We start from the raw sequence: 144,179 nt of genomic DNA on the forward strand, positions 1-144,179 counted from the left end.
CATATCAGCCTGCATGTAAAAGAATCCTTGAAAGTTGGATTTCAGTGAAGAGTTAGTGGAGATCATGCTGTCTGGGTAAAATTCTCATACTAAGTGTTACACATGTTTCCATAGAAATAAAAATAACTGTTCTTTGATTCAAAAGTATTGTGATAAACCCAATTGTCCTTACTGCTGGATTTTGTTATACAAGGTAGAAATTGTACTTTTTAAATATAGATCTAGTACAGGCACTGAGATCATGCAGCACTGCAATCATGAGGGTGTTGACATAGTTTTTATTATTCAGCAGTATTGGAGGTTAATGTGATCATTTAGAAACTACTCAATCATTATATTACAGTTAGGTGTGATTTAATCTTGTATGACGTGAATGGTGCCCTTTAAACATATTTTTTTTTTATAAAAAGCACCCTTTTTTTTATTGAATCAATCTCAAACAAGCTGACTTTTACTGTTATACATTCTATAGAGTCAGTGATAATCATAATGTAAACATCAAATCTTCTCAATGAATTTATTTCCTGTCAGTGTCACAAAGGTAAATGATACAAATTTCCATTTTACTTGGCTAAATTTGTCTTTAATCATTTGAACATTTCCTTTACATTATTTTCCATCAAATACAAGGACACACCGATTTCAATGGCCGAATAATGTTTTCTTCTGTTTAAAAGGTAGCGTGTGGTTTGGCATTCTGTATGAAATGTTTATTGAAATGTCAAGCAATCTATCTTGATAATACATTCTACAATATGTATGTCAGTGTATTTAGTCGGATATAAACATCACAGGTCCGTCATTCATAAGTGTTGATAGTTCTGGAAGATCACATAGTAGTACAGTACAGAGTTTATCTTAAAGGTTAGGCACAGCAGTTTATGAAATTAGGTAAGTAGTTTATTGGTTTGACTTCTAGAAGACATATTAATGTATTCTTCCATTGATGAGTAGTTTTTATGCTTTTCTTACTGACAAAGAGAACATTCAAAAGTTAAAATCTAGCTAGATTACTGTAGTTCCAACTGATACAAATACTTAGTTGTAAGCTAACTCGATCAGGAAGGTTTATATAGATCAGAAAAATGAAGTAAGATCTGAGGATGTGTGTGTGTTGGACAGCAGGGGGTGTTATAGCTTAAAATACTGTATAAAAGTATAGATAATGACATCATTGTCTTGTTAAGCCACTTTGCAGTCAGTCGAGTCAGACATTTGCATGCAATCAAATTATTTAAAATAAAAATATGCCATATGGTAATGCCAAAATGACATAAACTTTAAACCCCATATCTCTCCTCCTCCCCCTCCCCCATATCCCCCACCCCCCACCCCCCACCACCACCACCACTTGACCCTAGAGATTTATGGCCTTTTAAATAGTGAACAGTTCTATTGATAATAGTATTAACTGTTGTAGGATATTTGATGAATTGATTATTGGCTTACAAGGAAAAGTACTAACAGTTGATTCAGATTTCGGTGAAATTTTGTGACATTATTCACACAGTGAATTTAGTTAGATATTGTATTGGCGTAATCAAATAGGACCATTACTGTAAACATAAAATGATGGGTCGAGTGGTTAGTTATCAGCTTGTAATTAATTTAATTTGTCAATGGTTTAGAATTTGTGGGGGCGTTCTGTTAATAGTGTGCAACAAATCTTTTCTTTTTTGTTTTTTCGTTTTCATAAGTTGCATTTTTATGAAATAATATTTTTTATTTTTCTTTAATTTATATTCTGAAACATGTTTACAATAATAATACATTGTTCATGATGAAAAAACAAATGAAAAGTAAGGAATTTTTATTCAACTGATATAACTTGCCTCGAGTAACCTTGAAGTTAAACATGAACTTGAAACAGTACTGTCAAGGTGAGAACAAAGCTACATAGTGAACTTAAGTATGACTTAATTCCTAATACCCCTACTAATGATCATGTATACATAATATACTATACTCATCGTTTATTTTTTACTGTGGAATGTTTTGTCATTTGGCACATGTGGTACTTTACAAGATACTTATTGTCTTGTGTTTGTCTAAATCTTTTCAAGAGATAATATTTGGTTGGCGATACTTATTGTATAACCAGGAGAATAATGTTATTACCTATAATAGTATAGTATGTAGGTATGTCCACAATAATAAACATAATTTTCTACTTAAATGCCTAGATGTCATTACTAACATTTTGAGACTCTTATTGTTTTGAACATATTTTCTTAGAAATAATTTTAATCATTCTTTAAAATCAAATTTTTAATTCACATTTGCACAATTTTGGGAGTAAGCATCTTCTTACTAGATTTGTTAAATTTATATAATTCGCTGAAATTCAGCCAATTAAAAATGATGCCGTTATTCAGTGGAAGTCACAGCAAATGCTAATCTAAATTGTCTAAATTGGAACACTTTTTTAGGGATATTGTATGATTTTAGTACAGTATTTCTCAGAAATGAAAAATATGTCGTTCGAGAACATTCCAAAAGTGCTCTGGAAGAACTTTCCAAAGAACAATTGTTGTACTAAATTTGGTCAAAATATGGTTCAGATCTATTAACAACAGCTGTTAGTATATATATATATATAATATGTGGGTTTTTTTCTCTGTTTTATTTAGGTTTTTTTTTCACCTTTTCTCTCCGTCTGTGTAATGTGGGAACATTCCCATTAAGCACTTGATTGATTCAATCATGTAGGTTATATTAAAAGAAACAAATAAACAAAATTAATTTGTCTGTGAAATGTGCATTATCTTGTCTATAACATGCCTTGATTGAACTTTAAATCTCAGTCACTCCATCATTTACAGGTCTGGTTTTCCTTTATATCAAAGTAAATATTATCAGTTAATTAGACAGTTTTATAACTAGAAGCTAGTCAATTTATGGGCACATTAATGCATTTGGTTATCAGGTTTCACCTATTGATATTTCTATCCAATACAGTCTCTTTGAGGATTTTTTTATATTTTTTTTTTTAAAAGCTTCTGATTTTAGGGTTGTTTTTTTTTTTACAATGATCAACAAAATACTTAATGCATAATAATAAGAAATTACAAACAATCAACATTTGGCAGTTGGAATTAAGTGTTTTTTTTAGCTTGTTTTCTGTCCAACTCTTGCAAAATGTGGGTGTATCTTGCATGGCAACTGCTTGTTAGAGAAGTTCGAAGAAGTGAAATGGAAAGAATAAAAAAATTATTAGACATATATTATGCAAGAGCTAAATCTGACAGAACTAGGCAGTATTAATCCACATATTGAAACAGAATTTGAAGTCGATCAGCAAAAAATAACGGGGAGACCTTGATACGGAGAAAACGACTCCAGAAACCAAGATTCCTCGATCCACCGGCAACACAAAGAAAAAAGTATGTTCGGAGATTACCAATAAACTTAATTGTGACAGATTCTGTGTTCAAAACTCGAATATAAATGGGTTCAAAGTTACCTTGATTCCACCTCCTAGAATCACAACAAGTTGTAACTAAAATATTGACGTTAAAGAGGATTTTAATGCGTGTTCTTGATACACTTTTCCCACTAAATAAACAAATAATAGAAACGCTCACACTAGTCGAAAATACATCGCGACACAGGCCCACCATAGATTGAATTGGCCCCAATGTCTAGGGTTTTGTCCATGGAAGGTCCCATCACTGACATTAGCAGATGGAGTCCTTAGTCCGACCATGCTCACATCGCTTTTTTGCTCAACTCAGACTTTTTGCCCCATGGTTAATCCCGCACTGCGATTGCTGTCGCACTCATTTCTAGCATCAATAACAATAAGAGTAAAACATAGGTTTTTACATCGTGGATGTGGGGGGCTAGCACCATACAGGGTCCAACTGCCACTTGCGTTCTTTTTCGTCTCCAGTCTTCTCGATAACAGTTCATTTGTCACCAGAGTAAATTGATCATGACCATAATCGGCCATCAATTATCAGAACTTGATGAAATTTGTTGCAAATCACAAGTATGTTCTAGACATAGGTAAACTTGTATTTGTTTTGATTGTCTAAATTGTGGTACAGGGTACAATTTTCTACCCTTTTTTTTCTAAAATGTAGCTTTTTTTTAAGTAAGGAAAACGATCATTAGCCTTCTGGCACATTGGGGTTAAGGTCAGTGCTTGTCATTATTGAATTCGTTTCAAATCTAAACTAGCCTTGAGGATGGATGAATAAATAACGAACCAATTTGGATTTGAACTGAAATGACCTTTAGTATAGCTTAGTTTGTGCTAGAAAATAATGAACAGATAATTTGTGATGGTGATAATTTATAGGATGTTAACTATCATGTTATTGGGGAATTATTTGACCCACAAATAGACACTTTGGTCTAGACCAATTTTCTTTTGATTTACCTATTGCCATCTATGACTTAAGCCAAAATGGATTTGAATGAACCAAGACCATTCTTGTTAGAAGTTCAGAATTCATTTGATTAAGATGTATTTGATCAAAAATTTGTCCTTGTTAGCTAGTAATAGACAAACCACAAATTATCAAACATTTTTTGATATGTCAAATCTTTGAATGACAGTCTAACTCAATATTTTCCCTAATTCTCGAAATTAGAAACATGAATTGATATTCTAGACCAGAGGCTCAGTGTGGGTGGTTTTGGGGAGGGTTGGGGCACAAAACCAGACCCAACTTTTCTATGGTAAAATTTGGAGTAGAATACAATGTCGAGTAGAATACAATGTTTGGGCGTTTTCGAGATGTTCAGGGTTAAAGGTCAAATGATGTCGTTTACACTGAAAGTGAATACACAGCCATTCTTGTATCATGAAAACATGCTGAAAATGATCGAAAGTAATCGCTCTTTAAACGAAAGCATCGCTATCGGTGTAATATACGTCCACATTCCTGCTTTTATTCAGATGTTACTTTTTAAAATAAAGAAGGCTAGGCATTGGGCTTGTTTTGCCAAATTTACAGACTAAATTCAACAAAACGTGGGTGTGACACCGTCCCTGGTGGTCGGGACATGCACCAAAATAAATAGTTGTCTGTAGACAAAATTTGGAAAAATTGGGCGTGGCTCTGCCCCTGGGGGTTGGACATGACCAATATAAATAGGTACAACCCTATGATGAATCATACTGAATTGGATCCCAATATGTTAATAATTGCAACCTGTAGATTATTTACAGACAAAATATTAAACAAAAAGTGGGAGTTGGGACATGCACCAAAATCAATAGTTGCCATCATCAAAATGCACTGTTGTTTGATCTAGGGGACGTATACCTTTTATAGATCATATGTTCTAATTTAAATTTTACTTGTTTCAGGAATTTAAGAACTGAGAGGGGTTTCTAAAACTAGTTGGTGAATTGTTTTGAAAATAAAGTTTTTAAATACCACAACACCATTCTTATTCTTGCTCATTAAGGTAAGTCTCTGTCCAATTATTTGAGTTAAAATACCAAATCAGCTACTTGAAATCAGAAACTGGATACGAAAAAGGGGTTCATGTCAGCCTTAGCTTTAGGGGCGATTTGGCAGACAAATCTGCAAATGTCTTTTGACATATCCCTCTCATTTCTCTAAATATCATAATTATCAAGGCCTATGTAAATTAATTCAATGTTCTCAAACCGTTATCCATTAGATCAACATGTAAGAAGTGCTCCTTGCGTCACTGGAGTTGGCAGTCCGTTATTTGGGGTAACCAGTAAGATTTGGTGTCTTAACTTCTAAAACTATCATACAAGAAAGGTGTGTAATGTATTCACTTTGTCTGTCTGTCCGTCCGTCCGTCCATTAACAATTGGCTGGTGAATGTGATGAAGGCTACAGTTATTAACACATTCTTTTCAAATTTGATGTGTAGCGTTAGGATGACTGTATTGATTTTCAGAATTCTGCGAACTTCTATTCCACCTATGCCACCTTTTCCAAAACCATTGTGAACTTGATAGAGGCTACAGTTTCAAAGATATATAGAGAATCTCCTACGAGTAGGAGATTTTATTTATCACCCAATCCCTTCTTACATGCACAAATAGATAAATATAATTCTTTGCTGTAGATTTCACTTTTACTGAACATTACGGCGTAGTGATACATCATTTTTTGACAGCAATTAATTCAACCATTGCAAAGTCCTTTATATTGACCCAGTCTTTCCATCAAGGTCAATTGAATAACAATAGTTCATTTTTAATGAACTAATATGAACTACTGTTCTTTGAAAATAAAAAAAAGTAGTTCCTTTTCAACTGACCAATCAAATTCATGTAAAGCAAATTTCGAGTGCCTTGATATTTATCACAGTGTTTATGTTCATGAGATTATGAAGCCTATAATTCATTTTGATGTTAGTGCCCTTGATCTCTTTAAAGATCTTGTGGACCCTCTAGTGACTAAAACTAAAGTTATTTTCCTATTGATCTGAACAGAAACAAAATGTTTATGAGAGAAAGCAAGTCAATTTTCAACAATTTCCAATAACTTGAACAGCAAAATTCATCGCCTGATTAATTAAAGATGCATTATATAAGATTTTGAGAAGAGCTGACAGTTCTCATGATACAGTAATAGTTAAAATAGATAATGGGAAGGGAGTATGTTGAAAATTTCAGTCAAATTACTTCATTCAGGGTGAGATTATAGCTAGGGCTAGCAATGGATATTGATTTCAAGTATTTATAATCCCTGACCATCCACCGATCAATAATTGATAATGTGGTCGAATTATCTTGAGGCTACATATAATTTGTTTTGAAAACATTTATTTTTTGTATACTGGTATGAATAACGAATTATGCTGTAATATATGTATACATGTAGAATTTATTTCATTGATTTGACAATAAAATAATAGCATTCCATACCATAATTTTGACTCTTGGTCACTATGAGATCTATATAATTTCAATATTCCACAATATGTTACATCATGAGGAACTATTTGCTCTCATCATAAGTGTCCGACACTTCTTAGCGCTAGCTCTTTTACTCTGTGGTGCTGGCTTCTCGTCTGAAAAACAACGTGTGTTGAAGAAATTTTCTGTTTAATTATATTTACCGATCTAGCCCAAGGATGATCATTTATGGATTGTACGATTATCGATATTTTAAATCTGTATCGATTATCGATCTTTAAAAAGCTTTACCAACGATTATCGGCAATATTGATATTTTCTGCCAGCCCTATAGTTATTGCTGTTTGAAGAACAGTGTTGTCTCAATTGTGATTATTACCGTTGTTACGATAAAAAACAAAGTCTCGATTATCCAATTTTTATACGCTCACATTTGCATGTGGACGTATATTGTTGTTGCCCTGTCCCCAATCCGTCCGTTTGTCTGTCCATCCACAATTTGTTTGTGGACACTCTACAGGTCAAAATTTTTATTCGATTTTGACGAAACTTAAAATATACTCGGTAGGTCTATCTTTCAAAGATCTTGGTTCCTTTTTTCCTTTCGATATTTGCATGTATAGGACCATAACTTCATGGATTATGACCCCTGATTGTATGGAAAATCACGTTATTAGCATATGGACACTCTAGAGGTCACAATTTTCATCTGATTTTGATGAAACTTGAAATGCATGTTTATAACCCAACGATCTTGGTTCCGGTCGATATTCACGCATATCGGACTGTAACTTCCTGAATTATGACCCCTGATTGTACGAAAAATCGCGTTTTTAGCTTTTTGTCCCTCTAGAGGTCACAATTATTATCCGATTTAAAAAAACTTAAAAAAAACTTTTAAATATATCACCGTTACACCATAATGAAAATCGGATCAAAACTGCCAGACAAAATGGCCACACCTTGTACGCAAATAGTGTAAACATATGGTGTATCAAGATTGTGTACCCTCTAGAGGTCACAATTTTTATCCAATTTTAATAAAACTTTAAATTAATGTTTATATCACAAAGATTGTGGTACCTTTCGATAATCGCGCATATCCAAACTTAATTTCCTGGATTATGGCCCCGGGTTGTTTGAAAAATTGCATTTTTAGCTTGTGGACCTGCAAGAAGTCACAATTTGTATTCAATCTTAAAAAACATTTAAATATATCACCGTTACACTTCAATGAAGGTTGAGTTCGAATTTCGAAAAATCTGAACGAAACTGCAGGACAAAATGGCTGCTCCTTGTACATAAATAGTGTAAAACTATGTACAGTGCACTCTGTCACATCCGACCTCTGATCACTCCGGAACTCTGTTACATCCGACACCATTTTCATGTCCCGATTTATTTCCTTATTACTTCAGCCAAAAAATCTCTGGGTAATTCGACCTCTGTACGTTCCGGATTACGACATCAATCAGCCGTCCCATCATACGATTTCCATTGAATCAACACCGCATAATCCGGCCTTCGATCGGTGGGTGTGAAGCAAACACTTACCGATCAATTATCTGTGAGATTAAAACTGGATGGGTGTACGGTACATGTGAAGCCACAAAAGATTAACAAGCAATCACCAATCAATTATCTGTGAGATTAAAACTCGCTACTGTGGGTCTTCGTTGATTACTTTGAGAATTTTAATCTCTTATACGACAGTTGTGACAAATATCCACGAATTTCCCCCCGAAATTCACAGTTGGAAAAATTTGGTGCGCATGCTGATTGAACCTGAATAACCTATAAGTTTGGTCACCCTACGGATCTCTTCGAACCGTGTGACGACGACCTGGGATGCTCGAGTCACAGTCCGGAACGTCCCGAATTGACAGAACTGCAATCGAGTGACGCAGAATTCAGTCCTGTCACAGTTCTGTCAGTCCCGATGACGGAGGTAGTGTGAGTAAAATTGTGACGTAATTAAACACAACGAACATGTTTCGGCTGCATAGTTGGATGAGATATTTATACATCCAGTCGACACATGTGTTGTAGCCCGAAGTACCCATTTTCACTCGATTGTCACTATTTTTGGGATTGAGAGAATTCAATTCCGGAACGTTTAATCGAGTACGCCCATTATCAATGAACACGTGATAGCAAAGACAAGATTGCGATCAACTGAAGACAGCGAAGAAGATAAATTAACGACTGACTTGACCTATTCAAAATGCCTACGCATGTTTAATGAAATAAAAATTAATGTAATAAAATTTTGAATGTACAGAAAGGTTTAACATTTTTAAAGGGAATAACATTCTGGTGATTCGAAGTTGTATGTTCAAAAAAACTACATTATAATAATACTTCCGGTTTTCGAAGTTACAATATTTCCGGTTTTGCGAAAACAAGGGATTCCGACACTTTGCAGAATCCAACATATTGTAATGATCCCGTACGATGTGGGATGTGACAGAGTGCACTGTAATACCAAGGTCACAATTTTTATCGATTTTGATGAAACTTGAAATGTATGTTTATAATCCAAAAACCGTGGTTCATTTTGATATTTGCGCATATCGGACTGTAAGTTCTTGGATTATGGCCCCTGATTGTACGAAAAATCACGTTTTTAGCTTGTTGACCCTCTCGAAGTCACAACTTTTATCCAATTTTAAAAAGCGATTAAATTTATCACTCTTTCACCCTAATGACGGTTGAGTTCCAATTTCATGAAAATTGGACCAAAACTGCCTGTCAAAATTGTGGACCCTAAAGAAGTCACAATTGATGGCCAATTTTGATGAAACTTAAAATATAAGTTTATGTCCCAAAGATCTTGGTTCCTTTCTCTATTTGCGCATATCAGACCGTAACTTCCTGGATTACAGCCACTGATTGTACAAAAAAAGATGCTTTTTAGTTTGTGGATACTCTAGAGGTCACAATTTTTATACGCCCACATTGAAATGTGGTCGTATATTGTCGTCGCCCCCGTCTGTCCGTTAGTCTGTCCGGCGTCCACAATTGCTTGTTGACGCTCTAGAGGCCAAAGTTAATATCTGATTGACTTTAAATTTATACACAGTGTTTAAGGTCTTGAGACGAAGAAGCCTATTGATTTTCAGCGATTTCCGATAATTATTGCCAGAGTTATGGCCCTTGATCACTTTGAAAAATCTTGTGGGCGCTCTAGAGGCTAAAGTTAATATCCGGTTGACTTTAAATTTATACACAGTGTTTAAGGTCATGAGACGAAGAATCCTATTGATTTTCAATGATTTCCGATAATTACTGCCAGAGTTATGGCCCTTGATCACTTCAAAAAATCTTTTGGACGCTCTAAAGGCCAAATATCCGATTGACTTTAAATTTATACACAGTGTTTAAGGTCATAGACAAAGAATCCTATTGATTTTCAATGATTTCCGATAATTACTGCCAAAGTTATGGCCCTTGATCACTTTGTGACGCTCTAAAGGCTAAAGTTATCATCCGATTGACTTCAGATTGATACACAGAGTTTAAGATCTTGAGACGAACAAGTATATTGATTTTCAATGGATTTCTATGTCTTGAACAGCTAAGTTTTGTATACAAGACATTAGCATAGGGCAGAACTTTATACAAACAAACAAATTCTAATGGTTTTCTGATAATTACTTCATGAGTTGTTGCTCTTAATCAGATTTTAGTGTATTATAAATGTTTCATTACCGAAAAAAGTAAAAATATGCAACAACTCTTGTTGACTGCCCGGACGATTTAGCTGTTGTGGGCGTATGTTTCGTTGCCTGGCAACCTATCTTTTATCTGATTTTAAAAAAACTTTTAAATATAGAAGTATTCCGCTATAATGAAGGGGAAAATCGGAACAAACTGCCCGACAAAATGGCCACTCTTTGTACGCAAAGTGTGTAAAAGTATGTAATGCGAAGGTTGTGGACCCTCTAGAGATCACAATTTTTATCCGATTTTGATGAAACTTGAAATATATCTTTATATCCCAAAGATCTCAGTCCCTGTTGATGTTTGCGCATTTTAGACCATGACTTTCTGGATTATGATCCCTGGGCCCTGATTATACAAAAAATGACTTTTGTTTTTAGCTTGTTCTCTATACATCTCTTGCAAAATGTGAGCGCATCTTGCCTGGCAACCGCTTGTTGATTATATTATTAACTGGCAATTCGTTGAAAATCAAAACCATCCGATAGTCTAGAGAGTTGATTATGGACTTGGCATGTGAATAAATGTCTAATTAATTATTTATGTAACATTGAGGCCAAACAAAAGTTCTGCATTAGGCAGATTTAGCTCTTGCATAATGCATCCTTAATGGTAGGCCATCATGTTTTGTATAATAAATATAAGCACCAGGAGAGTTATGCCCATGTATAAGTCTTGTTAGAACTTAATATTAAATTATATCTATAGGCTGCAATTATTAATCAATCTTTCTTAAATTTATATTGATTTGTCTATCATATAGCCGGGCAACCTACATTTATAAAAGCTAAGCACTTTTGATTAATTTGATTTTTGGAGTGTAAAATTGAAAACAGATTGACATTTAACGCTAAGTAAGTTAATTTGTTTTGAGTAGGATGACAGTAAATCCTTATAATCATGATGGTATTACTACCCACATGCTATTTTAAAAGAAATTCTCTCTGCAGAGATTATGATTTAGTATCTTAAGATTAATACCTCACTGCAAAAAAATAATCTTCTTAGTTCATTTTCTTGAGCATCACAGCATAGATATTCACGTATTCCTGTGTGGGCATTTTCAAGACAGTTCATTTGATTTTCAGATAGAGTATGAAACTCCCAAGTGATTGGATGTTGTGTATTTCACAACTTGAATGTCTCTGATAATGATTAACACTCTATTCATATATATAATTTGTCAGGTTTGATTTAAAATTTGTAAGGAATTCAAGGATTTGTAAGATTTAAAAAAACATGATTTATGGTTCACACAAATAAATTGACATCGTATATTGCAACATGTAAGGTGGGTTATCTTAGAGAAGTAAAACACATTCATGATTGAGCATAGGTGTAAATTTAACATACATTTATGGTAACTGGGATTCACAAATTCTTTTTTGTTTATCCTTCATAGCTATAGAGTGTAAAAGAAATTGTCTATATACAGTATAGACTCATTATGTTGTTCCTCCCCACGGAAATCTTTAGTAAAAGACGAAAGATTTAAGGTAGAAAATAAGGAGAAACCGGACTAACTAAGAAGACTACCGATAATAAAGAAAGCTTTGTCTGCTCACGTTAATGGCTAAATCAGCCATTTTTGATTCATAATTATTGCATGTTCTACAGTGCAAGGCAGCATTTTTTGTTTTCCGTTCAATTTCATGTTGGTCTGGTTTGTTTAAATGAACACTCACAACCAGTTGTTGTAAAATGAGAACTGGGTGTCTGCTTCTGCATGATGATGTAATGAGTCTGATTGACATGATATTGATTATTGCTTTAATCAATAGACAGTAACATGTTCTGTTCTGTTTCACTCTTCTTGTTGGCTAGGAGATGTAGAGCTACTTTATCAATAAACATACACCAATCATAAACTAACCTACACCCACTTCTATACTATTTAATAAACTTTACTTTATTGTGAATCTTAAATTAAAGGAGCTGTCAGAGATTTCACTTTTTGGACCAGGAAATGGATCACAAGTTTATATAACTCATCTTCTTGTTGTTGTCCCCCACCTTTCGAAGAAAGCAGGGGACAATTAAAATGGGTCCGTCAGTCTGTCTGCATGTCACACTTTTTCGGACATCATAACTCTAATTGAGCTAGAATGTTCAAACTTGGTGTAGGTGTTTATTAGGTGAATGCTTTGACAGAGTTCGATCATGTGTATTTTCCACTAAGGCTTAGCAGAGATAAGTAATTTGATTGGTTGTGACTTTGGAACACAAAATGACTTTGGTTCTAATTGGGTGGGAGAGATGAAACTCAGAGTATAGATTAATTACATCAATACCATGACTAAGTTCGATGATGGGAATTTTCTGCTTAGGCTAAGTAGTGATAAGCAATTTGATTGGTCAAGATTTTGGGACATAACAGCTCTGCTTTTAATTGAGGTAGAATGTTTAAACTTGATGTAGATGTTCATTAGGTGAATGTCATAATAATAATAATAATAAAAACTTTATTTAATGAGGCAACGTATTTAGTTTGCAAAAAAAACTGAATGTCATAATAATAATAATAATAAAAACTTTATTTAATGAGGCAACGTATTTAGTTTGCAAAAAAACTAATTTTCCATAGGTCCCTCCTAAGCTAGAAAGACAGATATACATGTAATATCAGGATAAATTTAAAATCATTAGAAATGCAATAGCATTTTAAAGTGGGAAGTTTGATAAGTCACTCCCAAACTCCCAAACTACAAAACATATAAGTAGAATATAGGAAGAACACTATAATTACACACAAAATAAAATAGAATGCAGTTGCAAGTTAAAAATAATAAGTAGGCCCTATGTCATCAGTTGAATATTATGGTTCCTTCAGTGTGCAAAATAAATGAGTTTTCAGTTAATTGAGTTTGATGATTAACATTTCCCACTAAAGCTAAGCAATTTCATTGGTCGATGCTTTGGGACAAAATATATTGATTCTAACTAATGGAGAGTGATGAAACTTAGTGTATAGTTTCACTACCATGTACTTCGAAACCTTGACTGAGTTTGATTGTGAACATTTTATGCTTAAAGCCCGTTCAGACGCTTAAGTTGAACTGGTTTAAAAACCCTGGGGATAGTTAAACCAGTTTAACTTAAGCGTCTGAACGCAAATGTGGGGCAAATAAACCAGTTTAAAAAACCCTGCTCGCGACCTGTCTTCGAGAAGGCTTTTTATTTTAAACTGGTTCATCTTAGCCGTCTGAACGGGTTGGCTTAAAAACCCCAGCTCCAGCTTGCTTCGAGCATGCGCAGTACGCAGTTAGTTACATTCCTGTGAAAATATTGTAATTAGTGGCTAAGGCTCTACCAATTTAAGTACAATCGACATGAAACTTGGTATGTTGTTCCTTGTACAATTGCGCATAGATTGACAGACTCTGATTTTTGATATGATGTCACAATTTCAAGATGTCAGCTCCTGATCCATAGTATCTATGTTTTCAATTTGTCTTCCCTTAGTGTACTATGTATACTTAGTATGTGATTCAAAGTCCGTAATGTGAAGATGATAGCTTGTCAGATTGCCGCAAACTTCAAAGGTCCAAACAATATGCTGTTTCAATGTTTAAACATGAATATTACGACTTTGACATTTTTAACTGTTTTAGTCAGACACGACAGTTTGGAGTGAGAAAAATGGTTGGCAGCTGTATACATGTGTAAGCTGGCCGTTAAAACTTTAATACTTTTAGCTGACGACAGTTGTAGAGGTCCAGGATAAAAGTTTCTATAGAATTAGCCAGTTTTATTCACAGTTGAAGAAGACTTCTTTAATATCAAGATGTGAATCATGAAGTTAAGAAGAGCTATTCTTGTCATATAAAGCAGAATATTACCCTGCAGTAAATAGCTTGCATGTGCGATAGATCATGTGCTAGTATTTGTACATTGTGTATCAGTGGCTAATATTGATGACGTAAAAGATTTTTTTTAGCCTACTGACGTAAGAATGTATATTTGTTGAAGAGTATAAAAGATACCCAATGTAAACTTTATTAACATAAGCTTTTAACAACTCATGATCTATGAATAATCTACTTTATATTCTATAATTTGATACAAATGTTTCTACTTTGAAATATTGAAAGTGCCGGATAGGTTGGTCGGTACTTACTTAATACTGTTTTTTAATTCCAAATTGGCATGAATTATACTTGAATTTTTTTTAACCCACATTTAATGTGTATGTATATTGTTTTCAATCCAGTCCGACTGTCCACAATTGCTTGTGAATGTATATGTAAGACTTTACATCCATGAAATCTTGGTCAAGTTCGAAATTGAAGGAGATTAGTCTATCGCATAGATATCACCCACCATGCTAAGCATGAAATGTGACATTTGACTTCATATCCACCACGTATCGGGTAAGTTCGAATTTGAACGAGAGTTGTGGCCTGGCCCTTGATAGATTTTGAATGCATACTGTCATGTTTTCATGGAACTTGATATCGTCATCTGTGAGATCACAGATGAGTTTGAATTGGAAACTGTTTCGTGTATAGGCTAATTTTGATGATAAATAACACAAAAGTTTTTTTTAGTTTGAAACAAAACAGTATACGTATTGGCATTTAAAGTGTGTAAGTTGTCTGGTATGAATAATGATGGTTAATAAAGAAAAAAACCAAGTCTATATACCTATTATATGTCAATCATTCGAAATACATTATTTAATATTTACAATGAGATGAAGAGCTATTTTCAGTCCATTGTACCTGGACCAATGCCAGCCATTTGATGAAAATGGTACATTAGTTCATCAGTGTAGCCGCAGATTCTAAAAGGTTGGATAAGTACTTTGGACAAAAATATTCTTTGTAACACATTGCAAGTGTTCTTGTTCATTGCAAGTGATCACATTTAGTGTAAGGATAAACGGATAAACATTTTGTTGTGCTAGATACATTGTATGTACGAAGCAGATTCACTTTTTTGACTTCAATTATTATACTCAATCCAAATTTAGTGTACTATAAAATGGTGGTGCATCTTTGTATAACTGCATTTTTCTCTCCAACTACTGACCAATTTAATTGATTTAAATTTCATTAGGATTTCAGTGAAAGAGGATCCCATAATGGCATGCCCAACAGACAGGTGTTCAAATAATAGTTCAGACTGGTACCTGGATACTATTACTAAGTTTTAATATTATTGCAATAGTTTTGATGCCTAGTATTTCAAAAGATCTGATAGCCAAGTCTAGCACAGACAGACATTTTAAATGTTATTGTCTATTATTGTGAATAAAGATTGTGGTATGGTGTTTCCAGACACAACAAATTAGTATCAGTACCTAGTATTAGTATTGTAGTATAAATCCACTATGAATGAGCTTGACCTCACATGACTTAAGAGTATGTGAACTCATGCATAAGATAGACCATCTGTCCCTAGCTGTTTCTTTCTCTATTCATTCTGAACACTAACAGTTGCTCTTTAAACATAGGTGAGTGTGTTAAGAGAAGGAATTCATTGTGTACATTGTGCACATACATGTATAAATGAATGAATGAATGAAAGTGCAGTAATATGTTCAACTACATTGGATTTTAGTTTTCAATAAGTGCAATAAACAGCGGTGTTGAATTATTGAAGTGAGTTTTGACGTCAATTAAGTACAACTGATACAAGTGTTATGTATTGCTTTTCAGATTGTATAAACCAAAAGGTATTTAAAAAGATCTTTTTATGATGCTCTTTGATACATGTATTTATTTATTTATTTGATCATCAAAAATATCTAATTATGAAAGAAAATTGCATAAAGAGAATATTTAAAGTAATTAAATGCTGTATCTGTGATATGATGTAATCTATGATGAACGATGTAATCTATGATGAACTTATCTCTAGTGATTCTTACCACCTGCTAGTTGTATGTAGTTGTTTAATGTAAACATTACAACCCGTCTAACATTTCAATCATCAATTACAAACAATGGTTTGCATTCATGATTACATATGGTTGATTAAAGCCACAGCACACCAACTAACAAAACATTTTGTAACATTTCAGGTTTGATATGCCTTGACTATTCTTGTGATTTACGGTTCCTCTCAATATCTTTTACTCAACTAATTTCTTTACTATATTTTGAATATTATTATTGTTACTTATGGCACATTGAATTGAGTAGGGTTTCAAGTCTCGCCAACACAATACTTTGATTTCTATGCTAATCTGTGCTAAGTGACGGGGAGAATTATTCCAGGAAAACGGTCGTTCTGCCTACATTTCCTTGAATTACAAATACTTAAGGAATTTTTTATATTTGTTCACTGGACCACTGGTTTACGTCCCATCCAAAAGACATGAGAAACTTTCCCAGTCATTCTCGAATGTGCCAGCTCTGACAAATGGCTCCAATCTTCATTTCGAAAAAGTAGACCTTTTACCATTGTTGATCGAAATAACTCATCAGATCAACCAATTTAACAATTTATTTTGATCTAAATCATAGTAGGTTAGATACTCCTTGCCATTGGGCATATTTTGCTTTGTCATTTAGAAAGAATTGTATGCACATAACCGGGTATATATATATATATGTATTCAGTGAATAGATCATCATGGATCATGTGTCACTGCTCTATTCTAAACATGTGATATGATCGTTTAATAATCTATCTATATATTAATTTTAGGTTAAAATAAATGAAATGATTAAACTAATCCATTATTAGTGTCCTTTTTAACATTGCTCATCAGTCACTAATCACTGTACAGGCTTACATCTTATTGATTTTCCTCTATCAAAATTGTTCACTTTATTACGCTTTTGAAAATTAGCCCTAAGCAGAGATGTGTTTCTTTATGTACTAAATAGGCCATAGAGCCTAATTCACCATACTTTCCACAGGTTTTGCATTCAGCAATGTAAAGGTTTCTGACGTCATTACTTTAGTTTATCTTTGAAATTTATTTTTTGCGATATTGGTACATCTGTCTGATACAGAGCCCTAAGATTATTTCCTTGATTATTGATACAAGTGATATTTATCTTTTAAAAGAACCAGTTGACTATTTTATATACATTAAGATAGAACAGTCTCTGTTTAGATTTAAAAACATAATTTAGGCAATATAATGTAACAACACAAAATAGTTAATAAATCATACCTTACAAAGAACTACATACATATTTAAAACCATTATTTTGTCTACTTCTTCAATGAGACTTATTAGAAATTATATGAAACATACTTCTTCAATGAGACCTATTAGAAATTATATTATGAAACATACATTTGAATTAATTGTATTGTATGAATAATCTGGGGATAGCTATTGAAGCAGTTATTATACATCCCAGACTAACCTTTTCAAAATATAGAACTTAATCACCAGCTTAAAAATAACCCTGTTTATAAAAAAAAAAACCTGAAGTAATATTATATTTTAATATTAACTTTTACCAGTTGTTTCTGGTAATGTTGGAAAGTGTAAGTAAAACATTTTTTTTAGAAAGTATTTGATCATATACCTATTTTATATGCATGTGTACATAGTAAAGAAAATATGATCAGTGCAATTTAGCTCTTAGGGATAATATTTACTGTATGAACAGATAAGCCTTGCAGGGGAATATAAAACAATGTTCTATAAAAATACTAATTCAATACATAGAGGCCGTACACAGATAAAATATGTAACAAATATGAAGTCTTAATTTCCCTTGTTATACAGAACACTTCCTTAATATCTACATTCAATGACTAGTACTTTCTTGTTATTTCATTCATTTGTTAAATCTAATCTATTAATGTACAGTGAATTTTACACAAAAGAAAGCAGTCTTCTAAATATGTTGATACATGTTAAAACAAGCTTTTTGTTTATTACTGTAATTGTTGATAAGCATTTTAAATTTTCAAGCAAAATTTTATGTGACAGTTCCTCGATAATTTAAAGGTCAAAATATTTAATAAGTTGTAAATATCACACCATAAATACTTAAATTAAATTTTATGAGTGATTGCAAGGTATCATTTCACAATTGATATAGGAAGTTTTAATATTATGCAAATGCAGGCCTGAGGGTTTTGACAGCCTGGGATAACTCTGACAACACTTGGATTTTAATATTGGGAATGATTTCAGACACTACAGTAAAAAAACTTCAAATAGATTTTAAAATATGTATTTGGGAAATCATCAAAACTTATGTAATGTGGACTTCATTAACTAAGTCGAAGATAATAATTTCCATATGGGTATTTATATGTAATTCTAAGTTTATTATGTACAAACATAATATCTGATACTATTATTATATCCAAGAAATCACTTTGCCTGCTTTAACATTGATATGTAACCAAATCAATTATCTACCGAGAAACAGCTCTCATTAAAGGGATTAAGGTATCATGTTCACATTGAGTGGCTACCATCCTACTCTTTAAACAAAGTACCGATAACCTGGCTCAAGTATTGGTGTTCACATACAAAGTATATTGGTATCTGAAGTTAACTTTGATTCTAATCCCAATGGGAGATAATTGTCTGTAAAGAGATAGTCAAATTAAACACATATTATTAAATATTTAAATATTAATTGAACACAATTAATCTACAATACATATTAGTCATCCAATTATCATTATTTATATATATACTGTATTGGAAGTTGTAAGATAGCCAAAATTTGCTAAAAAAGGATAAGCTTGATATGGTCCCTTCTCTTTATCATTTATGAGGTAGGATTTTGATACGTAAATAGCTCAAACAGGATATCCTATACAATTATTTTTTTAGGGTATTCAATCTTCAAAATTACAATTGTGAATTTTCCAGCTAAGATATCAGGTTAGAATTTCATTTCTCATTGTATTAAAGACAGGATATCATTGAAATTCATATTGGCTTTATTTAAATCTATGTCATGTTTTAGAGGATTTATCAGAAAGGAGGATATAATTAAAAGCTAATAGATTTGAATGTCCAGCATTTTGTGGATATAGTAATATACAAAATACATGTAATTGTTGTAGTACTTACTGCTGTATGTATTCAAATAATTGTAAGTACAATTACAGTTTTCAATATATTTAAATCCTTTGATACCTTGAATTCTTTTTATCCATTGTCTGACGTAAATTATAGTGAAAGAATTTCAATCCAAATATATATGGTGGATTGAAAGAAATTACATGTGCTTTGTGAAATTTCATCATCATGGTTATACTACTAGTTACATTGTGGATGACAATATTTATAAACACGCTTATTAATGGAAATAAAAAATCAATTAACAACCGTAAAAAGTTAATTAGTTTTGGTAAATTTCATATTTATTTTATGTGGCCTTTGTTAGTGAAGGGTGTAACATTTATGTTGTACTTATTTTCTATGTTTGAGGATGGGGATGTTGGCATCTTGAAGAGGTTGTTTTGTCATCTAATATTCTACATTGGAAGTATAAATCCAGCTGAAATTTTAATATTTTAAATTTGACATTGGTGATTCACATCTGCTCTCATGTTGACTTTCACGTTATGATAAACTGCCATGGGCATGTTACTATCATAATTATGTACTATATATATTGTTTAAAAAAGTCTACTGTCTTTCTTTGAACCTGATAACTGACAATATTCTATATCAATAAATATATCTATCGATTCAATAAGATTCTCTGACCTGGAACATGACTCGTATTATTTCTTAACTCGGGATCAGTCTTATTAACAAAACATGATTAAACAGGACCTCCTTACAAATACTTCATACATTTTCTTAACTGTTGTTTTTTCCACGGCTTTCTGGAGTACCCATAATAAGATAAAAGATTAATGTGTTGGTTTGTCTTGACTATTAATGTCTGCTGTTACTCTCTGACTAGAACTAAAGTAGAACAGCTGATTGCCCTAGCAGACGGCATTTTACTGAAGGTTATATGAAGGTGATTCGCACTGTCTGTGAGGAAGCAGTTTGATTGGACGATAGTAGATATAATTTCTTGAAAGGCTTCCCACATGGTGTAAAATGTAGGATCATAACAGAAGAACACTGATGTTGTGTGGATTTCTATTAATCGGTGTTCATGTTCTATAACTGTGAATTTAATTGGATATGATCAACACATAATAGCAGATAGAAGGTTAATTTTTCATACTCTATGTTTTCTGAACTGTGTATAAATTATTGATCAATCTTTGTTATTACATGCATACATACATAGATGTACATACTGTATATATACATGTACTAGGGATTCTACATGAAATGATCATTAAATTTGTACTTGGTAACTTTTAAACAATCAATGTAGGCCTACTCATATTATGAACAATTGGAAATACTATCCATAATCATATTGTTAAAAACATATTGAACACAGTCCTACGACAAAATATAAATCTCCCAAAACAAGAAATGATCAGAGAGGCTTATCGTGTTATATTAGAATCCCTGTTTCCTGTTGGTGGGTAATTAGGTCATATATTGATACTGTCATTAATATTCAGGATTCGGGTAATGGACTAGCTGACAATTCTAATCTTATTTAGTATTCCTGATTTCTGATAAACAGTCAATAACTCTGCTGGGAATTATTAAGTATCTATGAGTTAAGATTTCTCTAGGTTTTATTACTGTTGTGTCTTATGGTCTTATTGTTTAAAACATTAAGAGAACAACTGTTGTTAAATTTTAATTAGACATTTTATTTATCCAAAAGATATAAAAATTTAAAAATCATTTGAGTCTTGAATATTTTTTTTTTTACACATATCTTAATTGTTGTTAGTCAATAAGAATGTTAATTGGATTTATGTAGGTTTTGCTTTTCTAAATAATAATTGAAGAACAGAAAAACATATGAGATTGAAGTTAAAAAAGAGTTTAATATATACCTAAAAAATCCATTAGTATCTGAGTTTGATTGAGTGTTAGAGAAAATGTGTTAAATGTGTGACATCATGGCATCCTACTTACACCCACTTGATTTGAAACATCACATTTTGTTTTTCTCCATGATTGCGAAATGGGACACACAACCACAAAAAAAAATAGAGCACTTGGACTTTCTCAGATTGTTTCTTCCTAATTGATGTCTGCCGTGTGGCGAAATAAAGGAAAGCAAACCCGACACCAAGTAATTTAAAGCAACTTAGGGATATCTAATCATGTGTAATGACTAAACAAATCTGTGAAAAACAGACAGCATCGTTGAGAAATCTTTTTATAGAACACACATTCTACAATCATTAAAGTATCATCATTTTCCTTATCAAATTTTTACTGGAAGGCAAATATTGCTGTCTCCCAATTCATTAAAGTATAGGATACACTTAAGCAAATGAGGGAAATAGACTTTTGATTTGAAATGGTTTGGCATGTCCAATTAATCACCTATTCTGAATTGATTTATTTAGACGGAAACTATTTCAAAGATCTTCCAGACAGTTCTCAAAATAGTTCTGTGAAATAGTTGCTACATGTATTCTCTGAAGAAATAGATCCAAATGATAATACATAATATTTTGTCAGCCCAATATCAGATGTTTTGATTTACTCATGATTGATTGAAATATAAAACATATTTAAGCATATATTTTTAAAATATAAATTTATTTACTTTCTTTATTAAAGATACATTATGTAAGATTTAGATAAAGAACTTGCTGTTCTTGCTATAATAGTTCAAAAATAGATAATACAAAATGAATATATTGAAAATTTCATTCAAATTACTTTATTCTGAGTGAAGTAGTCATTGTTTGTCGTCTTGACAAGATGTGTGCATTGATTGTCTGTTAAGGTAACCACTGTGCTGGGTATTCGAGTCTTAGCCTTGCTTCTCCATTTTTAAATTAAATCATTAAATGGACCAACCGCTCTAATCTACTTAAAATCGGAGCCATACGATGGCATCAGGAGTTGATTATGGTCTTGTCATGGTAATAAATGTCTAATTAATAATTTATATAACATTTAAGGCCCAAAGAAAGCCCTGCAATAGGCAGATTTAGTTCTTGCATAATGCTTCTTTGAACACTGCAGGCATAAGCACAACTTACAAGTGGGAAAACCCTGAATTGTGGATGTTGTTTTCCTTAAATGACTACTAGGTCTTGCCCTTTATAGAAAAGAACAGCACTTTAGTCAAAGGGTTAATATTGTTACTGAGGTTGTGTTGTCAAATGATTTGATGTCTTACTATATAACTTATTTTAAATGATTTAATGTAGTTTTATGAAAGTCGAAGGCCATTTGATAATATCTAATGATTTCCTGGTTGGTAGAAGTGTTAACAAGTCATGGCCCATATCAAATTCCTGTGTAAAATGTATGGCATAATGTTGATAACTCAGCATTTGTAGAGTTCTGTTGTGTTAGAAAAAAAGACAAATGTTCATTGACATGTATTTAGGTGAAGAACCAAAATGTGTGCGTCAGACCCTTAAAAAAGAAAGGTTTTCCCTTTTATTGAAGGCCATTGTCCATAGTTATTCTCTGTCCACTATAACGTCCTACTGTTCTGCTCAGAACTGGGCTAATGAAGACGGGCATACGCCATACAGTGTGCTATGATAGGATGAGGGAAATTTTGCCCGGACAGCGACACTACGGCCTACTTTTATATAGAATTCCAATTGTCAAGGGATCTTTTACGTGCATGCCAATGTGTACATGGTACCTTGGTTTTTCGTCCCATCCAAACGACTAGACAGCTGTCCTTGTCAGGCCTCTCCGTCCTGCATCACTGACAAGGGGGAACCACGCCTGAAAATTTGGATGAACTTTCTCGGCCAATGAAGGGATTGAACACCTGACCTCCAGGTTAGCGAGCCAGTGTCTTACCCACTTAGCCACCGTGACACCCCCCCCCCCCCCCCCCCCCCCCCGCACTATAAAAGAGGAGGGATGAGGAGATGTAGCTCAATAGACCCTGATTCCAGCTCTCGACGATCCTGGGTATATTAAATGGTACCTAAGGTTAAAAACAGCTTTACTATTTGAAAACTTAGTTTATTAATTTAAAAACAGAAATATTTCAGAGCCAAAGAATAAATCAAATTTAGGTAAATTGGGGACATTTGTTTCTTCTTAAATGGCATGATAGACTTGGTCAGTTATTTTTGTTTCTTCCATTTTGTCATATCTTTTTGTTCTTAAGTGTAACCTTGTACACCTAGCCTATATTGTAGAGATACATGTAGGTTATCAAGATTTTGTCACTAGTTGATACTCACACTGATAAATCGTACAGATATAGTGTTAAAATTTGTTATGAATTTATTCAACACATATCTGCAATTCTAATATCAGAGGTATTTGATAAACTAATGGAGAATGTTCTACAAAATAAAGTAAAGGGTAATATATTTTTTAATGTAGAAGTACTTAATTACATCAATTTTAGAATGTATCCTTAGTACAAATATTAGGACAGCTATAATATTTGTTGCTCAAAAAAAAAAAAGAAATACTAAGACGAAATGAAAACACAGCACTTTCATAAAGTTTTGGTAAATTTCCAGCCCACAAGCATGCCAAAGCCAAATTTAACATATAACTCTGTGATGCGCTAAATATCAATAATGTTCGTCCTCTCATGACACCAATGCTTCACATCAAATTTCACACAAAAGTCGTGGTAACAATGTTTTTTTGGGGGCAACTACTGTCTGAAAGGTTGTGAAACACTGAATATCGATAGGCTTTCACACAAATTTGAAACAAATCTTTAACCTTTATTGAAATATTTCGTCCTCTAATGACCACACAATTTGAAAAAAAATTGTTAAAAAATGAAATTGTTAAACACTGTAGCCTGTATTGCATTCACAAGCCAAATGTTGACGGACGGACATGGTAATGCCCACATTTAAGACTTCCCGATCCAGCAGTCATGAAGATGGAAAAAATGAATACGATCTGTGTTTTTAATCAGATTGTTACTGATTTATATTGACATCCCAGTAATATTCCCTACATTAACATGAATTGAAATTTAAAAATCACAAGTACCTTGTTCGCTCACCGTCTGTTTTGTGTAATCTCTTTTATCTCTCCTTATACCGTAATTACTTGTCTAAAAGACCGGGTTATTAATTTCTTAGATTGAGGAAATTTACTACATATGTCAGGAGATAAGATATTGAATTAAGGTGCTAATGAACATGGGTTGTGTAGGCACTAAAGGATTTGTGTTTATAAAACTTTGTATTAAACTGCCCACAATATTCAAAAGCATAGTACTGTCCAAAAGTTATTCAAATTAATAAGTCTTAATGTAATTTCTTGCCATCTGAAGGGTACATTCTGTCTGTTGATTTTGTGTTGCCATCTTTAAATTTACACCTTTATAATTAGCAATAATTAGCAGAAACATCTTCTATTTATCTTTTTTGAGCCATGTTTGTTTAATTCAAATAAATAAGGATCCTTTATTGTTTGTTTTTTTTTTGTCAGACTTGACTCTTTAAATTATGGTTACCAGTAATATTGAACATAGAAACATGTGGAATATTTTAAAGACATCAATGAGGTCTGACTATATCATGTGTTAGTGGTGACTAATACTTTACTTTCAATACAATATATTTACAGGTACAGTGTACATGTACATGAAAATTCTATTTGAGAACCCAGCTCTTTAATAAACTAGGTTATTGAACCAACAGTTAAATGTGTTTTCTCAAATGAATTATAGGCTTTTATTTAGAACACATTTACCAGTTGATACCTATTGTCTAACACTAACAGAGAAATCTATGTTCAACCAAATTATTTTTACTTACATTAAATTAATTAAAGGAGCTAAACCTCTTTGATTTCGGTGAAGATAGGGTTTGGGTTGAGTGATCTAATATGTGTACTTTAAAATCTTTGTCAGTGAGTCAAGTGATGTGGTTTTGAACCCAAGCTTTGTCAGTGAGTCAAGTGATGTGGTTTTGAACCCAAGCTTGTGTGCGACAATGGGACAATGGGACTGACAAGGAATAGGATCGCTGGCTTAGCTTCTTGTTTGAGTTTTTTCCCACTGCTAAGGAACTATATGCACAAGCAAATTATTGATATAAAAATGTATGTTAGTTCCAAAATGACGTTTTTATTTTCGACCAAGATCAAAGCTGAACTCTCATTTTAACAGCAGTAATTTTCTGTTGAAATAAATAATATTTTAACTAAAAGAATGTCTTAGCAAGAGCACTGGTCCAACATGTATTTGATAATTTCAAGATGTCCTTACAGATTTACTTATTGGGTTTCCAGTAATCATGCATCAAATTTCCATAAATCTGTGTGTGTAAGCTCTAGTGCTGTTTATTGTGACCCAAATTCATCAATTGTAGATGTATCACAATATATTGCGAAATCCATTCTCGGGAGAAAAAACGTATTATTAATGGATTAGCCCACCAGTAAAAACAATTTTGCATATAATTCTGGACGCCAAAAAGAAATATTGAAATTTCATGTAGAATGCTTGATTATTGTCATATATAAAATTAAACTCCGATTTTATATGAAAGGGACACATTTTTGGAGAATAGATAATAGTTGACAGTGTTCTCTATAATAGTTAAATAATAGATAACGTAAATAGAATATGCTGAAAATTGCTCCACTCTGAACCAAGATATTAGCTTTTGATTTTAGGCTAGCCGCGATCATCATTACTAAAGTTGGTGCGATAAAAAACAAAGTCTTGACTATCCATTTTTATGCCCACATTTTCATGTGGACGTAAATTGTCGTCTCCCCTGTCTATCCGGACGTCCGTCAGTCCATCCACAATTTGTTTGTGGACACTCTACATGTCTAAATTTTTATCCAATTTTGAAGAAACTTGAAATATAGGTCTATCTCCTAAAGATCTTGGTTCCTATCGATATTGGCATGTATCAGACCATAATTTCATTGATTATGGCCCTTGATTGTACGAAAAATCACGTTTTTAGCTTGTGGACACTCTAGAGGTCACAATTTTGATCTGATTTTGATGAAACTTGAAATGCATGTTTATAACCCAAAGATCTTGATTCCTTTAGATACTCGCGCATACCGAATTGTAATGTCCTGAATTATGGCCCTTGATTGTACGAAAAATCATTTTTGAGCTTGTCCCTATACAGGTCACAATTTTTATCTGATTTAAAAAAAAAATGTGTGGATATATCACAGTTATACACTAATGATGGTTGAGTTCAAATTTCGTGAAAATCAGACTAAAACTGACAGACATAATGGCCGCCCGTTGTATGCAAATAGTGTAAAAATATGGTATATCAAGGTTGTGGATCCTCTAGAGGCCACAGTTTTTATCACAATTTATTTTCCGATTTTAAAAATCGTTTAGATATATCACCATTCCACCATAATGAAGGATGATTTCGAATTTCGGGAAAATCGAAATGAAACTGACGGATAAAATGGCTGTTCTTTGTATGCAAATTGTGTATAAGTATGTAATACAAAGGTTATGGAGGTCATAATTTTTATCTGATTTTGATGAAACTTAAAACATATCTTTAAATTCCAAAAATCTGAGTCCTGGATTATGGCCCTGATTGTACAAAAAATCGTTTTTGTTTTTAGCTTGTTCTCTATCCATCTCTTGCAAAATGTGGGTGAATCCTGCCTGGCAGCCGCTGGTTACGTTTAATCATCCTTCACAAAATGTATTCAAATCTGCTAAATATTGCAGACTATGGATGGCATTGAGAATTGATTATTATTATTATTATTATTATTGTTCGATTTATATAGCGATTCATTACACATGAGTGTTTCTAAGCGCATTCACAACAAAACAGTTCAAAAACATTTTTGAAATAAGTATGTTTTTAAGTTAGTCTTAAAGCTCTGGATGGAAGAGGACTCTCTAAGAGTTATGGTCTGGATAAGTTAATTAAACAAATGTCTAATTAATACTTTAGATAACATTTCATGCCTAAAGAAAAACCTGCAACAGGCAAACTTAGCTCTTGCATAATGTAGGTTTAAAAATATACGTCTAAAATCATCAATATTGATCTGCTAATGTTTATATGGATTTTAATGAATTAAATGAAAAAGATACGTTTTAATACAGTTAAACATGCATTATGCAAGAGCAAAATCTGCTTATTACAAGTCTTTCTTTAGGCCTGAAATGTTATCTAAATTATCAATTAGACATTAATTAACTTATCCAGACCATAATAAACTCTCGATGTCAAGGCTAGCCTTCGATGTTGGTTGGATTAGATTCCTATATGCCGCTAACGGCCGTTGATAATTAAATCAGAAAAAGTGGATAATCGAGACTATGCTGTTTATATTAATGATTTTAGTAATGATGACCGAGACTATGCAAAAATTTCACCCGCTTCTTTCTCGGCTCATAGTTGATCAATTTGACTGAAATTTTCAGCAAATTACCTTTACACTATCTAGTTTTTAACTATTATAGCGAGAACTGCCATCTCTTTATCTTATCTCCCATAATGTATCTTTAAATAAAAGAAAATAGGTTTTTTTTTGAAAATAGAGAAGTAATATTGACAGACCAAATTTATGGAAGACTTGTATTGCAAAATATTGATTTCTTTTTGACAGTCCAAGTAAACTTATACCGAATTGATTAGTAGAACCATACAGAGTCTATATCCTCTCTCTTCAACACTGTCTTTTATTTGCAAGATATGAGTAAAGATAGGGTCAGTAGCTCGGTAATCTGAACCATCCTTGGTCAAATCTGATAAGTTTTATCACTTAAAGTGATAAGTGGACACATCCCTTTCTTACAGCTTGTAAGCTCATACAGTGTACATTGTAAGACCATGAGACCTTTAAGAAGGCAATCATATAGTAATTTCAAAGCTGTTTGAGAATCAAGTAACTAGTGTTTTGATGGAAATAGTTGGTTTTCTTCACAGTTAGATTTTTAGTTCAAAGTAAAATTTTTAAAATATACTTTGTACCCATTAACCATGCCTTAATTACAACGCATTGCATGTATGGTAGATGTGAATGACATTACCTACTTACACCTACATGTTCAAACTTACATGTATATCAAATCATTCCATGTACATACAAGTGGACTACTGTGTACATTTGTGTGGGAGAAAATTTAAAACTTGTCTGCTATATTAAGAGAACTTCCTGAAATTAGTGTGGTGTTAAAAAAAGGTGATGAGAGTCTTAAATGTAGAAGTTATCTCTATTTACCAGACTTTCAACTCCGGCATCAGTGTGTAAATTATTAATAAATATTAAAAAAATATTCTATTCACAGGATACTGGCATAGATGCTGATAATCTTCATACATAATGCTAGAATAACTAAGTAGTGGTAAAATAGCAACATGAGTCGGATGCAAGATGGGAACATGGACGGCTCCTTGCCGATCCGTGATATGGGATCCTTTGTCAGAGCGGCAGCTCCAAGTGATGCCGACATTCAAGGTAAGATTTTTAAGACAATTGTTGTAGACAAATGTTAGAATGTGTAAAGCTATTTCCTACAGATTTTACTGGTCGTGTGTCCACAGGATTACTGGTAGTATGATGCTGATGGCCTGAAAGTTATTTAAGAATTCTTTGATGGTTTACAATGTCCTTTTGTTTGTCTTACTGGTTTTGTATGCCCACATTAAAATGTCATATTCTGATATTGGCCATGTAGTAAGAAGAAAATCAATGATTGACTTTGCTGCTGTTGGCATATGATTTGTTGCCTGTCAAGTAGCAACATATCTTCTAATTTTGTGACCTCAAGCACTGAATATTAAAGTTCGTTGGCTGAATAAAGTGCGACCCCATGAAACCACATGGATCAATGTGGGTATGGCAAGCCATCAATGGTCAGGTTTTGTTGTAAAGGTTAATCAAAATTTATTTAATTATTGTAATAATTTTCATTACAGAGCATCGAAATCAAGACAAAGTTTATATTGGCTTACACTTACCTCGAACACGACCTCAGAGACATCGTAGACGACATCGACATCATCGCAGTAGCGATCGAGATAAACTTGCCAAAGAAGAATTTCAATCTGGTAATTGTCTTAAATCACTAATAACATTATACAGTTATAGAGATTTAATTTGTATTAGTACTATGATTATAGTAAATTTCTAATGCTTACAAAATAGCTGTACATATTAGATCTTTCTTAGCCAACTTGAATTTGAAATTTAGAGGAATATCAATGTCTTGTTAGTTTTAAGATTGATTATATAGTGGTCAGTCTTCATATATCAGGAATAGTTTCTGTTTTTAATTAATATGATTTCTGCTGCTGGCAGGTAAGGAATCTTCTGATGGCATTCAACATCTAACCAGTAATGAATCAACCTCAAGAATAGGTACTTTTTCACCAATATCGAACATGAATGGCTGTTTGATGTTGTGGCAATTGATTCTAGGCCTTTATTCTTGAAAGGTGACTGAACTATTAACGTTTTTTAGACCTGATGTAAAGATCTTTTATAATTAGATAGGAATCATATAGACAATCAATGACTTGCGGTTACAATCATTTCTTGTTTTATTTATGTGTAAGCATTCGGCCCTTGATTATATTTTTTCTTATTATTAGTAATTACAGTTTTATCACATATAGACAACTATCCACCATTGAACCCAGTAGATTCAATTAAACATGTACATGCAACCATCATTTAATAACCAAAGCAAATACAATCCTTGCTTGTAAACTTTTAAGATACAATCATTACTAATTTATTAACATTTTAGTTTTCAAGGTTAACTTGTTTCCCTGATTATAACCACATTTTACGTAGCGTGTTAATTTGTTATGGATAATTAAGCCCTATTCTTGGTCCTTGATGAAATAATGTCATAAATCAAGATATTTTAACCTTTTAGCTATCCTTACGGATTAAGATACAGTCTTATCGCTAAGCCTTATGGTTTTAAATCTTCAATTCCTACCACGTTATTATACTTTCAACTGACTAATTAGTGTTATTTGACCATTTTATAGAAATCTGTTTTTCAATTATAACTTTAAAAATAGATTAAACTGCAGCAAACATCACCTTTCTAGAATAATAGTCAATCATTGTATTGCCAATTTCATAGCTCAAGTATAATTTTAGCTTTAGAATTTGTGAATAATTTTCAGACATGATTGAAAAACATATCATCATGCATCTTTTTAGTTTTTGATGCACCGATTTTTTTTAGTTTGCTAATTAGAATTAGAAGTTTTTCATTTTTGCCATGAAGCTTTTTCATTTTTGTTTTACAATAGTGAAAATTAGTGCTCCTACGGTTAGGACTTTTTGTTATTCGAATAGCTGTAGCTATTAACCGGTTAGTAACCGTTAACCATATGGTGTCAACTTTAAACATAATACAGAGCTTGTCAGGAGGTGCGAGTCATTACTCATGCGCACGCTATACTCGCCTAAAAGGCATTACACGCGCAAAAATTTCAGGAGTTTTTTTTAGACATGTACAATTCTTTAATGAAAATTTAAACTATCTAAGGCCGTAGTTATTTATTTAATTGGTTAACTTGGTTCATTTGAAACATTTTTTAATTCAATATATATCTACTATAATATACAAGACAATACTCTGTTTCCCTTCGTACGTGACAGATGGCGATAATATTACGATTACACATTGTTACTATGGATAGAATAAAGTAAATTGGAAGGCGTCTATTGATTGGACAATAAAGTAATAATTTCTCACTTGCAAGTAGAATTTTTATGATTGGTTAATTTAACTAAAAACCAAAGTAGAATTCTTGCGAGAAATTACGAGATATGAAACGTGTTGAATGTCGTAACGAATCTATATAATGTCATTTTCTAGCCTTTATGGTTATATTTTGGATGGTGGTTACGTTTTTAAGTAAATAATAAACAAGGTATTGGATTGGATTAACAATAGCTAAAGTCAGAACCAGGTCCGTTGACTTTGCCGTATGACTACGACGAGTGCAAATAGTATTATTTTTTAGCAGTCGACATCGTATTTTAAGATTTTCAAACATCAAATACAAAATGAAAACGGGCAAGTTTTGTTATAAAGAGGAATATAATCAGACACAACTCTATGTAATGGGGGACATCTCCGCCTAACCGTACTGTTGAATTCGAACTGTTTAACCGTCCAGTTCTAACCGTTTACGGCTATCCGACTAGTCGTAGGTGCACTAGTGAAAATATCCACTACAAGTTGGCATTTGATTATTTAGAGTGTGTGTGTAAAGAAGTGCAGAAATGTTAACTTGTAATCTAAGAAGATAGGTAAATCTCCCATTGGAAAGTTGTTTATATTTGATTTAGTTTGAATGTTCCAGTTGTTTGAGGTTAAAAAGCAGCGTAGAGGGGAAATTGCGATAAGAGAACAAAGACCTCACAAGTACTCTAATCTACTGTCAAATTAATGTGTAGTTAATATTTATAATAATCTTGCCATATTCATATTGACGTCACCGGCATTGATGTGACAATAACAGATTGTGGTTTGTAGCTTTTCATATAGAAACAATAACATCTGTTGCGAGGTCGTGTTCCCTGACAAGAAACGTCAATGTATAGGATGACGTCTGTTGACAAAGTAGTGAATATACTGGTAGTTAAGTCAGAGAAGAAAGTAAGAACATAGTAACAGATACATCTTGAATTTTATTCTGTAACAAATTCCAGTGTCACTTGAGGTTGATATGAACTCATGAACTTAGACAAGATGATTGAATAAAATCACATACTGCTCATTAAAAAAACAAGACGTTTTATTTTGTTATTTAGTTCAAGGCTTGGAGCTGATAGCAATAACCTATGCCAAAATAGCCTATTTTCTTTTTCTGAAAGCTTTAACTCCAAATATTGAACCATTTGGAAATGATCTTCAATACAGTTTCTATAGGGCATATGTAACTTTTTAGAGCACTTGGCCCCAAATATTTTTTGAATGACCTGATAAACGTAACAATTTGCTGTTTATAAGTTTGCTTTGGCTTGCATGAAAAAAAAAGTTTGAACATTGGTTTGGTTATCAAAATAGCTGTTTTAATTGAGGAAAAATAAAAGTTTTAAGAAATGCTTTTCAGATTTATCTTTGTAATATTAATTGGTGATAAGTTTACTTTGCTTTGACTTCTTTACTGTATAAAATAAATGTTTTTATTTAAAGGTTTATTGGCTTTAAAGGTTGATGCATGAATTCAAGGTGCTTTCTTATCAACTGAATATGTATAGATTTGATTCAAAGATATTAAATATTTTTGCCTTTCTAAATTTCTGTCAGTTTAATCTTTGCTGTTAAAATATCCTAGGTTTCATTGATATTATACATTGCTTTTCTTTATTCTAATTTGAAAGAGAAAATAATATTCTTGGAGTCATTTGCTATTTTCATCACAATAGGTTTTAATTGGATGAATTTGGAATGGAATGAGCTTTAACCACTTTAAAATATCATGGATGGGAAGAAAGACAATTCTTGAGAAATTTGCTTTCAGCCCACTCTTTGTATATTATTTTCTAATACCAATTGCCGAAGAAGAGTTTTTTGTGTACACTAACATTGTGTAAACTGTGTTTCAGAAACAGATCCCTGCTGACTTTGCCTCTGACATAATGTGAATGTTGTTCTTAGCTTGTGTCGGGGTTCAAGTCTGTGTCATTGATTTCCAAAATCTGAAAGCCCCAAACAAAACTAGTGTGGATCCAAACTGTAGTTAATTAATATAACAATACTTTTGCTTGGATTCTTAGAATTAACATAGCCTTATCTATTTTTTAAAATTTATTGTAATTTATTATATATCGGTACTAGTTATATGTTTATCTCATGTAGAAATGATTTGTTTCATATGTTTTCTTTATTAGCTCATCATATGCACCATGATTTGGAAACAATTCCAGAAAGTATATTTTAGTTCCAATTATCAGTTTGAATCATATACATCCTTTAGTATATATTGTTATAGGTCTCAACATTACAACTTTCTTCTTTTGCTGACTTTACCTTTTAGATTAATTTACCATTTAGATTATGTATCAGATATATAGGTAAATTTATATTATGTTTGATAAATTTATTCTTAGAAGACAAAATTATTAACATTCTGGGATGAAAAGTTTTAAAGTCAACAAATTAGGGAGCAGGGTTTTACATAGGCTGTACCTGTTCCCCCACTGTTCCCAAATCCCCTTCAGATATGCTGAATGAAATATTGTTTATAAAGTCAGTGAATTCTAGAGGGTATTTGTAATGAGACTCCTGCCAGATTTCATGTGTATCATCTTTAGTTTTCAATATGCTTCCCACTGAATATTATCCTTAAACATTTGGCATTTCTGAAAATACATTTCTGACTGCAGCAGATTTCCAATAATTAATATCTATGGAAATGACTTTTATACGCCAGGGAATTTATGTAGTGCATGTTGTTAGATGATCAATCTGCTTAAAGTAAAATGTATTTTCAGGAAAATTATGCTACATGTGTTGAGCAGTTGCGTTCTTAAATATTAGAAACGTTTTTGGCAGTAACCAATTCATATAACTAATTGACTTTCATAAGGATTGACAATTTGTCATATTAATAAACAGAACTGTATATAATGAAATAGGGCATATATTTAAATGAATCAATCAGAAAAAGGAATTGTTTTAATAACATGTCTAGATTAAAGATGACAGTAATATAAATGATAAGGAATAAATGATGTAATAAAATAAAGTGAATGGTGCTGTTAAAGATACTTTCCCACAAAAGTATTTATCGGGTGGTTAAACATGTTGATAAACTTGATTGAGAGCTTAAGTGTCAGCCAAGTCACATGACACAAACATGACTTCTTTTTATACGCCCACATTGAAATGTCGTCGTACATTGTTGTCGGTCCGTCCATCCAGAGTCCACATTTGCTTGTGGACTTTCAAGAGACTGAATTTATACATAGTGTTTAAGCTCATGAGACAAAGAAACCTATTGATTTTCAGTGATTTCCAATAATTACTGCCCGAATTATGGCCCTTGATAACTTTGACTTTAAATTTATACATAGTGTTTAAGGTCATGAGACTAAAAAGTCTATTGATTTTCAACGATTTTCGATAATTACTGCCAGAGTTATGGCCTTCGATCACTTTGAAAAATCTTGTGGACGGTCTGGAGTCTAAAGTTAATATCAGATTGACTTTAAATTTATACTCAGTATTTAAAGTAATGAGACGAAGACGCCTGTTGATTTTCAACGATTTTTGATAATTGCTGCCAGAGTTATGGCCTTTGATTTGTGGACGCTCTGGAGGGCATAGTTAATATCCGATTGATTTTAAATTGATACACAGTGTTTAAGGTCATGAGTCGAAGAATCCTATTTATTTCCAACTATTTCGATAATTACTGCCAGAGTTAAAACTCTTGACCTCTAAAAAATCTTGTAGCAGCTCTAGAGGCTAAAGTTGATATGATTAACTTTAAATTTAAACACACCGATTAAGGTCATGAGACGAAGAAGCCTGTTGATTTTCGTTTATTTCCGTTTATTACTGCTAAAATTATGGCCCTTAGCTGGGGTATTACCTGGCGAACACAATGTTTTGAGAAGGATTTGAAGCGAAATTTTGATAGATTAATTTGTTTGAATATGTTTTTAGTCCAAATATATCATCAAAACACCCAGTTTTTATGTGGGAAGGTATCTTTAATTATCATTCATCTAGATTTTAAAAAGTCTTAAAAGATGTCTTTTGATTTCCTATTTGAGGTCTACATTAAAAATCAGTAATTATATAATTGACAAGAATTGAAATTGTTAAACAAGATAAAATGTATACCAAATTATGAAACATAAAAAAAATGACTAAAACTGCAGAACATGGTTAATGGAATTAACAACATGATAAATAAAATGATGAGAAACCACATTGAAATGACTTACCTGAACAAGAGAATTAAAATCAGTTACCATTACCATTTAAAAATATTTTGCAAAACTGCTACATTTAATTGAATTGCTACACCTTTAGATATTTAAGAATGTTCAATTGTAATGCATGTAAATGTATTTCATATAGAAATAATCAATAATTCTTGTATTTTGTGTTGTCTGTTTAATTCTCCTGTTTAAAACTATTTAGTATCATGTAAAGGGTGTTTTATAATAATTTTCTTTTTCCTATTGGTAATTAAAACATGGTGTTACTATAATGATAACTATTTTTAATTCTTTTAATAGAAGTGTTTTAGCTAATTTATTTTTTTTATAATATTTTTGAGGAAGGATTTTTTATTTGGATTAATCATTTCAATTAACATGAGACAGAATAATTGATATGGAAAATCTTATTTCATATATTTAGATAAAATGTATGTTAATCTGATTGGTATATAATAATACATTATAAGATTTGATCATTATTCTATCTCAAATTTCTATGTGACTTCTCAAGAAAGCTTTGAAATTTTAATAAAGTTAAACCAATGAATGTAAATAAACTTTTATGTCTTAAAGTTTGTTGAATTAAGTGTACGATGTACTTCCATAAATCTATGTCAAATTTACTAAAACTAAAATAATTTCTGCTCACTCCATTGTGTGTACATCCTAAAACTGAAGAGTGCAGTTTTGACTGAATTTATTAGCAGATGAGACTTCAAGAAGCATTTGTCTAATGATGTGCACTATGATTGTTTAAGTCCTACTCAGTTTAATTGACTGCCCTTTTTTCATAATCTTGTGGTTAGAAGGTTAGAACACTAAGTGTAATAGTAAAACTTGCCCAGCAGATATTAAGGAAGTAAAATTGTTGAAAATAAATCTCCTGGACAAGATAATGAGTATATTGTGTTTGTGACCAATACCCATTAATTTAGGAATAATCCATAACATTAAAGTTTTTCTTTATTTAAATTGTAGGCCAGCCAAGCAGTAAGCAATTATTATTTGTTAACTGTGTTCAAATTCTATATTCTACTTTACATTTTTAGATGTCTTTTAATCTTTTTAGTTGCTTGTATAAAGTGTTGATCACTTGAAAAATACTTGTAGCTAGTTCACTAATTTTTCTATTTCTGTTATTTGTTATGAACTTTATAAAATGTGTTTTTCTTGGTTGTAGTTGCTTTTTGACAAATTAATATGACATAATTTTTTAAAGGGGGTCAATGGGGTTATTAAAAAGCAATAAAATAGAAGCAGTGATATCCAACCATTGTAGACGACAAGTTGTTAAATTTATTATTAGATAATGTGAAAATTCTGACAATATTCACTGTAGCTGGCATTGTTGATGCCTTATTTTCTAAAAGAGATCTGCTTTTGTACAGATTGTGAAAGATGTGAAATCTACAGCTATGAAAAGGAATCTGAAGAAATACTAAGGACAATTAGAAAAAAATTTTACAAACTGTTTTGTTATTACGATCAAATTATTCTGTAGATAAATTGTCGGGTGAAATTGTTTGTAGGATTGATTAGGTGTTGCTGTCTGATTGTTATTCATAGAATCTAATAATAAGTACCAAAACCAATTTATTTAGATAAGAGAATTAATCTACAAATCGCACCATTCTTCGATTTGAGCTTTTACTAAGTACAATATTCTACCCCCAATCCTATTTATGTATATAGTTATTTATTTTTATCAACAAAATAATGCTTTATTATGGTATCCACTTTTCTATCCAAATAGGAAAGTTTTTCTAATTTTGTTTCTTTTGTTTCAAAATTCTTCAAAATAAACATGCTCAGATTAGAAATTAATGTACTGGTAAATTTGAAATTTGGATGGTTTCTGATATAAATTTTAAAATATATATTTACTGTCTATGAAGGGTGGACCTCGACTTGCTAACTTACTTGCAAAACAACATTCTATTTCCTGAAAAATCTGTTAATTGATTGCTTTCTAACATTTATTTTTATATGCCCACATGGAAATGTGGTAGTATATTGCCGTCGCCCCCCCCATCCGTAATAGGTACATACATACGTCAATTTCATCTAGAGTTATGACCCTTGTTTTACTTTGTTAAACTTGTGAACATTCGAATGACAAAACTTATCACCTGATCTGTATGAAATTAATATGCATTATTTGAATTAGTAAACCGAAAAAGCCTGTCTAATTTCAACAATTTCTGTAAATTACTTCCAGAGTTTAGGCCTCTGTTTCAGTTTGTAGAACCTTGTGGACCCTCAAATGAAAAAAATTATAATCTGATCTGTATGAAATTGTCTTGTAAATGCCCCCAATTATCCACAAAAGAATAAATATGTGACAACCCTTGTTGTCCACTTGGACGATTTAGCTGCTGTGGGCGTACGTTTCATTGCCTGGCAACCTATCGTTACATTTTATTGTATATTATTTATATAGTAAATATAGATTTTTAATTAAAGGGACATGTACTCTTACTATTAAATGGATTGATTGCTTTCCTTAGGCCCTTGTTCTTGAAATAATAATACCCAAGAATACAAGTCCCTGTTCAAGTATCATCTATATCAGGGTGTTGTCATCATATTTTTGTCATTTGATTGGTTTTTCAGTTATTTTGTTCCACTCAGATTAGTCTAGAATTTTTCTTTAAAAAATACAATTTTAGTATTATTTTAATTTATAAATCAATTTCTTGCGTGTCAATAAATATAACTGTATTTAATGTTGTTTACGGTAAAGTAGGTTACATTAAATAGTCAATCAATCAAAATGAGAAAATATGACTGAAAAAGGGCCCTGATATATATATTTGAAATGTAATTGAATAAAACATGAGGATATTGGTGGCATAAAATTTATGCTTCAAGTTCATGGTTTATTAAGAATTAATTTGTTTAGATATGTAGTTCACTGTGTAGATATGATATAGTCATGTATCAATATTGTAATGTTAAATTTCACTGGTGTTTGAAATTTTTGTTTTACTACCCCAGTGATCTATATATAAATGTCAGTGATTGACATTTGGGATGAGTTACAGACTGAAAATAATATAGGCCACTGTTTTAAAAACAGCTGTCTATATATTATTATAATGGTTGCTTTTTATAAGCCCATATGGAAATGTGGTCGTATATTGTCGTCCGCCCGCAATGTCTTGTGAACCCTCTACATTTATCATCCGTTTGTTTTCAAATTTATGTGTTGTTTTCATTCGTCAGATGAAGAAGTCTGAAATTTTTATATGCATTATCTAAATTATTAAAACAGAGAAGCCTATCGAATTTCAACAATTCCTTTTAATAACGTCTTGGGTTTCCATTAATGAGTTATGGCCCTTATTTTACTTTGTGATGAAATTTATATGCGTTATTTAAATTATCGAATTTCAATCTTTTCCATTATTTAGTTGCTTTATTTAAACAATATTTTTATTCAGGCTATCTAAATGGGAATGTGGAACAGGCTTAACCTATATAAAACCCCTCTCCCTGAATAATGTTTATACACATAGTATTAATCCATTATTTACTTGTAAAAGTTGTGACCCCTGTTTCGCTTTTTAGAATGTTCAAACAACAAAAGTTATCTTGCAATTTATATTAAATTGATATCAGTGCAGGCCTGTGTCAGTGTCTTACTAACAGCTTGCATTACCCACAAGAGAATATATATGGGACAACCCTTGTCGACTGCTCAAACGATTTAGCTGAGCACTGTAGGCGTATGATTCATTGACTGGCAACCTAACTATTGCCATGATAAGATGATGGAATTTCAAAAACCATAAATATTTGAGAGATGAGATGGTTTCTTAACATCACAATTTTATTTTTTAAAAATATAACAATAAAATATACCACCAGTGATTTTGTACCTACATGTATTTAAATGCATTCTTGGCAAAAACAACAAAATACCGTGAAACTTGTCTAAACCAACCAACAAGGCTGAAAACACAATGTACAAATTGACATATTAAATCTTTAAAAGTCTACTGTGTTACTTACAGTTTTACTATAATAAGAAATTTTTTGACTGTAGCTTTTGATTCAAGAGTATTTAATAACTGTATGATATATATTTCATCATTGCATGTTAACTTGTTTATTGTTGTGAATGTGATATAATATGCACACTGATTAGAGTAGGTAGTAACATATATTTACACAGCTGTATTTTAACTGAACATTTCTACATGAATTTATTATTAAATTTTAACTGAACATTTCTACATGAATTTATTATTAAATTTTAACTGAACATTTCTACATGAATTTATTATTAAATTCAGAAAACTTCCCTGCGACAGAATTTAAGGTAATATTGACTGGTCTAAATAAATCAAAACAAAAAATCCATGGAAATGTCAAGAATGTCAGTATTGATAGTATTTTAGAAATTAAAGAAACGTCTTCAATATCAGTACATAATTTGTCAGCGGAGACAAACGATTTGGTAATGAAGTCAATTAATCTATGAAAATCAGTTTTCAGATTTGTACAAAGTTTAAATACAGCTGTTTCTGTTGAACAATATTTATTAGCTATATATGGGTATACTTGTTTTCTTTTCTTTCTTTTTTTTTTTGATTCAAATTCAAATGGAAAGTTCTTAAAAAATTAATTACAATTTTTAACTGAACTTATAAAAGGATAAAACATTGGTGAAACTAAAAGAATTTTTTTAAAAAAAAGCAACAAAAAAAGAGACTTAATTTCTAAAAAAAAAAATCAGTTTTTTGTTATTTTGTGTATTATTTCAAATAATTCAAATGGTAAACTTTTAATGAACAATTACCATTAATATATTGTACTAATTGATCTTTTTGTTGTTATTTTTTTTAGCCACCCCACCGTCACAGAGAGTACAGTTTATATTGGGAGAAGAGGAAGATGATGATCACCGAGCCCATGATCTCTTCTGTGAAATGACAGAACTTTTTACTGATGGGGAGAAAATGGAATGGAAGGAAACTGCTAGGTGAAAATGACAGATTAGATTAATATTGGATCATACATAATATTTTAGTTCATCTAATAATATCCATTTTTCCTAGTCTAGATTAAATCCTCTGGTCCTAAATGACATGGGGGAGTTGGATGGCTGAAAGTTAAGCGTGCACATTGTATCATAAATTCTGTCATTGATTCAACTGGTGTGGTTTCGATTCCAAAGTTGTACGTGACAAGGAGTAAGGTCACCTGTCCAACCTTGTGGGTTTTCTCTGGGTCGTCCAGTTTCCGCCCACTGCTAAAGACACCTACACTCAATCAAATTATTGAAATAAAATTGAACCATATGTTAGTCCCAAAATGACCTAATTGTATCGAGTGGACGTTAAACCCCATTTCATTTGTTTTGGATGTTGATTTGTTTTATTGAGGTGACAGTTGGTTATTGTTGAAAATTTGACATCTATAGATAAATGCATTGTTTCAATGAGCGTGCTGTGGACCAGGAACAGAGAATTAATTGTGACGTCTGTCAATTGATTCCATGGAACTAGCATGGCATGCCAAGTTTCACGTCGATCATACTTGAATGTCACCCCCAGGAAGATGAAAAACAACAAGAAGATGGGTAAAGCTTTGGACCCAGCTGCAGGTCCAAAAATGAAATGAAAATTAGTAAACAAAGATACATCAACTTCATTTAAAGATGAACATACATATTTTTACAATTCCTCATGTTAATAATAATTTTATATATGGATATTATAGATGGATTAAGTTTGAAGAAGATGTAGAAGAAGGAGGAGAGAGATGGTCTAAACCTCATGTAGCGACATTATCTCTACATTCACTGTTCGAATTAAGATGTAGTTTATTATCTGGTACAGTTATGTTAGATATGGATGCATATAGTCTTGATCAAGTCATTAGTAAGTAATGAAGAATTGCCATTGTTTTGTCATATAGTCTTAGTCATTCCAGTCAATGTTATCAAGACTTAAGGGCGTTGCCATGTCAAAGATTTGCACCAACTTTCCAACCTATTTCTCGGTGATATATCAGTACCTTTCTCATTTACCTCTAAAAACATAAATAGTCAACAGAAAGAAACATTCACTTCGCCAGATAGGTCAGGATGATTGGTCAAAGAAAGGGTATTTCAGACCTTGGTTGATCTAAAAGTAGTAACCAAAGTTGTTTTGAATGTCACAATGAATATAGTACCTTGATTTTTTACCTTCTGTTTCGGTAGCCTCGTTTTGGTCATTTCCATTATCCAGCTTTTTGACAGATTATTTTTCACAAAATGCACAAAATGAAGTGGCAAAGTCTACTCATTGATATTGTATCCAAATAGTGTTATATGTTACACGAATAAGTTATGATTCACGATTACCTTTTTTGTAAACCAAGGAAAACGATGAAAAAAATCCGAGCTCTACTCCAAACATTTCTAAGGGACAATTTGTGATTATATGAAATAGATTTTATTTCAGGCCAGTTTATATAACGAGCTGTGAAATTTTTTGAGTTTCAGGAATTTTGGTATATTATTGTCACAATGAAAAAAAAATCTCGTCATTTTATAGAGGACTAGCTTAGCTATTTGCAGGCCAAAAATCATTTAATTCTTCATATCAGACAAGACTGAGAATTTTGTGGATTTATGACAAAAATTTACTAGTTTTAAGCTGATTTCAAAATTTAATATGTACCCAAATTAATTGTGAAGTTACCAAAGATCAGACATGGCAACTCCCTTAACTACAAAGAGATAATTAATAGAACTGCGAGGTCATGTCAACAATCAAGATACACCATGAAATATCGAGTTTAGTCACGTCAAATACCTATTAAGGAAAAAAAACCCTGGCCATTTTGAACTCTGAATAAAACCAGAAGTTATACTTTAAGATCAAGGATTTTGTAATTACTTGTTAGTAGAGTTTGGAGTCATTGCAAAGATCAAAGGTCATTGAAAGAATATGGTCAGGTGATAACATGTTATTAAGTGCTTCAAAATTCGAAAAACTTCAAAGTGGAACCAGAAGTAAACAAAATCGAAATTCCCCTATTTCCTTCAAGAGAAGTCATCGAGATATGATCAATCTAAGATCATTTTTTGACCTATCCGTAAACACTTCCAGTTTGTCAAAATTGACCCAATTTATATTTAATAAATATGATGGAAGAATGTTTGTGCAATTCTGACTGAAATGCACAAAAAAAAACCTATTTAGTGCACAGGTGCTTGTAACATAGAAAATCCTTTTCAGAATTAACACTGAACTGAGGCTAAGTATATTCTGCCTAAATTCAGAGGCGAATGACTGATCTGAAACAGCTATCAGTAGAAGAATACAACAAGTGGAGAAACACAGATTTTATACTTACCTTGTCTATTTCTCTTTAATTTTCTCGAAAATAGCTGCTGTGTAGGCATGATGCTTTGTTGCCCTGCAACCTATCTTCATGTCGCATATAGTGTAATTATAATATTTTTGGGGGGTAAATTACTTATTGAAAAGAACTTCAAACAATTTTAGATATGGTCTTAGACAACATGGTAGCCTCTAAACAACTGGAAGATAATCTACGAGATCAGTTGCATGAAGTTATCACATTACGTCATCGACATCAAAATGAAAAGAAATATCGAGACAGAGACAAGATGCATTTACCAATAATTCGCTCTCTGGCAGATATCGGTAAAAAATATTCTGAACCTAAAGGACTGGGCGGTCAAGGAGGTTAGTTGACTATTTTTTGATTTAACTAAAATATACATGAAGTATTGGATCACAAAATCAGTATAGTAGACATTGAAACCCAGCATATTATATATTTCCTATATTTACAATATCTATCTAGAGATTATATAAGCTTGTTATTGTTGGATGATAGAGATTATATATCTAATGTTAATTAGTCATACATGTTCGCTTGATGATATTATATAACAATGTTTGAAATGAGAAATAGATAGTTAATGGATTTTATACAGGAGAACATGTAGTGGTCAATGTGTCAATCATTATAATGATTGAAAGTTTAAACTATATTAAAGTTTGGGTTTTAAAATATGCTAAAGAAACACCCAAACATGAACCACTTTCAAATTTACCATCAAATTTACCAGTGGTATTTAATTAAGAAATGGTAATAAAGGAAGATTATGCCATTAAGAATAATTTTAAATATCCTTCCTTCTATATGAATATAAGAAGCTTTGTGTTTAGATTTATTGTTATTTAGAAGCACAAATTATAGTGTTTTAGTAAAATATACGTTCAGTTTTGTACTGTTTTTTCGATTTAATTTTTGTTCTTTCAGATTTCGTTATGTGTGATAGGGCAATTTATAGATCTAGCAACATACTCATTCCGTTTCTTAGTTAAGTAAAACTCCGAAAACAAATTCTGCAAGAAAACACAATATACCATACATGGAAGGTCTTCAAATTGATTTTTTATTTGAATCTGAACAGAATGTTGACAAAATTAAAAGGGAATGACATTTTCCTGACTTAAAAAAAAACAATTGTGCCATTATATTACTTTTATTCCAGCAGATGAACATTCTTTGACCTTGGCAGGTACAGATTCACAGTTATCTCCCTTTGTTTAACTTCATTCTGTATTTTATGCATATATTGGCTTTTTTATCGACTTGCCAAAACGATTTGAATTTAGTGGAAATCTCATGTGACAGTATAGTCGATTTCAAAATACTTCGGTAAGTTCGTTAAATACCACGATTTTTGTGGCTGGACATAGTTGGAAAAAAACCAACATGTGATCGATCACCTGATCAAAATGTCAAATCACACTGGGTGGTGATTTGGCAATTTGTTGTAATCGCTTAGGAAATCGATGAAAAATTCGTTGATCAGGGTAATTGATTTGAAATTTTGAATTAGATGGACATAGAAGATGAAAATTTGATTGAATGCAAATCACTTTGGCTTATCAGTGGTCGATAATAAGCCTTATTTATCAACATTTAGTTTTTATCTGAAAGAATTCTGAAATCTATTGCAGTTCTTCTTAGATTTGATCACAAACTTTTGCTTTGTTTTTATTATTTTTAGTATAGAAGTTATATAAAGCAGAATATTTATAGATTAGGCCTTTCAGTAGATATAAGTTACTACCATCTTCACATTTGCTAAGTATAGAAAGTGCTATGACATATACCTACCACTTGACAGCTATATGCAGCCTGGTTATCTGTATTTAAATATTGACAACAATCGATTGGAATAAAAGTAAACCCAAGCATACACTTTGGTGGTTGCATCCGATCGAAGCCTTGGTTTACAGTTAAACTGTCTTTGTACTGTTTATGCTTGAAATTGTAAAAACATGATGTGTTTCTAGTGTACATTATAGAGAATAGAGTATTAGACACGAAATGCTTTTAAGCTGTCTTTAGAATGATGTTGCCGAGTTCATTACCATTATTGGACAACAGTTAATTTTAATTTGGAATCTTTCTCTGCTTTTTTAGTCTATCTAATAAATTCATTTGCTTTTTACTGGTAGATTTCAGGTTTCAGTTCTTCAGATAAAACATTGTAGCTTTGAACTGTTTTTTTATTTGAAGTTTTTGTTTGAAACAGCAGTATTATCTTAATCATGAATGATAGCAGCCATATTTAGCATTAGATGTGTGCTTCCTCTATATAGACTGTTGTTTTAACCATAATTATATATGATTCATGACTCGTTATCACCACGTTTAAAAGGCATGAATTCTGAATATCATTTTTGGTATATCCCTGGGCCAAATCATATCCATTTCCTAATTGTGGAAGATTTGACAAGATACCTACTGTGTTGAAACATGCATGTGAACATCACTAACAAGCATCTAGCCAATCAAAATGACCATTTTTATTTGATCTGCGTGATGGAAATCTTGGAAAAGCTACCACAGGAATGAATGTATATGACTTGTCCAGAGATATTCGATGTTAGCATTTGTAAGCGTATAATATTAATGTTAAACACTAACACCAAGTTCATTAAAAAGCACAAGTCCGTCTCCATCAAGCTGTGCCATATTACCAAACTCTATCAATATGTTTAGAGATGATTTGAGAGAATCAGTGTTGTTAAGCACTAGTGAGCTAGATTCATCAAAGTTGTGTATTGGTAGGCTGTAGATGTCATTACATCATTCATCATGTATTTTCTAATCATGACACTACACTAGACTGCTGAATCCTCAATCTGTGATGTTATCAGAAGATGTTTGTACAGTAAGAATGAACTTGTGTGAATGTGTTCCATTAATTACAGAGATGCCAACTATTCCAATATTGGCAAAATCATTTTGATATTACTTCCAAACTATTCCAAACTGCTAATTGATGTAAACGAAATTGTCTTGATATTACGATGACCCTGAGTGCATACATAAGAAACAGATAATCATAAACACATTTTATTACCACTTTCTGGGTACATAAAGCATTTTTAATAAAGTTATGTGCTATTTGAACTCTACTTTTTTCCGATATTATTACGTACATGGCATTTTAATGCACTCCACTTTTTTTCGGGGAAATGGGATCGGACGGCTTCATTACTATATATTCAATGTTAGCATCTCTGTATATATTACTGGTATTTGTTGTCTCCTAGCTTTTGGAGAAACTGAGGACTATTAGAATGGGTTTGTTTGTCTGTTACACAGTAACTATGCTTCTAATGCAGATAGAATGTTCAAGCAAAGATGAGCAATTTGAGTTCCCATTTCTTTGGGAAACATGGATAGCTTTGATACTAATTGAGAGTGATGAAACTTAGTACATAGTTACATTACATTGATACCTTGACTAAATATTTTCTGCTCAGGTTTTTGGTTGATAATTTTGAACACTATAAATATGGAAATGATTTTATGGGTTTTCATCAATTTATTTTTGGATTGAGATGGGGGACATCATCCTCATTGTCGGATGTCGGCTTCTTTAAATAAATATGATGCAAAAGATTGTAGTCTATTTACAATGGGTATATATAGTAATGTCTTTTAAAATGCGAACACAGAACCATGCAATGCTGTGACCTCAAATAAACCATCTTCCCAAAGTACGATTTGTAATATCAACAAAAAGATACTCAATCAGCTGGTACACACGAATATGTGTTTGCTTGAATCTGAATTCCTGTTAGGAAATTCAACGGAAACATATTGATATACAGGCTATAATCATATTAATTATGAATGATTTCTCTCATTCTCGTTTCTATCGTTAAAAGAATGGATTTATTTGAGCTGTAATTATCTTAATGATATGTTTCAGATGACACTTGTCATTCCAATAATAGACATATTGCTACACTACAAGATGCAATATACCAGTTACAAAGCAATGTTTATTAGATATGACAGGCTTCTTATCTGATATTTCTGCTTATACTTATTTCAAAATGAAAGCATGCATGGTTTTGGTTCAATTGTAGAAGCATTGAGTTAAGATGTAGAGTGGAAAGCTGTTGATTTTGTAGCATGGGATGAACTGTGAACAGTCTTATAGATTTACCGAAATTTATACACCTTAATTATAATTAGCATATTTTTTAAATCCCCATTTTCTAAAATGAATATGATCGACCTACAGCAGACTGTACAAATTAGTACACAGGTAGAAAAGACATGATTAGTGTTAGAGAATACCGGTAATATAGTCAAGGGACGATTATACCACTATTGTGTGTTTAGTTGACAATTAATGATAAATTTATGATTGTAGAACAGTGTTAGAATCTTATCAGTGACGAGTATATGTCCACTGTTTTCCTCTATTTGGGCACCCTTGTATTGTCCATGTGTCATAAGAATTTTCTAGAACAAAGCCGCTCCCGCTGTATTATAGTCATACACATTGATCATAAACACAATTGGCCAAAATACAATTTGGTCAACCCAGCAGCAAATATTGGTTTAGCTGAAATTTACCATTGATAATTTACCATTGATAATTTACTTTTGTTTTATTGATTATATAATAAATTTCAATTTGAGTACATTTAAGTATCGGTTAAACCGTAAAAATTAGATAATGTTTGAAAAATGCAAATGACAATTAACGGGTATCAAATTTTAATTACGTATGTATCCAGTTACAAATATAGCTGAAATATCAAAAGTTCATGAATGGAATTTTAAGCGATCTTTGACAATGCATTTAGAGATATCTAGGAGATAAGTACACATAAGTACATGAAAGAAGAATCACAATGCTGTCAGAATGTAATATTTTGAGTTGAATAGACAAGAACTTAGTGTATTGGACATGTAATGCAATTCAGTACAATCTTCTCATATTATTATTAGTCATGATGATGTTTCTCAGTCTATAATGATCCTTTATTTAGTTTTGCTTATTACTTTTTTAAATATATAGCCTTAGTTATTAAGAAATTCATGTAGACAGTAGAACTAAAATTTGTAGGGTGTAAGTAAGCTGTGAACTTTTAATGAAATAAATTCATTTTTTATGCAACATGTGCCTCACCACAATAATACAGTTTCTTAAAGAATTTTTTGGTGGATATTAGCATACCGGTACCATATTAAGGGCATTGAGCAGTCTAAGATACACATTAACTTTTCAACACTAATCTTATTAAGACTTTGCATACTTGTTTCATGTGTAAAATGACCCAGATGACCGTTAAAATTTTTTTTTTTTTGGTCCATAAGTAAGTACATGTATAATAGATAGACTGAATGTTTTTCCAGATTTAATAGTACAATAGTCGTTTTAAAGCAAAGCATTATTTTTATCATGTTTGTAGTTTTTGTCTGTCTTCGAAAGCACAATTCTCTTTCAATATAGCAGTATTCGAGTAACTGAGGTAAGATAACAAACAGGCTTTAAGATTTTTATTTTATTTTATTTATTTTAGTTGAAGATCGTCTTGGAGCCAAGAGTTCCCCAAATTTCCAAAGTATTGCTCGAAACAACAGTGGTATACACGTGCCAGAAAATGGTGGATTAAACACGAGTGCGTCATTTACTGGAGGAAGTGTCCTCGGAGATATTCCAGAAAATGCATCCCATAAAGTGAGTCATGATCCCTTAATGAAGGTATGTTTTGTTTTTTAAGGGTGTTATGCACACATACATATCTATCTATAAAGGCTTTAATCCAGCTTGTTTAATCCAAGGTAACTACTCTCTTTATTAGACTTTATTAGAGTTTAGATCTGAATATATTCATACATAAAGATAACAACTTCATTTAAAGATTAAAAACTTCTTGTTTAACCAAACTTCTATGAATTAACTTTTATTTTTTAAAACAATAAAGAAACATGTTAGGTTTACTTGAGGTTCTAAGGATGTAAATAAAAATTTGATGTTATAATAATGTGCACACAGCATTAATTTTGATAAGAAAAAAAGGATGTTTAGGCCCATTATAGTTATCATTCAATAACTTTGTAAAGTATTTGAACTCTATATTGTGTTGCATAAGATCTTGTCTAATGTTCTCGAAACACCACATGATGCATAGCACTAATTTAATTTGACATAAGGGTATATTTTCTTTGTTTTATATGGCTATTTCTATAACAATATATTATTAGGGTTAAATTGTCTTGACTTATTTAAAGATACTGTGTTATGAACAGATTCCATCTTCTATTTTCAAAAATGATGAGACTACTCTTGTTTTCAATAATTTAGCTTTTGCTGGCTGTTAATGTTGTATTTGATTACTCTTTTTTTATTCAAACATCTTTTAAATGGTTTATATTTTGATCTTTTATCTGTTTTTTTCTTTCTTTTGGTAAAATTACCAGCAGTCACACTCATGTGATCATTAGGGGACTAGGAATGCATGTTAATAATTTTAGTCTATAATAAGACCTTCATTGTTCCATGTAACAAAAGGCATGGTATGATCTTGATTATATTTAATTAAAGTGATACAAACAAAAGACTCAATATACCTTTAATTTATGAATTAGATTACCTAAGTGTAGTGAATTTACAAATGTAGCCTACATGTCATATCTTATATTTTCTGAAATACTCAACATATTCTGTTTAATACATCTATGGTGTATGGAATCATATATGGTGGACTCTGTCAATTCCGACATTGCACGGTATCGATACAATATGCCGATTTACACAGCATGTCGGAATACTCATTTGCCTCAATACCAGAAGTAATATTGGGCCTTTACTAAGGATTTGTTTAGTTTTGCAAGCGATATATAGTTATCTTCGTCGTTAGAAGATACACCAACCGGAATAAATAGCACTTGTCGTCCAAGCCGTACGTGCCCTTAAACCACTCGTGCGTCAGTCTGTTGATGTCTTCAAGCTTAACATTCGAGTACAATCGTTTCTTACTGCTGTTCAAGTTATCGGCAAACTTCTGTTTAAATTCATCTTTTCGCTTTAAAATGTTGGATACTGTAGTACGGCCAATTGAATACTTAACGACTAATTCCTTCTGTGTAGGTCGCGGAACTTTCTCAAGATCTGCTATAATTTGCTGCTTGACATCCAATGTCAAATCCGTACGGGCACACTTTGCACGACGATCACACATTATGAACGCAAAATTTTAAAGAAAGATAGTGATTCTTCATCTCTCAAATTCATATATAACGTCACTGTCTTTGACATGTGGAACTCAAATACCAAGTGCTCTTACAAGAGATTATAAAATTATCAAGGTAATCAACAGAGACCTACACATGGTTTATGCTCACATATAATTAATTGGTGATTGCATATCGGTTAATACCCACTGATTGAAGACCAGATAATCCAATGTTAATTGAACGCAAATCGTGTGACGGGACCGCTGATTGATGTTGTAATTTGGAATATTCAGAATCCGGACTACTAAAAACTTGCTTGGTTGAAGTAATAAGGAAATAAATCGGGACATGAAAATGATGACAGATTTCACAGAGTGCCGTAGTATTCAGATGTCGGAAGTGACAGAGTTCACTGTAGGTTACTACTAATAACATTACTAAAATAGGCATTTAAAGAAATATGACCCTATATTCTGCACACTATGGATTACAAATTACCATTTTGCTTGTACTCTAAAACTCCATTTATTTATCCAAAATTATATCTCACTTCCCATTTCTATAAACTTGTGCACCAACAAAAAAAGATAATGTATCTTTTATGTGCTCTGACATATTTAATATTTAAGAATTTTAAAGAGAAAATTGCTTTTGAATCAAAGATTCATATTGACATTTTACGCGTATGTAGACAAACCAGCAAACTTTAATTTTGCTTGTGGGTCTGTTCATTTTGCATTATATGTAGCATGTACGAATACTGATATCAGTCGTTTGTATAGTTGAACTGCTGGCTATAGTATTAGAGTTACCTCCTTCTTGACTAGACATTTGTTATGTTGATCGTCTTCACATTACACACTGTGTGCACTATAATTTAATTCTGTTTTGATGGAAGAAGATATATTTGATAATACTCTTGTCAACATACTTAAATATTTTTCAAGCACACTTAGGCCCCTGTACGGGGTTTCGATATATTTTTCACATTAATTTTATGTCGGGTTTAATGTTTACTCTTTCCAATTGACAACCCTTGTTGACACCTCCCCAGTTCACAAATGTTAGTTTTAGAGTACAAGCAAAATTGTGATTAAAGACTTTTATTATTTATTACTTAAATGTCACGTGTGATGTGTCTTCTCAGTAGAATTGTCTCCTGGGTTCTGTTAGTGTATGTGTGATACAGTTCTACACATACTAATATAAGATACCACTATTAGTATGACTAATGATATTACCATCCACGGTGGGCAGGCACTCCTTTTTTCCGGGGGTTAAAATACAAACAATATCCATAAAACCACAAGCCTTCCTGCAAAGCACACATCTATCCAAAATGTATCATTTCCAATAAGTAATTCTTGTTACTGGTCTCCTTTTAAAACCAATAATTAAACTAATGGCACATATAAAGCTAGTATCTGGGTTTATAATCTTACAAATAAAGATAAAATTCAGAAACAGTGATTATGTGATGTTAATCACTGCAAATGTATGTCTTTGTGGCCCGATTTTTAAAAAATTATAGATTGTTTTTATTTACTTAATAAATTTTCTCTGTAAATGTAATATGAATTAATTAATTGGATACAAGTTCATTAAATTTAGACCCAATGCACTACCTCTGTTTAAAGCAGAGAATGAAGTAATGAAAACAAATAAGTCTTTTAAATTATTTACTTTCAGAATCTTCATTTTATGAAGAAAATTCCTCCAGGTGCTGAAGCATCTAACATAATGGTTGGAGAGATGGATTGTTTAAATCATCAAATTGTAGCATTTGTCCGTCTGTCAAGAGCTGTATTATTGGGGGATTTGACCGAAGTTCCAGTTCCTTCCAGGTTTCTCTTTTTACTCCTGGGTCCCACAGGAAATCAAAATCGATTCCATGAAATTGGACGATCTATTGCCACTCTTATGTCTGATGAGGTAAGTATCTACTATTGCTGAATATTGCACTTTAAATTCATTATTCTGCTTGTTGTATAGCAATATATACCAATATTAAAACTGTAATTTTTTATTGTTTTATCAATGTAATGTGAATTGTTTCATTCTAAAGAATGTTCAGAAATGAACAAACTTGATTTGATGTAACAACTAGGTCTTACATACCCTGCATCAATCTGAACGACAGACTCACCCTACCTGCAGAGAAGTGACTCTGACACAGTGAATAGCCATGATATCCATATGACGTTATCTAAACGTCACAGGTCATGAGGTCACATCAACAAACAAATGTAAACACCATCATTATGATCATTATCAACATTACAAGACACAATGTTACCTTGTAAACGATAGCCTTCTTGCAGCCTTTATGACTGTATAATCCGTACAGAACGTATTATCGCTTCTTACAATGATTTTTCACAAAAATAACACCATCTACAACTCTAGATTTGACGTCGGCATATTGGCACTATTTTGTGCTTCGGTCGTGTCTATTTCAGATATACACAATCAATTCTGTTAATGTTTTTGGCGTGGGGATTGACTAAAAGTTAATTTGTTTCAGTTCTAAACAAAAATTTAAAACTTTAACGCAATTTTAAAAAAATAGCCAAATTATGGCTGGGATTACTGAGCAAAATGGCCATTCACTGTATACGTGCGAAAAAAAAGCCAGCTTCCATTTAATTTTCGTACGTTAGTTACGTACGACCCTGCATCAGTGTATGTATGAACAGGAATCAAATAAACTGTATTTTACTTTAAAAGCACAAAAGAAACCTGAAGACACATTTACTAAAATGTTGCAACTTTTTAAAATTCCTCTTTTCAGACAAAAATATTTTAAATGTCCCCAATTTTAAACCTTTTAATGGTATGGTTTTTAGACGGCATTTATCTTGTTAATAAAGTTAATCTAAATTGTATAGTCTTGTTTTTTAGACCCAAATGTTGTCTTCTTTTTATCAATGTCTGGAGATTTTGTTCTTATCTTGATTAGAAAATAGATGATACTACGTTCTTATAAAGCATGCTATTAAACTTAATTAAAGCAATATTTTTTTGTCTTTTAGTGGCATCTTTCACTATGTTATTTTTCTTGAGAATATCTTTCTTTTTTTAACAGATATTCCACGATGTGGCATACCATGCAAGAAATCGAGAAGATTTATTGGCTGGTATTGATGAATTTTTAGATCAGGTTACAGTATTGCCCCCTGGTGAGTGGGATCCAAGCATAAGAATAGAACCACCAAAAAGTGTTCCTTCTCAGGTAAATGAATATATTTATTGAAATATATTTACTAGATTAGGAATAAAATTAAACAATATGGTTTAGAATGTTTTAGGAAGTCCAGATTTGGTTTATCTTTTTGGAGAATCATAAATTTTAACAGTAGCAGCTTTTCAACAAATACTTATATTATTTCTTCTAATTTATGAATGTATGTTATAGGAAGGAAGAAAGCAAGCAAATGCAACCCGTCCTCTACCAAATGGTAAAGCTGTTGTTGAAGATGAAGGAGAAGAAGAAAGGGATTTAACTCTTACCAGAACTGGCAGGTAATGAAAATGATGATAAATTTTGAAATCGGTGGAATTACTAGCTATGAAATTGAAATATCTTACTAAATTACACCTCAATTTTTATCCTAGTAGTCTTTTTCTGTTAAAAACAAGTTTTGTTTCCTAAAACTGTCAAATTTCTAGGACAGATTATCAAGTCTTACTCTCGTAGCTGTATAACAATGCTTGGAAAATTTGTTTAGTGAGATAATTTGTAGTTTATACATCACCTGAATATGTCTATACGCCCACATTTTTTATGTTGATGTATTATGCCATCATCCCTGTCTGTCCGTCCAGACATCCGTCCACAATTTGTTACCGATTTTGACGAAACTTGAAATATAGGTCTATCTCCCAAAGATCTTGGTTCCTTTCGATATTGGCATGTATCGGCCCATAACTTCATGGATTACGGCCCCTGCACCCACATTGAAATGTGGTTGTATATTGTCGTCGCCTCGTCCTTCCGTCTGTCGGTCCAGCGTCCACCTCGAGAGGCTACAGTTAATATCCGATTAACTTTAAATTTACACACAGTGTTAAAGGTCATGAAACGAAGAATCCTATTGATTTTCAGCGATTTCTGATAATTACTGCCAGAGTTATGGCCCTTGATCACTTCAAAAAGTCTTGTGGACGCTCTAGAGGCTAAAGTTATCGTCTGTTTGACTTCAGATCGAGGCACAGAGTTTAAGGTCTTGAGACGAACAAGTATATTGATTTTCAATGAATTTTGATAACTTGAACAGCTAAATCCATGATATTAAATGTTTCGTATATTAAATTTTAGCATGGGGCAGAACTTTATAAAAACCAAACAAATTATAATGGTTTTCTGATAATTACTTAATGAGTGGTTACTCTTAATCAGATTTTAATGTATTATATAAGTGTTTCATGACTGACAAAAGATAAAATGTGTTGACAGCCTGGACGACTTAGCTGCTGTGGGCGTATGTTTCGTTGTCTGGCAACATATCTTTACCTTTGAAATGCATGTTTATAACCCAAAGATCTTGGTTCCTTTGGATATTCACGTATATTGGATTGTAACTTCCTGAATTATGGCCCCTGATTGTACGAAAAATTGCGTTTTTAGCTTGTCCCTTTAGAGGTCACAATTATTATCCAATTTAAAAAAATGTTCGAATATATCACTGTTGCACCGTAATGTCAGTTGAATTCGAATTTCGTGAAAATCAGACCAAAACTGATGGACAAAATGGCCGGCCCTCGTATGCAAATGGTGTAAAAATATGGTATATCAAGGTTGTGGACCATTTAGAGGTCACAGTTTTGATCTGATTTAGATTAAACTTGAAATGAAAGTTTATAACCCAAAGATCTTGGTTCCTTTCGATATCCGTACATACGCATATCGGATCGTAACTTTCTGAATTAGGACCCTTGGTTGTATTCGAAAAATAAAGTTTTTAGCTTGTGGTCCCTCTAGAGGTCACAATTTCTGTCCAATTTGAAAAACATTCAAATATATCACTGTTACACCCTAATGTCGGTTGAGTTTGAATTTCGTGAAAATTGGACCAAAACTGCCTTGTATGCAAAAATATGTGGTATATCAAGGTTGTGGACCCTCTAGAGGTCCCAATTTTGATTCAATTTTGATGAAACTTTAAATTTATGTTTACATCACAAGGATCTTGGTTTATTTCGATAATCGCGCATATCCGAACCTGACTTCCTAGATTATGGCCCCTGATTGTTCCAAAAATCGCATTTTTAGCTTGTAGACCTGCTAGAAGTCAGGATTTTTATTCAATTTTAAAAAACGTTTAAATATATCACCGTTACACATCATTGAAGGTTGAGTTTGAATTTCGTAAAAATCTTACCCAAACTGCCTTACAAAATGGCCGCTCCTTGTACGCAAATAGTGTAAAAGTATGTAATACCAAGGTTGTGGACACTCTAGAAGTGACAATTTTTGTCTGATTTTGATGAAACTTAAAATATATCTTTATATTCAGTCCCTTTAGATATTCGCATATTTCAGACCATAACTTCCTGGATTACGGCTCCTGATTGTACAAAAAATTACTTTTTTTTTTATTTAGCTTGTTCTCTATCCATCGCTTGGAAAATGTGGGTGTATCTTGCCTGCCAACCGCTGGTTTTCTTTTGTAGATTTTTTGGTGGCTTAATAGATGATGTAAAAAGGAAAGTAAAATGGTGGCCCAGTGATTTCAAAGATGCCATTCACGTCCAATGTTTGGCTTCGTTTATTTTTTTGTATTTTGCCTGCTTGACGCCAATTATTACCTTTGGTGGTTTGTTAGGAGACGCAACTGGTAACAATATGGTTAGTATTTTCATTACATCACTGCACAATAATCAACCTATTGTGAGTCCTTAGATTTAGAAAAACATCCTATACCATTTGTGAGAGGATTGAGATATTTTTTCATCCTGAACATTTTTGTACCTAATACTGTTTTATAATTTATATTTTATAATTTGAATGGTGGTTATTTTTTACAGGCAGCTCTAGAGAGTATATTAGCTGGAGCTATTTGTGGTATTACATACTCGTTATGTGCTGGACAACCATTAACTATATTAGGTTCTACAGGACCTGTTCTAGTTTTTGAAACCATCCTTAATCATTTCTGTAGGTAAGTACTTCACCCTTACAAATATTTATGTAAAATAACATGCTAACATGACACATTTATTTAGCATAGAGTAGTAATGATGTAAGTCAACATCCTTAATCAAGAACATAAGCATTAATTTGATATTACAAATGTTTGATGGACATTCACAACAAAAACACAATTTCATAACACATACAGGTCACCTTTTCAAGGTAAATATAGCTAGGTGTGATTTAAGAAATTGTTTGATGGATGTCATTTACTTTTTAATTTTAGTGATAATGGTATAGATTATTTGCAGTTCCGTCTGTGGATAGGAATATGGACAGGGTTAATTCTTATCTTTATGGTGGCATTTGATCTTAGTGCTCTTGTTCGATTTATAACCAGATTTACAGAGGAAAGTTTTGCTGCTTTGATTTCTCTTATTTTCATCTACGAGGCTCTTGCTAAGTTGATTAAAATTAAAGATACAGATCCATATAACCCTCATCCAGGACAGAACCTTACATATGACTGTTGGTGTGGTCCATCAAACTCTACAAATGAGACAGTGTCAGTGAATTGGACGGATGTGAATAAAGAAGACTGTGAAAAGGATTATAATGGCACATTATCTGGACCAGGATGCAATACACCAGTCTACGTAGGAGATGTGTTTTTCTTCTCCATCATACTGTTTTTCGGAACCTTCGTTGTCTCTTTTGCTCTAAAGATGATGAAAGATAAGCCAGTTTTTCCTACAGTTGTAAGTTTATTCTTTATATTAAAATTGTGAACATCTTTTGTTATCATCAACTAAATCCTAGCATGGTCCAAGAAGAATGCCTGCGGAGCTGCCAAAAAATACCTCGATCTTCTCAGGTTTTAGATGTGCCCAGAGCACAAATTCTGAATATTTAAGTGTATATTAGTGTTCCTATATTTATACATATATTTCAGGTAAGAAGTGTTCTCAGTGATTTCTCTGTTCTCATCGCTATTATTCTGATGGTGGGACTTGATATTTTGGTTGGTTTGCACACTCCTAAACTTGAAGTACCCTCCACATTTTCTGTGAGTAATAATTAAATATAATCTGAAATTTTTGATCAAAACCAATTCAAGGAAATGCTTTTTATTAAAATTTTATGATGACAAGCAGTATCGGTTTTCATGAAATTTCATGACATACATGATCCATGAGAAATTATGCAACTCTTTGATAGAAAAAGTGTAAAACTGCTTGATTAATGAGAATTTTCAAATAGTTCTTCATGACTAAATTCACCCAACTAGAATCTAACCAGTTGGGTTATAAAATAGTTTTAAGCTTTGATAAATTACATCTGTATTTTTTTTATTAAAATTTTATGATGACAAGCAGTATCGGTTTTCATGAAATTTCATGACATACATGATCCATGAGAAATTATGCAACTCTTTGATCGAAAAAGTGTAAAACTGCTTGATTAATGAGAATTTTCAAATAGTTCTTCATGACTAAATTCACCCAACTAGAATCTAACCAGTTGGGTTATAAAATAGTTTTAAGCTTTGATAAATTACATCTGTATTTTTTTTAACGATTTATTTAGCCAACCAATCCTGATAGAGAATGGTTTATTATGCCATTTGGTAAAAATCCCTGGTGGTTTTCTATAGCTGCTCTTATACCAGCATTATTGTGCACCATTCTGATTTTTATGGATCAACAGATTACGGCTGTAATTGTCAACAGGAAAGAAAACAAATTGAAGGTTAGAAAATAAGCATTTGTTACTTGTTATTGGCATTCAAATTGGACTTGTACATTTGGATTACTTATCTGTTTTCTGTTAATCAAGTTGTGAAACTACGGTCAATTAGGAACTAACTTTGACTTCCAAGTTGTGTATAAAACTTCAAGGCTCGATTGAATCTGGAACACTTTGTTTGCTTAACTAGGTTTTTATATCTTTATAACATCCATAATACAACTGTTATATACAGGAAACTACACACACAGCTATGACATTAAATATAAGCTAAATATAAGTTCCCAATCCACTAGTGTGTGTTTTGCGGCGGGTACATGATGATCTCCCTCGGTCCCTAAGCCGAGGCGACTAAAGGTATGTCCCTCTAGGAACACTGCATGTTGTCTTTATTTCTTCTAAGGACCCCGCATGATGTAGGTATCCTGAACTCTAAGCCAACGCGGCTAAACGTCCCTCTAGGACCGCTCTATGCTGTTGTCCCTAGGAACACTGCATGATGTTACTGGTGGTCTGGCTTTTATGGAACTTTACAAACTACAATTGCTCTTAGGTTTAGTTCATCTTTTAAATAGTATGCGAGAATATCGAATAATATTTCTTGCTTGTTTGCATTTGGTGTTACTAATAACAGTGAGATACAAATTTACTGAAGTCTTTGTATCTCCAATTAAAGTGTCCTGCTGTTCTTTGATTACGATATTTAATGGAAATATATATGTTGTTTGTTTTCCAGAAAGGTCATGGTTATCATCTGGATTTATTTATAGTAGCTTTCTTGATTATTGTGAATTCTTTTCTGGGATTACCTTGGTTTGTGGCAGCTACTGTTCTCTCTATTAATCATGTTAACAGCTTAAAGAAGGAATCACAGTGTGCAGCACCTGGTGAAAAACCCAAGTTCCTGGGAATCAGGTATTGAATGTTTTTGAATTTAGCATATGATTTACTGTATCACAAGAAATTAATGTGTCAAGATTTATGAGAACTGTGATAGCCTAAATACAAAAGTTAAGAGATTAAGCTTAAAAATCACATCTCACTGAATTTGTATGGAATTATCAGTGTGAAAAATGGAAATTTGAAAAACTTGAAATCAATTTTAGATGTAATATTGTATTCTTAGTGTTCTTGAATTTTTCAAAACAAAATTTGGTTCACAGATTGATTTGACTGCATATCGATGGGCATTTGACCTAAAAACAAATTTTCAGTCTTGTTTTATGGTTCTCTTCAAAACTGCTGATCATCATTTGTATGTTTCAGACAATATTGACTTTTTTTACGGCTTACTCAATGACAAACTGTTCACAAATGTATTATTTGATTATGAAAACAAATCCAAAATATCATGGCTTAGATTCAAACTTATTAAATTTTACCCAACATATATAGGTGGTGCTGGCTTGTTTATAGTATTATAGGCTATCGTCTGCAGGGAATGTTTCAAAATTTTGAATTTAGCAGTCTTTGTTACTGCTGAACCATACTTTCACCACCATTATGGTAGTTTGCAAGGGATTCAAAATCCCTAAATTGATGATCAGTGGCTCTGATTTTCTCCATGGAAAAGTGTGATAATGATTTTCTCCATTGAAAAAGCTATTCATGAACCTACTGAAGATTATTAGCAATAATATTAATGTCAAATTTTCTGATGATTTCAGAGAGAATCGGTTAACAGGTGTAATGATCTTCCTTATGATTGGTCTTTCTGTTTTGCTCACTTCTGTTCTAATGGTAAGTAATTATTAATTGGAGACTTTCAGAAATTCTAAAAAACGAACATCTTCACCATTTCAAATAGATCATAAATTTGATCTTTTCATTGTTCATGAAATGTGACTAAGTTGGGGTAACTCTCATGATGTATTTCTGAAGTTCTGAAGAAATTATCTTAAAAACATCCAAATTTGAATTTGTTGACAAGCTTTACAACAACTCAAACAACTAAAGAAGCTGCTGGTGAGCATATACATGTATTTTGTTGCCAAACAACCTATCTTAAAATAATATCAGTGACCACTTTTGACTAATGAGTAATAATACAACTGCTATCAAACTAGAAATTCACTCAATTTTTTTAAAAAATATTTAATTTATATTATAAATTTTCAAAATTTTGATTGCTTGTATTGTAAGAATGCTAGATTAATTCTCCTCTCCTTTAGGGTCATCATATGTGAGATTATTGAGGGTAGGTGTGAGATGGTTTTAAATTTTATAATTTCAGTTTATTCCTATGCCAGTTTTATTTGGTGTGTTTCTGTATATGGGTGTGTCATCTTTAAAAGGAATGGAATTGGTCGATCGAGTGGCCATTTTGTTTATGCCAACCAAATATCAACCTGATCTGATGTATTTACGTCATGTGCGAACAAAAAGAGTTCATATATTTACTGCAATTCAGTTATTCTGTTTAATAGTGTTGTGGGTGATTAAGACTATTAAAGTCATCTCTATAGCATTCCCAATTATGGTAAGTGTTCAAATCAATAATTTTTGTATAAAAACTATGTTTTGTTTAATTTCTTGAATAAGTTCACATTAACTTTCCTGATTTATTATACATGTGGACGTATATTGCCGTCGCGCCTGTGTGTATGTGTGTGTCTGTTTGTCACCTACAGGCCGTAATTCTTAAGTGATCGTCTTGAAACTTTACATACTTATTCCTTATACCCTAACGATGACCCCTATTGTTTTTGGTGCATGCCTGACCTATTTGGTTGTCGTCTACAGGCCGCATTTCTTAACGTATCATCTTGAAACTTTGCATAGTTATTCCTTTTACCCTAAGGAACATCCCTATTGTTTGTGGTGCAGGCCCAACTCCCAGGGGCAGAACCACGCTCATTTTCTTTTTGTGTTTCGATCCTTGCATTGTCCGAGAAAGTTCATCCAGATTTTCCGGCGTGGTTTCCCCTTGTCAGTGATGCAGGACGGAGGGCCTGACAAGGACAGCTGTCTAGTCGTTCGGATGGGACGGAAAACCGAGGTCCCGTATACACATTGGCGTGCACGTAAAAGATCCCTTGGCAGTTGGAATTCGATATAAGAATAGGCCATAGCGCCGCTGCCCGGGCAAAATTTCCCTCATAGCACACTGTATGGCGTATGCCCATCTTCATTAGCCCAGTTTAGGAGCAGAATAGTAGGACGTTAAACCCCATTTTATTTCATTTCATTTCATTTTTTTTTGTTTTTTGTGTCTTTGTGTCGCTTACAGGCCGCAATTCTTAATCAGTCATCTTGAAAACTTTTCATACTTATTCCTTATACCCTAAGAATGGCTGCTATTATTTTTGGTGCATGCCTGACCCCCTGGGACAGAGCCGCGCCCTATTTTTTTGGTGTTTGTCTTGTGTTTCACCAACAGGCCGCAATTCTGAACAGATCATTTTGAAATTTGCATATATATTCCTTTTACCCTGAGGATGACCCCTATTGTTTTTTTGTGATTGCCTGACCCCCAGTGTCTCTGTGTGTTGCCTACAGGCTACTATTCTTAATGGATCGTCTTGGAACATCGGATATGTATTCCTTATAGCCTAAGGATGACAGCTGCATGTCCCGACCCCCAGGGGCAGAGCCACGCCCAGTTTTTGTGTTTATCCATTCTGAATAGATCAGCTTCGTACTTAGCATATTTATTCCTTATAGCCTTAGCAGAGCCACTTAAGTTGGTAAGACGCTGGCTCGCTAGCCTGTAGGTCGGGCGTTCGATCCCTGCATTGGCCGAGAAAGTTCATCCAGATTTTCCGGCGTGTTTCCTCCTGACAAGGACAGCCATCTAGTCGTTTGGATGGGGCGAAAAACCAAAGTCCCGTGCAATTCTGAATGGATCATCTTGGAATTTTGCATATTTATTCCTTATACCGTAAAGACAGCAACTATTTATTTTGGTGCATGCCCCGACCCCCTGGGACGGTGTCACACCCACTTTTTTGTTAATATTTTGTCTATAAATCTGGCAAAACAAACCCAAGAACCTCGCCTTCTTTGCCTCTTGTCATATTATAGCCATTTCTTATTTCATTCTCTTCATTTTAAAAATTACCATATCAATCAAAGCAAGAAATAATGTGGATGTATATTGCAGTTCATTTGTTAAATGGAGGGTATGATCAACTAGAAATCTACTTTTGATTTAAATGATATTTATGTTGATAAATATTTTATTTATTTATGAAGCATGGATTTATTACATGATTTCAGGTGCTAGCTATGTGTTTTGTAAGGAAGGGAATGGACTTTTATTTCTCTCAGAATGAGTTAAAATGGTTAGATGATATAATGCCTGAAGCTCATAAGAGAGAAAAGGAAGACAAAAAGAAGGATGAGGTATAGACTGTTCATTTTTGTTTTGTCAATTTTAGAATACATTTAGCCATAATCATTAGGAGCTTTATATTTTATAATATTAAAATTTAAAAATATGTGCATTGCAGACTATCCTATTAGTACAAAGAGTGAACCTTCTCTGATTTTAGAGTTTAACACAGGAAAGGATAGTCATAATTAATAGACTTAATGTATAGAATTGACTTAATTACTAATACTTCTATTATGAACCAATTGTTGTTCTGCAATAAAATGATTTATGCAGATAGAAATCACAACATTCATATTCATCATCACCATGAATAATATCGTTCATATTTATCGTTATATCACTATGCATGTTTTAGATGGCCATTATTTTGATCATGAATACTATGTAATCTGTCACAGATTATAAGATTATTTCTATTGAATTTTAAAATATGTTATTGTTTATACTTTATTGTAAATTATGTTAAGTAAATGAAGCCTGAAAATGTCAAGAACTTGTACTAATCCATATATTGTAATTTGGTCAAGGATGAACAAACTATCAGCATTAGTGAAATAAAACAAGAAATTAACACTATGTATTAACCGGTGGTACTTTTTCCGCCGACTACCGCCGACCAAATGCTTTTTACCGCCGACCGCATTGTAATGACTTTCGACCGTAATATAATTACCGCCGACCAAATACTTGTTACCGCCGACCAAATGCTTAATGATTCCTTGTTACCGCCGACTATTTTACGGTTGTTTTTTTATTTTTATTTGAGGTGTAATCAACTGTCGAAAAACATTCATATATATCTTAAAGAATATGGAAGGACAAACTACAATTTAGATATTGAAGGGCAAGGTTTAAAAATTTGGGGGAGAGGTTAAGTCTCCGCATAAGCACTGACCTAGGTTGATGAAAAGTTAGTTCGTGATATTTCCTAGTTTTATTAAAAATACATACAATACATTAGATGTATATACAAAGGCGATTTCACTGTTTTTTGATGTTGGTGGTGCTGATGGTCTTCCTTGGATGGCGCTTCTGGTATTCTGGTATTATTGTTTCTGAAGAAAAAAGAAAATAAATTTGAGGCTCTCAGGAGAGAGCCACATTAGTGTGTTTCCTACTACGGATTGGATTTTCTAAAAAATCGTGTTTGTTCCACATCACCGGGTTAGGGCTAGGGATTTTTATATCTAGTTGATTTTTATTTACTAACGGTTAGGGATAGGATTTGATATATGATTTGTTTTGGGTTGGGGTGGAGACTGGTTTTATTTAATCTAATTTACTGTGCACTAGGATATCGTTCAGATTTTTATTTTTAGAATATGCAATTATAAGTTTCTTTGTGAATATTTTCGGGTGATTTTCTTGGAGATCAGTATAGTGTTTTCTGATGATTTTGGATGCACTTGCTGCTGTTGCGCTAAATGGAACTACAAAAGGGACTATTGCGCTAGCCGTTAGGGTTAGGGTTGTCGACCATATTTATATATAATAAAATCTATATTTTTATCAAACTCTGTGTATTTAACCAAATCTATTTATTTGTCACTAATAATTTAATTAATTTTATATAGTCGGCGGTAACAAGGAATCATTAAGCATTTGGTCGGCGGTAACAAGTATTTGGTCGGCAGTAATTATATTACGGTCGAAAGTCATTACAATGCGGTCGGCGTTAAAAAGTATTTGGTCCGCGGTAATTTCACGACAGTCGGCGGTAAAAGTATTGGTCGGCGGTGGTCGGCGGTAAAAAGTACCACCCATGTATTAACTATTGTCGATTGCTAAATAGAATAGATTTAATGTCTGCTTTATATAAGTAACTTAAGCTTTGTGATTGGAACAGAAGGAAGTCATCTTTAAATAAATGTTTCATTAACAAAATTGGTACAAGCATTTAATTTACTATAGGAAAATATATTGACAATGTTGAGCCAAAAACTCTTCTATGAACTCCTGACATGCAAGGAAATTGTCATTTGAAAAAATGTGCAGTTGACCAATAGATTGCAGCCACAGAACAGATGGTTTATTTGCATATTTCTACAAATATACAGTTAACAAAGCGGACTAGTATGCAGATGTAATGGAAAAAGTAACCTCTCGCTGTGTATTAATTAGAATATGGTTGGAAAAGGTAGTTTAAAAATTTTAGATGAAATAATGAAAGTAGATTATTGCTTGTAATTACATGCATAGTTTAATGCATATATTTTGTGGTGTCTGCATTATTAATCCAAACTTAGAATTTACTTTGTTAGAAAAAGGTTATTTTCTTCTTGAAGAGACATTTGATTGCCAAAATCTATGTACTTCATGCCAATTATTATGTGCTGTAAAATATATTTGAAAGAACAGCAAATGAAAACAAATATGCATTAAGAATTATTGTAATTTAATATGTAGTCTATAGATGCTTTCAATAAATTTCATGATAATAATTAAATTGTACATAAAAGTGCATCTTTATATGCTCACATTAATGTGGTTGTATATTGTTGCAGTTCTGTCCATCCAGGAGTCAATCATATACTTTTACCAATTCTTTTACGTTATTAAATTCTTAACAAATTTGGCTTTGATTTTCGGGAATAGTTTGTATTGTAGAGATCATACCATACTTATCAATTTTGAGCATTTTTGTAAAAGTGGTTCCAGAATTGTTGCCCCTTACTGATATAATTATTGATAATGTTAGTACACACAGTACTTGGTCTTGCTCTACATTTTAAGTAAGGCCACACAAAATAAATGTCTTGTTTCTCGGGCAACTGACAGCTGAAACTGTAGGGAGGGAGGGCGGTTTCTTTTTTTTTTTACTCATTGATGGTGCAAAATAAAATTTGGCTATTGCTGAAAATTGTTGGGGCGGGAGGGCGGTCTTTCTTTTTTTTTTTTTTTTAAATGAGAAAGTCATTACTTGTTTACGTTTTTGCTTTCCGTTATATTCAACTTTATTGTACATACTTAAAACATAAACCCAAAATCAAGTCTACTAAAACACTGAGACTGAACACTGACTGAAAGGAAAATAATTTTCCATATTTAATTCACATAATTGAAATTGGTTTAAAATAAAATTCCATACGACTATGTAATAGCCCTCCATAAAGACAACAATATTTTTAAAAACTAAGCCTCTTTCACCAGGTGTATCAAAAATAATAATCATGGTAAACAGTATTTAAAACTAAATCTAATATCGCCGGTTTATTTATAATTATTTACCGAATTCCAACCAATGCATGTCACACCGTGTCATCGGTATTGGAGATTGCCGGAAATACTGTTTCTTGGGATATTCGGTGTGTTTCTCAGGATATTCGGTGTTCTATCCGGTGTTTATATTGAATGACTATTTAAATCTAACTAACAACTGGTTAGTAAAACCATCAAATCGGTAATCCAATTATTATTTTCCGGATTATCGAAACTACCGTAAATGTGCTAATAATGACCCAGATTCTAAGGTATGCATTATGACGACTATCGTCATCGTATCGTATTCTTAGCTATAATTAATTAACCTGTTCTACGATTCATTATTTTATCAATAGGATTTTCCAAACAAGGACCGACTGAAGCCGGCAATAATGAACCGATTACGATCGAATGATTGAAATATTGTCGCCAATGACTTTTAACACGAATCAAATTCTAGTTTATCAGGGGAGGTAATTAATATCACGTGATACAAAATGGAGGTTCTTTCGATATCAATAAAAAAGGCAAATCTGCCAAACTTCGCCATTGTTCGGATAAAAAAGACAGCATGTTCATCTGAATCAGTTTTAATACATTTGAATAGATATACATGTATGGCGGATGTAGGTACATGCGGGATATTTTTTTTACGACTTGCTTGTCGATGTGCGGGCGGGCGTTACATATTTATTTTTTTTCATCAAGACTAATAAATAGAATGCACGCGCAACCAATTTTGCGTGCGGGCGGTGCCCGAGAAACAAGTTATTTTATTTGTGTTGCCTAATTGTTAGGATTTGCGAAAGATGGTTCTATGATTTTTGTGCTTTTATGCAAAGTTAGTTCCGAAGTTATTGTTCCTAACTCACTATTGTTCATGATACTACCTTTCTGTACTCACTTTATAGAATGGAGGTCTTAACCAGTTTTCAGAAAAATTTAGATCGTGATTACAATAATGCTGACAGTACTTACACACCACAGTTATCTTAAAACCTTGTGTACACTTTTTAACAGAAATAAGGTGAAGTTGCTAGTGGGTGAATGTAACTATGCCTGGCAACTATATTGTTTGAATATTTGTATTTATATTGTTAAATCTACCTTACAGGTTTTGAGAATGATGCATGCTGGTGATGTGAATGATTTAGAACATATAAAGGCCCTGTGGCTGAATTCTGATGTCAACTCTAATTTGGTGAATCTCTTTGATTTAACAAAATTTGATTACTGTAGTTGCCTTGAAATATCAGAATATTTTAAATTTGTACAATATTAATAATTATGAAAAACTTGTTACGTTATATGATGGGTTTGAAGGGGTTCGCAATGATGTTAGTTATTGTTTAAATTGTATAAGAAATAAAACATATACCAGATTGACCATAGGTAACAATCTGTGCATATTAAATAAAATGTAGAGTGAAAGTGAATCAGTGAGATATCCAGTTTTGATAAAGAAAAACTGAACCAATAAGGAAATGAAAAACAAGATTCACATAAGAAAAGCGATTTTGCTAATAGATGGTGGACCAACACTGCTAAAGAATGAACTGATTATGAAGATTGGACCAGATGCTGAAAACAGAACCAGATTCTGATGTTAAAAGAAAGTTGAACCAGATTCTGTCCATGCCAAAAAGGATGAACCAAATTACTAGATTTTGTCAAAGATAGCGGTTCCATAGGGATTAACTAATATATATAAGCGAAAAAAGAATGAATATATTTGAAACAAAAGATCAGAATATGAAATAGTATTAACCTTGAAAATAATATAATGATTATATTATGTGAATTATATATGTTACAGCTCCTTTATCACATAATTTCCACATCAGGTTTAATTATTTAAAACATCTTCATTTCATCATCAATCATCTTATCATTATGAAGGATAGACTTTCTTTACCTATAATATACTGGACCATCATGTTTGTTTCAGCTGACAGATTTTATTTCTAAATACAACTTAAAAGTCAGACCTGATCATGTTCTAAATTCACTTGCTAAATGTAGAACGATACTGTATGATTGAATTACAGAATCGATCAGGTTTAGCGTTGTATTGGGTTAAGAAACAGCTAAAAAATTGTCTAATCCTTTAAAACCGAGCTTATAGAAATTAGAGCTATTCAGAAGTGCCAAAATGACTTATGAAAAGTTATTAAGTTTGAATTGTATTTTGTAGGAGAGAAGAAGTTTGATAGAAGGTAATGGTATTCAGCTACCTTTATCAGACAGTGGTGTTCCTGTCGAACATATTACTATTAGTGCCGAGTTAGATTCAGTTAATATCACAGAGGAAGTAGCTAAAACAGCCATGTGGAGAACTATTGTAGCCAATGATTCCTCATCTAATCTCACACAAGATGAAGCCAGACAATCTAATTCCAAAAAGTAAGTATATTTACATTCATGTCATACTAATCATAGGCATATTAGGTTGTAGTGGGGGGAGGGGGGGGGGGCAGGGAGAGAATGTGACTGATCAAGCAGGCCTTTTCTGGCAAAAGTTGTTGGGATCCCTTACACCTATGATGATAATTTTTATATAGCAAGGATAGACACTTCAAGTTTGTAATTAGAAAAACAGTCAACTGGGGGAAAAAACAACTTGCACCAACTTGCACATACTAAATAGATCCCAATAGGCCATATTTATACACACACCCCGACATGCCCCCCCCCCCCCACCCCCACAAGGTGATTCATGTAATCACATTGAAACCTCAAACAATAAGGTGGTTGTAATCAATAAGATTGAATATCATGTTGGTTGCCAAGCTCAACCTGCTTCTTTCAACATTGCAAATTTGTATACGTTTTGGATGACACAGATCAAAGTGAAGTTAGTGCATGGAATCAGGTTCAAGAACTTAATTAACGGTAAATGTGTGTAAATCATATTGCCTGACTAATTTGATGTTGACTGTCAAACACAGTGTGTGTTATACTAAAATTGGTTGGAAGTTTTCACACGGAAACCAATGTGTGACAGGAATACATACCCCAAAATCTGTGTGGTTATATCTCACCTATTGTCAATCTTGTCAAATATGTTTTATCTAGACAAGATCAGATTAGATTAAAATTCTTCAATATGACTTAATGATGCACAAAGCATCAAGTTCACAGAAACAAAGTTCATTGAAACATAAAAAGAATTAAGCTAGGAGTTGAATAAAGAGTTGGCCATTCTTGCTGTAACAGTTAAAAAATAGAAGATAAAAAAGAAAATATTGAAAATTTCAATCAAATTACTTTATACTGAACGACATTATCACTGTTGGAAGTTTGGATTAGAAATAGGCATCAACTGTCTCCCTTCACACCGTCTTCAAGAATTGCTGATCATTTGATTGACAGACGATAATTCCACCCACATAAGTAAGATTCTCAATGGCTAGGGGTACCTTCGACTGTCAGTCTTTTCATCTGGGGGAGTGATGTCAGAGATTAACGGTAAATGTTAGCTTGGTCAGCCATTTATTGATTTAAATATTATATGGACGACTGTTTAAATCTAAGCTGTGTCCAAGCCATCCTACACTCTACAGAGTTGATTTTGAGCTTGTCATGTAATAAAGGTCTTATTAACAATTTCAATAACATCTGAAGCCTTAAAAAAGACTTGCAATAGGTAGATTTAGCTCTTAACTAACGTATCTTTTAAAGAATTTCTTTTTTCTACAAGAAAACATTAGTACTTTACAAATATATATAATTATTTTTTTTTATCAGAAAAAAGAAACATAGTAAAAAGACTCGTGAGAAAGAGAATGGAGAAAACCTACCCACAATACCTGGTAGTCCTCACGCTGTAGATGAAGAACACCGGGAGTCCCCTAGGAAAAAAGCTCCGGTGAAGTTTTATATAGATGAAGATCTCACTGAAGAGAAGGAGTCTTTGATTAAACCGCCAGAAATTGTGGTTGATCCACCCAGTGAGGTTAATTTGAGTTCGCCAGAAGAGGAGAGTAAGATGTAGGTGTTTATATCTCACATGAAAAAACTAATGTGCATATTACATAGAACTACAATGTGAAATATTTCAATACATCAATATTGATATATGCATATTCAAAGACACATGTTAATAAAAATGTGTAATAATTGTTTGAAGTCGCATAAATAGTCAGCTACTTATTTTCTTCTTGGTTTTATTTTGGAAAATGTTGACATGATTACTTGTGGCAAATAATAATGTGTTTTAATTTGTTTTTGTTGATTATACTAAAATGTGTTGAGTTCTGAAAGTTTTATGATGTTATACTGAAATGTTCTATGTGGCATAATATGTACAATTTTAGTGATTTAATTATGACCCAAAATGAATTTTAATAAAACCTGTTAAATGTGTATTTTAAGTGATACAATAAGTGGAGCATAAGTAGAAATGCATAAAAATGTGTATCATAAACATACACTGTTAATTAGTGCATTGAAATAAATGTTTTATTAAACTGATATATATTATAATACGTCATTAAACTGTGTATTTATAGGGATGCATTAGAATGTGTATTGGTGGAGACACAAAGTTATATCAATACATAAAAACAGTAAATCCATTATTTTAAACTGTGTATTATAGAGAATCTGATATTTTAATCAGTGCATCAAGAGAGACTGATTTTTACCATATGATTTTATAGTTGTGATAAAACACTTCGGTGATATAAACCAAATGAATAATAAAAAGTGATACATGTTTTAACATTTACATTATATTTGTATGCTATTATGTTTATAAACATGTTATTAATGAAATCAACTAACATTGAGTTCAGATTGAACTGGTGGAAAGTTTTTGTCTCGGCCTTGATTTCATATCAGTTACTAAGCATAAAGTTATTAAGATATGTTTGCACAGATTTTAAATGCACTAAAACAAGGTGACTGATAATGTGTGTATATTTGAGATAATTATAACAAAACATATCTTTACAAACTAAAACTTTAAACGTTCTAATAAATGATTTAATTAATGTATTGTACATTTACAAGTTGAATATATTTTAGTGACCTTTGTAAAAATTGTAGTAATAATGAAGACCTTCTATATCATATGTTTAAATTTTAGTATGTTCTAAAGCTTTTCAAATATCTTAGTTTTTAAATCTTTTGTTTTAGAGATAAAATGATTGTCTTTATTGTTTTATATTAGAAGAATTGGTGGGTTATGTCATTACAGCAATATTTTAATTAAACTTTGAGTAGTAATTGGTATATGCATGAGTAATTCAATTTTTCGTGCAGTTTCAATTCTGATTTGTTTATTTTTAAAAAAATCTTCTGTTGACAAAACTCATTTAAGAGTTGTGGAATCAAAATATCTTAACCTCCACAAGATCAGCTGTTGAAAATAATTTAGACAGTTGACATACTGTTATGCGTCGAAACCTGTAGACTGTGATCACGTTCTGCTGGAACAAGAATCAGTATATATTTTAAACTAGTATTTTTTTTTTTTTGTATATTATGAAAGTTGTCCTTGCCAAATAAAAGGTTTGATTCCAAAAACATCTGATTGTTTTAAATTTCACCGTTTTCAACAGAATTGATTCTATTAAGATCTATTTTCCCTCTTAATTAGCTTGTTCAAAGGCATAATAATAGTTTCTACAATAAAAGTGAACGTCAAAAAGTATTGTTGAATATGGTGGAATATTTTGAGTCTTGTATATTGTATATACATAATAATATATCAACTGAGTATATATTAATTGATTATTATATGGATTGTTTTACTGTAGATTTATATTATATACCATGTCTCTCATTTAGGTTTTTTTTTTTGCCAGTCAATATTCGCCAAGCATTTGAAATGTCAGGCTGAGAAACCTACCCGTCAGTCAGCTTAAATGTTAAAAATTCTAATATTTATTTACTGTTCCTGTTTATTTCTTATACAAGAAAACTTATCCAGCTGGCAAAATACTGAATGGAAATCCCTGTTACCCACCAACCTTAAAATAGCTAGTTTGATTGCTTTTAGTTCTTTAAAATACTGCTTGTCATCAAGTTTAGATGACAATAGTCCATATATTTTTATCTTGCAACTCATGGTACTTATTCTCATAAGATTATCATTCATAATAATGGAATGAATCCTAACAGCCTCAATCAGTATTCTAGATTAAACATAATTTATCTTTTTTTTGTTTCATATTTCATTTCAAAAACATCAATTCCACTTATGCATGGACTGGTTCTGTTTTAGGGGTATGAGATAAATTATATAATACTACTAGTAGCAAGGTTTTTTTTTCAAAAGAAGGGACTTGGGTGACTGGTGGTTCAGCCTTTGCAAGAGAATTTTCAAAATTAATCAAATACTTATTATAAGGCTTACACTATACTAAAAAATTAAATAATGCTGACACTGTTAAAATATCCAATTGTTTGTAAATATGGGATTAATGTATAGAATACTGTAATTTTTTAATGAATTTACTTTAATTAACAGTGTGTGAATTTAGTATAATATTATGATAAATATGAGACAAGAAAGGGTCCTTTTATTTAGTGCAGGTTCACAGATGTTATCTATATTATTCAAGTATTTATGAACATTGATATACCTCTTAAGTTATTTTTGTCAAAATGCTGATTTCCTGTTTGTTTATTTTAGAAAATATCAGCTTAAAGGGGCATACTACAGTAAATAAACAATAAAAATAATAATGCTAGTTAAAGGGCTCGTTATAAATTTGAGAAATAAATCAATTAAAAAATTTACTGAAGATCATTATGTTAATTAAAAATGATTACAAATGTGGAAAACAAAGCTGTTTCTAATGTACCTTATAATTGTTGTAGTATGTACCTTTTAAGTATTGATCAAACTCCACGCGTAATAGTTCTAAACTTTAAAGCCAGTTATATGTTCATTTCATGTGTCATTCAACTGTGTATTGTTGTTGGCTTGGTCTTAGAAATAACTGTTGTGTTAAAATAAGTATATGTAGAACTATAATAATTAAAGCATGTCCATTCATAAATATGATTTGGAACTGTCATAATTCATGTCATTATTTTCTTTCAATTTGTTGTTGATTTTGATTATTTATATTCATTGTGCTTTTTATTTTGAGTTGTACAATATAACAAATGTTTGAATTCCGTTTCTGAACGAAATCCAATTATCATATCTTCTTTCTCAGATTATAAATTGAACCTTTAATTAATAAACAAACATCAGATTTAGAGAATCTTCATTGATAATTATTTTAAAACACCCAACCCCTTTCGTCGTCTGTACTGAAACTATTTTCATTTTTATGTTAATTAGAATACTAGTTCATTTCTAAAAGAATTGCTATATTTTACTTCCTCATTGCCCCTCATTCTAAGAAATGTACAGTATTTTTGCGCATTTAAAACTTAAAATTTCATTCATAATCAATGTATATTGTTTTACCTATCATTTTGTTCTATTATGAATTCTTCTAAATCAACTACACGGTTGATCTGTTTGGGAAATGAGTTTACACAATGGAGAGTTGAGTTTGATAATAATCTTTATGTAGGCCTGTAATTCTTTTAAGATAGTTTTAAGGATTTTAAATTATATAAATATATATATTAAGATTGCTTATTTTAGATAAATATACATTTGTAAAATTAGTTTATTTCTACCTGTATTTCTGTTTCAAAAGTCTGATTTTACAACTGACTTGCTGTATTAAGGTTACCATCTGCCTCTGTACAATGATTCTGACGATGCATTTATTAGCTATAGAAAATTTATTGTATACAAGTATATTAAAATTATTTTATGACAAAGATATTGGATGAGACCAAAATTATATAAGGCACTTAAATGTTATGTTATGCAAATTTGAATCCATATGGTATGAACCTAGCAATATATTATGATAATCTGAGCATATTTAATGACACATTGATGATTATGTCCCTTTTGTCTCTTTCCAAACAATAATCTCCATATTACTGTACACTTTTGTTTAAAAATGCACATAGCAGACTAGTGCTAAAGATAATTTGTGGAATGCATAGGAAAAAAAACATCGTGTTGTGTATATACACGTAACTGCCAAGATATTTTGTGTGTAAGAATGTCATGAAATCCATTATTTTAAGTCTTTTGTTTTAAATTTCTTTTATTGTTTCAATTGATATTTTAATCTTTTTGTTGATTTTCTTTTATTTCTCTTAATTTAGCATCATTTGCTCATTCACATAATAATTAAGTAAACAAATTGAAGCATAAATAAAATGAATAACTTAACTGTTGGTTGTGTTATATTAATATGATTCTATTCAGGCCTGTTTTATAGTAGACCCATCTTCAAAATAACCTCATTTGTGTTTTCAAAAATGTTATAAACATCATGAATCTTGTATAAAAAAGATATATGGTATCAAATAAGGTGCTAAGATAATCTTAGCCCACATTCAGATTTTTGCCAGGTGCAGTTGCTCTATTGTCTGCTAGATGCCATTTTTGTTCATTTCTCACTGGTCAGAAGAAAAAAAAATTAGGTTGTTTAATTGAGCATTCTGGAATATTATATTGGCGAATGACATCACAGGGACTACACATTTTATAAACTAGCTGATGTGGATTGATGGTATACCGTAAAAGCGTGGTTAACAACCGGCCGTTTTGATCTAGTATTGTTATAAATTATAACTTGTGACTGGATTATAATATTTTAAGAGTACATTTTTTAATTGTGTGACCGAGAATTGCAAACTGATCTGGAGTGAATAATCGCTAGGCCTCTACAATCACTGCTAGGGATGGCCGTAAACGTACTAAATAATATGTAGGGGAATCGGGTTAGAGTAGGCTCATTGCTCATGCAATAATTTCTAAACTAGCTTTAGTGGTTCCAAGATCTTTATTTCACCAAATTGACAGATGCATAAGGTATGAACATGCCAAATTTCATTTCACAGAGTCAAGGGATGAATTGAATGAACTAGGCCTACTAGAATGCAAAATTCCAGACGCCTCTTATGTTGGCATTTCGAGATATATTACCGTAAAGATACTAAAAATATGGGAAATCGGGTTAGGGAGGCTCACCGCGCACGCATTAACTTCTAAACTAGCTTTGGGGGCTCCAAGATCTTTATTTCACCAAATCGATAGATGCATCAGGTATGAACATACCCAATTTCATTAACTCTCTATGTTGGCATATCGAGTTATACCACCGCAAAGTTCCTAGCACCTGGATTCGAGGCGGCGTTCGTGGGTTCAATAAACAAAGGGTACGCCAAAGCTGCACCACACAGCACCCACAGAGTCAAGGGATGAATAAACTACTAGAATACAAAATTTCAGAAGCCTCCTATGTTGGCTTTTCGCGATATATTACCGTAAACATACTAAAACTATGGCGGAATCGGGGTAGGGTCGGCTCACCGCGCACACAATAACTTCTATAACTTCAAGATCTTTATTTCACCAACTCGAAAGGTGCATATGGTATGAACATGCCAAATTTCATTAACTTTCTATGTTGGCGTATCGAGTTATACCACCGCAAAGTTCCTAGCAACCGGTTTCGAGGCGGGTTTCGTACGTGGGTTCAATAAACAAAGGGTACGCCAACGCTGCATCAAAAAGAACCCAAACCAGCTTTAATTGGTGGCAAAATGTTCTAATCCATAGTCAATTCAGTATAAATTCGTGTTAAGAAATATAAAATTAGTGTTTTATTAGATTTCGAGCACTTTATTTTGCCAATTTGCCAAGTAGATGAAATAATTTTTTTTTCACTTTACCCGTCTGCCCGAAAAGTTAGATTGCCCAGAAATAGTTTTATCGTCTCTGTAGGCATTCACATTCGTGGTAAATTTTTTTAAAAAGTATACAATTATAATATGTTTTTCACTTTATCTGTCTCCCAAAAAAATCTTTTGCTTGAAAGTTAGCGAGGAGTGGGGGTGGGGGGGGTGGCCTACCTAATCCCCCGTGTCCTTACACTCTTACAGCCTAATTGGGTTGACAATTAGGTTAAAATTTCCACAATCATTGATATCGAAGTTTGGAATACTGTATTAAAAAGAATTGCGCGCTAAAAATTAATTAATGTGTAATGTGTAATATTAAAAAAAGAAGAAGAAAATTCCGAGTTTTCGTTTTTACACCAAAACCATGGGCCTTATAATATAGTTTAATTGATTATAATAAGGTCCATGTTAAAGCCAAATACTCCGATTTGTCGAAATAATTATTTTCCTAAAACTGGGAGAAAACATAGATTACGATACATGGGAGATAAATCCAAATTTAACACATTACAAAATAGAGTAGTCTCCCCTTAACCGTATTCAAGTTTGGAATAATAACGAATTAAAAATTAAACCAAATTAGCCGTTTTGGCCTTATTTCTAAAACGATTATTCTAATGACAGTATTTAACCAGAGATAATCTATACAGTCTAGTCTAATTAATACCCGATGAAAGAGTTAAGGAAATCGGTTTGTGAATACGAAACAACCGGAAGTGAAGCACCGACATTATTATCGGTCAACAACGTGTGATTCTCAAACATAATTCTAAACAGAGCCTAAAGTCTTGCTAATAAATGTGATGTGAGTATTGAAAATGCCGCCTAAAAAGCAAAATCAACCCAGCAAGAAAACAGAGCAGAAGAAGAAAGAGAAAGTCATAGAGGTACATTACACTACACCACAGTGACAAAAACATATGGGGTGACTACTTCTACTTCTGTGTCCCCTTCTTTCAGAAAAGTTTTCCACCAATTATGCAAGCCATAATTGTTTAGATGAAGCAAGGAGTTTTGGACAAGAACTTTTACATCTGTCATAAATAAACATAAATTTTTAATTGCCATGTAACTTAAATAGGTATACCATAACTGTCGACCTAATTTTATTATTCATGACTCCAGTCATGACATTACTCTAATACTGTGTAATGATTTGAATTAAATTTGAATGACAAGTTACAACTACAACAATTCTTGGTATGAAGATAGTGTACTTGCCTAAAGGTGTTACGCTCAGAGTTCACAAATAATATGTAACAGACATTGCCTGAGTAGAGCGAAGCTTATGTGATTGTTGTTAAAAATAAAACCTTCATAAGCATACCGGTAATTAAGTTTCATATATGATATAATGTCAAATAATTTTGTTATTCCGAATTGATTTTAATTTAGATCTAAATTGTATGATTAATTTTGTTTATAAAAAAAAAAGAAAAAAAAGTGTGAGAATTATTTTCATTTATGTCAATAATATGTGACGTCATTGATTAGACACTTCATAGAAATATTTCTATGAATATGAGATGCATAATATCACTTAGGCAAGATTTGGTAAGTTGGCATGCGCATTTTTAAATTTGCCCAGTCTGTGGGTGACACTTTTATTTTGTTACGCTCCATTGTTACCGGAGAAGAGCTTTGCGCGATGCATTAGAGCTTCACTCTATATTAAATTTTTATAGGGTCTCAAGATAATGATATAATGTAACCGTTATTATAGTTCTACTTCTGTCTTGCATAACTTTCGTGAACAGCATTAACTGAGCCAATCAAATGTTAATGATTTCTTTATAATTGCTTTTATGTTTTTTTTAATGATGTCTTGAAAATGCTGTGATTATCAACATAATCGGACCAACTCTTATTGACAGCTCAGATGACTTCGCTGCTGTAGATGTACATGTATATTTCAATGCCAGCCAACCTATCTCAAATGTTAGTTTTTGGGTTGTTTTTTTTTTTTCAGGACAAAACTTTTGGATTGAAAAACAAAAAGGGTGCAAAACAGCAAAAATATGTCGCAAATGTGACAAAACAAGTTCAGACTGGAAATGTCAAAGCATCTAAGGTAAGTGTATGGTATGATTGAACAATCTTGGCCACTTAGAAATGGTGTAATAATAACAGGGTTAAAGATATTTTCAGGTAGGATTTTCCAGGAAACCCAAAACTATTTATACTCATCCTACAATCTACATGTATGTCTTTCTATTTACAATTCAAATGAATCATATTGATTATTAATTAAATTTTGATACTGTATGTTTGCTCAAAAAAGATAGATATTGCTTAAATGTTGCCAGAAAATTTATGTGTCAAGTAACCAAATTTATTAATAGACATAACTTATAACTATTTTATATTTAATCATTAATTTACAAGCAAGTTACATTCTTTTGACATGACGGTAATAATAACAGTTCTTTAAATTTGTAGACTGCTCAGGCCCAAGAAGCTGACAAGAAAAATAAGAAACTTCAAAAAGAGAAAGAACTAGAGGAATTGAATGCACTTTTTAGACCAGTAAAACAAAGCGTTGCTAAAGGTATGTTAATTTTAACTACACATGTAGGTGTAACTGTAAGCAGGGTTCTTAATCCATTTGGAACCAACCGACCAAAATTGGGTTCAAATGAGGTTTGGGTACGAAATAGGTTAATTATTAAACATACATTATGCAAGAGCTAATCTGCCTATTGCAGGTCTTTCTTTAGGCCTGAAATGTTATCTTAATTATTAATTAGACATTAATTAACTTATCCAGACCATAATCAACTCTCGATGTCATCGCTAGCCTGCGATATTTACTGGATTGGGATCCAATTTGCTGCTCAACTTTCATTCATGATTTAGTCATGAAATGGATAATCGAGACTGTTTTTTATCGTACCGACTTTAGTAATGATGATCGAGGCTAGGCAGAAAATTCAATCACTAAATTCTCGGTTCGAAGTTGGTCAGTTTGACAAATTTTCAGCAAATTCCCTTTACCTTATCTAATTTTGAACTATTATAGTGAGAACTGCCAGCTCTTTATCTAATCTCCCATAATGTATCTTTAAGCTTCCATAATTCTTGGTAATTTGTTATGCAGAATGTCATATTCTAATGTATGGGATTACCACAAATACATGTATAACGACAAATATCTACACCTTTTGATAATTTTCAATATTCAATTCACTCCTTAATAAATTACTGTCTTTGTTTATTCGATTTAAATAGTTGATTTAAAATATTAGCTTATTTCTACTATTGCCAGCATCAGAAAATGCTGTAGCCAATATAAGCTGATACGGCATAGTGTCATTTCTTCATAACACAATGTGTAGTTCTTTATCTATCATGTACATATAACTTTTCATATAACTTGCAAAAGTTTTTATTCATTCGTCGATGATAGACAAACGGCACAATGATCACGTGACAACCATAATTGAAATTGCTTTAAAATAACATTCCATACGACTATTATATAGCCTTCAATAATAACGACAATATTTTTAAAATAGAAGAATGTGTATAGAAGAATGATAAAAAATAATGGTCAACGCTATTTAAAACTGGTTTATTGACCTAATTCCAACCAATAAGTCACATGTGAAATTTAGCATTGGAAATTCTGTCGTGGGGAAAAATATATTATTAATGACTGTTTCTTGGTTCATTTGATGTTCAATGGTCAGTGAATCCACCAATGTATGATCTAGTTATTATTTTAATATCTACCAGTACCTGGAATTCATACGGAGCGTCAAAGACGTTCGATTCGCAAATCCTGAGATCATCTTGTTTTACCACGTAGCTTAATTTTCACTAAGGCAGCTTACTGAACCTGTTATGAATAATCAGCAAGCTTGTTTTGTTTTTTTTACCAGATTATCAAAATTACCATTAAATAGGCTAATTACTCGGTTTATGAACCACATGGCCGATTCTCACTATGGTATGACTACTGTTGTAGCCGACAAGCAAGTTGACTGACTTCTTAATTAACAAGTAATAATTAACCCACTGTAATTTTAGTGCAAAAGTACACCATGGTTTGCTTATTTTGTCTAATTATTAAAATAATATGTACCTGACCAGACATAATAATTGTGTAGCAATAATATTTTTACTAAACTGATAGTGAAAAAACGTCAATCAGTCACTACAGTCAGGGGGTAGTTGGTAGTTAAAATAATGCTAGCCGGATGTGGACAGTGTGGTTGACAAGGCATGCACTGGATGTGGGCGTGGCCTGTCTCTGTTTTTTTTTGTATGCCTTACAATCGCCATGTTTGTTCAACAAATTGAAAACAAGTATGGCTATTATTTAGGGCGTTAGTTGTTTTTATTTAATAATTTCTGTAGTTTTGTAATCAGAGCTTGGCTTTAAGGTATATTTTTAAATATCTTGCATAGTAGCAGAAGACTCAAACCACCTTTTATAAAACTCAAAAATGATAGCGATCAAAATCTTTAACTAAGTATTTGGGAGATTATAAATGATCATACCATATGCTGTGTAGTAAGTATTGCAAAAACAAATAAGCTACGCTCGTATAACCGTTGCTCACTTTGCGAAATCTTGTGATAATTTTAACTGCGAAAGTTATCATCTGATATTTATATTTACATTTGTGCTAATGATATTACAGTACAGAGAGTTTGATTAAAGATTTACACAATGACCTTTGTGGACTGATCATTTTAACACAAAATTACTGTTCTGAAAGTTGGTTTTGTTACCGTACATTTGAATACAACACAGTTTATTTATATTATAGAATACTGGTAATTTAATTGAATGTAATCACAACTTTTAAAACTGGGGATATCATTGCAATCTTTTTCCAGTTGGACATGCACTTCTATATTTCTGTTTTTATCTTTGAATTGGTAAAAACAACAAATTTAGTTGTGATTAAGTAGTTTTAAAATGTAAATCACAAAAATGCCTTATTTCAAGACATAATGGTACATTAACATTGCACTGACAGATATGGCCGAAATAGGCAAAATGGGTGTCAAGTTTAGAAATGTTCTTAATTACTCACCTTTGTGGTTTCTCCTTGGTAATTGTTGCTTCACAAACTATCTTCTCTATGTACAGTCTCACCTATCTCCCCTCTATATGGGAAGGAACAGGAATTAGTATTTTCTCATGGTGCCATCTTTTTAAATTTCACCCATTATAATATTGTATCATGTCTAACATAAGCTTCCAGAACTTGGACATTTGACATGTTGCCAAATTGGGGATGGGGACAGGGGAATATTGCTCAGAATTTGCTGAAGTAAAAGAGTTAATTTCATCACATGACCACATTTCACTAACATTCGACCATTGGATTGATGCAGAATTATATTTTGAGAACAACAAACATGCATGCAGGCCAATACATGTGTAGCTGAGTGATACTGAGAACTGATAAAAAAAAGTAGCACCAACATTGAAAAAGATTTCTGTATCTTGTCAAAAACAAACAGCATCTTTTCATGACACATACACTAGACAAATCACATGCATGTAGGCTAGCAGACGTCAGTTTCTCTGAAATATGTATGGGAGATTACTCTGATTGTTATTTTTTTTAGTCTTGATTATTTGGTAATTTGAACTACTTTACTATTATCTGTTTTGTATTCTTAAAATTCATTAGAATGATTTCCATCAATTGCATTTGGTCTTCTCTTATCACAAATAATTATTGAGCACTTTACTTTATGAATTGTCAGTTCTGGTGTTAATTCACAGAATATCCTTATTTTTCGTTATATCAATATAATAATATTCTAAACAAGATTACATAAAATATGTATGTTTTATAAATGTTTTTCAAGAGATATTTATTCAGGTTTTTTTAATCCTTTTATGCTTTATAGATTTATTTCAGGAATTTCATAGTTTATAAAACTTTTTCTTATCTTATATTTTTGTGTTTAGGTACTGACCCAAAGTCAGTTTTATGTCAGTTTTTTAAGCAAGGTCAGTGTACCAAAGGGGATAAGTGTAAATTTTCTCATGACTTAAATATTGGTCGTAAAGCTGAAAAGAGAGATTTATATACAGATACCAGGGAAGATGGTAAGATAATTATTTTACATTTTTGTCATCTAAAGGAAAAGTGCTTAGAGAAATACATTTGTAGAGTCTGTAGGATTGTGTATTTCAAAGAAAATTTAATTGAAAGTAAAAAAACAAAAGCTAATTTTTGCGCAAGTTTTAATACTATCACAGTTTATATTTTACAAGTCTTTACAGTAAATATCTTGCAGTCTGGAATATTGTGTCTTTAAATTACTGAGCAAATTTATTTATTTTCAGATGTTGAGAGAACAAACTTGGTAAGCACAATTTACATGTTTATCAGATATCAAAATTTTAATATTGAACATTTAATTTAAAGATACATTCCTGCGTACAAACTGGATGATTTGATGATATATTTGGACTAAAAACATATTCAAACTAATTAATCTATCATAATTTTGCTTCAAATCCTTCTCAAAACATTGTAATTACCAAGGAATACCCTGCGATAAAAATCGATCAAAAGAGGTCATGTTTGTGTCACGTGACTTCCTTTCTCTGTACCTATAGCAACGGGGGCGAAGTCGGAGGAGAATTCATTGTATACACAAGACGATGTTGTCTTTAATCGCTGAGTATTTATTACAAATATCGAATCCTAATTAAATTCTCGGATTATCCACTGCCCGCGTCTTTTTCCGCGACTTTTATCTCAGAAAGTGTTGTACATCTAACTCTTCATAAAGTTTATCAACATGTACACCAAGCGCTCAATCTTCGCGTGCGACCTTCGACGCCACACATGCAGGTATTCCTAATCGTCGGGCTGTCGATTAGGGGAACCCTTACAATTTTGTCCTGTATACGCTCCATGAGTGTTTTTCAGGGAATCCAGTATTTTTCTAGTAAGATTGGATATCTCTACTTTCCATATATACCAAAATTTTCATACTTTTATTGGAAATAACCACCGGATAAATACTTTTCTGGGAACCTATCTTTAAGTAATGACATGTGCAGTGCTTACTTTTCACAATTTTTTTAAACACATGACTAATAAAGAATTTAGTGATCACATCGAATTCTAATTTTACTATTTGCATTTATCCAATTTGTATTATGCATTTTTTAAAATTAGTGAAACAAAGAAGCCTATTGACTTATGGGGCTTTTATTGTTGCCTGGTAACCTTACTTCAATAATTCTCTTTTTTTTCTAATCTGTTTTTTTTATACTTTCGATGGCCTCTACTACATGAAGATCTGACCAGTTGTAGTGGGAGCTCGCGTCACGGGTCATACAAGAGGCTTTTGAGTTTTTGACTCTATGACATCAGACATTGAGTAATCAGTCAGTGTTGACGTTTCTAGTGGTTTACCCACAGTTCCATGCACAGCACGCCAAGAACTCACCGTAACAGACCGTTTCATTGGCTAATTCCTCACATCAACCAGAAAGGCTGTTATATAACAACTCTTCCAGTTCCTAGTGTTGTGAAGACAAGTAAAATGAAATTTTGAACTATAAGAAACGAAACGAAATAGGATCTGTGTTTTAATCAGATTGGGTTTTTTTGTCTTATAAACTCACTGTAAATCTTGGTATGTTATGTACAGGTTTGTAAGCATTTTTTGGATGCTGTAGAGAGTGGAGGGTATGGATGGTTTTGGACGTGTCCTAATGGAGGTGACAAGTGTACTTATAAACATGCTTTACCGGAGGGTTATGTTCTTAAAAAAGACATGAAAAAAGAAGATAAAGAAGATGAACTTTCTATAGAGGAGTTGATAGAAAAAGAGGTGCAGTAATGTTAAATTAACAGTCTTGATTGGTATAGCTTTTAAAGCATTGTAGGCTTGGAAGATCTTAAAATACTTTTAAGTTCCACCATTGATTTCTAGCTGTTAAATAGCCAAGAAATCGAGATTTTATTAATTGGTTCTATTTTGCTGTGAACAAAAGCCCAGAAGTATGTCTATTGAAAATTGATATTAAAGACTGTGGACCAGTTACTTAAAACCTAGCTAGGACAATTTAATGAGCATTATTGTTAGTTGTGTGATTTTATCAATTATTTATTTGTAGAGAGCAATGTTGGGTGATAATACGACTAAAGTGACACTGGAAAGTTTCATAAAGTGGAAAGAAAGAAAGGTAACTGTTGTAGTCTAAATGGCTCTAAAACAATGATAGATATATATCAAAGATAATGTCTGTTTGTCCCTGATTGAATAATTTTCTTCTTGACACTGGTTGTTACTAAAAATTAACTTAGAGACATGTACTACAAGACAATTTTCAAGTGGACACCCTTTATTGAATATAGATAATCCAGACTGAATGTATGTTTACTCTTTCTAATACCTTATAGCACTTCTCACTTATTTGATATATTCGCATAGCAATTGAATTTTCGTTTGTTCCATTTGTTTGCAAAAATAAGACATGTTTATTATAATATTTTAGAGAAGGGAGAAGAAAGAGGCTTTTGAGAAAGAAGAAAAAGAAAAGAAGAGTGCATATAAGCAAGGAAAATTAGCTGGGGTAAGTTGCCAAATCCAATGATTTACTTCTGTACAACCATGTGTATGATAGAAGATAGAACTTGGCTTGCTATATAATTTCTCAAAAAGGTACAAGACTATCTGACTGAATGATCGAGACTTGTAACTTGTAGGCATGTTGTGATATACATTGTAGAAATTTGTTAGTTATATTTTTTGAACACGTCTAGATAAGTACAGCTGCGTTATGTATGATTTGTAATCTACTCAGAATGTAGTGTTAATCGTGCATTTTATTTTGATCAGAAAAGCCTGTATCATTCTCACTTCATCAGATTAAGTAAAATTTTAGCTTCATCTTATGACCAACATCGTTTATATTTTAACATTTGCTTTATCTGTAGAAATAAAGTTTTATTGTTCATCCAAATGAACATGTGTCCTTTAAGTTACTATGCAGACAAGATAAAAAGCAACTTTGCTTTCGAAGTACTGTATAATATTTTTTGGGGTGTGTTAAAAATGTGGTACTTTTATTTTATGGTTAATTCTACTATTGTTAATAATTGGATATTATAGATTAGTGGAAGACAGATGTTTGAGTTTGATCCTACTATTGCTGGTGAAGATGATGAGGATGCTGATGATACAATAGATAGAGAAAAAGATGAAGAGGTAGGGAGCTCTAATGTTTTATGCATTTGATAAATTTGCTCTATCAACATAAAAAAATAATGAACAAACAGTACAATCTAATATGGCAATTTAAATCAAACTATTGATTGTTTAAAGTATGTATTTATTGGATAAGGAACAGCTGTTGTTAATTATATCTATAATAGAATAATACTGTTAGTTTATAGAACTTATGTACCGGTATATAAATTTATTGATTTACTTGTAACACCTATAAATACCTGTACAGTATTCGTTGAAGCATTAAGGTTCAGAGTTCAGCTTTCATATTTTATCATGATAGCATTCACCCTCTTCCCAGTAGTGTCCCATTCATTGAACTTAGTACATGTATTTTTATGCTCCCACATTTCCATGTGGACATATTGTGTCATCATCCATGTCCTTCCGTTCACATTTGTTTGTGGACACATTACAGGTCACAATTTTTAAAACATTATATCTGAAAAGGCTAGGATGAGTCCAATTTTAACACATATTTTGGATTATTGCCCTGAATTTTGTGAAAATCGTGCACATACCTTGTGGACCCTCTTTAGATGTCTAAATTTTTATTTTACTTTTTTTTTTAAAACTTATGTTTAATCCCAAAGGTCTCAGTTGGCAACTGTGTGTCTACTTTTTCAAATGAATTTCAAATAAATATATGAATTGTTAGTTATAACAATTGAACAGTCCCTGGCAAATGAGAATCCAGTATCAGATATCCTAGAAAGAGTGGGCATGCCATTCTCTGTACTAAACCAACCACTATTTACAGCCCATTGGATCTTTAATTCAATACATGTACCAGATACACATATAAATATTAAAATTGTATATTATAGGATGTTTATGAAGGCCCAGTAGTTGATGTGATACTAGAAAATATAAAGGCTACAGATGTAGATGCCAGTGGTACACAAGCTTCTAATGAAAGATTAAAAAATATGAGAGGTAAGTTGAATTTATTACAGTACTGTTTAGTATTGTCCTCTATGTAAGCTGCGATTGTATTTGATAAGGAATAGGGTCACCTTCCTAACCGTGTGGGTGTGGGTTTACTCCTGTTTCTGTCCATGGAATGTTCCAAGCATTAATATAGATATGTTACTATTAGTCATAAAATGATCTAGGTTCTCTTTTTTCAAATCTGTGAATATAAGAGTAATTAATGTAAGAGTAATCTATCTGTATTGTAAATCTTTGGTTGGGTAGTATTTACAAATGCCTAGTTACAGTATGTGCTGTCAAGTATCTCATGAACACATGTTCTGTTAGTACACACACAAATATTTCAATATTCAAATTCAACTAACTATTCAAGGCTCTTTGAACTGGAATTTAATCTACTTTGTGTGGACTATATTGATATTAGTTCCATCCAATCAAACGATAGACAAACAGATAAAGCCATTTTTACCGATTTGAAAGATTTATAATCTCTAGAAATTTGAAAATGTACTAAGAACAGTCCAAGGAATGGAGTTTAATGTCTCATCAGTCCAATACTTTGGTCATTTTGAGACTCGCCATACACTTTTGTTTCCTCTTCAATTTCCGTAGGTCCGAGGGTGGGGCAGTCTTTTGCATGCACTCCAATGTGTACGCGGGAGGACCTCAATTAAAGCCCTTTTTGTCAGCCCCGTTAGTGCTTCCCCTGGTAAGTGGGAATCAAGCTCAAGAATCCTCAGATTTTTTTTGGCCCATGTTGGGATTTGAACCCTGGATAGTCTAGTCAAGAATTCAGTTCCGTGCCCTTACCACGGCCCCCTCAATTAAATTTAATATTGGAATAGCAATTCAATAATGAACTGAACAGTGATCAGCAGTAGAGGCTTTACAACAAGTAAATATATTATCATTATTGATGTCATGTTCATATTTCAGAATCGAATAAATTAGATATAGCAGCTGCCCTACCTCCTACAGCAAATAGTACTTCAGCTGACGAACAGATTGCAATGGCAATAGCAGCAACAGAAAATGGAGAAATTGCTAGTGATATACCTATTGATGAAGGATTGTTCGATGGTGACGACATTGATATAATTGATGAAGATTTAGAAAATTTAGATTTGGATGAGGATTGATGTTTGTTCAAAGGAAATTAAATTCATGGATGATTTTATTGAAATGTGCTTTAAATCTGGAATGAACAATGTGTTAAAAACGTATTGACCATTTTGCCATGTGAAGGAAGGATCATGTGATGCTTACTACATTGGACAGACACAATAACGGCAAATAAAACTGTTTTAAATTGATTAAATTACTACAAAAACAATCCTTCCGGTTACAGTTCTTTCAGTGTGTACGTGAAAAGTTATATTGTTATGTGCCATTTATACTTTTTTGGTCGGTTAACTTTTAGGGGATAGTTATTGCTGACAATGATTAATTGCTGAAACAGTCCAGTGGTTAAAATGAAAGTGAATAGAAAATAGCAATATTGGAAATGATATTTTAAAAAAGAAAACGATGGATGACTATTAGAATTATGTCGGTGGTTCTTTTTTTGATGCTTCCAAGATGAGAAAACATTACTAATGCAAGAAAAAGTCAATAGCATCTCTTCTCTTCTACCACAATAATTTTCTGATTAGCTGCTTCTTTTGTTTACTTTGTCAATTCACTTTGCAAAATGAACTAACTTGCTATGTTGATATTTAAATTTTTTCCTCTATTCGTAGACCTGCACAGAATAAATTGACACCTTTGTACTGTATCCAAAATACATTTTAATTTCACAATGTTTTCTGTCTGTCCTTCTTCAGTCACACCATTTGAAATGCGGTGACTAGTAAAGGTTTTTTTGATATAACTCAATATGACTGTCATTTGCTAACCAGTATGTTTAAACATCAATACCATCCTTGCAACTGTTATCTGATTGATAGACTTTAATATACTTGAAGTATACTTTTATTATCACAATCAGTTGCCACAATTCAAACATCAGTGCCATCTATAGATATTTTATCAGCCTACTTGTTACATTGTATGTTACTTGTAGTACTGACAAAATGTGAACAAAACATCAGTTTCTAGTCGCTGTTTAAACATCAATTATTAACACCATCTTTTGAAATGCAATCACTTCTAGTAAACGGGAGTAAACTAAACTAAGAGTACATCTTCAGAACAGTCCCTAGCTTCAGTTCAAATCAAATACTATTATAAACCTCACCAAAGTTTATGTAAATGCATTTGCGCCATGTAAAATGTCTTAACTGGAGGAAGGCAGGGAATGTATCCATGAATATATGGTTTGGAGATATAACTAACAATAAACAGCCTCTCCGATACATATACATACAATACAACCCACTAATAAATAATTTTCTATTATGTAACTCTAATTACATGTTCATATAAACTGCAACTACCCTCTTAAAGGAAATGAGCCGTCTGTTTCTACTTTCTAACAAAAGATAGATAGTGATGACATCTAAGATCAACTTCTTGTAGTAGCGCCAGTTTATGTCTTACCCTTAGAGAGAAAGAATGTGTTAGTGACATCCTCAAAACTACCAAACCTTTTCATACACATTAAAATTGATGTTTGTAGTGAACTGGTCAAATTTGTTTATATTGTGTGTCAAAATTAACTGTTAATCATATTTCTACCCTTTATCTTTGACAATTGTTAGTTCTAATTTTTTTGGTCCATAGTAAGCATATGTACATTTGTATCTAACAATGCTGTGTATTTTTCAATATTGGTTATTATATTTGTTCAAAAGAATTCTTTGGTTAAATTTTACAATTTATTATTTATTAAAATATTAGAAGTTATTGTTTAGAGTTTACTTGTGGGTATTTACAATATGACAGAAAGATCTAATAACTGACTAAGAATTAAAGAGTGTTATTAATGTGAGGTGTAAATAAACAGAAACCATGAATATTGTGATATACATACATAAGAATGTACATCTATTTGAATTATTATATAACCTCATATAAATGAGGTTGTATATTGTCATTGCCGCTCAGTCTATCCAATGCCTTTTAATCATTCCACAGGTTCACAGGATAAGACTTAATTTTCAAACTTGCTGGGCATATTTAACTGCTCATAAATATAAATCCTCGATTAAATTTAAGAGTCCCTACCATTGAAACCATGTGATAGGTTTACATGTAAGGATACAAATACTGGATACATATGTAGAATAAACTGGTGTTGACTAGAATGATAATAGAATGAAACTTCTAAACTGTCTAGCTAGGACCTTTAAACTGATTTAAAAATGTTGAGTGCTTGACTTTCTTATCTTGAGCACTTGACTCGGTCAGCATGTATAATTATACATTTGTTGTAACTTTGATAATATACAACACAATTTTAATTTCAAACTTTCTGTATACAAATTGATCACTGTAGCTGAACTTACATAAAAAGTTGGAGATTAAACCCCATTTCATTTCTAAAAATCATAATTATTCTCAGAGCTTTAAAGGAAAAATTAGAGGTTAAAATTCAAAAATTTATTTCCCTGGCAAATGTAACAAAATATGCAGTAATTGCCCACCTTGTATGTTAGACTGTACATGTATTTAAGAGATATCAAGGGGAAAATAGGCCATTTCAAATAATGTACTGTAATTCATCTAGCATCTGATTGAGCATATCAATTTGGTAATATATACATTACAGTTCATTAATTATTATGGATCTATCTCTCTCCTACTCACAAGCTATTCATTAGTACTACACTGTAATTAATGTCAAAAATTCCTTCAACATCCCCAAACATAATGAAATAAAATATACACAATTTAAAGTTTGTTGTTATTATTTCATTTATTCATGATCAGACAAAGCATGTTTATTATATCAGTATACCATAATATAAATAAAATGAATACAATAAGATGCATTATATAAGATTTAGATATGGCCGGCTTTGGCTAATCCACTTAATATCTAAAGGATGTCTAAAGAGTTGATTTGGGGTTTGTCAAATAAATAAATAAATCTCTAATTTATAATGTATATAATATTTGAATCCAGACAACAGACTAATCATAAACAGAAATAGCTCCCACACAATGCCTCTTTAGAGAAGTTAGAAGAAAGATCTTGACAAGCAAATTGTTCTAGCAGACTGTTCAATACAATAGTATACAGGGTGAATAATCTTTGTAATATGAAATGTAAACAAGAGGAGAAGACAAATTATACTGTGGGGGAATATGAAAGCATATCATGAAGAGATTACTTTAAGATCTGTGCAGTACTTTCACAAAAATAAAAATAATATTGGTAGGTAGCACTGTATCAATTAATTTGAACAGAGAGTGCCAGCCGGTAACAGATCTTACAATTAATTACACATAAGCTATAGATGTGTGTCCATTAATTGAAAGCAAACAGCTATATTGACATTTCAGAATAACTGTGGTGGCCTTTGTGCGTTATGGATAAGGCTTTATTTTCAGACTATTTTTGCCAAGCAACACTTGTATCTGTGTGTATCAAAGTACAGATAAATATGTACTAACTTTTTTCTAATAATTATGTCCTTTTATGTAATGGTAATTTTTTTTTTTAAACATAAATGTAGGAGAAATTCACTAACGAAAACAATTAAATAAATGATAATAGTAAAATATATGTCCACTGTATCTAACTCCACTTAATAGCAATTTTGAGTTTCTCCATTTTAAATTTTCATCATTGTTTTTAGAAATTAATATTAAAACATTTGACTGTCTGTAAGTATATAGTTTATTTCTTTTCAGTTTGCTTCTAAACTTCTTATTAAAAATTGACATTTTAACATTTAAAAATATTTCAACAATGTACATCTTTTACCTTAAGTTAAAAGTGGTATGTACATGTATACAGCTTTGGTTAGTTTGTATGAAAGAGTATTGATGGTCAGATTTAAAATTTGTCCATATTCTATGATTGACTATACATCTCAAATGTGTTGATATTCTATAATTGACCATACATGTAAAATGTAGATCGGTGCATAACAATAAATAAACTAACAAATACGGGTAATAGTAATAAATAAATCATCAAACAATTTCCAGTGTTAACAATTATATAGAGAAATAAATTGGTAGCATAAAAGCAATTTTATTTTGTGTATTTTCTTTGTGAACTCTAAATCCGTATAATCTGTAAGTTCATAAATGATAATACTATAAAAAGATTTCAGAAAATAAATGAGCTATGCCAAATATATAGGTAGAAATAATCTTATCAAGTTAAAAAAAATTATATTTATAAATTTTCTTAGAAAAGTTGATTGTACATGTAATACAATTTAAATTCCAGGTAGTATAACATTGGACACTTAATTTGTTTATACAAACAAACTCTTGCTAAGTAAATATTTTCTATTCTAAAGTCCACTAATTATATAATAGATCTAAGTTAAGAAAATGAACATTCTGTTGTTATTAAACTATTCAATAAACTATTGAACATGTCTTAGGCTTATAGATTTAATTAATAGTACCAAAAAACTTTTGATTCTTAATAGCCTTGAGACTTCTTTCCTACATATTATATTTTATGGACAGATTAGAAAAGATTGAACTATAAAGCCTATTTTTAAACAGGAAGATTTTACATGAATATCTTAACAATAACCAGATTTATAAATTCAGTCATGCAATAAAGATATATTTCTAACAGAGCTATTGCATACAGTTGAAAGTGAAATCCATTTGCATTTTTAAATCTAAATACAATAACCATTCATCAATATGCATTATGTTAAATTAGCAGTTAAATATATACACACTCTAATCATCTTTGTAGTAGAACATACTCTTGTAATTTTCTAGGAAGTTTTAGTTGAGGAATAACATTGGGTAGATATCGGTATCTTAATCCTGATCGTATCTTATGTCTACATAGGGTTAGCAGGGAACGTGGTAATACACAGAATGGAAGCAGCATTTCACTCAATTTATTATCCCTTGCAATATCGGCAATTAGCTCTCCTTTAGCATTACGTAGATCGAACTGTCCTGAAGCCTTGATGAGTAATTCTAAGCAAGCATCGTCATTATCTGTATTTAATCCACTGGCTTGAATAGCAGCAGCTCTCATTAAAGCAGTCTGTCCATTTAGATTTCGAGTTGTTACATCAGCATTATATTCCAGTAAAATTTTAATAATTTCTAAATGACATTTTCGTGCAGCCCAACTCAAGGCTGTGTCATGATTATAATCCAATACATCAACATATGCTTCGTTTTGTAACAGAAGTTTAACACACTGTACATTGTTTGTATAGGCAGCCCAATGTAAAGGTGTATCATTATTACCATCACCAACATTAACATCTGCACCATGTTGTAATAGTATATCTACACAAAATACATCTCTTTCAGCAGCATAATGTAAAGCTGTTCTTCCATATCCATCTACTTCATTAACCTGTCAACGAAACATAGAGCACTGACAAGGATGTGAATAGATAAAGAAAACTCACTTCTTTGGTCAGATATAACACTCTTGCAATCTTTAGATTCCATTTTCTATGAAATGTTAATTCAAGCATCTATGGACTAGCCGTCTCTATGGTTTTCAGATACATCTAATTTGTCTAATGATGTACATGTACTTGTATTTGTGATCACTTTAAAGTCTTAATCTTTTAAAGAATTCTAGAAGGTTACCATATTGGACTTATCAGATGCTTAAAATATGTTCAAGAGAAAAGGTGAGCTTTCATTTTAACAAATCTGAACAGAGCAATCCACAAAACCGACCCAGTTTTGTAAGCAGCCCAAACAGGTTGTAGCATTCTGATTGTTAGGGTAAATACAGATACATGTAGGTTGCCAGGCAAAAACTCTTTTCACTAAAATTACAAAATACTACATAGTATGCAAGGGCAATAACTTAGGAAGTTATAGAAATCGCTGATGAACATCCGACTTCTTTGACTCACTCCTGTAAATGACACATCAATTTGCAATCCTCGGAACTGACAACAATAATGGCAATACATGTATGTTAAATATGACCACCTTTGCACAAGGCACTATATTTGCATACTTTAAGTTATACATACCCTAGCTCCCTTCTGTAATAGAAGCCTCAAACAGTAATTATCACTAGCCATACAGGCACAATGTAATGGTAATAATGTACCATGTAGGCGATTAACATCTGCTCCTAATTCTATCAACTGTTCTATATCATCATTAGAGTTAGAAAATGTACGCCAGTTACTGATGGCTCTAATTAATCTGTCGGATAAATTGTATCTTTGCTGTAAGTTTTCCATCACGTACCACATAACGTTCTAATCCTGCAAGATAAAATCATCTTACTTTAGAATTAAGAAGTCATTACATATCTCTTCAACTAAGTTAGATACAGTTTTGTTCCTTGTAGTCCAGTGATTTAAAATAAGTCATTTGAATCTTTGATAAATTAACAGTACATATAAATGGTGAACTGTTGTCTCTGTAGAGAGTACAAATCTAACTCTGAATACCAGTACATGCACATACCTGACCAATTTAGCATTTAAATTTAGCAGTGCTTTAGAATCAACCTTTTGTGCTCTGAAATAAAATAAAATTAGTTATTCAAATGGAAACATACAGTGATTGGTTAATTTTAATAAGATTTTTATATCGGTTCTCATGAAATGCTGGTATAACACTTCAAACTACCAGTAGTGTGTAGTGAGAAAACGGTTCACCAACTGCCGATTTGTATTTCCTCAAAAATAATAATTTGACATCTTTTTTCTGATGATCAACTGTACTTTATATTTGGATTTTATTCTGGCATGTTGGCACTTGTATCACAATCTAATTTTCTGACCATTGTGTCATAATATTCAGAAGCTACATTCTGCCTTACAATTAATTACATGTAGGTCACTTTAAAGTTCATTTAGAAAATCTCAATTCCCGGCCATAATTTAATAGCTTCTATTTGTTTGCATCAAGAAAATGAGTTAATGAAATTGCGCATTTAATAAAGAAAACCTGTTGCGGTAGCTTTAATATCGTAGATATTGTTGGGGGTATTTTAAGAGTGCTTAGAACAGGAGGAGGATCTGCAATCATGTGACATTTGTTTTATATGTGACTTACTCCAGAGGTATAGCTAGAGATATCTAGACAAATAATTGATTTAAACATCTCATTTTTCACAGACATTTAGCCTATAACTGTATGGTCATTTGAGAGTTGGGACTCAATAATAAAACAGATACATGTACTACCAAAAAGGAAATGAAATAAAATGGGTTTAAGGAGATGACTTATTACTGTACCACTACTAGTATGTCTGTTCTGTTTTCATTTTTATGATTAAACATACATTATGCAAGAGCTAAATCTGCCTATTTCAGGTCTTTCTTTAGGCCTGAAATGTTATCTAAATTATTAATTAGACATTAATTAACCTATCCAGGCCATAATCAACTCTAGATGGCAGCGCTAGCCTGCGATCTTTAGTGGATTGTAAGCCGATTTACTGCATAACTTTCCTTCTCGATTAAACGATTAAATGGATAATCGAGACTATGCTGTTTATCGTACTGACTTTAGTAATGATGACCGAGGCTTATGGGAATTTTAGTCGCTTAATTAAAAAATAGTTCTTGGTTCATAGTGGATCAATTTGAATGAAATTTTCACCAAATTGCCTTTACATTATCTAGTTTTTAACTATTATAGTGAGAACTGCCAACTCGTTACCGAATATCCCATAATGTATCTTTAAACATGCATTATGCAAGAGCAAAATCTGCTTATTACAAGTCTTTCTTTAGGCCTGAAATGTTATCTAAATTATCAATTAGACATTAATTAACTTATCCAGACCATAATAAACTCTTGATGTCAAGGCTAGCCTTCGATGTAGGCTACGAATCATGTAGACTATTTATTTCCTAGATTGATATTCATAAAAAAATTATATGAATATGAATGATGGCAATGTATTATAATAATAATAGGCTAACTACAACAGTACAGCATATCAAAGTTGTATCAATTATGCATCTAATCTAAGCAAATCAAATATGGCAGGAGTCTATTAATTCCATAAACCATAGCTCGTGGATGTGATTTTATTTACAGCTGCTGGTTAAAAAGTATGTTCTATTCTAAGCACTATCGGTTATCGGGCAATGTTTACTGGAAAAAGTGAAAGGACGGCAGTGCTCCAGACCATAGATACGGTATTATCTATGTCCAGACAGATGTGTCGTTTACAGCAAAACAATATAAAGGGAAAAAATTGCATAATAATAATAGTAATAGCACCAAACAAACCCACTTATGATAAATCGACACTGTGTCCAGCTTGACAGCTTTGACAGCAAGTAGAACCATTAAATTCCCCGGATATCATACGTTTTCTATCAACAAAGCTGACCCAGTGAGTTGACCTTAATAAACCGGAACACAAACATTCACATTCCGTTATCCAGGTCTAAATCTATTTGTTAAGACCAGCTCAATTTTAGTCAAGGTCGATTAGATCATGGACCTTATCATACAAGGTGAGGTCCGTGATAAGATGTAAATACGGTTAGGGCACGTGATTGTTGACGAGATTGTAGGTTAGGGTTAGCATTATGGCTAGGTCCAAGCTTAGGGTTAAGGTTGGGATTTCGCGCTAGCCCTGTTTACATCTCGTGGCCTTATCAAATAGATATAACCGTTATCCAGCCATAGACCTCATTGCGGTTAATCACCAAACTGGTCCGCAGTGGATCTTATTTTATCCCCAACATTACTAAAAGTGAAATATAATATGACAACATTGATGACGTCAATGTATGACAAAGTGAAGATTCTGTTATTTACAATACATTTTTTAATATAAATCAGTTTATATACACATTTATGTTAAATAATTATGTGCCTTTTGACCCATTTTCGATCTCATAAATTTGCAAATAAAACAGGGTTTTCGGTTAATTGATTAATTGACACAAAACGTCAAAACGTATCATTTCAAACTCTAGCAATTTTATTGTTGTGTTCTTTTAAAGTAAAATTAATTCTAAACATTAAAGCTATTACAAATAGCCTAAACCAAGACCAAAATTCTAAACTCAATTTTGTTGTAGTGCACAAATATGTTATTAGTAATATTATTAAAATTAATTGTGAAAAACAAAGTATAGAGTCTAGAGATCATAGTCATATTCCAGGGGCGTGCTGGCCCCGAAGGCGCGCCGCTAGTGTCTGGGGAGCTTGTCCCCCCAGAAAATTTTTGAAATTTGACAACGGGAAACGCGTTTTGCAAGCACTTCTGGGAGAAATCTAGGTATCATATTTTCCAAATTTATGCTGCTATTTTGACTATAAATACTACTACACAAGACACTCATGACAGGTCTGCTTAATATAATGCTAATACAATGTATTTCTATCCAAATAATAAATTGCCACTTATACATATCGAGGCATGAATACATGTATCAAAGACCATTTCACCTTAAGGTGACAAACATTTGCAGGTCAGCATAATATATTTTACTAATCGTTGTGTATGTATGATTTTTCGCGTGCGCACTCTCAATTTTTTGAGGGGATTCCGCGTGAAAATTAAAGCTCTCAGGGGGGCCCGCTTATACGGGTGGACTTATTGTTTAATGGGGGCCTGGGAGGACACCGTCCTCCTAAACTCCCTGCCAGCACGCCCCTGTCATAATCTGATAAAAGATAGGTTCCCACAGCAACCAAGTCTACCAAAAAGCCATAATGGTTGTCACAATGTCTTGACAAGTCCACAAATTTTTCAGTTTGGACATGGGCAATAACTATGTTATAAAAAAATGTTAGGTCGTGGGTTCAAAAGTGATACAGAACTGAGGGCCTTGTCAGGAAGATGTGCCTAGTCAATCGGTTGGGACAAATACTGATGTCTCATGTAGACATTGGCGTTCACATAAAAGAACCTTAAATAAGAGTTCATCGTAGCACCTCTCTGTCCAAGCTAAATTCCCCTCACAGCACACTGCATGGTGTTTGATGCCCATGTCATTAGCCTGGTTGATGTAGAAAAGTAGGACTTATAAACACAATTTCATTTCATTAAAAAAAAGGTTGAAAATCAATAAGCTTTATCTCACGAACATAACCATGATTAACAAGGCAATTGGGTGGAGCATTCATAAGATTTTTCAAATTGATCAGTCTTTGTTCCTTTTCTGAAATACCTGGGGTCTCCTGAAACTACAAGTATAGTGGCAATCTGTTTCACAGAGAATTACGAGTCTCGTATAATATCTCTGTCACAGATGACTGCCTTAACACGTGCTGTCACAGCACGCGGTGTGAATCATTGGCTGAATGGCGCGTGCTTTGTTTACATAAGACATAACTGCTTCGGAGAGAATGCTGCATTTTAGTCATTTTAATACCCATTTACACTAAATCGGAAATAATTTTTAACTACAAATACGTCAAACGCCTTTATTTATTTTTCCAATATATACAAAAAATGTTTTAGAATTTAATTTGTCGCAGGAAAAAAGTTAATATTTCTAGCTCATTAAGCCGCATCAATGTCATCCTTATCAGTGATTGTCGCGGCCTAGCAAATATTCACTGCGGATCAGTGTGGTATAGTGGTCAACAATAATTCTTGTAGGGATAATCAAGTCTTTTTAGTGAGCCTTACAGAGCATTTTAATACCCATTTACACTAAATCGGAAATAATTTTTAACTACAAATACGTCAAACGCCTTTATTTATTTTTCCAATATATACAAAAAATGTTTTAGAATTTAATTTGTCGCAGGAAAAAAGTTAATATTTCTAGCTCATTAAGCCGCATCAATGTCATCCTTATCAGTGATTGTCGCGGCCTAGCAAATATTCACTGCGGATCAGTGTGGTATAGTGGTCAACAATAATTCTTGTAGGGATAATCAAGTCTTTTTAGTGAGCCTTACAGAGCATTTGGATACAGACCACCATTAATTCTCTCCCCTTTCCCCCCATTTTCCATGGTGATTTTTTTTTTTACTTTTGGTGTAAAATGTAAGTAAACGGTTTGAATTTACAGTTTCTGCCAGGTTTTAGTGAGTATTCATGATTTTGAGGGAGAAGGATAACAGATAGTATGCTGCTTCCAGTTTGTGTATCAAGATCTCCAGGGTGAACCTCATGGTTTTTTTTTTAGCAAGGCGTTGCTGTTGCCTAATGTTGCTTCATCTGTGGTAGAAAACGTTCAACACAACAAAAATTTGGGAAAATGTTAGAGCTAGTCAAAGAGACCAAAATTAACATTGAAGTCATTGGGGGGGGGGGGGAAGTCAAATAAAAGGCAACCTGAGCCATCAACACACAAAAAAGGGTCTGCAGACAAAAAAAAATAATCTCCATTTAATAACTTTTAATGGAATATTTTATTGATTTAATAACACACATGCAAATGTTTCAGTCTTCTTTTAAATATGTAAAAGATATGAAATAAAACAAATATTTACAGATTACTGGATCCAGATAGAGTTTCTATTGGAATTTACATTCTGGTAACACAACTTCTTTTTTAATGATTTATTTAGGTAATTCTTTACCTACATGTACCTTTCTTCTCTTTGGTTTTTTGTCATAAAAATAAACATTTGTTTAATTGGTAACAAAATAATAATTATATTTTATTTCACAATACAATGCTGAATTGAATTCATTGGAAGATAATTTCAGACTTTATTAGGATCAAGATTTCTTTTAATCTTCTATTATAGTTATTAGCACTGTCAAGGCACAATTCATTAATGATCATTTTTTCAATCTTCATTTTGTATAATTATGCATCTATAGTACTTAATGGTTCAATCAACTGGGTTGTTTTATGTGCTACTAAAATATTTCCAACAACAGAACATAATATTCACATCTATTTTTGATATGAATAAAACAACACGTATAATGTTCATTTATTTCTCAATGCTAATATAGAACTGTTTCTTCTTAGGCCAACTGTTTTAACACACAGTTAATTTAATAAATGTTAAAAGGCCAATAAACCAAGCCATACAAATGTTTTCCATGAAATGGAAATTATATGATAATAATTGTTAGATGGTTTGTCTTCTCTTGTAAGGTACATGACTTGAGTAAAAATTGTTATTTTTCATTGATGTTAACCTTTCTCTTTCTGCTGGTGGTATATTTGGACGTATTTTAAAATTGGGGCCATGAAGTGTATAAAATCTTCTCAAAGCTTTATCGATTTCCTTCCTTATGAAAAGCATAAAAAGCTTTTGACCGATGGGATTAAGATGGACTCCATCATCTAGCATATGTGGTTTTTCTGGCCCCCTCCTGAAAAATCTTTCATGTTTTGATAATCTAATTTTAGTCTTGTGCTTAAGCATGCGTTTCAGTTCACTATTCAGTTCTTTACGATCTTTATCATAGTCTTCAGCCGTTTGATAACGAGGTTTTGGGCGCACAAATACTGATCCTATAAGTACAGGAATTCCTCTAGAGTGAACAATACGTTCAGCCAATCTCACCATAGCACTCGCTATAGACTCGGGTCGTTTTCTTGGATTGATATCATTTCCTCCACTTTGTATGAAGACTAGATGTGTTGATTCTGGAATATCATCAATCATAGATAAGATGTTTTCTATCTGAAATCAGACATACAAATATTTCTGTTAATATCAGTTCAACCTAAAAATTAAATTTGAAAGATGAGGCAATTTAAGCTGGAGTGATAAAGGAACATCTAAATTTTATATCTGTTAATAAAAATAATAATACATTCTTATGTAGCGCATTCTAAAACATAACAATTTACACAGTAAAAAGCATGGCACATTTTCAACACGCTTTACAAAATAATAAAACTACATAAGAGGAAAATTTCAGTAAAACTGCAATAAAATACACGATTTACAAAATATAAAAAATTAAAATAAGATTGTTACAGATAATAAAACTAAGTAAGAGGAAACTTCAGTAAAACTGTAATAAGATATGTAAAAGAGTAACTATAAAAACATGACGACAAAAAGTTTAACATCCGAAATGGCGGTGGAAAAGATGGGTTTTGATTAGTTTTTTGAAAGTTTAAATGTTCATCAAGGCTCTAATTTCGCATGTCAGTCCATTCCATAAGGTAGGGGCATATCGTGAGCAGATTCGGTCACCGTAAAATTTATTGTTTGCTAGTAGGCAAGTGATGGTGCTTGGGTAAAACGGGTTGCTTTTAGCAGTCTCTTGAGTATAGAAGATAAAGGCATAAATGCCCAATCACATCATTTTATGGTGGTAAAGATTTTGTTGGACAAAATATAAACCCAAATTTTGGGCCTTCTTTGAGAGAGAGAGAGAGAGAGAGAGAGAGAGAGAGAGAGGGGGTTTAACTCCACTCCACACAAACTAGATTATTTCGGGACTAACATATGGTTTAATTTTATTTCAATAATTCGCTTGCGCGTAGGGGTCTTTAGCGGTGGGAGGAAACCGGAGGACCGGGAGAAAACCCACAAGGTTGGACAGGCGACCCTACTCCTTGTCAGCCTTCTTTGCGGGTGCAGTTTATTGTGCTTTATGGTTAAATTGTTAGAAATGCTAATTTTATTGCATTTAATAAATTGACTGCGGTCAATTTCACTACACGTAAGAGTCCTAATAAGACAAGCTCAAGCCAAAGCTGGCAAATATGAAGTGAAGTGAAATGTGGCTTAACGTATTACTGTTCTGCTTCGACTGGGCTAATGAAGATGTTAGATCATAGATGGGCATATGCCTTACACTGTACCAGGGGATCTTTTATGTGCATGCTAGCACTAGGTTGGGACCTCGTTTTTTTGTACCATCCGAACAACTTGACAGCTGTCCTTGTCAGGCCCTCCGTCCTGCACCACTGACAAGGGTAAACCATGCCACAATGAACTTTCTCGGCCAACACCAGGAGCGAACCTGCAACCTCCAGGATAGTGAGAAACGTCTTACCCACTGACCTTGCATTTGCAAATTAATCTGAAGGCGAGCCCCAATTTTAATATACAGTCAGTAGGCTACCATTTATGTCAAAAAAAAAAAGGTGGTAATGGCATGCCTGTTTAGGATTAAGTGACATTTATATTTAAATCAAAGCTTCTATTCCATTATACTATGTATGATTACGACAATCTGTATCCCAGAAGCCTTTCGCGCCAGTGAAACATGGCACATCATGCATAAAATGTATCACTAACTTAGCACTTTTTACCATTACAGTTTGTACTGTTAAAAATAGCATGTGTCAAAAACAGACATGTCACCTGTGATCCAGACCGCCCATGATAAGAAATATCATGTTCGGGATGAACCTTTTCTCTTGTATCTCGAGAAAACTCTTCCAGTCTGCGTACAAACGAATGACCTAAAATTGCTACTTTCATGTTTCGAGCCAAACGAACTTGTCATGCGCGCTGTTGGACTGGCCACAAATCCCAAAATACAGACGACAGACGTTACTCTCTCTTTTTGTAACACACAATTTTTCATTTGTAAATGCTTAAGCTTACTTTATTTCTACACAGCCGAAGTAAACGACTGAACACAAACATTGGTATTTCGAGATAGGAATTGGAAAGTCATTTATATAATTCGTTTCGGACTATAGTCAGGACACTCCCAAATTTTATACATTTGCTGCGGTATTAAAACATGTCAGCCCCCATTTGTCAATGTGACTTTGTTTATTAGTTTCATCATTTTTAAAGAATTTTTGAGTTTTACGTAATACAATGCTTCGACGAGAGAGCCAAAAGGCGGTGCACCGTATTGTCTGGTTAATATTTTGATATGTCATTGTCATTTTTTAATTTCGATGAAAACTATCTCGTCAACACTAATAGTAGCATTGCCAACGGGTTTTCAGATACTACCATTGACTCAAAAATGACAACGATACTGCAATTGTGAACTATCTAGAATGAATAATCTGAAAAAATTTCGAAAAGATATTGAAAATTAAAAAAGTTATAGCGTTTTAAAGAAGGCAAACCAGAGGCGCTAAAAAACGGCTTTTTTTAAAAACCGCAAAAAAGTGACCGAAGCCAATATCTCAGTAACTATACAAGATAGGTCTATGAAAATTGCACTAATTAAAGATCTAGATGTACTTGATAAAGCCAAATTGTCGCTATAATATTCTAGTATATACTTTTTATGTTACAGAGGTTCAAAGTTGGGATCCGTGCCGATTTCGCACAAATCACAGCAAAATTTTTTTCAAATTTGTGTTTACTTAAATTGTAGCGCTTTGACATTAATACAGAGGCTTATTTTTTAATGAATAAGCACACATAAAAGTGTTTTCAGTCTGTTCTGTTATTTATTTTTTGCATGACAACACCTTAAATCACAATTTTTGACTGTATGATGTCAATGTCGAAGAGAAACAAGTTTATGTATGTAATTGGGCATCTACTGGTTCCGAGGCCATTGACCACTGGCCATTCACAGTCATACAACAATTATAAACCGGTTATACTAACGTATACTGTGGATATTTTTAAAAATCATGAAAGTGTGTGGCAAAATGAGAAATAAACCTGTAAGCTTTTGGCAGATTTGCCGCCTTTGCCACGCCAACTGCTTTAGTTGTTTAGAAGCTGCCATGTACATCAATTTGAAATTGTTTGTTTCAGGAATGAAAATTAACAATTAAACTATGATTTATATAACAGCTATATTTTTTATTGATCAACATCACTACAATTTCAAATAAAAACAGACATAATTAATAGACATAATTAAAACATTTGAATATCTTAAAAGAGTCCAAATTAAAAGGTAAGCTTATAAAAAGTAAGATATGATCTACATGAAAGAGTATTAAAAAAATTAATTTGTGATACATGTGCATTACGATATACTATATTATAATATCAGTGGTAGAAGTCTAGCTTTCTTGTTGAGACATTATCCCATGAAAATAAAAACAATATAAACATTCAGATGGTGATACATCTTGCCGAGACATTATCTATGTCATAAAAATATAAAAATATTAAAAACAAAATCACAATAAGATCAAAATTCATATCTGTTACTTTTTAATATGAAATTAAAAATGTTCACCCACCGGTTTAAAATAAATGATAAAAAAAAAGAAACCATTTACATTTATCAACAAATATAAGATTTCTAATACATGTATCTTACAAAAACAAACAATAATAACAATATAAAATAATCACATTATTCATATGCGATATTTTTCAAAATAAACAAAAACATTTGACGCATCAGGCCACTTCTTTCAGGTAGAAAATGTTAAAAATAAAATAAATATTATCACAAATATTGAAATAACAAAAATAAGATTACTAACACTGATTTCAAACAATAAATTAAACTAACTTCTATGATTCATACCAAATTTATAATAATTATGGACTTTCTTGAGAATGCTGAGAAACAGTCAGTTTCAAGCCCCCCTTTTTATAGTCCTCATGCAAATTGTATGAGTAGGCCTATATATCATCATCATTTGTCTATTTTATGTTGTACCAAGTAATATCAGGGATCGCCTTTGGCTATGTTTGGATTTGGATGAGTATATATTATGTAGCTTACTTCATCAGCTACAGTTCCTGAAAAAAAAATCCAAGGTGGTCAACAACATTCACAATTTTTATCCTTTGTTAGTGAAATGTCTGGTTAAAGTTTGGTTGGTAGCTTTAGTAACATTCAATATAATAAAAAACCCTGTCCAAATCTAACATCATTTTTTTTACACTGAAGTCTGGGGGGGGGGGTAATTATGGTCTGAACCCTGATCAACCACGAGTTACCTCCCTTTAATTCCACACGATTCAATTTCAGCCATTTTACGAATTCCTACGGGGGATACAGACTTAACAAATGGTCAAACTAAGTAGTTAATGAATTGGGCTTTCCAAATATACCAAAATCTTGAGCGTCGAGGGCCTTTTTCGAAAATTTCTCTCAACTTCAAATTTTCAATTCATGAAAAATATCAGAAAATCTTACCTCAGCTTCTCAAAATCCTACTAAACATCACGTGGTCAATGTTTGACACTTTGAATATTCATGACAAGGCGTAACACGACGTATACTTTTCTCGGTCAACTTTTTGTGATGTCTGTAAATAGTACAGCCAGCGCTCCTAGCGGCGTTTAGCATCGCTACTAATAGTAATTCAACTTATTGTAATTACAATAAAACAACACACACACACTCACTAACACACAAACAAATCAATGACATTGACAGTGCATGTGTAGTATAATGAAATAGAAATTTTGTTTCTAGTTTGCTTGCAACTATCATTGAAACCTCTGACCAAATTTCTATTTTCTTAGCCTCAAAATGGCCAAAGTTTTAACTTGTGAAATTGTGTGGCCTAGATTTAAAACCCCATTATGGAAGCCAAGAAATATAATGTTCATTTTATATAATTAGTTCTGATTTAAATCATGGATTCGCCAACAAATAATTAGTTGTCAAAGCAATTTTTTATTCAGTTTATTCGATATTGAATATCTATACTAATATTTGTGACTGTCGTTTGTCTGTCTGTCTGTCTGCCTTGGCGGCTACACTAGGTCTGCCCGAGTCTGAAATTTGGGGTATAGGGGTAGCTCGGGCCGGGGAGTAACAAAGGCCAGGTGGCGTTAGTCTACCACTTCCGGTTTCGGAGTTATGACCCCTGAGTGAAGCTGGTCTGTTTGGGGTTGGCGGCTACACTAGGTCTGTCCCGAGTCTGAAATTTGGGGTATAGGGGTAGCTCGGACCGGGGATTAACATAGGCCAGGTGGCGTTAGTCTACCACTTTCGGTTTCGGAGTTATGACCCCCGAGCGAAGCCGGGTATCCTGCTAGTTTTTTAATAAAATTATCATGGATAAGTTACTATGACCTATATTAAATACAGAGTTGACTTTATAGCCATGAAAGTAAGAAAAATGACCTGAAAATTACTGAAATGATATCCAGTTTTATTTATTTTATGATCTCTGTTTTTGTAAATGTTTCTGTTTGAAAAGTATGCTCATTTCTTTTGACAGTTGTTATAGAAGATTTAGTACGAAAACAAATAAAGCTCGGGAAGCTGTTCAGATTTATAAACCAGGGCAGAAATTACATGGTTACACAGTTAAACAGGTTACATTTTCTTTAACTTTATGTTTTATAACTAGTAGAAACAACTTGGTGTCTGTCTTGTGGGCAATAGGCAGTGCAACATTTAGCTGCCCAACAAAGACACAAAACAATGAATCCAAAATGTCACAAGTGTGTGACAAAGCCCTTCATTATATAACCTTAAAAAAAGAATTCATGAAATGCCGGAATAAACCAAAATGAATACCGGTAATATAAAACTGCCAACTTCGTGAACTTGCTACACAATATCTCTCTCACAGATGTGTCTACTGGCAATTGGTATGTCATCAGGTGCAACAGTGAGTAAGATGCGGGGTTGCTAAGTTTCTGTAGATTTTCCAGTGTGGTTTTCCCTTGTCAGTGGTGCAGGACAGAGGGCCTGGCAAGGGACAGTGTCTAGTCATTTGGAGGGGAAAAAATAAAGGTACTGTGTACACATTGGCATGCACGCGAAAGAACCCTCAACGGCCGAATTTCTAAATAAGAGTAGGCTATAGTGCTGGTATCCGGAACAAATTTCCCTCATAGCACACTGTATCTATTAGCTAAGTCAGTGTGGAAAAGTAGGAAGTTCTCCTTTTCATTTCGTGTGGGAAATTATGATTGGACATATATCAAATGCCATTTTTATTTGAAATGAAATGATTGATTAGAGACATACATATTTTATTGATTTTATTTATTTGGTATATTTTAGTTAGTAGATATTCCAGAATTATATTTAACAGCTGTAACTTTAAAACATGATAAAACACAGGCACAACATTTACATGCTGCTAGAGAGGATGATAATAATTTATTTAGGTAAGATTTATAGCAGATATATTAACCATTTAAAGATCCATTATGATGTCAGTAATTATTGAATATCCAAACATTGACATTGTATGTGATGTGTTAAACAATCAGATGGGAGTCACGGTGGTTCACTGTTCAAGAGGTCCAGGGTTCTATCCATGTGTTTGCTGGCAAAGTTCCCAGTGATTTTCCAGGGCTTTTTCGTCTTGCCAGCGATGTCCGTCCTGTGTACACTTTGTCGTGCTAAAATAAGCCTTGACAGGTGAAATTCTATTGCTGTCAAAATTGCCCTCATAGCACACTGTATAACATATGGCCAGTGTTCATTAGCCATGTTGGGGCAGAAAAGTAGGTCATTAAACCCCGTTTTCAAATTGAAATAAAACTTTCAATCCTTTGTATTGAAATTGAAATGTACCTATTAATCTTTTGTATTTAAAGCGGCATTAGGTAAGATTAGATAAAGAACTGGCAGTGCTTGCTATAATAGTTGAAAAATAGATAATGAAAAGGGAATATGGTGTAAATTTCAGTCAAATTACTTCACTCTGAGCCTAGATATCGGCAATACAATTATAGTCTAGCCTTGATTTTCATTACTGCCATTGTTACGATAATAAAAAAAAGTCTCAATTATCCATTTTTATGATAACCACCTCAACTACAAAATGTATTTAAATCAACTTATATCATAGCCATCCAATGGCATTGTGAGTTGATTATGGTCTTGGTAAGTTAATTAATGTCTAATTAATCACTTATATAATATTTCAGGCTTAAAGAAAGACATAAAACAGGCAGATTTAGCTCTTGCATAATGCCTGTTTAAGTCTTACTGTTTATCATGAATTTTAGCAATCAATCTTTTGTATTTTGGTGTTAGTTTTTAAAATGCAATGTAACAATCATTCTTTTATATTTTCATGTTAGTTTATAAATTGACATGCATTAACTGGTCAATCTTTGTATTTTAGTGTTAGTTTTCGAACGACACCGATGGACAGTACAGGAGTACCACACATCTTAGAACACACAGCATTATGTGGTTCAAAAAAATACCCAGTGAGGGATCCATTCTTTAAAATGTTGAGTCGCTCATTGGCTACATTTATGAATGCATTTACAGGTAATGTTTTAATCTTTTTTTACCTTTTTATATGCTCACATGGAAATGTGGACGCATATTGCCGATTTGTATGAAATTTATGTGCCTCATTTAAGGAGTAGAAAGAAGAATCCTATTGAATTTCAGCAATTTTCGTTTATTAAGTCTAGAGTTATGGCCCTTGTTTCACTTTGTTGAATCTTGTGAACATTCTAACCCCAAAAGTTATCATCCGATCTTTGTGAAATTTACATGCATTATTTAAATTAGTGAAACGAAGACCCCTATTGAATTTCAGCAATTTCCGTTAATTATGTCTAGAGTTATGATCATTGTTTCACTTTGTTAAACCTTGAGAACACTCTTAACAACAAAAAATATCATCTGATCTGTGTGAAATTTATATGCATCATTGAGATTATTTAAACGACAAAGCCCCCAAGCATTGTGAATGCCCCCAATTACCTACAAAAGAATAAATATGTGACAACTCTTGCCGACCACTGGGATGATTTAGCTGCTGTGGTCATGTGTTTCGTTACCTGGCAACCTGTCTTTAGATTTAATTGTATAGCTTACTGTATTTGATAATATATCAAACAACAGGGATGTAGCCACGGCAGGCGCTTGCGGCCGGCACAATTTTTTGCTGCCCAGCACAAAGAAAAAATCGAAGAAAGCCGCCCAGTCGTATTTAAACCCCTTCATCCTTCTCTGTACATAAACTCAGCGCTTGAAATTTACCACGGCAAACGGCAAAGTCATGGTAAAAGCCGACGCAAACCATGTCTGCCACGGCATAATTTATTTTTGTGTGCCGTAGTAGACCCTATCATCCCAAATTAGTTTAAAGAAAGAAGTATTGGTATTTTGTTTATTTATATTTAGAAGTTGTGTAGGTCTATTCATTTTACAATTCTACGATCTTTAAATTTGTATATTTGCTGTAAATAGGTCACCCAGGCCAATTTACAGCACTCCAATGTTAAAGGTTTAGATGTCGTAAATGGTGTCGTAATTCGTGAGACACAAGTCAAATATAACAACGTGTTTTAATTATCAATATCTACCTGTTGTCATAATTCGTTGTACTCAAATAAAACACAAACACCGTTTTAAGAATCGTTTTAATTTTTAATCTCAAAGTAATATTTGAAAAAAAAAAAAATAACTGAGAAACAGAGTGGGGTGGGGCAATTTTATGCCCGGTCGGTTAGTATCAAAAAGTTTTTAGATCCCTGGCAGAGTCTCTGTATCATTGATGAAAATTAAGTGAATTTGGTAAAAATTTGAATACATAAATGGAAATTTGATAGCTATTTTTTCCACCACTCAGCAAATCCTGGCTACATCCCTGAAACAATACGTCCTATATATGTTTTAGTGAATAGAACTGGTTAACTCATGCAGACCCTAGTTATTGTCCTGTGCAGCTACCCTGAAGCTCTGCGATACCTTTTCAAAGAAATACAAACATTCAGATTGCATATAGGTTTGACGGTTGACCTCAAGTCCCCAATTTCCATGTGGTGTAAGTTCCTTGTTAACCATGTCTATATACATGCCGAAGTTACATTGGTATGTGATCATCACAAGATTTCTTTTTCAAAATTGTTCATGGCAGACATTTTTTATATGAGGTTAGCAGATGCTAGAATGTTGTCACTTGAAGTTGTTGTCACTTTCATGAAACGGTCTATAAGTTGATTTATTTTTAAAATTTCAATACCAATGTCAGAAAATGTTATTTTTTTGTGACACAAATTTTAACTGAGGTTATTCTGTAATTTTTCTTTCTTTCAGCTGATGATTGGACGATGTATCCATTTTCAAGTCAGAATTATCAAGACTTTCAGAATTTATTATCTGTTTATATGGATGCTGCTTTTTACCCAGAATTAAGGGAACTAGATTTTTTGTAAGTACATGTAGATGTTGGGAATTCATTTCCTTTATATTTTAAAAATAATACGGTAATTTTTATGAATTGCTGTTTATCTTTTCAAATTAAATGAATTGATGTTTATCTTTATGTTATTTATAGTCAAGAAGGGTGGAGACTTGAACACGAGGATCCAGCCAATCCAAAATCACCAATTATATTTAAAGGCATTGTTTATAATGAGATGAAAGGGGTTTTTGTAAGTTAATTTTACATTTAATTATTAATCTTTTAATCTGTACCATATGAACTTATGTTCAGTTGATGGATTGGTAATATGCATATAAAAATCACTTTGCAGTGCATGTATATTGTCCATAGCATTTAGAATTCAGTGTCACTTCAAGCAAAAAACACTAATTTGTACATGAAACAAAAGGGAGGTAACTATTAAATGTTTGCAGACCATCATTAAATTCCACATGGACTTTAATGTTAATTCGGTCTCTTTGCCTGGTTCCACCTTTTTCCTAAATTTTTGTTTGACTGAATGCTTTCCACCACAGATAGAGTAATAAATGACCATGTCTTTGCTTCAAAGTATGTATGAAGTTGATCAGTGAAATTTTGAGATACACAATCCTGAAGTACCTTACAATAAACATATAACCGTACATATCACCATAACCAACCCCTGATCTGTTACGTTTCTGCATCTAAACCATGAATATTTACCAAAACCTGGCAGAAAATATTAGTTCAAACCATCTTCTTCGATCTAAGACGACCAAAATGGCCATGCAAAAGGGAGGAAAATGGGGAGAGAGAGAAAGACAAAGACTTTTAATATTAGGATCTTCATTCATTGGCACTTAGATGGTGGAATTTGGTGGTGGTGTGCCTCCACTTTTGAAGTGTTCTATAGGCTTAATTATCAGATATACAATCCTAATAATTGTATGGCACTAGACAGCCATAAATGGACTCATTCTTAGCAGAAATTGGTGATCATTTATTTGACTACCGAGATCTTTTGGGTCCACTTTATTAGGAATGATAATTATCTCAGAAACTACATCTACAAGAAAGAAATTACTGATATTATACAACATGAAATAGAATACGGAAGCAGCAACATTCACATTAGAACTACAGAATCTATGCTTTTGTCCTTAGACCCAAGAGATGACAGTTAGTTACTGCTCTTAAATAACTTGTCTAGCTTACACTTTATATATGTAAAACAAGAAGTTAATTCCTGTAAACCACATGAATAATGATGAGATGAGGAAATCACTGTAGAACGTTGGAATACGATGTTTATGATTTAGCAACACGGTCTTTTGACAAAAAAAAACCCACACAAATCTACAAAAAAAAATCTTCCTGCATTATATGGCCTTAACATTAAAGTGAATGGCAATTTTGTCAACCCATGTCTTCAGAGCGTTTAAGGCTGAAAAATGATTCAACACAGGTCAGTTAGAGATGACTATCTGAATGATTTGTGCTTTCCTTATCTTTTAGCAAGTTACTGTAAAATATTATGGTTCACTCCAACAAAGAACTGTTTTGACAATTAAGTATAGGAATTCATCTGTAGTGTAATTTAAGAACAGGGTTCTTAATCCATTTTGAAACAATCTTAAATTAAGATCCTGCCAAACCAAAAAATTTTAATTGTCAGTTGAATACCCCACTTCTTTCCTTGGTTTTGATGGGGACTACTATATGTTTCAAAGGAGGACATCATAGGATTATTATATTTTCTGTGTAGTTGAGATGCTTGGTAGACACCTTTCTGAAAACCATGGTAGTTGTTGTTATCAAGTCTGAACTTAATTATAAAACTGTAAGAATTTCCTATAGTCAAAAAATAAAGATGATAAACTTCAATATATTCCTTCACAAGCAATACACAGTGTTAGGCAACACAAATAAAATAACTTGTTTCTCGGGCACCGCCCGCACGCAAAATTGGTTGCGCGTGCAGTCTATTTATTAGTCTTGATGAAAAAAAAAAAATATGTAACGCCCGCCCGCACATCGACAAGCAAGTCGTAAAAAAAATATCCCGCATGTACCTACATCCGCCATACATGTATATCTATTCAAATGTATTAAAACTGATTCAGATGAACATGCTGTCTTTTTTATCCGAACAATGGCGAAGTTTGGCAGATTTGCCTTTTTTATTGATATCGAAAGAACCTCCATTTTGTATCACGTGATATTAATTACCTCCCCTGATAAACTAGAATTTGATTCGTGTTAAAAGTCATTGGCGACAATATTTCAATCATTCGATCGTAATCGGCTCATTATTGCCGGCTTCAGTCGGTCCTTGTTTGGAAAATCCTATTGATAAAATAATGAACCGTAGAACAGGTTAATTAATTATAGCTAAGAATACGATACGATGACGATAGTCGTCATAATGCATACCTTAGAATCTGGGTCATTATTAGCACATTTACGGTAGTTTCGATAATCCGGAAAATAATAATTGGATTACCGATTTGATGGTTTTACTGACCAGTTGTTAGTTAGATTTAAATAGTCATTCAATATAAACACCGGATAGAACACCGAATATCCTGAGAAACACACCGAATATCCCAAGAAACAGTATTTCCGGCAATCTCCAATACCGATGACACGGTGTGACATGCATTGGTTGGAATTCGGTAAATAATTATAAATAAACCGGCGATACTAGATTTAGTTTTAAATACTGTTTACCATGATTATTATTTTTGATACACCTGGTGAAAGAGGCTTAGTTTTTAAAAATATTGTTGTCTTTATGGAGGGCTATTACATAGTCGTATGGAATTTTATTTTAAACCAATTTCAATTATGTGAATTAAATATGGAAAATTATTTTCCTTTCAGTCAGTGTTCAGTCTAAGTGTTTTAGTAGACTTGATTTTGGGTTTATGTTTTAAGTATGTACAATAAAGTTGAATATAACGGAAAGCAAAAACGTAAACAAGTAATGACTTTCTCATTTAAAAAAAAAAAAAAAGAAAGACCGCCCTCCCGCCCCAACAATTTTCAGCAATAGCCAAATTTTATTTTGCACCATCAATGAGTAAAAAAAAAAAAAGAAACCGCCCTCCCTCCCTACAGTTTCAGCTGTCAGTTGCCCGAGAAACAAGACATTTATTTTGTGTGGCCTTAAATATTTATATTTTCAGTCTAGTTCCAGAAGTATATATACACAAGAAGCATATAATAAATTATTACCCAGTCATACATATGGTGTGGTGTCAGGTGGTGATCCTAAATATATAACAGATTTAACATGGCAACAACTTAAAGATTTTCATGCCTCGCATTATCACCCTAGTAATTCACGGTAAGTTAATACTTGTTCCTTATTCAATTAGGATGTATAGGATGTACTCTTTCTTCCTTGCATATTTAGCACTTATGACTTTGCTGCTCATGGGTGTTAGAGGTCTGACAAACTAGCTGAATACAAAGTGTGTACTACATTTTAAATATCATTTTAGATTTAACACTTACAACTTTGGTGCTGGTGTGCAGCAGTCTATGTTTGTGTTAGATTTTGTGTTTTACTTGTTGATTCATAATTGTTTTCGCTGACTCATTTTAAAGATGCCATAGAAGAAAATCTATTCTACAAAACAAATCACTACTTTCGTTTTCACATCTTTGTAAATAAAAGGGTGAAGGGTGTTGGGTGGGGTGAAATTCAATTGCCGGTACTACTAATTTATATAAAATGTGTAAGCTATCCTTTTGATTTTATTTTAGCTTTTTCACGTATGGTAACTTTCCACTAGAGGATCATTTACAGTTCATTAATGATAAGTATTTACAACATTTCAATCAAATATCCGTCAACACTTCTGTACCATTTGAACCTCGATGGACAAATTCGGTAAGTTAATATGTAATCATCTGGCAATATAATAATATTTGTCTGAAGGCCTAGAATTTCAAGAGAATATCAGAAATTGAATCTCACTAGGATTGTAACAGACATAAATATCTGAATCCTTTAGAAAACTGACACAATATATGTAGCACTATGCAGTTCTATAAGTTCTTCAACCAAGAACTCCCCACATCCAACATGTGACGCATACTCTTCTCTGCTACATATTTAAATAGCCTTGTGATCATCTATTATAGTCTATGGTTATTTTTGTAATTCTTTACTCTTGGACTCCATTTTAAACATGGTGTATATATGTTTGTCTCAGCCGTCAAACCGTTTCTTTAAATGTCACTCTGACAGCTCACGTTGTGAATTTGCATCTTGCTCCAATTATTCAGTTTATGGTTATGCACAGGAATAGCAATACCACAATTCGTTTCTACATTTTTATGTCAAGCGTTGGATACATAGGTTACAAGTATAGATTACAATTAACGTCATTCTCTCTATCTCTCGACCCCACCCAACTTGCTAGGGCGAGTCTACTGATAGAACTTGCTACATCTTCCCCTTTTAAAATCTGTCGGGTGTCTAAATGATGTCTAAAGAAACTTAATCGCGCTCGCTCTTATAAAGAAGATACGTGCATGAGTCATGGGCTTACCCCGGGGAAATGGACCAGGTACTGCCTTTATCTGATTGGTCAGCTGCATGGCACCCAGGAGGACAGGTGTCCACGTTTCTAACGCATGGGTTTGCCATATTTGGATTACTAGACTGATGTCATTGCCTGATTTTAATCTACCAGATATATCCTTGTTAGCCTAGTTCTCGCTGTCAGTGGTACTAGCGAACGACTTCGATACATTAACCACAGCATCTTTAGAGAACTTAAATAACCTCTACAGTATATAGGCTCTATAGCATTACATATATAAGTTTGCAGACTGTAGGAGACAGTTCATCTGATTGGTTCCTTGGCAAATTTGTGGACTTGGTTTCAAGAAAATAACTTAAATATTATAGTTTGTTTTACTAAAATTATTATTTACTATTTAAAAAAAAAAATAATAAAGAAATTATCCACAGGAGTGCATTCCTTCAACTACACAAAATTAGCACTGAGGAATTGGAATGATAATGGCAGACATATTAAAATATTTGTCTGTAGATAAACAATAGTTGAAAATTGTAAGCTGTATTTGTAAATTATATGTTTTAGAGAAAAGGTAAAATAGATTGTGCACCTGATCCACTTGCTGCAGATCCAAATAAGCAGACAACAGTTTCTGTCAGTTATCTTCTAGGAGAGTAAGTTGAATTATAATAATATGCAACTTTCAGTTTGCTGACTGCATTGTCCATTATTTCAACAGCCTGCCCCTCTATAGGATCGGGGGGTTGGATGGCTGAATGGTTAGCACGTGCGTGCTGTATCATAAAGTCTGTCATTGAGTCAACTGGCGTGGTTTTATTCCCCGGTTGTACGTGCATTCCAATGTATACACGGGACCTCGTTTTTTGTCTCATCTGAAGGACTAGACAGCTGTCCTTGTCAGGCCCTCCGTCCTGCATCACTGACAAGGGGGAACCATGCCGGAAAATCTGGATGAACTTTCTCGGTCGATGCAGGGATCGAGCACCCGGCCTCCAGGCTAGTGAGCCAGCGTCTTACCCACTTAGCTACGTGATCCCCCCTTAGCCACGTGATTCCCCTCTTTCTCTATAGGATCTATATTATTTCTGTACATGTTCAGTGCAACATTAGCTTTACTACCGGTATACATTATCCAAAAACAGCAAATTTTGTGCATTTCTTATAATTTTTCACTTTTGAGAATTCTGCAAATAGAGATAGTCATTTTTGAAGACATATGCTGTAATTACATGTATTATCAACTCTAAAAGCTATCTTATTTTCTAATCAAATTTTATTCATGAATTTTGTTATGATTTCAGTGCAACAGATAGTTTTGAAGCTTTCACCTTGTCAATTATAGGACATCTTTTAGTAGGAGGAGAAACATCACCATTTTATAAATCTCTTTTAGAAGCTAATATTGGAAATGATTATGCACCAACTCTAGGGTAAGTAGAAAAGGAACCGTCCAAGATTTAAGAATTCAAATAATTTGCAATAATGGTGAATTTAGCATAACAATGTATCAGAATGAAAGGCATACCCTGAACATTTTATATTTGTTCTAAGAAAGATGTTATCTTCTTGTCGTTTGCTTATGTGGCAACTGTCACTAGACCAATTATCGCTATATAACAATTCTTCATTTAAATGTCTTACATATTTTTTTAGCATTTAAAAACTTACCGGTGTGTGGTTTTCATGAGTTTTATCATGTTTATGATAGTTGATACATGTTATTTATATTGTTATCCTTAAGTAAAGCGATAGTAATGTCATGAATACTACCAGGAGTTAAACTATGGCATATTCAAATTTTAAAATGGCGGAATTTCATTAATATATAGTTATATGTATATATCTGTAGGTATGATGGCTATAGAAAAGAGAGTGTGTTTTCTGTAGGCTTACAAGGAATAGCAAAGCAAGATGAAGAAAAAGTGTTTCAGATAATCTCAGATACCTTTGATAAAGTCATTAAGTAAGTTACATGCTAGAGCATATTCTTCATCAGTATGTTGACTCCTGTAAAAATGTTTTATAACAAAGTAGAGCACCAAGCTAATGGTCATGGTACACATTCATTTAAAGGATCATATCATTGATCAATTTCAATAGGCAAAACATAAAATAAGTCATTCTTTAAAGTTATGTGATCAAGTCATGCTTGTAAGTTGTGTGAGTACAAGTCATGCTTGTAAGTTGTGTGGTCATGTCACACATGTAAGTCATGGAATCGAGTCATTCTATTAGTAATTATGTGAGTCATATGTTGATCGTTCAAGGCATATGCCATAATGGATGTATATTTATTTTAGAGATGGTTTTGAACAAGAAAGGATAGATGCAGTGTTACATCAAATTGAACTTGGTCAAAAACATCAGAGTGGGAATTTTGGTTTGGGTTTATCAATGGTAATAGTTTTTATTGTGGCATGTTTATTTTTTAAGAATATAATATGTCATGAACAGAGACCACCTTCACTGAAATGAAATTTATGCTCACTACTAAATTATTTTTTTTTACCCAAGAAGAGGTATTGTCTTGAACTGTATTGTATTAAAATGTCAGAAGTTCTAACCAGATTATTCTCTGTTTTATTCTGTAATACTGTATGAAACCGTAAATGTTACGTTTGTCTTTGAATTTCAGGCAGTAACATCTATATGGAATCATGATGGTAATCCAACAGAATCTCTACAGATTAACAAACATGTTAATATGTTTAAACAAAAAATAGCAGATAATCCAGCATTTCTACAAGATAAAGTTCATCAGTATTTCAAGGTAAGGTTATTAACTTTTAACAATTACAACTCTTCTGCTAGGTTTGAGGACAGTCTTCTCTTAAAAGCTTAAAAACAAACAAGCCAGTGAAGTATATAGCGCTCACAAAATATATTTGAATAGTCTGGCACATATGTTCAAAACAATTTTTAATTCATTAGCTACTGTCTTCAGTGGGAAACGGGAAAAATACAAATAAAAGAAAATATATTAATTTGCAAGATTCATAGATCCTATAGATCTAAAAAAACACTAAAACATGTCCAAAAATTTATCATTTTAATTTAGTGGCATATTCAAATGGAATCTTTATTCCCATGCCAATTGGCTGAAAAACTTTCCCATAATTATTTTATTGACAAATTGTCAAAAGTCACTCTGTAATAAACACCTGAATAGACTATAAATCTTGTTCTCTAAGATCTGATGCCTATATAAATGAAAGGAATCACTCTCCTTATTATGACAGGCCACGAAATTTCAAATTTTGGCGTAACCAGAAAAATGGTTGCGGGTTTATGTTCTGCGTAACCATTTTCTTTGGTTACGTCAGATGACTATTGCGTAACCAATTGGTTACATGAAATGGTTGCGCTGTTTTCATGTTTTATCCAGATTTAAATGGTGCTATTATTCATTTCCACTTGCAGTGAATGTATTTTTTAAAGAAATAACTTGACTAATTTATATTCTTTTATATTTAATATTATATTTTGAGGTTAAGTGTTTATGACTTAAATCCCACTGTGTCCCCATTTAAAAAATAAAACGTTAGAAAAAAAATGTTCCACTTGACTCAATCTCTCTATATTTTAATAATGAGGGGAATCGGTTCTAAAAATTACTAATGGATTTTCGTTTTTGTATCATATCTGACCTTTAAAAACCAGGAATGGTAGCTACCACATTGTTTTCGGTCACTGAAGATTACATGCGTACTTCATATTACACTTGTCACTTGCAATCATTCATCCAAGCACGTAGCATGAGATAGCCTCACTCATAGGTAGGGACTGATTGACAAACAGTATTTATAAACCCCGGCACTCTACACACAAAGTCTCAAAAGGAAACAGATAGTTTGATGTCATGAAATAATATTAAAATAGACAGGGCAGTAAAATCGTTTACATTATCGCTTGAGCGATGCTGGGGAAGGGGGTCAAAGTTCACGACATACATACGGGTCATTGGTACTACAGCATGGCTATAGTGAAAACTGAAAAGGAACACGTGTAGTAAATTCTTTGGAAATATAGCCGACATGTTAAATAGTCATGCAAACTCATTTCTCAATTTGTGTTTGAAAATCCAAAGGTATGCTTTCAAATATTTATGGCATAACTAATCATTTAATGAATTAGGGATGAGGGGCATTTTTACATCAACCTGCTTGCAACTGGTCAATAGCCTACGTGGTGTCAAAATATGTGATCTGTCAAAGTCAAAATATGTGATCTGTCAAAGTACCGGTAAGATGGAGAAATGAAATGCCAAGAATGAATGAATGGAGTTTGTGCTATAATACAAATAATTTAGACCTATGTCACAAGTCATCCTGTATAAAAATTGATCAAATGTGAATAAATCTGTTAATGAAATTTGTTAACGTAACCGATATTTCAATTTGCGTAACGAGGAAATCGGTCGCATGTTTTTGAGGTGGCGCGACCGCACGTTACTGATTGGTATCGTTCGAGTGAAATTTCTTGGCCTGTTATGATATAACTCCTTTATTACCAAATCCCTCACCATGTCCAAACTAGGAGAGCTTTTTTTTTTAAGGAGAGTAATGTTTGATTTGGTAAATTTAAACAGAGCTCTTTTCAGCTAACCAGCCAAATATTGGAAACAATGACTAGACATACAGTAGCTATCATTGTGTTCCATTTCACAGAATTATTTTTTTATAGACCAATAACCATAGTTTCAGTCTTACAATGAGTCCTGATGAAAAGTTTGAAGAAAAGAGAAAGGAAGAGGAGAAGAAGAGATTAGAAAAGAAAGTAAAAGAATTAAGTGATAAAGATAAACAGATTTTATATGACAGAGGTAACTTGATTAATAATAATGATATTTTTTATAATTAGAAACAAAACATTATCATAAGGATTTCTAATCATTGAAAGTGTCATAATTATTTATGCTGCAATGTCTGACTAGGACTTGAAAATACTATCCTACATTTACAAATTAAGTTATTTAAAAGATCTTTTGGAAATATTCTATATAGAATGATATTTTGTTTATATTTTTATAAATAGGTTTACAATTAATGCAGAAACAGAATGAAGAAGAAAATTTGACATGTCTGCCAACCTTGACCCTAGCTGACCTTGATAGAAAAATTAAACCTGAACCAGTTGAAACAACATCATTAGGTATAAAGTTATAAAGATGTGTGATTAAAATATTTTCTATTGCATGTAAACTGCCAAAGTCTACATTCATAAATTGTTTTAATGACATTCAGTAATCGAACGGAAAATACAGAGAGAGAGGTTTAACATCCATTTGACACAAACTAGATCATTTCGGGACTAACATATGGTTCAATTTAATTTAAATTATTCGCTTGCCCATAGGGGTCTTTAGCAATGGGAGGTCCCAGAGAAAACCCACAAGGTTAGACAGACAACCCTACTCCTACAAGCAGGGAATCGTAACCACGCCTCTTGTCTCAATGACAGAGGAGGGTTGGATGGCCGAATGGTTAGCATGTGTGCGCTGTATCATAAGGTCTGTCATTGAGTCAACTGGGGTGGTTTTGATTGCCCATGGGTTTTCTCCGGGTCCTCTGGTTTCCTTCACTGCTCAAGACCCCTAGGCACAAGCGAATTATTGAAATATAATTGAATCATATGTTACTTGCAAAGTGGCCTAGTTTGTGTCGAGTGAACATTAAACCCCATCTATCATCAATGACAGATCTTCTGATCCACCGTGCACCGTTAACTATTCGGCCACCAACCCCCGATATCAAAATGTTACTAAGTAATAAACAGTAATTGTATTCCACATTCTGCACCTAGAAAACTATCTACTTTCAGAATAGATCTCTGCCCAGAGTGGCCGCCATAGTCAGAATTTAATTTACTATTCTGTAATGAATTCTAAGCAGTTTTACATCTTTCATACACACAAAGACAAAATATTTTCAATTTTTATACGTACACATTCATAATGTGGACGTATATTGCTGTCGCCCCTGTGTGTGTGTGTGTGGGTGTGTCCGGTTGCCTACAGGCCACAATTCTTAAGTGAACATCTTCAAACTTTACATACTTATTCCTTATACCCTAAGAATGATCCCTATTGTTTTTGGTGCATACCCGACTCCCAGGGGAGGAGCCACGCCCATTTTTTGTATTTCTTTGTTTGTCATCTACAGGCCACATTTATTAACGTATCATCTTGAAACTTTGCATGCTTATTCTTTGTACCCTAAGGAACACCCCTATCGTTTGGGGTGCATGCCCAACCCCTAGGGGCAGAGCCACACCCATTTTCTTTTTGTGTGTCTGTGTGTTGCCCACAGGCCACAATTCTTAAGTGATCATCTTGAATCTTTACATACTTATTCCTTATACCCTAAGGATGATCCCTATTGTTTTTGGTGCATGCCCGATCCATAGGGGCAGAGCCACGCCCATTTCTTGTATTTGTTTGTTTGTCGTCTACAGGCCACATTTCTTAACGCATCATCTCGAAACTCTGCATACTTATTCTTTGTACCCAAAGGAACATCCCTATTGTTTGGGGTGCGTGCCCAACCCTCAGGGACAGAGCCACGCCCATTTTCTTTTTGTGTGTCTGTGTGTCGCCTACAGGCCACAATTCTTAATCGATCGTCTTGAAAAAATATGCCATACGGAAGCCAAATATGGAAATAATAATCTTCCCAAAAAGTAATGGCTGGCTAAATTTTAAATTATTTTTATACGCCCACATCGAAATGTGGAATAACACCAAAAGTTGTCATCCGATTGTTTTAAAAATTTATGTAGGTTGTTAACATTAGTGAGATGAAGAAGTCTATTTAATTTCAATAATTTCTACTAGAATTATGGCCCTTTTTTTTACTTTGTTGCACCTAGTGAACGCTCAAACATCAAAAGCTATCATCCGATCTTTGTGAAATTTATATGCATTATTTAGATTAAACATACATTATGCAAGAACTAAATCTGCCTATTGCAGGTCTTTCTTTAGGCCTAAATGAACTTATCCAGACCTTAATTAACTCGCTAGCCTGCGATGTTTATTGGATTAGGTTCCGATTTGCTGTTCGACTTCCATTCATAATTTAATTATTAAATGGATAATCGAGACTATGTTTTATATCCTACCGATCGAGGCTAGGCGAAAATTCAATTGCTAACATATCGGTTCATAGTTTGACTGAAATTTTCAGCAAATTCCCTTTATAGTATCTAGTTTTTAACTATTATAGTGAGAACTGCCAGCTCTTTATCTAATCTCCCATAATGTATCTTTAATGAAACGAAGAAGCCTATTGAATTTCAGCAATTTCCGTTAATTACTTCTAGAGTTATAGCCCTTGTTTCACGCTCGATCTAACATCACAAGTTATCTGCCGATCTGTAGAAATTTATATGCGTCATTTGATGCCTTTGTTTCACTTTGTTCAACCTTGTGAACGATCTAATGCAAAATAGGCATTATTAAATTAGTGAAAAGAAGAAGCCTATTGAATTTCAGCAATTTCCGTTAATTACTTTTAGAGTTATGGCCCTTGTTTATCTTTGTTGAACTTTGAATTCTTTAATGCCAAAAGTTATCATCCTATCTGTGAAATTTTTATGCATCATTTAGATTAGTGAAATGACGAAGCCTAACGAATTTCAGCAATTTACAATAATTACTTCTAGAGTTATTGGCCTTATTTCACTTTGTTGAACCTTGTTAATGCTCGATTGATGAAAGTTATCATCCAATGTGTATGATATTTATATGCATCATTTAAATTTGTGAAACGGATGTCTATTGAATTTCAGCAAATTCTGTCAATTACTTCTAGAGTTATGGCCCTTGTTTTACTTTGTGAATCTTGTGAACGTTCAAATGACAAAAGTTATCATCTGTATGAAAGTTGTCTTGTAAATGCCCCCAATATATTCCAAAGAATGAATATGCAACAACCCTTGTTGACCGCTCAGACGATTTAGTGCCTGGCAACCTATCTTTTATTGATTTCATGTCCCTATCCTCATCTGAAACACTGCTGAATATCCATGAATGTCAAGCTCAAAATGGCATCTCCATCTAACTAAGGGCTTTTTATTTAATTGTCTGAATTACTGTCTAGTATATCTAATGAACACTTTTGATTATAAGTTTTCTGTGGTGTCGGCTTAATAACAATCATGAAAACTCTATGTAATGGTTCATGTAAGTTGGATATCGATATATTATTATTTTAGATAACCTACTAAATTATATAGGTATGATATGTAATATAAATAATATACCATTGCTATATTTTATAATAACAGGTGGGGTACCAGTATTATGTAGCATACAACCTACCAATGAAGTTACCTATATACGTATGATATGTAATATAAATAATATACCGTCACATCTGCTACCCTATATTACACTCTTCTCAAGTATTTTAACACAGTAAGTATATTTTAGATAGTAAATATACTATTCAAAAAAAGTAGGGGATATTTGATTTTGGGGGCATAATACTAAAATATGCAAATGACTACGAAAAAAGTCACTATAGAACCTAACAGAAGAAACATTTCCAGTTACATGTGACGCCCAAACGCACCAATAGCTACCGCATGGAATGCAGGTGATGCTTGGGATCATCATGGGGGTCCAACCCAAGATTTGCACGACTCTGACTTTGAATGTTACAGTCATTGTGGCATTGAATTCCAGGGTGGAAACATCAGTTTAATTGTTTTAGTGACCAGAAAACAAATTTTGATATGCGTCGGCTTACCCAAAATGAAAGGTTACGTGCACTTGGCATGCTACAGATCGGCACAACACAGGCGGTTGTGGCGCGGACGATGAATGTTTCTCAGTCTGTCATAAGCAGGCTATGGTCCAGATACCGTGATACACAATCTGTACAGGACAGACCACGCTCAGGTCGACCAAGGGTGACAACTCAAGCCCAGGTCGACCAAGGGTGACAACTCAAGCCCAGGATCGATTTATCCGTACCTTGGCCTTGAGAAATCGTGTCATCACAGCAAATCAGATCAGCGCTCGTCTTCAAACAGACACTGGTGTGAGAGTGAGTGGCCAGACGATTCGGAATCGACTGCATAGGGGTCACCTTCGCGCCCGACGTCCTCGCGTGATCCCTTGTTTGAGAGATCATCACATTCAGGCAAGACGTCGTTGGTGTAGGGATCGTCAACACTGGGATAATCGACGCTGGAGCAATGTGATGTTTTCAGATGAGTCAAGGTTCACTGTTGATTTTTTGGACAGACGTAGGAGGGTGTGGCGTCGTCGAAACGAGCGCTTCCAAGACGTTAACGTCATCAGACATGATCGATTTGGGGGTGGTTCTGTTATGGTGTGGGGAGGCATCACTGTTGCTGGAAGAACGGCTTTACATGTTGTTGCAGGGCGTGTTACAGGCCAGTACTACCGGGACAACATCTTGGCAGTCCATGTTGTGCCGTTCGCACGACGTCATGGCCGCCGTTTCATCTTCCAGGATGACAACGCAAGATGTCACAGGGCCAGGATCGTTACAGGTTACCTCCAACAACAGAACATCACCACATTACCTTGGCCAGCACTGAGTCCCGACCTCCCCCCCCCCATCGAGCATGTCTGGGACATGCTTGGACAGAGGTTACGTCAACGTCAACAACGTCCTGCCAATGTCCAAGAACTTGCTGCTGCGTTGCAACAGGAATGGGACAATCTGGACCAAAATGACCTTAGACGTCTCATTAGGAGTATGCCACGTCGGATCAATGCTTGTTTGGCAAACAGAGGAGGATTTACCCGTTACTGACTTGGTTGCGATGCTGTGGTAACTTTGCTGTTTGACCCCGGGTATCATTTTACCCTTATAATGGTCAGTCTGTGCCTTACTTAGTCTAACGATCATTTGGAATAAATCGATGAATGTGAACTTCATTTCATTTTGTCATTTGTTTCTTCGTCAGTTTCATTAGGTGACTTTAATAACACTTAAAAATCAAATATCCCCTACTTTTTTTGAATAGTATATAATAAAGTTATATAATGCTACCAGTAAATAGCCTCTGTTTGACCCGACTAAAAATGCGTGACGCACAGGTATCGATCCAGCACTATTGAAAAAAAGTTGTTTCTTGAACTAACAAATCAGATTAATGTCAATATGGAAACTAAACCGGTAGTTTATGCCAATGACATCACATACATTTGTAATATTTATAAATGCTGTAGTGAGTTGGTTGGAACAACACTAGGGTTTCCATTATGATGAATGAATATATGATCATGTTTTATTAAGATTATATATGATCTTGTTTTCTTAGAATAATATATGATCATGTTTTATTAAAATAATATATGATTGCAAAATGTTAACTGTTGATTGGGTTGGTTGGATCAACATCAAGATTTCGATCATCAACTGCATTGATTGTCTTTAAAGATGCATTATGTACGATTTAGATAAAGAGCTGGCCAATCCTGCTATAATATTTCAAAAATAGACAATGAAAAATGAATATACATGTATTAAAAATTTCAGTAAAATTACTTAATCCTGATGGAAGTTATGAGCATTTGAAGTTTGAAGTGTTTGGCATGATGTAGGGTAGATTGTTTATTATCGTAGCAATGGTACTTGACAATTGAGATCGTTAAATTTTATAATCTTGTAGGGGTTCTAATCCATTTAAATCTCGACCCATCTGATCGTCTAGAGAGTTGATTATAGACTTGTCATATAAATAGTTATCGAAATAATAGGTATATGACATTTTAAGCCAAAATAAAACCTGTAATAGGCAACTTTAGCTCTAACATAATGTATAACTTTGGCAAAATTGATACCACTAAAATGTTAATAAATGCTTTTGTTATGTCATCTTTAGATTATTGTAATTCATTATTGTATTCTTTCCTAAAATGCTTGTAAGTCAGCTACAGAAAATCCAGAATAAAGCAGCTCGAATTGTATCTCTCACCAAACCATCTGACCATATTACACCTGTTCTAAAACAGTTACATTGGCTACCGGTTAATCAACACATCATTTTCAAAATTAACACCAATCACTTTCAACTGTTTAAACGATCCTTTGGCACTATCATATTTATCCGATTTGATTAAACAATATGTACCTTCTCGTTTCTTACGCTCATCTCATATAAACCAACTTGTATGTCCAGTACAGAAGTCAAAATTTGGTGAGAGAGCTTTTGCATACGCAGCACCAAAAGAATGGAACAAATTGCCTTTGGATGTCCAAAATAGTCCAAACTTGGCTATATTTAAACGACGTCTAAAAACCCTGTTTTTTACCCAAACGTTTGAGCTATAATTTAAATGCTTCACTTTCCATTTGTATATTGTAACTTGACTATTCCTTTGTATTCTTTTGTTTTTTTGTATATACATGTATGTTTTTTTTTATAATCATATTTACATTGTAAAGCGCCACAGAGTAGCCAGACATTTATTATTATTATTATTGTTATTATTATTATTATTATTAATATTATTTGATTGTATCAATGGGACTCGATCTTTGACTGGATCATAAAAGTAAGACGATCATACTATGAACATGTTGATTGGGTTTATACAATTGATCATCATATACCAATTTTATGTTCAGTTCATTTTGTAAGGGAGATTTATGCCTTGAGTATGTAATTATATATATAATTTAATATTATAGAATGGGAGCTGGTGATTATGATTATAAAAGATTATCACAAGAAATAGAATTATATACAGGAGGTTTAGATACATCTCCATTAATATCCCCACATCATACACAACCTAATACTTATGAAAAGGTAAACTTATAGAATACATTTATTTTGATCCAGCACCAATTATCCCTGCATTATAATTAACTACAGATCATCTATTCATTCTAATCCCTTGTGGATCATCTATTCATTCTAATCCCCCATGGATCATCTATTTACTCAGATTCACCACATATCACTCCAGTTCACCACAGGTTATCCATTCATTACTTTTCTTTTTTCAGGGACTCCATTTTAACTCCTATTGTTTAGATAAGAATGTAGACAAGTTATTAGAGTTATGGTCTGCTATATTCAACAGGTAGTTATTTATTAAGGTCACTATTAATCAAGCCTTCCTATATTTTTTTTGTTTTAATTCAAATTTTATTCAAATTTCAACTATTCGTTGTAGCAATTTGTAAATCAAAATATAAATTTTACTTTGCTATGTGTGACCAGTTACGGAAAAATAAAACAGGATTCAAAATAACACAGCATAACTATACACAGAGTTAAATTTGATATTTAAAAACCTCTAAATTGGTCTCTGATATACACACATTTATCTTTAAAGATGACTAAGATATTTTGTGCTGAATGTTTAACGTTAAAATACTATAAACCATAACAATAATTTCCTTTAGGCTTTGGGCAAAAAAGAATAATATAAATTTGATGGAAAAAAGTTCAATAGATTAATATCTGAAATGAGGGACCTTTAACATGTATCTTATTTAGCCAGATCTAGTCACTTATTACGATCAACCAGTACATAATCCTATTATTACATACAAGATCTTTACATCAGATTATGAGGAAGACTAATGGCTCTTTCATGGCATACAATATAATTTTCACAGGTATTGTTTCTTGAATTTTAAATTCTATTTCAGGCCTGACTTTTCTGATTTAAATCGTTTAACAACATTAATTAGAATGGAAGCCAGTGATTTAGCTATGGGATTGGCTGATTCCGGTCATAGATATGCCATGGGTCATTCAGCGGCCTCTCTATCACCAGCTGATAATTTATCAGAAACTCTTAATGGCATGACACAGGTAACTAACACATGAAAACTAAATGGCCCCAAAATTTGGTCAAAATGGCCATAAAAAGTGACAAATTAAATATTTGTTATTTATTGTGAATCTATGATATGTATTGACACAATTTTGGCTGTTTTAATCCAAATTTTACAGACATTTTGACCAAATCCTGTTTATATCTTCTTCAGAGAATATAACCCATTTTTGGACTGATATTCCTTTTAGAGATTCATCTTTTACCATATTGTAGTTTGCAAGAAATTCAAAATATTCCAAATGATAGGGTGTCTCACCATAAATAAATATCTCCAAATATCTCGATAATTACACCACAATATTTAGATATATACCAAGCCTTAACCCTTTCATTGCGTCTACCCGGTAGTACCGGGTATTATAAAATGTTGGTAAAATACGCGTACCCGGTATTACTGTGTACTCAGTAAATCCCTTGCTAAAATTAGTACCGTGACTGCAAGTGCCCATCTATTGTATTTTCTATACACTAGAACATATTTCCACATGTTTCAAAGCGGAAAACCGTAAAATGGCGGAGTGCATAGTGACAACGTAGACGATACTCTCTCGACGAAGTCGTGAATGACGTCTTGCTGACCAAAACGTGGAAAATTTCGAGGCGGGTGATACACATAATTCGTTTCCAGTTACTTGATAATGATAGTAGTCAGGACAGTGATTGGTATTATGAAGTGTGTGATTTGTTGTGCGACGTTCCGCCCATGGCTATGTCTCCCGTGCATGATGAACAAGCCCAATGTGAATACGATAGCCCTGTGTCTGCAGTAGATTCTGACAATAATTCTGATGTTGATAATGCTGGCCTGCTGGATCGTAAAAGACGTAGGCAATTCCTGAGCCCCGAACGTGTAGATCTATTGACTGACTATATTGATAATGATATGGGACTTGGGGATGAAAGTGAAAGTGAAAACAAGGTATTGCAATCCGCACGTGGGCATGGCAGTGGGAGACGTGATGCGCGTGTTCGTGGTGGCATTGCTCATGGCTGCTATTGATATTTTTGTTCATTTTATATATCTTTATCAAAATCCAGTGAAAAAAACAATATCTCATAAGTATTTCATGGAGAACCAGCGGGTGCCAGACAGGATACGCCCACATTTTCGAGAGATGGATAGAAAACAAGCTAAAACGAAAGTGATTTTTCCTACAATCAAGGGGCAGAATTCAGGAAATTACAATTCGATATGCGCAAATATCGATCTTTGGGTTATAAACTTATGTTTCAAGTTTCAACAAAATCGGATAAAAATTGTGACCTCTATAGGGTCAACAACCTTGATATACCATATTCTACGCAATTTGAGAACGAGGGGCGGCCATTTTGTCTGTCAGTTTTGGGCCGATTTTCACGAAATTTGAACTCAGTCGTCCTTAGGGTTTAACGGTGATATATTAACACGTTTTTTTAAATCGGATAAAAATTATGACCTCTATAGGGTCCACAAGCCGAAAAACGTGATTTTTCGTACAATCAGGGGCCATAATTCAGGAAGTTACGGTTCGATATGCGCGAATATCGAAAGGAACCGAGATCTTTGTGTTATAAACTTACATTTCAAGTTTCAACAAAATCGGATTAAAATTGTGACCTCTATAGAGTCCACAACCTTGATATACCATATTTGTACACTATTTGAGAATGAAGGGCGTCCATTTTGTCTGTCAGTTTTGGGCCGATTTACACGAAATTCGAACTCAGTCGTCCTTAGGGTGTAATGGTGATATATTAACACTTTTTTTTAAATCGGATAAAAATTATGACCTCTATAGGGTCCACAAGCCAAAAAACGCGTTTTTGCGTACAATCAGGGGCCATAATTCAGGAAGTTACGGTCCGATATGCGCGAATATCGAAAGGAACTGAGATCTTTGGGTTATAAACTTACATTTCAAGTTTCAACAAAATCAGATAAAAATTGTAACCTCTACAGTGTTCACAAGCCAAAAACATGATTTTTCATACAATCAGGGGCCATAATCCATGAAGTTACGGTTCGATACATGCATATATCGAAAGGAACCGAGATCTTAGGGTGATAAACCTATATTTCAATTTTCATTGAAATCGGATAAAAATTGTGACCTGTAGACTGTTCACAAACAATTGTGGACGGACGGATGGACAGGAGTGACGACAATATACATCTACATGAAAATGTGGGCGTATAAAAATTCGTTTTCATGTTAGTTTTAGTGAGAAATGAGAAATCCAAAATGGCCGTCATGACGTCATGTGACTACATTATTATGCAAATTTCCAAAATTCTATTTTTTCCTCTTAGCCCAACCTCATGCCCATCCCAACAGACAAAAAGATTTTTCATGAAAGCTTCCATAAGTACTGTTTGGCATTCAGTTCCAACCCCCCTTTTTTCCTCAAAAAAGGGTCTAGCACAGGCAGTGGATTTACGTGTAGCATTGAAAGGGTTAAATCAGTTTCACACATTTTTAGTCACTAAATGAACGGTCATGTTGTACTTTATAATAAGCTATGACCATTTAACCATCGATAAATAATAGTGTTGAGTGTCGGCCATAACATCTGGGCACTTTTGAGTAAAAAATAGGTTACGCGTGCCCTTGTTTTGAAATTAGACTATTCTCCGTCTGATGGACAGACTGGGATAATCAAGACTACTTTTTTACGAAACATAACAGAAGTAAAATGAAACTACTGCTATTATCATGTTCTTGCCTAACCCGAGTGTTTCAGAGATATTATTTGTACTGAACCAAAAAAAACGAACGTAATTTCTAAAGCTGCTGTAATCACCAAAAAGCTACATATTACTGCTATTCAGAATCGTCAACAATAGATTTTTTACGGCTGTAATGTTATCGCACCGCGTGACTAGCCAGAAATCACTTTGATACAAGCCACTGAAGCACACACATTCGCCATGTCAGTTCAACTTTCAGTAGGGAAAATTTTCGCTGTGCTGGGCACCCTACAAATGACAATCAACAGCCATATAGTGCGCAAAAGTGATTGATAATAAACAAATGGTAAAAACATACTTTCCGTCATTATTATATTTATATGTGATGTCATTAAAATCAGGAAGTCAAATCTTCCAGATGCCTTAAAGTGACAACAATAATATATTATGATGACAGCGCTATAAGTACACTACTGGGATTATTGATTATGAAATTTCCTTAAGATGAATTAAGAGGCTAATTCTGCAGTAATGACTGGATAATATTAGCATTTCTTTTTTATTATAGCATCACTAGGGCAGATAAACAGACATCTTAATCATAATGTGTAATGCTCTCTCTTCAATCTGTCTGTATACCTTGCTATAAATCTATACTAATACATGAACATGTCTTTCCTGATTTTTTAGGTGTCATTTATGAAGAAAATAGCAGAAAAAACTGACCAGGAAGAAACATTAGAGAAATTAAAAGAATTAGCCAAGTTTATCCTGAATAAAGACAGTTTAAGGTGAATATCCGAAATAGTTGTACCTTTTTAGATTCAACAAACTAGATATACTTTAAATGATGTTGAATTCAGAGATGCTGTAACTTTGTTTGTGGGATAGTGCTCTATCTTTGAGTCTATCACTTGCAAGTCGTGGAACCCATACATGTGGTTGAATCCATATTATATCTAGTGTTCTTTCCTTTTTCTTGGATTCCATTATGGTTTCCAGATTTCCAAAATGATTTCTTATCTTGGGTCTGAGTTGTCATTCTGGATTGAAATCAGGCTGCTCAGTGAGGCACTCTGTATGGCAAACTTTTTAGTTTCCTGTTGGGAGATCCATGATGTTTTATCACAGATGGCCACAGTCTCTGCAGTGTACAGTTATGGGCTTATTCCCTGTCCACTGTTTTGTAGGTATAGTCTTTAATAGAAATGAAATGAAATTAAATGGGGTTTTAGTGTTCATATGATACTTTTAATGTTCCTCAAACATATCAAGTACAAAACTTCTTATAGTTAAAGACTCTCTAATTAGCTTGTGTCGAGGGAGCCATGGCCCTAGCTTGGCTTGGCAACCTCGGGTGCCAACTCCCAACTAAATTACATGGTTGCTCTCCGGTCTTAACTAACTTTCTATCACTTCAGATATCTGCTTATAATCCCTTTCTAGACAAAGATTCAGCATTCAGTAAAGATTGCTTACAAGACAAAGGACTTTACATTACTCAGGCCAGCGGTAGTAACTAAGGATTTCCACCTGGCTGTTGGTCGTGTCAAGCCAGTGCTGATGTCGACCACCTATGGCTCATAATATGATATTGACGTTTCAATCAGTTTCATGTATGGAAGGTGTTAATTGACATTTTCCTAAATAATCTTCAATTGTTTATCGCTATTGTTCTATTACAGGATATTAATTAATGCCACTCCTGAACATATGTCACAAGCTGTAAAGTCGGTTGATAGATTTCTACAAGAAATTCCTGGTAATCATTCATCATCATATAATCATGTTAATGTAAGTTTTAGTTACTTTAGTTTCCATTGCAACATATTTATACAAATACAGAGGAAATATAATTTTAATTATATTTCCTCTGTATTTGTTAAAACCCTTTAAATCCATTATCCAGGATTTAGATCTTTTATATTTATACAGCTAGCGTTTCCACAGTGGTGCAGGACAGAGGGTCTGATAAGGACAGTGTCCAGTAACTCGGATGGGACGAAAAACAGAGGTCCCATTTGCATATTGGAGTACAGGTGAAAGAACCCTTGATTGTTGGAATTTGAAATAAGAGTAGGCTGTAGTGCCACTCCAGGCAGAATTCCACTCATAGCCCACTGTATGGAGAATGCCTGGCTTTCTTAGTGAAGTCGATGCAGAAAAGTAGAACGTTAAACCCCATTTCATATCTATTAAGTGTCGCATTTAGACAAAGAGGGACCCTACTCTATTCCACTTATGCATCCCCTGCCTATCTACCAACCTTAGGACTAGAGGAAGGTGAAAGTATTTTTTTAAACACAATTGAGCAAAGCCAAGGATGATGACAGACGTTTAAGACTACAGTGCATTCCAGAAAGACTTATGACAGTGTCAAAATATTCTACACCTTGGCCGGAAGCCCCGTAGATATTAAGGTCCTAGCCTTTTGCCTGCCAAGCTTATAGGTAAAGCCAGCATATTAATGACAATAATTGAGAATGTTACTATAATTGATCTTTATTTTCTCCCATTTGAAACTCAGTTGTCAAGTAATAGTGTTATATTTTCAGGAGGAAAGTTTTAAGATAAATCCATTAAATACCCAGTTTGAACTTCCCTTCTCTGTAAACTACGTAGCTAAAAGTTGCCAAACTGTCCAGTCCACACATGAAGATTTTGCAAGGTTAGTCATAGGATAAAAAAAAGAATAAAAACACAAAAAAAAGAAATATTGAAGTATCAAGAATGTTGGAAAGGTAATCAAAATATAAAATTTAGGATTACAAAATGATAAAAAACAAAACCAATGTCCTCACCCAAGTTGGCAAAATTTGAATACTTATTTTATTATTTCTAGTTTAAGGGTGTTGGCAAGTCTATTATCAAGAAAGTATCTACATAGAGAAATCAGGTAATACCTATTTATGTATTGAAATAGTAAAACCAGAGAAATAAAATGAAGAACCTTATTATACAACATATTAAAATAACTAAACTCATTTCCAATATCCATTAATTTTCTTTTATGTTTATCAAAAGGATATGTTGTGTTTTTACATACTAACATGGTAATTAAATATTACATGTACATCTCTGCAAGATATTGTTAATGTGTTCTTTTATGTTCTTTATCATTAGAGAAAAGGGTGGGGCCTATGGAAGTGGAGCATCATGTAGTTCTGATGTATTTACCTTTTACTCATACAGGTATGATCTTATATTTTAATATAGTTGTGCACAAAAAAGGTACCCCCCAAGGATCTTCATCAGTGACAATATAATAATTCTTTAATTTTGATGTTTTTGTAAAACATTGTAATAGTTATAGAATATTATCTTATTGAAAATCAAATACGGGTAGGGCATAGAGAATTGATAAAAAAAAATTAAAAATTTGGAGGGTAAGAGTGGCCTTGTGATCTCCCACTTTCAGATAGAAAATAATGCTTTGTTATGTCACAAAGATAATTTTTTGAGGCAATACAGTATTTTCATCTTAGTTTCAATCTATTTAGGTACCTCCCACTGACGACAATATAGATATTGATGAATTATCGTATGATTTGTATATTTGTAGAGATCCTAACAGCACCCAAACAATGGATGTATTTAATCAAAGTGTACAGTGGGCCTCTAACTCTAAATTTACAGATCAAGATATTGATGAAGCTAAACTAGGTGTCTTTCAACAGGTAAGTCTATTGTTTAATAATCTCTGCATCTGACATATAGTTAACTTACCAATCAGAAATTTGACCATAGAATACAAAGGATTGTACACATTATACTTCTCTACATTTTAGAATATTTTAATGCTAATTGAAATGATAGAATTGATATATGCCAAAATCCACAGTGGATTTTAAATCCAGTCAAGCATGCATGCATTATGGGATATATTTCGGGAAGGGAGGGGGGGGAACTCTGTCTTGACTTTAGCTGAAATGTTCCATTTCCCATGCGTAACCGGGAGGGTTTTTTTTTGTCTAGCTGATTATCCAGTAAAATTTGGACAACTGACTCAGACACTCAATATGTTGAAGACTAGGAGGCTCTGGGTGTCTTAAGACTATTAATTTAGAAGTTATAGTTTATACGCAAGTTTCGAAGTGTATAAGCAAGCTTTGGGTTATCTATTAAATGACACTTGTCTGCTCGGTTTGTGATCTGCGGAAGACATGCACCAACACACTTCTTTTGTATTGTATGTACCTGTTGCTCATCAAAAAAGACCTGCGAACTCAGGATCAGTGGTTGGCAGTAACCCAGTTTGGGCATAAGAGGCCTTTTCGTGATGACAATGTTTTATCTATCGCAAATCATGGCTATATTTATCACCATCCCCAAAGAAACTTAGGTCTGTTGGGTGTCGGCATGGCATCTTCCTCCCACAAAGTGAGTAAAGGTACTAAGTGTAAAAAGCCTGAAATAGGTAATCTTCAGGGAAAGACAGGTGACTTCAGAAGACTATTGACGTGGGTCAGTTGCTAGTGCATCAAATGCTCCGATCATTAACTAATATTCAATTGAACAGCATTACTAAGTCTTTGTATAAATTGAATCTCTAAAATTTTCGAAAAATGCAAACTACAACCAGTGGCTTTAAATCATAGTGCTACAAAAACTAAAGAGTGCTGACAAAGGCAAACAGAATTGTTTCATTCAAATATGTATATTTTCTGTAAGATATGAGCTCACCACCGATATGTAAAGTTTATATTCTAAATATTGGTAAAGTAATGACTAATGATGCATTTATAGACTGCCTGAAATCCAATGTGATCTACTGCCCATATTAATATTCATCAGTGATTAAGTTATAATATTTGTTATGTTTACAGATTGATAAACCTATACCACCAGGAAAACGAGGTATGTTATTATTTACCAGTCAGAGAACCGATGAAATGAGACAGAAATCAAGAGATGAATTATTCTCTGTTAGTAGAGATGATATTATTGCTGTTACAAACAGGTAGGCCATAATTAATTAGGAAATAAGGCCAAAGTAATTGATGTTTGTTAAAAATTTAAAAACTGAAAAATTAAATTTGAGACTAGCAACCAAATATTTTTTGTTTTTAAATTATTTTTTTATAAAAATTTAATAGAGGTTCTGTAAGAACAATTGTTGTGGCCCAAATTGATTATTGTTTAAGACTTGATTAAAGGCCTGTTTGTAGCACCATGGGTCTTCTGTCAGATGTGGAGAGCGGGTGTTGAGCAAACCGGTCGCCACATCCTACGTACGACCCGTGCAACTTTTCTTACTACGTATCTTAGTAGCCTTGTGGTCGTCTAGAATTTGTCCCTAGCTGTCTTTGCTTCCCCTTCACATTGTGTATTTTCTTCTTACTGTTTTCTTAAGACGTGTGTCTTCTCAGTAGTTATAACAATGCAACTGTTCGTTTTTACATTTTATATATCAAGCTGGATACATATAAGCATAGTGTAGATTACAATACTAAAGTCATTCTCAAACCCTAGCCGGCCAGACTCGATATGGGCGAGTCTGCTGATAGAAATTGCTACATCTTTCCCCTTCTGGAATCAAGCTGCTGTCTGGCAATTGCTTACAAATATGATAGTTTTTGTAGCTGTGGGTTTTGGACGTTCAATTATCTCATTGGTCAAATATGATGTAATTAATTAGAGCTATTGGTTAATTAAGTCAAATGACGTCAAAACCCACCCTTATATGGTAATGGAAATTTACTGGAGAAACTTCTCATGAGATATGTTATCATGTTGTTGACATATAGAACCAGCTATGTTTTGGTCCAATAACTCTTTTTTATATACCCATCTAGCCGTCACTCATTCGCTAGTTTGATTTAAGTATTTTAAGTACATATATGTGAATATGTTTGAATCCCACAACTTGCCAAAACAATAGTTAATACAATATAATGCCATCATTAATTTCACGAGCAAAAATTCTACTAAAAGTATTGCATGTTATTGCTCATTCAATACTGCTTACATCATTAGAAACACTTCTTAATGTGCGCTGAAAGTTGAATATAGTATAGGTTCAGATTTTATAGTTTTAAATAATGTATTTTCAGATATTTAAAAGATAATCAAAAACCAACAAGTTTAACATTTTTGGGTCCAGCTAATGAACAGATCAGATCTAATCAAGACAAGTGGAAGATTATCAAAGATTGATGAAATAATCCAGATCAATACTATTCGTATAGCGATGACATTATCATTAGAGATAACATTTTATTGTTGTTCTGACAACAAGTGACTATATATGCTGTATATGCCGGACATATGCTATGTGAATTGGCAAACATCCGACCAGAAATATGCCTAATCGGACATCAAGATGTGTGAATAACTATTACTAATCTTGATTTTCTATGACAGATGGGATTTATTAAGTAATCAACCCTTTTTTAGTGTCATGATTGACTTAATTCAATATTAACTCACTATTGGTCAATTTCAATCAATAGGGATGTTATCTAACTGTGAAAATATGGGATTCTAATATTCACAAACTCCAAAATAATGATTAAAAAAATGAGTGTAAAATGGACTAACTGTTCCAGTATTTCACCGAACATAATTGATGAGAAATTGAAATTACAACAAAAAATTTGAAAATTGAATGTAAATCACTTTATACACTTATATTACATTAATATGTGCTTTTAGATTTCAATAGAGCTATACAACCATTAATGTACGATATTTCCTTCATATCTTAATTCTGAAAATTTGCGGTTTCTCCTTTGTCGGACATTTTAAAATCAAGGTAGTTTTATGATTTCCAGATGCAATTGTTCATAAGGCATTTGCTTGTCAGTAGAGTGAGAAAGAGATTATTCAAAACATAATTAAAAATTTTCTTTTAAAGAAATAAAGAAAGTTTTTGCCACCCCACCTCTTAGTAGACTTTTCCTTCATATATTTCCGTTAGTATTAACTCAGTTAGTAATTCCTTACTATGTAGCACAAACCCAGCAGAGCATCATATAGATATACATGTCTCAAAGTATTACAGATGAAAAGAAACAAATACATAAAATCTTTATTTTTGTAAACAGTCAACATTGCATTAGATGAATAGGTTACTTGGAAATACTGCAGTTCCTATATGTCTAAAGAGTGTGTGTGTGTGGGGGGGGGGAGAGGTGGATGGCCGAATGGTTTGTGCTTGCGGTTTCCTCCCACTGCTAAAGACCCCTACGCACAAGCGAATTATTGAAACAAAATTGAACCATATGTTAGTCCTGAAATGATCTAGTTTGTGTCAAGTGGACGTTAAACCCCATTCCCCTCTCTCTCTCTCTCTCTCTAAACAGTGTGTGATCCATGTGCTGTATGTTATATTGATGGGTTATTATACAAAGGTGTTTATCACTGTCAGACATTTTAGTGAAATGTTTAGGTGCTACACTCCCCGTGCTCAAACGTGCTAGCTCGGCGGCGTTTCCTAAAATTTGTCGTGGTTTAATGATGCCCCTTTCTCTCTTCATTGCCCCCTATCACTCCCTTTTTCATCTTTGCCCCCTTTCCACTATCCCCCACTTTAGAAAAAAAAATATTGGTTGCTGACTAATATATATGTGACTGCCATTATCACAACCTGAGCTCAAAACCTGTGTTTAGTAATGATGTAGGGCAGGGCTTCCACTTCAAAATTTTCACTATCGGTCATTTTTGATAACGCACGAAAACTTTTCAAAGTAAATTCATATTTCATGTTTTTTATTCATGGTATGGTATTGTGAATTCACGTGTCTATACCACTTTGTCACCATGGGGTACACCAAAAAAATATATTTGACTTAAAAATGAAATATTAGTAATGAAATATTATGATAATTATTTATTAATTAATGAAATATTCCATTTTGGCTACTTAAATAACAAAATAGTTGAATTGGCCGTAGAAAAACCATTTCAATAGCTCACACGTAATTACCACGTGCTCCATAGTAAATACACTGACCTGGATAATTTTGAGTTGTAACACAATAACTTCGATATGAAGATAAATTTTAATTATCCACGGCATATTTCTCACATTTATTGGTTTTAAGACCATCTCTTACGGAACTACGGGTCGCAGAATTGTGACGTAAATCCTAATAATGTACAACTAAATGACTAACGGATAACAAGACGGTATACAAGCCAAAATGCAAGTCGAAAAGTAGAAATTAAGAAAAAACGGGGGGCGCTATTATCGCGGTGTGTTATTTCTTAATTTCCTATTTTCGAGTTGATTTTGGCTTGTATACCGTCTTGTCGCCTCACATTTTTCGTAACTTCTAATTTTCGACTTTTCCACTTTCGTGTTCTGAAGAGGCGAAAAGTAGAAATTATGAATGGTAGTTATAGGCTTCCATACATTGCCCATGTATAACCGGGAATTTGTTTGGTTTGGGGGTGTTTTTTTTGGGGGGGGGGGGGTTGTGGTTGATTATCCAGTATCTTTGGCCAAGTCAAGTAAGAGTTGCGCCCCTCATTCCGCAATAAATCCCATAATTCTCGCATTAATATAAACAATTAATTAAAGTAGCTAAGTCCGTAACTCAATATCATCCAAACTCTTCGACATTGACAATACGAATTTTTTTGCAATTTGAATCAGCATTGGTGTTGTGGTCTTACCTGAAAAAGTTGGGCTTCTGATATCCAATATTTAAAGTAGCTAAGTCTCTAACTCAATATCATCCAAAATCTTCAACATTGAAAACACGATTTATTTGTCAAATTAAATCAACATTCATGTTGTGATCTTACCGGAAAAAAGATGGACTTTTGATATCCAATATTTAAGACAAAATAAACATTTTACCATTGGTACACGAATCGTGTACCATAATGCGCTTCAGCCCCAGTTGTACCAAGAGACTCGAGGGACGAGGCTAGACACATTGCACCAAATCAAACGGCGTATGTAGACTGGAATAACCAGACGCTAGAAATTTGCACTCGCTTGAGACTGCTGGCTTATTTCGCCGAACATAACTGATTTTAAATTGGAGTAAAAACGGAAACCATTGAATGTAAATCAGTTTATATACATTCATATTACAGTATTATATGCGTTGCGACCCACTTTTGTCAATTTCTAGGTCCCAAATGTTAGCGATTTAGCCCCTTTAAGACAAAATAAACATTTTACCATTGGTACACGAATTGTGTACCATAATGCGTTTCAGTGCCATTTGTAACAAGGTGCTCAAAGAATGAGGCTAGACATATTCCACAAGTCCTGTCAAACGGTGATGCCATATTCTTATTTGTTGTTGTTGTTAGTTGCATTTTACGCCCGCTTCCACCGAGGTGATATCGCAGACAATAACATGTTATGTATACATGGTGCAATAATTTACAATGTGATTAGTGAAAAAAAAGGATAATTAGGTTTTTATATATATGTACAGAAGACATTTTCCGACGTAAATCTTACGTAAATTTTGCGTAAAGTTTACGTCACTTACGTTAGATTTACGTCAGAAAATGACGTAAACTTTACGTTAGATTTAGTCAGAAAATGACGTAAACTTTACGCTAGATTAACGTCCATTCCTGACATTAAAATTGTTAAAAGGATGAGCAAAATGATGGAAATCTAACCGACCAGTATAACGTAAATCTAACATTGAATAAACATCATTTTCGGATGCAATTCTAATGTCAAATTTTTATGAGCAAAGTGATGAAAATATAGCAAACAATTAAAATAATCCATTATTTGCGTTTGTAAATGTGAAATTCAGTTAACCAATAACCAAATGTTCTTTAACCATAGGAAAGGCTGTATGGTCAAGTGGTCTAACGTATGCACTTTAGATCATAAGGTCTGTCATTAATACCAGACGTGAACGTGGATTTTCTCTGGGTCCTCCAACTACTAAAGGTTCTTAGCGCAAGTAAATTATTGAACTTATATAGAATCGCAGGTTAGTCCCAAAATAACAGTTTATGTCTATTGGACGTTAAACCCCATTTCTCTCTCTCTATTTACCGATAGGGGTTTAGTTGGTCAATGTGCGTTGCATTATAAGATCTGTCATTGAATCAAGTGGCGTGGTTTCGATTCCTTACTTGTACGTCTAGTCTGGAGGCTCAGCGCGGGGGGGGGGGGGGCATCAAATCGGCACAAAACCAGACCCAACTTTTCTAGAGTAAAATTTTGCGTAGAATACGATGCCGAGTGGTAATCAGTCCGCCGTTGGGGCGTTTTCGAGATATTCGCGGTCTAAGGTCAAATGGCTTCATTTGCACTGAAAGTGAATGCGCGGTCATTCTTGTATCATGAAAATATGCTGAAAATGATCGAAAGTAATCACACTTTCAATAAAAATATAAACTTGCTAAATTCACCTTTGCTCTTTGTGACCAATCGGCATCGTATTCTACGCAAAATTTTACTCTAGAAAAGTTGGGTCTGGTTTTGTGCCCATTTGATGGACCCCCCCCCCCCCCCGCGCTGAGCCTCCGGTCTAGTCGTCTTTCCAATCTCGTGGGTTTTCTCCAGGTCATCCAGTTTCTCCCACTGCCAAAGACCCCTATGTGCAAGCAAATGACCTAGTGTAAGTCGGGTGGATGTAAAACACCCTTTCTCTTTAAAAGTAATGGTAACTAAACGTAAAAATTATATAACAATATATACTACAAGTATCTATACTTTATTTAAAAGATAAAAATATAATGTAATAAAATACAAAGCAGACATTTAAATTGCAACAGTTTATCCACAACACTAAGTTGGTGACAATTTAGGAAACCGCTCTTTAAGAAACAGATCCGATTTTAAAAACCTGTTAAATATATAACTATTCCGCCATAATGAAGAGGAAAATCGAAACGAACTGCCCAACAAAATGGCCACTCTTTGTACGCAAAGTGTGTAAAAGTATGTAATGCGAAGGTTGTGGACCCTCTAGAGGTCACAATTTTTATCCGTATTTGATGAAACTTAACATATACGTCTATGTCCCAACGACCTCAGTCCCTTTCGATATTTGCGCATTTCAGATCATAACTTTCTGGATTATGGCCGCTGATTGTATGATCGTTCGTCGTTCGTTCTTGGTGTTTAACGTCTGCATCTACATAAGTGATATCGCAGACAAGACATAGGAGAGCCGAAGCTGATTCCTGTTTTTTAGAATATGATTTTGCAATCTTTCCATTTGGCCTTAGGCCATGGATTTGGTTTAGTGGGAAGTTCTTCCCTTTATTTAATATAAAAAAATCGTTTGGTAGATGATCTCGTCTGCTTCTGGATTGGTAGATGTCATCGTTTGGGGTTAGTGTTTAGGTGCCAGGCCCGTCTTATCGTGGCCTCCCCTTACTCCACTATCCCACTCTCTGGGTTTGGTATCAGTTTTATTTGTGGAATAGTGTTTAGGTGCCAAGTTCGTCTGACCGTAACTCCCCCTTACTCTACTATCCTGCTAGTTTGGTAGATGTCATCTTTGTGAGGTTTGTGTTTAGGTGCCAGGCCCGTCTTATCGTGACCTCCCCTTACTCCACTATCCCATTCTGTAGGTTTGGTGTCTGTTTTTGGTGGAATAGTGTTTAGATGCCGAGTCCGTCTGATCGTGACTCCCCCTTACTCCACTATCCTGCCAGTTTGGTATAAATCCCCTATGTAGTTTAGTGTTTAGATGCCGGGCCCGTCTAACCGTGACCCCCTCTTACTTCACTATTCTACTTAGTCCAACTGTGTCCATTAGGGCGTGGATTTGTTCGAAGATTTGCAGTTTAAGATCTGGTCGCGGGAAGAGTAGGTTCTTAGTGTTGAATGGTATGTTGTTGGACTCCATTGTTCTCACTAGTTCCCTTCTCTCCTCCTTGTATACCTCGCAGTCTACCAGGACATGGTTGGTGGTACATTCTTCTCCGCACTCACAGATGATGACTTGGTGTTTGTAGTCTCGCAGCCGCTCTTTCACCCTTAGCTTCGATATAAGTCTACAAATATCTCTTCTAGGGTGATTGAGTGTTGTCTTTGTGTAGATCTTGTCATCCAGCCGGAATCTGTATGTGTCAAGTTCAACGAGATTTAATTCCCAGATTGAATTGACGTGTCTTTTGACCATACTGTAGATTTCCGTGGTGCTGTAATCTATGGTGCGGAGTGGTGCTGTGTCCTTGAGACCTTCATTGGCGAGTCGATCTGCCTCCTCGTTTCCTCTAATGTTGACATGTAATGGAATCCACACGAGTTCTACTTTGCTTCCCTTCTCTAAAACCCTCTGGTACAGCTGCCTGATTTCCAAAATAACTTCTGGTCTTGAGCCCGAGTTGTCATTTTGGATTGAAATCAAACTGCTCAGAGAGTCGCTTGGAATGACGAACTTATTAGTCTTTTGATGGGAAATCCATGATATAGCGTCACGAATGGCCACAAGCTCTGCAGTGTACACCGAACAGTTATTGGGCAGTTTCCTGCTTATTCCCTGTTCCCCGTTTGGCAGGTATATTCTAAACGAGCTGGTGCCCCTTTCAGGATTGCGTGAGCCATCCGTGTACACATGGTCCCAGTCATCAGACGGCCAGTTGTCTTCCAGGTGTTCTAGAGAGAAAGCACGTGCAGCAGTGGGGTTGTTTTTCTTGTCGGTTTTCTGTAGTAGATCTAGATTAACCGGCGGTATAGGGAGCGTCCAAGGAGCGATCTCTGGGGGGTCGTGTTCATTTATCACGAGCTCCCCCAGTCGCAGTTCCTTGATTGTTTCCCTGATACCCTGGCCGAAGCTTTTCTTTCTGGGATCTCTCACATATCTTGTATTTTGTAGACTGACAAAGGTTGGGGATCTTTCGCCCAGTTGCGAGATCTTAGCCCAGTACCTTGTCGCTAGTTCATTTCTTCTTAGGGATAGGGGCAACTCCCCGACTTCCTGCAGTAGTGCCTCTCTCCCAGTCCCTTGCCCTACGCCAGTCGCAATACACAGAGCTTTGTATTGGATGGTGTCAAGCTTCCTTAAGAGTAATGGCGCGCAGTTCATGAAGGCCAGAGAGCCGTAGTCTAATACAGATCGTATTAGAGCACGATACACCATCATTAGTGTGAATCTGTTGGCCCCCAAAGTGCTGCCCGTTATTTTCCTCATTAAGTTTAGGATTTTGGTGCATCTATCTACAGTCTCGTCGATGTGCGGTTTCCAGGTCAGCCTTCGGTCAAAGATTACGCCAAGGAACTTGGTTTGGTCTTTAAACTCGATGGTTTTCCCGTTCATACACAGATTGATTCTGCTTATCCCTCTATCCCTGCTTACAAGCATGCCGACTGTTTTCTTCTCCGAGACTTTGAATCCCCATTCGTTTGCCCATGCCATGAATTTGTCTAAGGCCTTCTGCATTTTCTTTTGTAGTTCACAGAAGTTCCTCCCTTTCCTCAATATGGTACTGTCATCAGCAAATTTAGCTAACTCAGTTTTGGCGTCGAGGTAGGAAGATTTCTGTATGTCGTTGATCATGATATTGAAGAGAGTGGGACTGATAACCGACCCCTGAGGCGTGGCATTTTCTAATGTTTGCTCGGCACTCAGGAATCTGCCAACATTCACCTGTATCCTTCTATCGCTCAGAAAGCTGTTGATCCACCGAAACATATTGCCCGTTATACCAATACGTCCTAACTTGAAGAGCAGCCCGTCTAGCCAGACTAAATCGAAAGCCTTAGTTAAATCTACGAACACGACAATAACAGGTTCCCAGAGAGGAGTGCCTGCGACATGACTTGCTGTAGTCTCACCAAGTGGTCCGTTGTTGAACGCCCTTTCCTGAACCCGCTTTGATTTTCGTCGATCAGTCGGTTGCTCTCCAGATAGAACTGTAGTCGTATGTTAACCATTGTTTCCAAGGTTTTGCACAGTGTGGATGTCAAACTTACTGGTCGATAGGACTCTGCCTTTGTTCTCTCTTTACCTGGTTTTGGAAGAGGGATGACGTTGGCTTTCCGCCATTCTTTAGGTACCTCTCCTGCCAGCCAGGATGTGTTGAAGAAGTTTAGTAGTATCCTTGTGGCGTTTCTAGGCAGATGTTTGAGCATCGAGTACTTTACTTTGTCCTCACCAGCCGCACTATCCTTCTTGAGGGAAATAGCCTTATTTAACTCCTCCTCAGAGAAGGGTAGATTGATTGGTTTAGCCCCTTCATTAGGTTCAAATTCCAATGAAGGGTGCTGTGAGTAAAAGATTTCCTTTCTCTTCAGAAACTCTAGTGATTGGTTTTCGTCCCTGCTTGCGTCAGCGAAAGCTTTTGCAAGTAGATCTGCCTTTTCATTGCCGTAACTCATCTCCATTCTTTAGGTTTGGTATGTTGAATGATCTGCGCTTCCCGTTCATGGCGTTCAGCTTCTTCCAGACGGCACCTGTTTGCGTGTTTTGATTCAACACATTACAGAATGCCATCCAGTGTCCGCTTTGTGCCTTCCGGATGGTGTGTCTTGCGGCGTATTTCAACTTCAGGTAGTTTTGGTGATTGACTTCATTGTAGTGGTGTTTCCGTAGGCGTAGTGCCTTCTTTCTTTCGTTAACCGCCTTCTGACATTCTGGTGACCACCAAGGTTTTCTAATCCTTGATTGCCCTCCAGAAGTCTTGGGAATGGAGTCGTCTGCGGCACCTATAATAGCACTCGTGATGTTGGCTGCGTACACGTCGATGTTGGCATCGATGATGTCTTCTTCTTTCCACCCAAGGCAGCCTACACGGAAGTTAGCCCAATCAGCCTCTTTTATTTTCCAATTGGGTTTCCCGTTATAGACTTCCCTGGTTGTTTCACATTGGATGCAGAGTTCTATCAGTAGATGGTCGCTGCCAAGTGTTTCATCTTCGTGTACTTGCCAGTCGCAGCGGTTTGCCATACCAAGCGTACAGAGCGTGAGATCCAGGTGTGAAGGTGGGGCATTTCCTCCAACAAAAGTAGGGCTCTCGTCGTTCAGTACGCATAGGTCGTTCTCTTCTATTATTGAGCATAGGCTAATCCCCCGACAGTCATTCCTCGGTGACCCCCACAGGACGTGTTTTGCGTTGAAATCCCCGCAAAACACAAATTCGCCCTGCGGAAGCTGGTCGAGAAGTGACTGGAAGTCAACTGGTTTTCTCGTGACATCTGGGGGTACATAGACATTCACTATTGTCAATTTTGTATTATTGCTCAATGTGATGGCTATGCCGATTGCTTCTAGAGGGTCCTCTACGTCCAGCGAAACAGAAATATAATTTAAGTTATCACTGACGTAGATGGCAAGACCGCCGCCACGTGTCGTGCTGCCCGGTCTGTCCCTTCTCTGACAAGCGTATCCGGGCAAGTAGATGTCGTTCTTGGTTGGTAGTAGCTTGGTTTCTAGGAGGCATATTACATCTTTGGGGTTGCAGGTGATGTATTTTCTCAGCTCAGCACATCTGGGGGCCAGTCCATTAACGTTTAATTGTAGAACTTTTATCTGGCCCGCCATGATGACTGCCCGGATGGATGCCTCTCTGTCTTGTCTATTTATTGGTCAATTGGCGTTTCACATTCCATAGGAGGTACCTCATTAGTGTTCGTCTTTGGTGTTAAAACCGGCAAGCAGCTGGGCATATCGCCAGTGCTGTAGTGACGAACATGAGATATCCTTCTACGGAGTGCGAGGTTTGCCGTTTGATCGCCTTTTGTGGTTTCTTCGTCATCGTCTTCTTCTCTTGATCTTTTTTTACCGTGTTGATTGAATTAATCATGACACACAGGACATCGGGGTTGACCATGTGTGTCCTTATTTTTCCGAGTAGGTTTGCGATCTTGGTAGTTTGGTCCTCATTGGACACGGCCACCCTGAGGAACTCGATCATGAAGTTCATGAAGCCACTTTCCGTT

The 144,179-nt window shown here is 33.4% G+C and overlaps 4 protein-coding genes, 1 long non-coding RNA gene and 1 pseudogene across 11 annotated transcripts; 3 read left to right on the forward strand and 3 right to left on the reverse strand.

Moving 5' to 3' along the window:
* Positions 1 to 795: 795 nt before the first annotated feature.
* On the forward strand, positions 796 to 73,679 carry LOC126832429 (sodium bicarbonate cotransporter 3). Of its 6 annotated transcripts, XM_050563188.2 has the most exons (26): positions 796 to 891; positions 5,321 to 5,421; positions 28,822 to 28,991; positions 29,453 to 29,584; positions 29,835 to 29,894; positions 33,402 to 33,440; positions 40,317 to 40,452; positions 41,193 to 41,353; positions 42,971 to 43,174; positions 43,993 to 44,019; positions 48,347 to 48,528; positions 51,693 to 51,935; positions 53,089 to 53,235; positions 53,419 to 53,525; positions 55,677 to 55,851; positions 56,031 to 56,164; positions 56,423 to 56,894; positions 57,089 to 57,202; positions 57,724 to 57,885; positions 58,619 to 58,797; positions 59,550 to 59,622; positions 60,116 to 60,361; positions 62,101 to 62,226; positions 66,534 to 66,620; positions 67,614 to 67,822; positions 69,167 to 73,679. In XM_050563188.2, exons 3-26 carry the CDS (start codon positions 28,892 to 28,894, stop codon positions 69,411 to 69,413), a joined length of 3,762 nt encoding a protein of 1,253 aa, XP_050419145.1. In that variant the 5' UTR covers positions 796 to 891; positions 5,321 to 5,421; positions 28,822 to 28,891; the 3' UTR covers positions 69,414 to 73,679. The 6 variants fall into 6 exon arrangements, with proteins under 6 accessions (XP_050419145.1, XP_055959092.1, XP_055959093.1 ...); XM_056103117.1 differs by lacking the exons at positions 796 to 891; positions 5,321 to 5,421; positions 33,402 to 33,440 and adding exons at positions 20,514 to 20,688; positions 36,444 to 36,455; XM_056103118.1 differs by lacking the exons at positions 796 to 891; positions 5,321 to 5,421; positions 33,402 to 33,440 and adding an exon at positions 20,515 to 20,688.
* LOC126808336 (U5 spliceosomal RNA) lies at positions 11,972 to 12,102 on the reverse strand (annotated as a pseudogene).
* Positions 73,680 to 75,894: 2,215 nt separating the features above from the next.
* Positions 75,895 to 89,187, forward strand: LOC126831668 (zinc finger CCCH domain-containing protein 15). Its single transcript, XM_050562287.1, has 11 exons — positions 75,895 to 76,083; positions 77,166 to 77,267; positions 77,636 to 77,744; positions 81,132 to 81,272; positions 81,513 to 81,532; positions 82,835 to 83,017; positions 83,304 to 83,372; positions 83,685 to 83,762; positions 84,302 to 84,397; positions 85,246 to 85,354; positions 86,288 to 89,187. The coding sequence occupies exons 1-11, from the start codon at positions 76,015 to 76,017 to the stop codon at positions 86,488 to 86,490; spliced, it is 1,179 nt and encodes a 392-aa protein (XP_050418244.1). The 5' UTR covers positions 75,895 to 76,014; the 3' UTR covers positions 86,491 to 89,187.
* Positions 89,181 to 94,817, reverse strand: LOC126831669 (ankyrin repeat and SOCS box protein 8). Of its 2 annotated transcripts, none has more exons than XM_050562288.1 (4): positions 94,680 to 94,817; positions 92,894 to 92,947; positions 92,449 to 92,688; positions 89,181 to 91,808 (listed from the first exon to the last, which is right to left on the reverse strand). In XM_050562288.1, exons 3-4 carry the CDS (start codon positions 92,674 to 92,676, stop codon positions 91,173 to 91,175), a joined length of 864 nt encoding a protein of 287 aa, XP_050418245.1. In that variant the 5' UTR covers positions 92,677 to 92,688; positions 92,894 to 92,947; positions 94,680 to 94,817; the 3' UTR covers positions 89,181 to 91,172. The 2 variants fall into 2 exon arrangements, with proteins under 2 accessions (XP_050418245.1, XP_050418246.1); XM_050562289.1 differs by having other exon boundaries at positions 94,676 to 94,795.
* A 2,927-nt stretch (positions 94,818 to 97,744) lies between these two features.
* LOC126807723 (uncharacterized) lies at positions 97,745 to 100,778 on the reverse strand. The gene is made up of 2 exons (XR_007674157.2): positions 100,646 to 100,778; positions 97,745 to 99,004 (listed from the first exon to the last, which is right to left on the reverse strand). It is a non-coding gene; the product is annotated as an uncharacterized LOC126807723 (long non-coding RNA).
* A 1,987-nt stretch (positions 100,779 to 102,765) lies between these two features.
* LOC126807718 (presequence protease, mitochondrial) lies at positions 102,766 to 135,237 on the forward strand. The gene is made up of 28 exons (XM_056103282.1): positions 102,766 to 102,794; positions 104,052 to 104,087; positions 104,404 to 104,500; positions 105,198 to 105,304; positions 106,273 to 106,424; positions 108,207 to 108,321; positions 108,448 to 108,544; positions 111,486 to 111,646; positions 112,069 to 112,195; positions 113,418 to 113,506; positions 114,155 to 114,283; positions 114,703 to 114,816; positions 115,154 to 115,250; positions 115,489 to 115,623; positions 117,537 to 117,675; positions 117,888 to 118,004; positions 121,140 to 121,269; positions 124,526 to 124,646; positions 124,847 to 124,923; positions 125,498 to 125,663; positions 129,047 to 129,147; positions 130,042 to 130,150; positions 130,912 to 131,024; positions 131,199 to 131,252; positions 131,480 to 131,548; positions 131,919 to 132,033; positions 133,183 to 133,316; positions 134,410 to 135,237. The coding sequence occupies exons 1-28, from the start codon at positions 102,766 to 102,768 to the stop codon at positions 134,510 to 134,512; spliced, it is 3,033 nt and encodes a 1,010-aa protein (XP_055959257.1). The 3' UTR covers positions 134,513 to 135,237.
* The last annotated feature ends 8,942 nt before the right edge of the window (positions 135,238 to 144,179 follow it).

The sequence above is a fragment of the Patella vulgata genome, chromosome 9 (genome assembly GCF_932274485.2).
Source record: "Patella vulgata chromosome 9, xgPatVulg1.2, whole genome shotgun sequence".
NCBI classification, from domain to species: Eukaryota; Metazoa; Mollusca; class Gastropoda; family Patellidae; genus Patella; species Patella vulgata.

What these genes read in the sequence shown, in the direction of transcription:
- LOC126832429 (XM_050563188.2), top strand. Translation starts at nt 28,892, where the DNA reads ATGAGTCGGATGCAAGATGGGAACATGGACGGCTCCTTGCCGATCCGT. An exon ending in TTTGGAAACAATTCCAGAAA is followed by an intron (nt 33,441 to 40,316) that starts GTATATTTTAGT and finishes TATTTTTTTTAG; the next exon opens with CCACCCCACCGTCACAGAGA. An exon ending in CTATAGCATTCCCAATTATG is followed by an intron (nt 60,362 to 62,100) that starts GTAAGTGTTCAA and finishes ACATGATTTCAG; the next exon opens with GTGCTAGCTATGTGTTTTGT.
- LOC126831668 (XM_050562287.1), top strand. Translation starts at nt 76,015, where the DNA reads ATGCCGCCTAAAAAGCAAAATCAACCCAGCAAGAAAACAGAGCAGAAG. An exon ending in ATGTTGAGAGAACAAACTTG is followed by an intron (nt 81,533 to 82,834) that starts GTAAGCACAATT and finishes TGTTATGTACAG; the next exon opens with GTTTGTAAGCATTTTTTGGA. An exon ending in AAGATTAAAAAATATGAGAG is followed by an intron (nt 85,355 to 86,287) that starts GTAAGTTGAATT and finishes TTCATATTTCAG; the next exon opens with AATCGAATAAATTAGATATA.
- LOC126831669 (XM_050562288.1), bottom strand. Translation starts at nt 92,676, where the DNA reads ATGTGGTACGTGATGGAAAACTTACAGCAAAGATACAATTTATCCGAC. An exon ending in TATTACAGAAGGGAGCTAGG is followed by an intron (nt 91,809 to 92,448) that starts GTATGTATAACT and finishes TTTCGTTGACAG; the next exon opens with GTTAATGAAGTAGATGGATA.
- LOC126807718 (XM_056103282.1), top strand. Translation starts at nt 102,766, where the DNA reads ATGGACTTTCTTGAGAATGCTGAGAAACA. An exon ending in CTCTTAATGGCATGACACAG is followed by an intron (nt 125,664 to 129,046) that starts GTAACTAACACA and finishes CTGATTTTTTAG; the next exon opens with GTGTCATTTATGAAGAAAAT. An exon ending in CTGAATAAAGACAGTTTAAG is followed by an intron (nt 129,148 to 130,041) that starts GTGAATATCCGA and finishes GTTCTATTACAG; the next exon opens with GATATTAATTAATGCCACTC.